The 144,179-nt window shown below is 38.2% G+C and overlaps 1 long non-coding RNA gene across 2 annotated transcripts; it reads right to left on the minus strand.

Moving 5' to 3' along the window:
* Positions 1 to 17,717: 17,717 nt before the first annotated feature.
* Positions 17,718 to 101,216, minus strand: LOC133639445 (uncharacterized). 2 transcript variants are annotated; one of them, XR_009823792.1, is made up of 3 exons: positions 101,080 to 101,216; positions 65,493 to 65,601; positions 17,718 to 17,807 (listed from the first exon to the last, which is right to left on the minus strand). It is a non-coding gene; the product is annotated as an uncharacterized LOC133639445 (long non-coding RNA). The 2 variants fall into 2 exon arrangements; XR_009823791.1 differs by lacking the exon at positions 17,718 to 17,807 and adding an exon at positions 41,852 to 41,991.
* Positions 101,217 to 144,179: the final 42,963 nt, after the last annotated feature.

The raw sequence follows: 144,179 nt of genomic DNA on the forward strand, positions 1-144,179 counted from the left end.
TGTCCCCACTCAGTCTCAGGTCCGCATTGAGCTGGAGGGGGCGTGGCCTCCAGCTCCGGCTGAATACCGGGAGTTTGTCGGGAGAAAATCTCTGCCGGGAGGTTGTCGGGAGAGGCGCTGAATACCGGGATTCTCCCGCTAAAAACGGGAAGGTTGGCAAGTATGACTAATTTTGATAGATGTCACCAGCAGGGGTGCTAATGAGACATTCTCTATTAGATGCAATGTTATTGGGACCATGATTTATGTCATCACTTGTTCACACCTCCTCATATGGAAGATACTTTTCCTTCTTGATGTCTCAAGAAGGGTAGTAATACAAGAATGCACACACACACACACACACACACACACACACACACACACACACACACACACACACACACACACACACACACACACACACACACACACACACACACACCCACATTCTTGTATTTCTTACCTTCTTGAGACCTGAGAAAAATGCGTACTTCTTTAGGACCACCCTTTCTAGATATATAAAGAGTTGTATTTACAACATTAATAATATATACAAACTATGCAAATATAAGCTTTTAGTACATTTTATTTTATTTTATTGTTTGTACCGAATTTTTTGGAGTATAAGTCGCTCCGGAGTATAAGTCGCACCGGCCAAAAATGCATAATAAAGGAAAAAACATATATAAGTCGCACTGGAGTATAAGTCGCATTATTTGGGGAAATGTATTTGATAAAAGCCAACACCAAGAATAGACATTTGAAAGGCAATTTCCAATAAATAAAGAATAGTGAACAACAGGCTGAATAAGTGTACGTTATATGAGGCATAAATAACCAACTGAGAAGGTGCCTGGTATGTTAACTTAACATATTATGGTAAGAGTCATTCAAATAATTATAACATATAGAACATGCTATACGTTTACCAAACAATCTGTCACTCCTAATCGCTAAATCCCATGAAATCTTATACGTCTAGTCTCTTACCTGAATGAGCTAAATAATATTATTTGATATTTTACGCTAATGTGTTAATAATTTCACACATAAGTCGCTCCTTAGTATAAGTCGCACCCCCGGCCAAACTATGAAAAAAACTGTGACTTATAGTCCAAAAAATACGGTACTTCTTTAGGACCACCCTTTCTAGATATATAAAGAGTTGTATTTACAACATTAATAATATATACAAACTATGCAAATATAAAATAGGTAAGCTTTTAGTTAATTTAATTTAATTTTTTAAATTTTTGTTTGTAATTGTTTTTTCCATTCATTCCATTTTTTTACCGCTTGTCCCTTTTTCAGGTAATTTTCATTATTTACTTCCGGTTATTACAGTATGTCTCTATATACATATTTATTTTATTTTTTAAAATACATTTTGGCCAAAGGGGGCGCATTTCAATTCCTTACACACACTTGTTATTACAAATGTTGGCCAGTGGGGGAGCATTTTAAATTTATTACGCACACTTGTTATTTCATATGTTGACCAGAGTTGGAGCACTTTTAAAAGCGACACACAGTCAATTTGAAAAATCCCTCCTTTTTGGGACCACCCTCATTTTGATAGATGTCACCAGCAGGGGTGCTAATGAGACATTCTCTATTAGATGCAATGTTATTGGGACCATGATTTATGTCATCACTTGTTCACACCTCCTCATATGGAAGATACTTTTCCTTCTTGATATCTCAAGAACGGTAGAAGTACAAGAACACTCACACACACACACACACACACACACACACACACACACACACACACACACACACACACACACACACACACACACACACACACACACACACACACACACACACACACACACACACACACACACACACACAAAGAGGGTATCGGTTCGAAACCAGAAAGCTGTTTTGAGGGTGACCTCTAATTTTTAATGTTTTATTCATAATTACTTGTTTTTATATGTATTTTTTAAACAATATATTATATGATCACGAAATATATATTTTTTATTTATTCATTTCAATTGGTATAATTTCAGTCCAGAGCATTGTGTCACATTTTATGTATTTATTTGTTAATTATTATTACAATTAGTACTGTTAGTTTTCTCATAATATGTGTGCATGCCATGTGTAGTTTACATGAGACAACTGATTTATTTTATACATCTTATATTTTTGTTATTATTGTTTTATGTCCATTCACACAATTCTTACATTACAATATTTATTGTCATTTACAGAGTATTGTTACATATATTAACTCATTTTGATGTATTATTTCAAATCCACACAGAAAATGAAATATGCTAATAAATAAATATTATTATTATTGTCGGGTCATTACTTTATTATATTTTTTCTATGTAAGACAACTCAATATATTTTTGCATCGTACAAAATCGATTTTTACCCATATTTATATGTATGTTTATTTATATCGTTTTATTATGATAACTACTATTAATCGAAGTGCATATAAAAATTATGTTTATCCATTTTATTTAGAATTTTTAAAATAGTTTTGTAAATCTATGTTTTAATATATATATATATATATATATATATATATATATATAGTCGAGTTTTCTGTGGTTTATCCGTTATACAGTGCTCAATACTGGGGTAGAGCGGAATATACGTTAGGTCAGAAAAAACACAGAGGCTATATCATCCCTACAAGCCTGTTTTGCAGGTTTCCCTGAAAAAATGGGCTTTTAGGGATGATATAGTATAGCCTCTGTGTTTTTTCTGACGTTACGTATATATATATATATATATACACACAATATATATATATATATACACAATATATATATATACGTATATATATATATATACATATATATATATATACATATATATATATATACATATATATATATATGTATATATATATATATGTATATATATATATACATATATATATATATGTATATATATATATATATATATATATATATATATATATATATATATATATATATATATATATATATATATATATATATATATATATATATATATGTCTATAATACATATTTTATTTTATTATTAATTGTATCATTTCAAGTAGGAATAAGAAAAAAAACTAATATTTTTTTTTTGTATATTAAATGACGGTGTGGGTTCCCTCCGGGTACTCCGGCTTGTCCAAGGTGTACCCCGCCTTGAATGGATGGCTGGATGCTTTGCTATCATCTGGAACCCCTGCTATACTTCAAAGCCTGAGCCCCTTGTGCCATCTAGTGGCCAACATGAGCAGTGCACGTCCTTCCCCAGCATCCTGACAGTTGAGTGAGGCCTTTTCCTCCTTTCTTCCACATTGACCTGAATTATTTTCCTTTGCTGTGCCGTAACGAACACGCAGGAGAGCGAACATATTCCCGTCAGCTTCGCCCCGCGGACACTGCCGTACCCTCCCTTCACCCTTCCCCCGCCAAAAATGGGTCCCTTTACAAGACTGCCTGTTTGAAATCAAACATACAAAGACCTGGGCGCTCCAATGTGCTTGGTTCATGAAGAATTAAACAAATATGCATTTCTACATAATGGAGAAGGGATTTATATACATTTTTACTGGAATCGCATACATTCATGCGAGTGTGTGTGTGTGTGTGTGTGTGCGCGTGCGTGTACATGACTTTTTTGTATTTCTCGGCGCCTTTAGACAATAAAATATTCACCACCTGTATCAAGTTGCCCCTTTATCATTGTAAATAATAAAAATAACACTGCCATTCGGTTTTTTTTTTGTTCCGTCTAGTTTCTACGTTAATAAAAACGTGTTATTATTCATAACTAACATAAACACTACAATAGTCAGACAAAAAAACGTGCAGCGCGAACAAATGGGACAATTTTGTGGAGATTTTGACTAAATTGGGGATTGGGGGGGATGGGGCTGGTTATTAACACGTTAAAGTACCAATGATAGTCACACACACACTAGGTGTGGCGAAATTATTCTCTGCATTTGACCCATCACCCTTGATCACCCCCTGGGACGTGAGGGGAGCAGTGAGCAGCAGCGGTGGCCGCGCCCAGGAATCATTTTTGGTGATTTAACCCCCAATTCCAACCCTTGATGCTGAGTGCCAAGCAGGGAGATAATGGCTCCCATTTTTATAGTCTTTGGTATGACTCGGCCGGGGTTTGAATTCACAACCTACCGATCTCAGGACGGACACTCTAACCACTAGGCCGTTAACCTAAAAACTATAAAACGTTATCTATAAACACAACATAAAAACTATATTAGAATATATAGTAAACATGCAGCACAAACATGTGGGACAAGTTTGAGGGATTTTGACAAGGTGGCTTGTTTGAAATAGCACGTTAGTAGCATAACTATAATAGTTAGACAAAACATTGGTGCCGCACAAACGTGTGTGTGTGTTATAAAAAGTATAAAATGTTAATAACAAAATAATAAATAAATAAATAAAAATCCTCCACACGACACCTCCGCTCCGGACAGGCTAACCTCCTCCAACCTCCGAGGACAAAGCTACGAACAATGGGAGACCGGGCTTTCTGCTCCGCCGCTCCCAGTCTGTGGAACGCTCTCCCTGACCCCCTGAGGGCACCACAGACTGTGGATGCTTTTAAAAAAGGTTTAAAAACCCTTCTTTTTAAAAAAGCCTTTTTTTTTTTTAGATATATGCATACTAGTTTTAGCTATTTGGCTGTTCTACTTTTTTATTTTTATTTTTTTTTTTAATATACTGTAGCACTGAGGTTGTTTACTCAATGTAAAGTGCTTTTTACAAATAAAATATATTATTATTATTATTAATAGTTGGACTTTTTTGCAGCACAAACAATTGGAGATATTTTGACAAGGTGTGTGTGTGTGTCTGGTTATGATTTATAAGACTATAATAGTTTAAGAAATAAAAAAAAAGTCAGCACAAACCAACACAAACGTAGCACAAATGTTTGGGGGGGGGGGGGGGGGGCTGACAACATGTTAATAACATAACTATAAAATGTTAACAACTATAAAAGTAGGACAAAACATTATTTTGCAGCACAAACAAATGGGACAAGTTTGGAGAGATTTTGACAATAAGAGTTGGACTTTTTTTTGCTGCAGCAGCAGCACAAACATTTGGAGTCATTTTGACAATATGTCCTTTGTTAACAAATATCTTGCAACAACAGAACCGATGTTAGCGGTAAGGAGCAATCTGCTTAGTCAGCATTATTACCTTTTTTTTTTTAAAGCACACGCAGAGGTAAATCATGTTGTTTACAAATGTTAATTTGCCTGTGTCTGCCACGCACCAGCGACCATGGGAGAACTGAACACAGAGGCGTTAATTGTAGCGCTCATGCTAAAGTCCAAGAGTTCCACGCGGAGGTGGATCATGGTAATATAGTGCGGAGGTGGATCATGGTAATATAGTGTAGCAGTGCTCTAGCGGGCCACATAAAAAGTCTATTTGAGGATGAAGTCCTCGTCCTCCTCATTGGCTTTATTTGTCCCATTGCAGTCGTGAATCACACGCAGCTTTCTGTGTGACGCATCGCCGCTTTAACTCTTCAACATGAAAGTCTGCTGACAACTTTATGACCATTGTGTGTGTGTGTGTGTGTGTGTATGTGTGTGTGTAATTAAGTATGAGAAGCTTCTTAGGCCAAAGGGAAGCAAAAAGCTCACAAGTCTTAAATCAGGACAATGCTTTTTGTGTCACTTTAATATTGTTCATGTCTTCCTTACTGTCCTTGTTCTTTCCTTGCTGGACATTTCTCCTCTAGCCTTACTTTCCCCACTCCTTTTTGTCCTTGTATCTCTCCTCATTCTTCACTTTATGTTGCACTTGTGTGCTGACTTTGATCCAACTTTAATCCCGTTCTATGTAAGGGTCCTTAGCAGATATATATACGTATCCCTTTCTATATAAGGGTCCTTAGCAGATATATATACGTATATATACGTATATATATATATATATATATATATATATATATATATATATATATATATATATATATATATATATATATATATATATGTATATATATATATGTGTGTGTGTGTGTATATACATACAGTATGTGTGTGTGTATATATATATATATATATATATATATATACTCTTATTTTTTGTGTGTATAGCTTTTTTAAGCATTTAAAAAACAAAACAAAAAAAAAACACATTTTTGTTTGTTTATATATATATATATATATATATATATATATATATATATATATATATATATATATATATATACATACACACATATATACACTACCGTTCAAAAGTTTGGGGTCACCCAAACAATTTTGTGGAATAGCCTTAATTTCTAAGAACAAGAATAGACTGTCGAGTTTCAGATGAAAGTTCTCTTTTTCTGGCCATTTTGAGCGTTTAATTGACCCCACAAATGTGATGCTCCAGAAACTCAATCTGCTCCAAGGAAGGTCAGTTTTGTAGCTTCTGTAACGAGCTAAACTGTTTTCAGATGTGTGAACATGATTGCACAAGGGTTTTCTAATCATCAATTAGCCTTCTGAGCCAATGAGCAAACACATTGTACCATTAGAACACTGGAGTGATAGTTGCTGGAAATGGGCCTCTATACACCTATGTAGATATTGCACCAAAAACCAGACATTTGCAGCTAGAACAGTCATTTACCACATTAGCAATGTATAGAGTGTATTTCTTTAAAGGAAAGACTAGTTTAAAGTTATCTTCATTGAAAAGTACAGTGCTTTTCCTTCAAAAATAAGGACATTTCAATGTGACCCCAAACTTTTGAACGGTAGTGTATATACACATAAATATATACACACACATATATAATATACACGTATATATACAGCATATACACATATATACACACACATATACACCCATATATATATATATATATATATATATATATATATATATATATATATATTCTGTTTAATAATGTAATGCACATATATCCAGTAATTTAAATTGATGCATGTATTGAATTGAAACAAATAAATGGAAAGAAAATAATGTATATTCCATCCATCCATTTTCTACCGCTTGTCCCTTATGGGGTTGCGGGGGGTGCTGGAGCCTAACAAATTGAACATAATCCAAAACACACATTTGCATAATTTTCCGACACATCTCCACCTGAGACTTGAACCCAGAGCAACACGCCTCCATGCGCAGCACTAATGCTGTGTGCCACTTTTTTTGGTCATCATATGCTTAGCAATGATGGAGCAGTAAGGTTCTAGGAGAACGTTTCGCGTAACATTTCATATCAAGTGCCCTGTTGTTCGCCGTTTGACATTTAGCATGCGCTTCTTCGCGCAAAACGGGGCCCCCATGGATGGTGGGGCCCTACGCAGAGAGCATGATCTGCATATAAAGAGGGGCGGCCCTGCTCTTTCTTACATCACCTCCCTTGACCTTTTTGCTCTTTGCATCCTTCCTCCCTCCTTCCCTAAAAGTCCTTCCTATTCCTTCAAAGTCTCCCTCCTCACACATCCCCTCATACCTAAAACCCTTTCCATCTCACTTTGCATGCCTCCTTACTATCCTTCCTTAGCACTTTTCCTGTCTCCTTCACCTCCTTTTCCCCCTCCATCGCCTCTCTCTCCTAGTCCCCTCCTTTCCTAACATGTCACCATGCTGCAGTCCAGGGTTCCAAAAATAAAAGTCTGCCTCCCCAGTGTCTGGTGTTCAAGGCCAGGCCAGTTGGCGTGCAGTGACACTGCTCACTCTTTCCTCCTGCGCCCTCTGCTGGTACATTCCGGTACTAATGTATGAGTTGTTGTTGTCAAGCATGTTAAACTACACTTTCTCGCTTTGATGAATAATGGCTTCATTTACTGCGACAAAATAGAATAAATGTTCACATAAAAACCACGGCATGCAGCTCCGAGGGCCCGGGGCCTCTGTACGAAGCAATCTCCCGACACGTGTCACCCGCCGAGTGGCAATCACGTCGCTGGATAAATGATTTATTTTTTTTAACCGCAGCAAATGCAACAATTCTATGTTTTGTTTTGTTTGTAAAGATTTCTGTGTGTGATGAATGGAGTTGGGGCCCCCACAGGAAGACCAGATGTCCACCAGGGGTCAGGCTGACACCAGGTATTGAATAGGACTTTCTGACTTGAGCAATGTGAAGCATCAAATAAAATACAATACCAAGCCCCATAAAAAGTCAAGACAGAAAAGACATTTAGTAACTTAACCATTTCAAACAAACATATATAAGATATGTGTAATTAAGATAGGGAAAAAGTCAATATTTTGCACTACTTATTAACACATAAAGAGCAAAATGCTCCTGTTAACATTTATACACTATATGTGTGATTATTGTTAGTTTCCATGCAATTTAAATATTACAAAATGTTAATATTTGTGTTTTAACCATGTGAGCGCGCTCTGTGAGAAGTGCTAGTGTATATAAATAAAATCTACTTACTTACAAAAAATACATACATGTTATTCTTCCCCTTATTTAAAAATGTATGATAATAAATAATACAATAAAATAAGTATTATTTAAAAAAATATGCATTTTTCAACGCCTATGGGAAAATATTAATGGTTATTAGTAGGGATGTCCGATAATGGCTTTTTGCCGATATCCGATATTCCGATATTGTCCAACTCTTTAATTACCGATACCGATATCAACCGATACCGATATCAACCGATATATGCAGTCGTGGAATTAACACATTATTATGCCTAATTTGGACAACCATGTATGGTGAAGATAAGGTATTTTTAAAAATAATAATAAAAAAAGATAACTAAATTAAAAACATTTTTTTGAATAAAAAAGAAAGTAATACAATATAAAAACAGTTACATAGAAAATAGTAATTAATGAAAATGAGTAAAATTAACTGTTAAAGGTTAGTACTACTAGTGGACCAGCAGCACGCACAATCATGTGTGCTTACGGACTGTATCCCTTGCAGACTGTATTGATATATATTGATATATAATGTAGGAACCAGAATATTGATAACAGAAATAAATGGGGGGAAGGGAGGTTTTTGGGTTGGTGCACTAATTGTAAGTGTATCTTGTGTTTTTTATGTTGATTTAATAAAAAAAAACAACAACAAAAAAACCAAAAAAAACAACGATACAGATAATAAAAAAACCGATAGCGATAATTTCCGATATTACATTTTAACGCATTTATCGGCCGATATTATCGGACATCCCTAGTTATTAGCCATTTTGTTTGTTACATTTAATTGTTTCTTCCACAGATTAAGCGGGTTCACGTCATAAAATTTGAGTTAAATTTAATTTTTATGAGCAAATATTTTAATCAAATGATCAAGCAATGTTGGCTTAATAATCATGTACAAAATATCAACAGTTTGAATGAAGATATTTAACTAATTAGATGCTGCATCTCAAGGGAATATCCTTAAAAAAAATAGAAACTGAAAAAAATACGTATAATTTTCAATTAAATCTAAATAATCAAAAATCCTGCCCTCACAAATTAAAAATAAATAAATAATAGCTGTCCATGTTTTTACCCTCTTTCACGAAACACTATATGGAAATATTAGACACTGCATACAACGCTCTCCATAATAAATAATGCTGCTAAAAAAATCAATGCACATTCGCAATTATTATTTATTCCAATTTTAAATCGATTCCCAATTTTAAAGACTCCAATTAAAAATAGCAATTTGTTGTTAAGAATTATTTATTTTAATTAAAACAAACTATTATTGTTACTATTATTATTTATACGGTTTCATTTATAAAAATGTTGTTTGTACTTTTGTTGGTATTCTGTTTAATAAATAATTTGTTTGTCTTAACGGCTTTTAAAGTATTGTAAAGCTGGGTTGGAGTTGCTTTTTTTTTATTTTATGAGATCGATGAACATTCTGTGATTGTTGTAAATACAATTTTTAAAAAAATACATTTTTGAAAACGACGTTTTTAGGCCAAGACTGCGCTTATAAATCGTAAGTCAGCAGCCAAGAGGAGCTCTCGTTTTGAAAGGTTTAATTATAATTTACGTCCCAAATAATATATTAAGAGAATCGATTCTCAATCGAATTATTACCCCAAAAATCCGAATCAAATCGTGAGGTGCCCAAAGATTCCCACCCCTAATACAAAGTGTCGCAGGCTAATCATTTTAGTCATTCTTGATTAAATAACTTGACATTTTACAGACAAACGTTTTATATCTACAGCAAACTTGTTTTCATTGAGGGCCACAACGCAGTAATGGCTGCTTTCAGAGGGCCACTTTTTTACGAATTAAAATAACGCATCTGGTTAATAACCTGTGATTAATCATTTAGGAGATGCTTTGGCCATACTCTCTCTGATTGGTTAAAAGCCCATCCCGTGACTACAGGGCGCCATGTTTGCTTCCAATTTTTAAACTGAGTTGGCCATACTCTCTCTGTACACGGCTCTGGTTTATGGTGTTTTGTTGTTTGTTGTGCCCTGTAAAGTGTTAATACTGTAGGTCAGGGGTGCCCACACTTTTTCAGCTGGCGAGCTACTTTTTAAATGACCAAGTCGAGGTGATCTACTTCATACATATATATACATATACATATACATATATATATATATATATATATATATATATATATATATATATATATATATATATATATATATATATATTTATATTTATATAATTTTTTAGCCATTTTTGTTCACATGTAAAAGGTGTACAAAATACATGCATGTTTAACATATAGATTGCCATCTTTCATGAAGATATTCTTGTCTTCATGAAAGATGGCACAAGAATATAAGTTGGTGTATTACCTGATTCTGATGACTCGCATGGATTGTAATCAGACAAGATTCACAGTAGTGTTGACAACTTCCACATTTTCGATTTTACATCGTGGAGGAGAAAAAAAAGTTCTCCTTCCTGTCCAATACCACATTGAAGTGGTTGGTTTTGGCATCCTGTTTGTCCAGCTTCCATACTGTTTTTTTTTACACTTTACAAGAAATAGATTGACGGCAAACTCTGTGGCTTGCTAGCTTGTTAGCGCTAGCTTTCGGAGACTCTTACTTTGTTAGTGCAGGCAGCATCGAGCAGCACTTTTATTGTGAAGACAGGAACTGTGCGGTCAGTCTCTAGGCTTTTGACGGCACAGTTGGAATAAAAACTGTTTCTCGCCTTCCTGAAGGTCTTTTTTTCCTTCACACTGAGCTGGCCGTAGCCAGCGTCATCTCACAAGATCCTCGGGTGCCTTGAATGTCAATCAGGTAACGTCATAGGGAAGATTTATGATCGCAAATTTTTAGGTCTATTTTTTCAATGCCTGGCCGGCGATCGACTGACACACACTGCGCGATCGACCGGTAGATCGCGATCGAAGTAATGGGCACCCCTGCTGTAGGTATTGTACTTATTACACACAAGCTGTTTAATTGTAACGTGCATCTTAGTTGTAGTTTTCATTAACAATTTTAAAGGTGTTGAAATCGCCATGTAAAATGGCTAATGCTAATCGGTAGCATGTCAGTAGCAAAGCAATGTATATTAGCATCAAGCTGGCACATTTTCGGAAAGGTGGAGCCTTACTTTACTGAGTTTGAAGCATTTCTTTGTATCAATTACTTCGTTGGCATTGAACATTGCAACATTACCTAGAGCAGGGGTGTCAAACTTGTTTTCATTGAGGGCCACTTCGCAGTAATGGCTGCCTTCAGAGGGCCACTTTTTAAAATTAATTCAAATTATGCATGCGGGCAGTAACCTGTGATTAATCATTTAGGATATGGTTTGGCCATACCCTCTCTTATTGGCTAAAAGCTCATCACGTGACTACAGGGCGCCATGTTTGCTTCCAACTTTGAAACTGAGTTGGCCATACTCTCCAGGGTTTCCCACACATTCATTTATTTGTGGCGGCCCGCCACGAAAGAATTACGTCCGCCACAAAAAAATAAAAAAAAACAAAAAAAAACAAAAAAAAAACAAACATTTTTTTCTTTTTGTCCTCTCCAGCTTCTCAGGCAAATCATATAGTTGATGTAGATGCCCATATCGGCTGTTCAGATTTACTTTACAAAAGAGAAGTGTAGGATACTTCTCTTGTTGCCTTATTTGTATTTGACTTTATTAAATGTATTTATATTAGAAACACAACATGTGTATATAACAAAGGGTGCAAAGTCTGCAGGCAGTAGGAAACACATGGTTAAGTGAAGGGAGTAAAAATGATGGCAGTCTAAAGTTCAAGATTTTTGGAGCTCTTTGTTCAGTGGATCAGATGTTTGATGAAGCTCTGTGTCTATCTACCACCACTACTGTTTTCTGTTTATTTGTTACTGACTGTGGCAGGACACCTCTGCCTCTGTTTCACTTTATGTTGCTGGTAAATAATATGGTTGTAGTAGTAGGCTAAAGTTAAATTATTTAGTATGCACTAATTAAAGGGGCAGAGCTTTGAGACATTTTAGCTTTTATATTTTATAACATATATATTTTTTGTAAGAACCACAATTAATAAATATATTTCAGTGAATAACTTATTGTTCAAATCTGTATATAAATATGTACATAGTGTTGTAATTATATTGTAAAACGGACGGATGGATGGACGTTTAAAACAAAACTGTTATTATTAATTAGTAAGTATACATTTTTTGAGCCTTTTTAGAGAAAATCAAATCATTGTAGTAAATTATGCAAATTATTCGATGATGTCATGGCGACCACGCCCATAGCCACGCCCCCACCGCCACATGTATCTTGGCAGTTTATGGGCAACACTGCTCTCTCTGTACACGGCTCTGGTTTATGGTTTGTTTTCTTGTTTGTTGTGCGATATAAAGTGTTAATACTGTGGGCATTGTACTTATTACACACAAGCTGTTTAATTTATGGCCACCGTTTTTGAGCAAGCTGGAGTTCTGCTGCAAAAAGTCAGACTAATTGGGGCGGTCAAACCCCGTTTTACAATAAAAGCTTTGAAGGAGTGGGTGGCAATTAAGCTGATGCCATCCACCAACTCCCTCCAATTAGCCAATTAGGGCTAATTACCTCGGCACAAGACTTCCCATAATGAGCCATTTATCTCGTCGCTTCTTCTTCTGCTGCGGCTGTAGAGGACGTCCAGGCAGCATGGAGGCTGGCATCACTGTTCTTCTAAAGGCCTCTTTGGCAGAGGTGGGGCAAAGGAGGCCTGCCACTTTAGGGGCAATATCTGTATTCATTCTTTCTGCCATTTATCCTCTTCGGGGGAGTGGAGTGTCAGGACGGGGAGTTTTTCGCAGCTTGCTGCGAGATTTGTTCTCCCGGGATGCAAACGGACTAAACCGGACAAGGCTTGAAGGTAGGAACATTATTTAATCTCTCTATAAAGGTATACAAACAAAAGGCTCTTACAAGGCGAAGGCACAAACTTGGCGCAGGGAACAAAACTAACACTTTAACGTAAACTATGACCATAAAACAAGCAACACTTACTGTGGCATGAAAAGAGCAGCATGAGCAGAGCATGAAATGAACATCAAGCATGAAACTATCATCAAGAACTATTGTAACGCATGACACGAACAATGTCGCCAGGCAGACTAACTGACACAGACAGGCTTAAATAATAATATCATGATTAGCGACAGGTGTGATCCAAACAAATGAGGCAGGTGAAACTAATGAGTCGCCATGGTGACAATACAAACAAGGAAGTGCAAACAGGAACTAGTGGAGTCGTCTTGGAAACTAAAACAAACAAGGGTGCACAAAAACAGGAACTATGGAGTCCAAAACTAGCAGAAAATAACAAAACATAATCCAGACCACAGAACATGACATGGAGAAGCTGGAGCATACCCCAGCTAACTCCTCCAACGCAGTTGTGTATTACTTTAGACCAGTGCGCCTCAATTATTTTTCTGTTACGCCCCCCCAAGAAGAAGACATTTAGCATCCCCCCACTCTCCGCCGCGACTATAAATAGTATCATTTGTCATAAAATTGTTAAAAGTACACCTCTGCACATTATTGTGTCCTTTTCGCCATTAAAGAAAACAACAAAATAAAGATCATCTTACAACAAAGAATACCTTTATAAAAGGCCTACTGAAAGCCACTACTAGCGACCACGCAGTCTGATAGTTTATATATCAATGATGAAATCTTAACATTGCAACACATGCCAATACGGCCGGGTTAACTTATAAAGTGACATTTTAAATTTCCCAGGAAACTTCCGTTTGAAAACATCTATGTATGATGACGTTTGCACGTGACGTCAATGGTTGAAGCGGAAGTATTGGGACACCATTGTATCCCAATACAAACAGCTCTGTTTTCATCGCAAAATTCCACAGTATTCTGGACATCTGTGTTGGTGAATCTTTTGCAATTTGTTTAATGAACAATGGAGACTGCAAAGAAGAAAGTTGTAGGTGGGATCGGTGTATTAGCGGCTGGCTGCAGCAACACAACCAGGAGGACTTTGAGTTGCATAGCAGACGGGCTATCCGACGCTAGCCGCCGACCGCATCGATGATCGGGTGAAGTCCTTCGTCGCGCCGTCGATCGCTGGAACGCAGGTGAGCACGGGTGTTGATGAGCAGATGAGGGCTGGCGTAGGTGGAGCGCTAATGTTTTTATCATAGCTCTGACGAGGTCCCGTAGCTAAGTTAGCTTCAATGGCGTCGTTAGCAACAGCATTGCTAGGCTTCGACAGGCGGCACAGCATTAACCTTGTGGTTACAGGTCCAGTGTTTGGTTCGGTGTCTCCTGATAGTAGTATTGTTGATCTGCTGTCTATCCTTCCAGTCAGGGGCTTATTTCTTTTGTTTCTATCTGCATTTAAGCACGATGCTATCACGTTAGCTCCGTAGCTAAAGTGCTTCACCGATCTATTGTCGTGGAGATAAAAGTCACTGTGAATGTCCATTTCGCATTCTCGACTCTCTTTTTCAAGAGGATATAGTATCCGAGGTGGTTTAAAATACAAATCCGTGATCCACGATAGAAAAAGGAGAAAGTGTGGAATCCAATGAGCCCTTGTACCTAAGTTACGGTCAGAGCGAAAAAAGATACGTCCTGCACTGCACTCTAGTCCTTCACGCTCACGTTCCTCAACCACAAATCTTTCATCCTCGCTCAAATTAATGGGGTAATCGTCGCTTTCTCGGTCCGAATCGCTCTCGCTGCTGGTGTAAACAATGGGAAAATGTGAGGAGCCCTTCAACCTGTGACGTCACGCTACTTCCGGTACAGGCAAGGCTTTTGTTATCAGCGACCAAAAGTTGCGAACTTTATCGTCGATGTTCTCTACTAAATCCTTTCAGCAAAAATATGGCAATATCGCGAAATGATCAAGTATGACACATAGGATGGATCTGCTATCCCCGTTTAAATAAAAACATTTCATTTCAGTAGGCCTTTAACATTGTCGTGTCAAGTCCTGTCTTGTTTAGTTTTGGGTGTTTTTCCGTTGCTTTGGTTATTATGTGGTTGCTCGGCTGGAGATGGCTAACTGCCTTTTTTTTATTACTAAAATATGCACTTTTGTCAAGGCGAGAACCACATATTCATGTTTACATTGTGTCTCATGGGGAACTCTGCTTCACTATACACACTTTTCAGTTGTCGAACCAAGTGGAAAAACCAATTAAGTTCGTAAATAGAGGTTCCACTGTACGAAATGGTACGTTGCGATAATCGATTTGAATCGAGAATACATTCTCATTAGACTCCTCACCCCAGGAATCGTAATTGGATCGAACATTTAAGTGCCCAAAAAGTCACACCCCAAATGATTACAAACACGTTGAATAATGATATTACAGGCCTCAAATTCTTACTTTTTAAGGTCAAGGCAAGTGTTGCCTTAAAGGAGGGCTCATATTTTAGGGCACCAAGGCAAGTTGGAAGGCCACCAAGGCAAACATTATTTTCTTTCGAGGCATATATATATATATATATATATATATATATATATATATATATATATATATATATATATATATATATATATATATATATATATATATATATATATATATATATATATATATATATATATATGTATATATATATATATATAAACAGTTTTTTGTGTTCATTATTGTCAGCTTTTTGTCATTTCATGATGCCTTTATCTCTAATTTTTACATTTTGATAGTGGTAGGCATTTTTTAGTTTTTTAAGTGATGTACATTTATATGTACATGTAGATGCTGTATTAGGACAGATCCATTAAGAGTTTGAGCAGAAATGTGTCATATAGGAATCAACTATACACAATAAAACATTGACAAAATGATGTGTCACATGAATGATTTTTGAAATAACACCTTAGTGACATGAAAAAAACACAAGTAGTGTTAAAAAAACGACCTTGTGTTTACTTTTTGACATTAAAATAAAAACACAGCAGTTTGGCTAATGAAGACGAAGTCTAATAAACAAGCTTTGTTCTTCTCTTGGTTCAGTGCAACAGTGTGACCAACAAAAATAAAGAGGAGTGACACCTCTCACATTGAATACACAATCTTCACAGCATGCGTTCAGTTCAATAAGATGACAAAACATTTTAGCTAGTACTGATGTTATTTGAACACTGATACAGTTTGCAGTTAAATAAAGGAGGAGTGAACATACCAGTATACAAACTACAGGCTTAATAAACAAGTTGCGACCACGTTCACGACACATCGCCTGCTGCATATTTCCTCACCTCATTAACTCTCAGTCACAGCAGCTGATGGACGCTGTATTGAGGAAATAAAAGTAACTTCAAATAGTTTTCTCCTTTGCTGTATACTTTTAGTGTGGAGACAAGTGTCTCCAATATTGTCCACACCTGTCCAAGCACAACAGTGCGCTCTTAAACGCCCGCCAAGAAACGAGGGGAAAATTACGTTAAACCAAGCACTTGGGTTTGTTTACTTCAAGGGGAAATCTTTGCAGCAAAGTCCGTGTAGCTAGTCCGCCATGATTATCAAGCCAAACAACGCTACTGCGCATGCCCCTGACTTCGTGTTGTCTAAAATGCATTAATAAATAACAGGGTTTCGGTCATTTAAAAATTAGACTGTATTACCAACAGTTCTGGAATTTTATCACAAATTATCATTATACCGTTCATTGTTACATCCCTCGTCTATTAACAAGTAAATCAAGGGCGGTCATGGCATGTTCTTCCCGCAAATGTTGGTCAATTTTTTAGGGCATTATGGCAAATGACGAGGGCGGTTTGCCGCAGTTGCCGTGGTTAAATCCGAGCCCTGATATTAACATGGTGCAAATGTAATCATTTTGGCACAAAACAAGTTAGCTGTGGTCTTTCAGCATGAATTAGAATTTGCAGTGAGGATAAAATACCACTTTATAGCCTATAATAAAATAAATAACTAAATATAAGAATCCACTTTGCAGAGTAGAAAGTAACAAAGGTGACATTGGGTCACCTCAAAGTCCACCAACACCCACCCTTACCTCGCACCGCCCCCTTTTGTACCAGCGCAGGAACCTACTTTGGAGCCGGATCCTCCCCGCTTTTGACGGTGTAAGTGAATTTTTGGTGGCTGTGTGCATTATTTAACGGGCCCGAAATTATTTATCTAATTTTCATTATTTATATTGAGACAAGGAGCTTGTCCGCAGGGAGCAGGTCTCATTTTCAGCCTCCTATTTTGTAAACAGGCAGTCACACGGGTGACAGTTCCTCTGATTTAAAGAGACAGGCCTACTTACCCAGAGTGATGCCTACCTTGGATTCAAATGGAAACGCTGATAAATTTTTCATACTCCTCCGTGCGTCGTTCGCAGTGCGTCGCTCTCGCGTCCCCGCTGCCTTTTTTCCCGCCTCAGGTGGACGACGGGGTCAGGCAGGTGAACTGAAGGGAAGGAAAGAAAGAAACACAGTCTGATTGTTTCTTTAAAGGCTTTCAATTCGGGGAAAACAGACTTCCAAGGACCAGGAGTGCTTCCATACAAGTACAAAGTTTTCCATTTAAGATCCTTCAGATCGAGCCAAATGTGTCTTTATGTGCAAACCATGTCTCCGTGTCCGAACGCTTCATTCATTCATTCATTTTGTGAGCTGCTGGAAGCCTTAGAGCGCTGACATTTTGATGACATCACTGGCATTTTAGAGAGGCGGAGCCTCCTACACCACATCCTGTTTACGCTGTCAATTACTCTTTAGCTCTTCAGTGTGTTTCTTCACTCGCCATTAACCCTAACCCTAACCTCTAACCCTAACCGTAGCCCTCTCTAACCCCTAACCTCTAACCCTAACCGTAGCCCTCTCTAACCCCTAACCTCTAACCCTAACCGTAGCCCTCTCTAACCCCTAACCTCTAACCCTAACTGTAGCCCTCTCTAACCCCTAACCTCTAACTCTAACCCTCCCTAACCCTAACCCTAACTCGGAAAGTGCACAAACCCCCCCTCCTTACCCTCCTAACCCTAACCCTTAAGGAGGGATTTGCTGTGGACTTAAAAATGAGTATTTGTGATAAGGACACCAATGATGCACACATTGCTGATTTGACTCGCATATACGGGACAAACACGTCCACAATTGCAACCATTGGAATAGGAAAGACGGTTATATGGTCGCAGACTTTGTCGAAGGGGTAACAAATATTTGCAAGGGGGCGGAGAAAGTGCAAAAACAGGTCAAAAAAACGGTTGCGCGTGTGGATAGATGAAAATCAGCTCGCAGGTGTTAGCATTTCTGAGGCTATAATTCACGAGAAAACTCCGAATTTCTATGGCGAATTGGTGTCCAAAGGCGACCATGCTAGAACCAGGACAGAAGAACAATTTAAGGCAGGGGTGTCCAAAGTGCGGCCCGGGGGCCATTTGCGGCCCGCAGCTAATTGTTTACCGGCCCGCCACACAATCTGGAAATACTATTGTAAAAATACAAAAGAACATTAAAAAAAGTGGAATGAGGTGAAATCTAACGAGAAAAAGTTGCAATGTTGACACAAAAGCTGCCGTGCAGGCTGTTTTTTTTCTCTTTTGTCTTTCTTCATTTTTCTTTTTTTGCCATTGCTCAAAAAAAAAAAAATGATGACAAAAAATCCATGATATAATGAATTAGTTTCAGGGCTCCAATTACTTCAAATATTTCACTTTAAAATGTTTTATGTGGTAAATATTGCATATATTGTGTAGTAGCCATATAAAAACATCAAAGTTTTCTTTGACAAAAGCGCATAAAACAAACAAAATAATAGTTCCAGCATAAAATCAACAGATATATCTGAAGTTGATCTCGTAACTTAAGTGTTGAAAGTAAAAGAAAAACCTAATAAAAAATGTATCACTTTATGAGTGGGGCACCTTTTTGATTTATCTTTTCACTGTGATTACTCAAAAATATAAAATAATTAAAATCAATGGTGTCCTGCATTATTGATCTTTTAGGGCTAATTACTAAATACTGCATATTTCAGTTTTACTATTAAAAAACTAAGTTGTTTTTGACAGAAAAGCCATAAAACATTTTTTTTTATATGTATTACTTTATATCAACTTGAAGTTGATATAGAGATTTATTGTAAGCGTTAAATAATTTTTAAAAAATGATAATCTGACTTATTTTTAACATTTTAATGACTGAGACCCTTTATGGTCCCCGGGACCCCTAAAGGTAAAATAAATAAAAAATGCATATATTTTGTTATGGTTTGAAAATGAAAAATATCAAAATGGCCCCCACATGCTTTAATTTTTCCGTGTGCGGCCCTCAGTGGAAAAAGTTTGGACACCCCTGTTTTAAGGTGAGCCACGAGCGGTTGGAAAAGTTTACAAATAGGACCACACCATGGTGCCGTGTGCATAGGCGCCGATCCCGTGGATGCTTCGGGGCCCGAGCACCCGCGGACGATGCCGAGCACCCACGTGGGATTGATGGCAAATTTCAATCTTTGAAATCATTTTTTTTAAATCGATCTTGTTGTTGTTAATTTTGTGGCGAGTTTGGTCCGTTTTACATAATAAAAAAATCACATATCATCCATGCATCCATCCATTTTCTACCGCTTATATAGTCAATAATTAAAGTCTAACCAAGATTTCATTGTGCCCGATAATGTAGTAATGACACAATCATCTTAACTTTGAACACGCTTCACACGAGCGAATGAAGTTCATACTTAGTCAACAGCCATACATGTCACACTAAGGGTGGCAGTATGAACAACGCCAACACTGTCATAAACATGTGCCATATAGTGAAACCGCACTAAACAACAACGACAAACACATTTTGGAAGAAAATTTGCACCGCAACACAACATAAACACTACAGAACAAATTCCCAGAATTCCCTGCAGCACCAACTCTTCCGGGGCGCTACAATATAAACAAACGCCATTGGTGGATCTACACCTAACATCCACTGTAATGATACCACGTACAATAGCGTATCTAGTCGATACTACTATGATTACATCGATATTTTTTAACATCACAAAATCTTCTTTCGTTTTTTTAAAATGTATATTATGTTTATAAACTCAGGAAATATGTCCCTGGACGCATGAGGACTTTGAATACGACCAATGTATAATTTGTGGTATCATCCAAAACTAATGTAAAGTATCAAACAATCGTAGAATAAGTGATTATTACATTTGAACAGAAGTGTAGATAGAACATGTTGAAACAGAAAATAAGCAGATATTAACAGTAAATGAACAAGTAGATTAATAATTCATTTTCTACCACTTGTCCTTAATAATTTTGACAAAATAATAGGTAGACACAATATGTTACTGCATACGTCAGCAAACTAATTAGGAGTCTTTGTTTGTTTACTTACTACTACCGCATTGATTTTAAATTACTTTTAATTGTTTTTAAATCCCTAAATGGTCTGGCCCCAGAATACTTGACCGAGCTGCTGCATCACCATACCTCGTCTAGAGCCTTGAGGTCAGCTGACCAAATGCTTTTGGCGGTCCCCAGATCCAGGCTAAAGACCAGAGGGGACAGAGCCTTTTCCGTTGCCGCCCCTAAGCTCTGGAACAGCCTTCCCCTCCACATTTGGTCAGCCCGGAGCCTGGGGGTCTTCAAAACCCTCCTTAAGACCTACCTCTTCTCGCTGGCCTTTGACCCGAGCTGAGTCCGCCCACTAGGCCACCATTTCTAGTCCCCCCACCCCCTCCCACCCCTTCGCTTTATATGTATTTTTCAATTTGTCGCACTTGTATTATTATTATTTTTTATTCTGCAAATTTTTAAAACTTTTTATTCGACCCCTTTTACCGTATTGCATTTGCACTATCTTGTTTAGCACATTCATTGTTTATGTTCTTTGTTTGTTTTTTGTTTTGCTTAGTTTTTTGTTTGCTCCATGCTTTTTTAACCTGTAAAGCACTTTGGTTCAATCTAAAAAGTTGTTGAAAATGTGCTATATAAATAAAGTTGACTTGACTACTAAAAGACAAGTTGTCTAGTATGTTTACTATTTTATTTAAGGACAAAATTGCAATATTAAACATACTGTATGTTAAATGTACCCTAAGATTTTTTTGTTAAAATAAAGCCAATAATGACATTTTTTGTGGTCCCCTTTATTTAGAAAAGTACCAAAATACTTTTGGTACCAGTACCGGTACCAAAATATTGGTATCGGGACAACACTAATACACACACACCGAGCACCCACTGGCAGAACTGTAAATCGGTGCCTATGCCTATGGCCGTATGTCAATGGTGTCGCACTTCCAGGATTTTATCGACAAAGGGGGATCTCATCCCATAAATACAATGGGATGAGAGCGTATTCAAGAAGAATATGTTGCAGGAGCAATTGGTGTTGCCAACTTAATGTGGCAATCTAGATACTTTAGTCTTGTAAAAAAAAAACTAGATTGGTGACAAACCTTGTGCTGAGACCTGTTCCTGTAGGCCCTTCTACTATCCAGAAGCACTCACAGACTGCCCAGTCTTTATGACAAAGAGAAGCTACACAACAAAGTTCATTGAAGTTCTAAACATTTTTGTTTGGCTTTTCATATGTTTGACCCACGCTTTTGCAAATCTGTCATGGACGACTTTGCACATTTGACGATGATGTCATAGCGTTATAACTAGAGATGTCCGATAATATCAGCCTGCCGATATTATCGGCCGATATATGCGTTAAAATGTAATATCGGAAATTATCGTATCGGTTTTTTTATTATCGGTATCGTTTTTTTTTAGTTTTTTTTTAATTAAATCAACATAAAAAACACAAGATACACTTACAATTAGTGCACCAACCCAAAAAACCTCCCTCCCCCATTTACACTCATTCACACAAAAGGGTTGTTTCTTTCTGTTATTAATATTCTGGTTCCTACATTATATATCAATATATATCAATTCAGTCTGCAAGGGATACAGTCCGTAAGCACACATGATTGTGCGTGCTGCTGGTCCACTAATAGTACTAACCTTTAACAGTTAATTTTACTAATTTTCATTCATTACTAGTTTCTATGTAACTGTTTTTATATTGTTGTACTTTCTTTTTTTATTCAAGAAAATGTTTTTAATTTATTTATCTTATTTTACAAATTTTTTTAAAAAGTACCTTATCTTCACCATACCTGGTTGTCCAAATTAGGCATAATAATGTGTTAATTCCATGACTGCATATATCGGTTGATATCGGTATCGGTTGATATCGGTATCAGTAATTAAAGAGTTGGACAATATCGGAATATCGGATATCGGCAAAAAGCCATTATCGGACATCCCTAGTTATAACCCTACCACAACTAGATTTTAGTTCTGAGGGAAACACCGACTTTTATTACCAAGCTAAGACAACAGCTAACACAGAAACCCATTGTAGTATTTCTTCAATTGTTATGTTTTTTTTTTACATTATCCCAAAACCTACATACAAGTATAATATATATTTACATGATACAGTGGTTTACCAACCCTTCTGTTTGCGAACTTTACCGTTTAGCGACTTTTACAATGCGCCAAATTTGCCTCTGTGTGCGAACCATGTCTCTGTGTACGAACGCTTCATTCGTTCATTTTGTGTCCCGCTGGCAGCCATTTTGTGCTTGCTCGTACTGAAGTTTAGTTTATTATTTCTTCGGTCAGTGGTCAACAAAATAAACAAAACAGTTTTACATAAACAAACAGTTGTACATTCATAAATTGAAAATGTTGCAGACCGAAAAGGTTTAGGCTGAAGTTGAACACTTCGTACCACAGCGATTGTTTAACTGCGATGAGAACTGACTTTTCTGGAAAAAGATGCTAAAGCAAACTCATTTCACAGCGGAGGAAAAGACTACAACTCGTTCAGCGGCGAACACACACAGCTCTTCCCCCCTCCCCTTTCTTTCTCTCCTCTCGTGAGCTGCTCCTTTGCTGCTGTTCATGTAAGTGGATTTTACTTTTTAAAATGTTTATTATTGTAGCAATATGGTTGTTAAAGTTAAGGATTTGGGGGATTTCTGATCATTTGTGAGGGCACCAAAGGGATAATATTAACGTTTGTCGAGGCCGGAACCCATTATTCATACCGTATTTTTCGGAGTATAAGTCACACCGGCCGAAAATGCCTAATAAAGAAGGAAAAAAACATACATAAGTCGCACTGGAGTATAAGTCGCATTTTTTGGGGAAATTTATTTGATAAAAGCCAACACCAAGAATAGACATTTGAAAGGCAATTTAAATAAATAAAGAATAGTGAACAACAGGCTGAATAAGTGTACGTTATATGAGGCATAAATAACCAACTGAGAACGTACCTGGTATGTTAACGTAACATATTATGGTAAGAGTCATTCAAATAACTATAACATATAGAACATGCTATACGTTTACCAAACAATCTGTCACTCCTAATCGCTAAGTCCCATGAAATCTTATACGTCTAGTCTCTTACGTGAACGAGATAAATAATATTACTTGATATTTTACGGTAATGTGTTAATAATTTCACACATAAGTCGCTCCTGAGTATAAGTCGCACCCCCGGCCAAACTATGAAAAAAACTGCGACTTATAGTCCGAAAAATACGGTATTTACATTGTTCCTTATTGAGAAATTTGCTTCACTATAGTGAAGTGAAGTGAATTATATTTATATAGCGATTTTTCTCTAGTGACTCAAAGCGCTTTACATAGTTTTACATTTAAACCAGTGTTGGCGGCACTGGGAGCAGGTGGGTAAAGTGTCTTGCCCAAGGACACAACGGCAGTGACTAGGATGGCGGAAGCAGGGATCGAACCTGCAACCCTCAAGTTGCTGGCACGGCCACTCTACCAACCGAGCTATACCAACTTTTCGATTCACCAACCCTGTTCAAGACCCGAGAAAACATTTAAGGCTGGATTGTATGGGAGAGACCACACCATTGTCCTAAGAGTGAAACGTTAAAGAGCTGAGAAAACGTCTTTTTATGGAAGTCAGTGTGTAGATGGTAATTTAGCAACACAATAGATCGACGGGTCGAGTAATCGCACTAGACAACCGTGCATGTGTGTTTGCTCGCCGAAAAGTGCCAACAAAACCGCTTTTCAAAGGGAATAATGTAGGACAACATCATGTCATCTTTGGTATATATTTTTATATTTCCTTTCCCGGGCTGACATTAATTTTGAAAGGGGGCGTTTTAAAGTGACTGCGCTTAAGACAAAAAAAACAACAAAAAAGACACGAAGCGGCACGAGTGTCAAAATGGCGGTGAAGAATTGATGAGGACAGAGCGCGCCGGCGTCTTGCCGTTCGCCGGGGCGAGCGGATTGACGGAGAGGACAAGTGGCGTTCCTTTTTTTTTCTTCCCAAAAGAAAAAGTTCCGCGCCCGTCGTCGCCGCGCCAGCCGTCGGTGACTTGAGGGTGAATTTTAATGTCTGTGTCACTCTCCCTTCCTCGTTCTTTGTCTTCGCCGGCTCCTGTGCCATCCAAGCAGACACGTGCGGCGCACCAGGACCCGAGAAGGAAAGCGTGTACACACGGAGAAGAAAGATGATGGAGGAGGGAGCTAATAAAAGATTCATCACAAATGTCTCTAATCCACTACTGCATTGTCAAAGAGATGTTATAAAGCTCACATTGTAAATGGATTCTTCCCTCACTGGCTTCAAGTCATTTCTGCACGGGGGTGATGGAGAGGGGGTAACCGTGGCTACCGGGTCGAGGGTACCGGAGTGTGACACCAGTGTGAGCAGATGAGCAGCACTCAGCGTCTGGACTGCATTATGCCACCGTCCTGTCCCCAGTCGCATCCCGGCGCTCGCTAATGTACAAGACGGACACGCTCCCCTTGTGGGGGTCTTTGCACTCGTGTCCCGCCGGCGCCAACAGATGCAGCTGTGGTGCCAAAGAAAACTCCTTTTATGCTTTCAATTCATTCAAAGTAATTGTGGACGCAATTGTGAGATACATTTGTAATTTCCTGCCTGACTTTATTGTCATTTTTTTAATGTAATTTATTTGCCAAAGTGGTTCAGTGACACTTGTGCCCCAAGTTGGAAGGAAAAGAGCAATATACAGTACAGGCCAAAAGTTTGGACACACCTTCTCATTTAATGTGTTTTCTTTATTTTCATGACTATTTTCATTGTAGATTGTCACATCAAAACTATGAATGAACACATGTGGAGTTACCGTAATTTCCGGACTATAAGCCGCACCAGCTAAATTTAGGGAAAAATACAGATTGCTCCATATATAAGCCGCACCCGACTATAAGCCGCAGGGTTTTGATGTGTAATTAGCGTAGTATATAGGGGTTCCTGCTACCACGGAGGGGATTGTCGGGACAGAGATGACTGTTTGGGAACGCAAAGCGTCCCATTTATTAACAATAAATCTTTCAATCATTCAATCAAACTTTCACATCTTTGACATGGCGAACAGCATTCGTGCAGAGTACAAATAATACAACGGTGCAAAGTAATACAAAGTGCTCGCCTGTACGTTATCAAAATAACCAGCCTACCGGTATATGAAAAGTCAGTCTTTAATCATTGTGTCATCGTCTTCCTCCTGCGTACTAAAACCACCCAAATCCTCTTCGTCGGTGTTGGAGAAGAACAGGCCGTAAATAAGCCGCACCGTTGTATAAGCCGCAGGGACCAGAACGAGGGGAAAAAGTAGCGGCTTATAGTCCGGAAATTACGGTATGTACTTAACAAAAAAAAGGTGAAATAACTGAAAACATGTTTTATATTCTAGTTTCTTCAAAATAGCCACCATTTGCTCTGATTACTGCTTTGCACACTCTTGGCATTCTCTCCATGAGCTTCAAGAGGTAGCCACCTGAAATGGTTTTCACTTCACAGGTGTGCTTGAAGCTCATTGAGAGAATGCCAAGAGTGAGATATTGTCCGGTGTGCCGTGGAAAACTGCAATTTCACCTAATTGGTCCAAAAAATATTTTTTGCAAATCAATAATCATAATAATATGCCGTTGTCTAGTGCCTGTGCTGTGTAGAGCTTTGCAGGGTAATCTTGTAATACTCCATGTCAGCAGGTAGTTCATTGCTTTGTAGAAGTCGGAACGCGTCGAGGATGGTTTGTCGTGATCCCAATATGCAGAGCACAGCGGGAGACAGCGTGCAGGTAAAAAGGTACGTAACGCTTAAACCAAAAAATTAACAAAAGGCAGGAAAAGGCACTGAAGCATAGGGATGGCTATGTAGCACAAAAGTAAAACTGAACTGGCTACAAAGTCAACAAAAACAGAATGCTGGACGACAGCAAAAACTTACAGCGTGTGGCGCAAAGACGGCGTCCACAAAGCACATCCGTACATGACATGACAATCATCAATGTCCCCACAAAGAAGGATAGCGTACGCACAACTTAAATAGTCTTGATTGCGAAAACAAAGCAGGTCCGGGCAATAGCACTCAAAGGAAGGCGTGAAGCTGCTACAGGAGAACACCAACAAAACAGGAAGGGTCACCAAAATAACAGTGCAAGACAGGAACTAAAAGCACTACACACAGGAAACAACAATAAACTCAAAATAAGGCACGACAACCTGGTGGAGTTTCATTTTTTAACCTTTTCTGCTGGTGGTGTGCCTCCGTATTTTTGTAATGAAAAAAATGTGCCTTGGCTCAAAAAAGGTTGAAAAGCACTGGGCTAAATGATCCTCTTCAACATACTACAATGTAAGTAGTCATGAAAATAAAGAAAACGCATTGAATGAGAAGGTATGTCCAAACTTTTGGCCTGCACTGTATACATATAGGAAAAGTCATACAGTATTTACCTAAAAACGATGTGTAAAAAAAATATTAACATTAACCTGACTCTCGCCAGTTGGCTGAGCTCCACACAAGGATCTGGGACTTCTCAATAGGAGATGTATTTCAGAGGGCGCGGCCTTGTTAAAAAAAAATCATTGTATGTGATTGGATAAACCACTTGTCCGTTATCTTGAATGACGTGCTACTTCAACCACTCACATGGAAATCAACCCGTGACGCCGATGAGCGCGACGCTGGGAAATCCAAAACAGAACAGCCGACATGTTGGATAACGACAGAGCAAAAAGTTAGAGAACTTTTACTGAAACAACGCAGCAATGTCAGTAGACGATCGATGTCGCAAAACAGTTGCTATAGCAGACTCCTCGCTGAGTGCCGCCATTGTTGTTTGAATCAAACAGTCGCTTCGTCGCTACGTCACATCTATGAAATCCCGCCCGGCGATCCTGATTGGTTCATTATTTGTTGCTATCTTGAAGGAGTTTGCAATGTGATCCTTGTGTGGAGCTCAGCCAACTACAAGGATCTGGCGAGAGTCAGGTTAAACAAACATGTCCAATGCTACAAACAGGCCCCTACCAGGGTATGATATTCAGCTTGCAGTTAGCTAGTGAACTTGATGCCAAGCAGACTTTAGACTACAATAAAACGGACGAAAATGAGTTGCAATGCAGTTTTAAGCACATAGCAAGTGATATTAAAGTGCACATAAAGTAACTCACTCTGTATTGACCCACACTGACAATTAAACGATTAAACATCAGCTTGCTGATGCGATGATGCATTCAATGGCCCCTCCAGTGTCGTAAAAGTGAACTGCACTCAAGCAACCCGATGACACAAAAAGAAAACAAGCGTTACAGAGACAGACTTTTGTACACTGCAAAAAGTCAGTGTTCAAAAACAAGAAAAAAAAATACAAAAATGAGGGGTATTTTATTTGAACTAAGCAAAATTATCTGCCAATGGAACAAGAAAATTTGGCTTGTCAAGACTTTCCAAAACAAGTAAAATTAGCTAACCTCAATGAACCCAAAAATACATTAAAATAAGTATATTCTCACTAATAACAAGTGTACTACTATATGAGTACGTATTTTCTATTGTTTCATTGAAAATAAAACAGCAAAGTCCATTTGGCTGTCATCTGTTTTAATTAAGAGACACAATTGTGTCAAAGTCATGATTTTTTTTTTTTACATGCTTGAAATAAGAAATGATTACTTTAAAAAAGTAGTTTTATACTTGTGAGTGTCGATGACACAGCTTTGCAACAGTTGATATTCTAGTTTCAAGCATGTTTTACTCAATATAGCTCATAAAATCTCAGCAACAAGCTGTAATATCTTACTGAGATCATTTAGGACCAAAACACTTAAAATAAGTAAAAGACTAACATAAAATCTGCTTAGTGAGAAGAATTATCTTATCAGACAGAAAATAAGCAAATATCACCCTTATTTGAGATATTTCATCTTACTTAGATTTCAGTTTTTGCAGTGTACACATTAAAAAAAAGAGGTTGACTGGCGTCCGAGAACAAGTTTTTTTTTTTTTTTATACCTTAGTTCCCACTGTATTGTAATTTTGACTATTTTGATCTTAAGGCATTACAATATTCTTTTATTTTTATTGTTAGAATACGTGATGCTACTAATGCTAACATGCAAGGCTAAAGGTAGAAACAAGGCTTTGTTTGATTGAAACTTTTGATTGAAACTTTTATTAGTAGATTGCACAGTACAGTACATTATCCGTACAATTGACCACTAAATGGCAACACCCCAATAAGTTTTCAACTTGTTTAAGTCGGGGTCCACGTTAATCAATTCATGGGTCGACCGTCCCTTCCAACATAGATGGCAGCAACTTTCTGAAGTGCGCCCAAAGGTGTGGCCTTCATAGACCATATAGGTTGTGTCTTCTTCATTGGGCCACAGCCTTATTTCAAAGCCAAGCCACTCCAGCCAGGCGGCCATTTATTCCTCCGGCAGGCAAAACAATACGAATTCCACCGGCGCTGCAGAGGTTCATAATGTTAGCTTTAGCTGCGGGCTACTAGCCATCAATATCACACTTTCTGCTAGAGGATACCATCACCCCCCCGCCCCCCTTCCAGGATTTTAAGCAGAGGTCCGTCGCTGCTCTCGCTACCTTTCATCTCCTATCAAATCAGTCGCCGTCGTCCCGCAGCAAAGTGACACAAAGTCTCTCGTGCTTTTAGTGGCACCTCGATCAAATTCCATATCACGTATGACTTATTCATTCCTTCGTGGGAGGGACGAGGGAGCCACAGAAAGGTGCCTACCGCCCCCATTCTGTACGGTACTGAAAAAGAGGTACCGTCTATTTCTGTCGCTCAAGGTAGAAAGCTACGCCAATGTAACGTGGCTACGTTTGGATTGACACTTTCAAATATGTTTATTACTGTGGTTGCGGCTTGAATGTAAAACGGAAATATAAAAATGATACATAGTACAGCAGGGCTCCAATTTAACCACGGCAACCGCGGCACTGGCCGCGACCGCTCCCGTCGTTTGCCGTAATGCCCTAAAAAAATGGACCAGCATCGGCAGCAAGAACATGCCGTGACCGTCTTTGAGTTACTATATTTTTCGGACTATAAGTCGCTCCGGAGTATAAGTCGCACCGGCCGAAAATGCATAATAAAGAAGGAAAAAACATGTATAAGTCGCACTGGAGTATAAGTCGCATTTTTTTGGGGAAAATTATTTGATAAAACCCAACACCAAGAATAGACATTTGAAAGGCAATTTAACATAAAGAATAGTGAACAACAGGCTGAATAAGTGTACGTTATATGAGGCATAAATAACCAACTGAGAACGTGCCTGGTATGTTAACGTAACATGTTATGGTAAAAGTCATTCAAATAACTATAACATATAGAACATGCTATATGTTTACCAAACAATCTGTCACTCCTAATCGCTAAATCCCATGAAATCTTATACGTCTAGTCTCTTACGTAAATCAGCTAAATATTATTTGATATTTTACGCTAATGTGTTAATAATTTCACACATAAGTCGCTCCTGAGTATAAGTCGCAAACTATGAAAAAAAACTGCGACTTATAGTCCGAAAAATACGGTAGTAATACGTCTAATTTTTTACTTACCAAAACTTGTCATTTATTAATGCATTTTAGGCAACAATAAGTCAGGCGCATGCGCACTAGATAATCATGGCGGACTAACTACACGGACTTTGCTCCCTCGGAGTAAACGGAGCCAAGCGCTTGGTTCAATGTCATTTTCCCTCGCTTCCCGGCGCGCGTTAAACAGCACACTGCTGTGTTTAGATGGAGACAGGTGTGGACAATATTGGAAACAGACGCACTTGTCCCCACACTAAAAGTATACAGCGAAGGAGAAAACTATTTGATGTTGCTTTTATTTGCTCAATACAGCGTCCATCAGCTGCTGTGACTGAGAGTTAATGAGGTGAGGAAACATACAGCAGGTGATGTGTCGTGAACGTTGTCACAACTTGTTTATAAAGTATTTAGTTTGTTCACTAAATGGTAATTCCTCCTTTATTTAACTGCAAACTGTATCAGTGTTCAAATAACATCAGTACTAGCTAAAATGTTTTGTCATCTCATCAAATTGAACGCAGGCTGTGAAGCTTGTATATTTGATGTGAGAGGTATCACTCCTCTTTTTTTTTTTTTGGCCAAACTGTTCTACTGAACCACTAGGGAGTTGTTGGAGAAGAACAAAGCTTGTTTATTAGAATTCATCTTCATTAGCCAAACTGATTTGTGTTTTATTTTGATATCAAAAAGTAAACACCAGGTTTTATGTTTTTTTTATTACATTCAATGTGTTTTTTTCATGTCACTGAGGTGTTACTTCAAATGACATTCATGTGGCACATCATTTTGTTAATGTTTTATTGTGTATAGTTAATTCCTATATGACATATTTCTGCTTAAACTCTTAATGGATCTGTCCCGATACAGCATCTACATGTACATAACTTAAAAAAAGAAATAATAAATAAAAAAACCTTCCTCTATCAAAATGTAAAAATAGAGATAAAGGCATCATGTAATGACAAAAAGCTTACAAGTTGACATTATTAAATAATAAATTAAAAAAATGTTGAAATGTTGTCTTTAGATATATGGATAACGTTTATCTATAGTCTTTTTATTAGAAATTCCAAATGACATGATGGTATTACGTTCACACCCCAACACTGCTTTACCTAACAATCAGTAATCATGATTACAATATTGACAACAATGATCTTAATTTTTACTTTGGCCATAATTAGCAGCCCTAGATCACATACATGAACACTATTTTTATCTATATGGACAAAAAGTGCAGTTACGTCTTATGGCCATCAGGTGCCATCTTTCAAAATTGTATATATCCTGTATATGCATGCTTTGGAGATCCTGCCTCGAAAGAAAATAATGTTTGCCTTGTGCTCTTCTAACTAGCCTTGGTGCCCTAAAATATGAGCCCTCCTTTAAGGCAACACTTGCCTTGACCTTAAAAAGTTAAAATTCGAGGCCTGGTACAGCATATTTATCTTTGAGACAAGGTACAGCTTTGTATCAATTTCCAAAGCTAAACAATGCACAAATTGATGTTGTCAGCCATGTTTTTTGTTTACTTTTGACTGAAATGCTGACGAGGCAGAACCGCCTAACTTGGAATTACTTCCCAGCAGAGTGCAGTGCAAGAATAATGTATGCACAGCAAACCGGAATTTTGCTTGTCAATGTTCATAAATTATTCACAGTTAAATTTATGAAAGGTTAAAAAAAATACTTTAATTGCATTGTTTAGAAAATAGTATTGGATCTAGGGGTGCCTTAGAATCGTCAACTATTATGCGACTCGATTCGGAAAAGTCTAACTCAACTATCAACCATGAGGCGAATTGTCGGACATTGAAATCGTGGGAGGGATGCCATGTGAATAACAGAGGCTCCCTGAATACAGCCAACAAAAACAGGCCTCAAATGGCCCTTGGGGCAAACTTTGGAAGCCCCGGCTCTAGATAGTCGTCTTGGCGACCCGGCAGAGCCGAAGCCGAGCTAGCGGACCTCACTACGTCTAATCTCTTTTTGTCAGAGAGTAACAATCGAACCTCATTTAATACATGTGGTGCTAAATTTGACCAGTAGAGGATACATCACATACAATGTTTGGTGCGTGAATGTTGTGTAATTTCTATATGTGGAAACACTTGTAGTTTATGGTGTGAATATATTAGTAAAAAAAAATTGTTGAATATGTTAAATACCCGCTAGTAATATGTTAAATACACAGAGGACGTTATACTTTTATGTTTATATTTTCAGTCTTACAAACCTGAATGACGGAAGAAGTGTAAAAAAATAAAACCAAGTTAGGGAAATAATTCAAAAGAAGAACCAATCAAAAAAAACTAGATATTTTTTTTCATATTGTTAAATAGCTGCACACGCTGGAAACGAGTAGCGAGGGCAGAATAATACATTTATCGACAGTGCAGTGTGAAAGCTGATGTGTTTACTTTGCAATTAACTAAACGCAGTCTCAAAGAAATATAACCTGCGGAGGCACATTCAGACAAAACATCCACATTTCGATGTCCGGCCCCTGAGCCCTTGGGCTCTGGAAACTGCGGCCCTCTTCATTATGTAGTTGAATAGCTCTGCTCTACTGTGTTTGTTTGTGTTTTAGCCCTTTTGAGGTGGAAAAACTAGCAACTGAGATTGAATAATTTGTGGGGGTTCCCATTAGTTGTGCTCTTGCTAGCATACATGCTAACATAACCAAAAAATAAATACATTTTGCAGAATGCAAAATCAAATAAATCAGATTCAACTATAACATCCTTGGTCGAAGAAAGTGGCAGGACAGAAAAAAGAACATTAAATGATATACTTTGTTACCACGTCAAAAAAGGAGGAAACAATTGCAAATTTTATCATACGCTACAAATAGGAACTCTGAATTGGGGTAAAAAATAGTCATCAATTATATACTGCAGGAAATGTAAAGACATTAAAATTTCTCCATCCACTGTTAATACAACCAAACGTCTTTCCAGGAGAACTTTGGCAGTAATCCAAAAGAGCGACATGTAAAAACCGCATAAATCAAATTGCAGTATTGAAGATGAATCAAACAACAATAACACTAATTATGGCATTGATGTCCGTCAAAGTGCAGAACTATCCGAAACACGTCCGTCTTCGGACAATCATAACACATAAGGTCAAATTGTTGCAAAACCACTGAATTGTAACAGAAAAAAAATATTATAATCTGAATAAAATATATTAATGCAATATAATGTAAAAAACTAACTTACCAGACTGACAATTAGGACTGCAGAAAAGATCATTGATGTCGACTTTACCCCCGTCCAGGACTAATATCGGTCTGGGGTCAGGAAACAGGCAGGGAGCATCACTGCAGACCCCTCAGACCCTGGTCAAAGACTGTTCAAAACTCCCCCGCTCCGGCAGGTGTTACGAAACACTGTATGCCAAAACAACCCGTCTTAAGAACAGTTTTTACCCCCAGGCTATCAATCTGATGAACGCTGTGAAATACCTCTGAAAGTAATCTGTTACTGTTAATGTTGTAACTCGTGTTTCTCTTCATCTTTTCGCCTTTGCTCTACTCACCACTGCATAAGAATTTATTAGCCTTGCACATATTAGGTATTTAAGTACTTGTTCATATTTTGAGTTGATTGTTAATATTTATTGTTTACTGTACATTGTACAGGGAGAGCACGGCCTACCAATTAAAATTCCTTGTGTGTTAAACACACTTAGCCAATAAAGTGCATTCTGATTCTAAAAAAACCAAAACCAGTGAAGTTGTCATGTTGTATAAATGGTAAATAAAAACAGAATACAATGATTTGCAAATCCTTTTCAACCTATATTCAATTGAATAGACTGCAAAGACAAGATACTTAACGTTTGAACTGGTAAAATTTGTAATTTCTTGCAAATATTAGCTCATTTGGAATTTGATGCCTGCAACATGTTTCAAAAAAGCTGGCACAAGTGGCAAAAAAGACTGAGAAAGTTGAGGAATGCTCATCAAACACTTATTTGGAACATCCCACAGGTGAACAGGCTAATTGGGAACAGGTGGGTGCCATGATTGGGTATAAAAGCAGCTTCCATGAAATGTTCAGTCATCCACAAACAAGGATGGGGCGAGGGTCACCACTTTGTCAACACATGCCTGAGCAAATTGTCCAACAGTTTAAGAACAACATTTCTCAACCAGCTATTGCAAGGAATTTAGGGATTTTACCATCTACGCTCCGTAATATCATCAAAAGGTTCAGAGAATCTGGTGGAAAATCACTGCACGTAAGCGGCAAGGCCCGTGACCTTCGATCCCTCAGGCGGTACTGCATCAAAAGGCAACATCAGTATGTAAAGGATATCACCACATGGGCTCAGGAACAATTCAGAAAACCACTGTCAGTAACTCCAGACCTGTCTCCCATTGAAAATGTGTGGCGCATTATGAAGCCTAAAATACCACAACTGTGACCCCGGACTGTTGAACAACTTAAGCTGTACATCAAGCAAGAATGGGAAATAATTCCACCTGAAAAGCTTCAAAAATGTGTCTCCTCAGTTCCCAAACGTTTACTGAGTGTTGTTAAAAGGAAAGGCCATGTAACACAATGGTAAAAATGCCCCTGTGACAACTTTTTTGCAATGTGTTGCTGCCATTAAATTCTAAGTTAATGATTATTTGCAAAAATAAATTAAGTTTCTCAGTTCCAACATTAAATATCTTGTCTTTGCAGTCTATTCAATTGAATATAAGTTGCAAATCATTGTATTCTGTTGTTATTTACAAATTACACAACGTGCCAACTTCACTAGTTTTGTAAATCAGAGGTTTTAGCCGCATGTATGTTTGTCCTCACAGAAATGTTGCAGTTTCCTTCCCCCTCAACAAAATATTAACAAAACTGTTCAAAGTGTCAACTAACACAATCCAACACAACTTCCACTATGCTATAAACTTGTCTTAGTACTTTTTTGTGTCCACTCCAGTGCACCGACCGCCTCGTCACTTGAACTCGGCGTTCCGCAAACCCTGCATCTCAATCTCCGCCTCCTCGCATCTGTGCACATCTGCGTCCCCCAACTGGCGTGCGATTAAAGAGAGATGAGCCGTGCTGTTAGTTTACGAAAGAAGGGGGCAAAAAAGACATAATGCAGTTTGTGTGTCACCGTCAATTTGGCGCTCGCTGAAACTTTCAAAGAGCCAATGAATAATTGGAGAGGAGCGCAAATAAAAAAAAAAAAAAGGGGGACGAGGGGTTGTCGGCGGGCGAAAAGAAATAGAGGCAATGTGTGTGTGTGAGAAACATTGTTATTCATCTGAGTCTTTGTCACATGTTGAGAGATGCACTCCGTCTCCCAGGGGTGGGCTTTGACACGCTGTAGTTCAAACAAAGTCAACAACTGTTTTACTCTGATGCACACTTTAGTCTTGCTGGAGGCGAGGTTGCCTACCTGACTTCCTTCCTTCCTGCCGTGGCGCCGCACTTTGCCTGGCAGGGGGAGCAATCGTCGTGAAAGATCTCGCCTTCTTCTGCGAGCTAGGGACTGTTTTTTTGTTATTTACATGAAACGAGAAGGTTCGTCTTTCATGAAGGCGCCGAAGCAGAAAAGAGGACCGCGAATGCAGCGTGACACACAACAAACCTCCCTGTCTCTGTTCTTATAAGGACGCCCGGGGAGAGTGTTTAACGTCGCACGTTTCACGTCTGGGAGTTAGTGCGGTGATGACATATTTAACCATTTGCTTGAAGTCAAGAGCCGATGCAATCACTGGATGAGTTAACATAGTTGGAGTTACATACTGCTAGGTTCTAGAGTTGCCTTGCGACTGATATTAAGACTACTTTTGGGGGTTCTAGGTCTCGTCCTCTATTGTATTTTAACTTGGTCTTGTCTTGAAGTCAATAATTCAAATTCAAGATTTTTTTTCAGAATAAATAAAGTGTTTGCCTAACCTCGGACAAAGAGAGGACTCAGGATCCTTATTCTGAATACTATTAAAGACCAAAACTAACCATAGAGACACAAGGGCTTAGTTTAATCCATCAAATATATGAATCTGTCCCCAGGGTTGGGGGTTAGGGAGGTCTTTGATACAAAAACATTTACCCTCACATTTTGTCTTCAAACTTGGTCCCAACTCCTCAAATTGTTTGTCAAATCCTCATGGTGTTTGCCTCGACTTGATCTCAGCTCCTCAAAGGCTTGGCCTCAACTTGGTCCCAACTCCTCAAATTGTTGGTAAAATCCTCATGGTGTTGGCCTCGACTTGGTCTCAACTCCTCAAAGGCTTGGCCTGAACTTGGTCCCAACACCTCAAATTGTTGGTCAACTCGTCAAAGGCTTGGCCTCAACTTTGTCCCCAACTCCTCAAATTGTTGGTCAAATCCTCATGGTGTTGGCTTTGACTTGGTCTCAGCTCCTCAAAGGCTCGGCCTCATCTTGGTCCCAAGTGCTCAAATTGTTGGTCAAATCCTCATGGTGTTGGCCTCCACTTGGTCTCAAACTCCTCAAAGGCTCGGCCTCATCTTGGTCCCAACTGCTCAAATTGTAGGTCAAATCCTCATGGTGTTGGCTTTGACTTGGTCTCAGCTCCTCAAAGGCTTGGCCTCAACTTGGTCCTAACTCCTCAAATTGTTGGTCAAATCCTCATGGTGTTGGCCTCGACTTGGTCTCAGCTCCTCAGAGGCTTGGCCTCAACTTCTCAAATTGTTGGTCAAATCCTCATTGTGTTGGCTTTGACTTGGTCTCAGGTCCTCAAAGGCTTGGCTTCAACTTGTTCCCAACTGCTCAAATTGTGGGTCAAATCTTCATGGTGTTGGCCTCCACTTGGTCTCAAACTCCTCAAAGGCTCGGCCTCATCTTGGTCCCAACTGCTCAAATTGTAGGTCAAATCCTCATGGTGTTGGCTTTGACTTGGTCTCAGCTCCTCAAAGGCTCGGCCTCATCTTGGTCCCAACTGCTCAAATTGTGGGTCAAATCTTCATGGTGTTGGCCTCCACTTGGTCTCAAACTCCTCAAAGGCTTGGCCTCAACTTGGTCCCAACTCCTCAAATTGTTGGTCAAATCCTCATGGTGTTGGCTTTGACTTAGTCTCAGCTCCTCAAAGGCTTGGCCTCAACTTGGTCCTAACTCCTCAAATTGTTGGTCAAATCCTCATGGTGTTGGCCTCGACTTGGTCTCAGCTCCTCAGAGTCTTGGCCTCAACTTCTCAAATTGTTGGTCAAATCCTCATTGTGTTGGCTTTGACTTGGTCTCAGGTCCTCAAAGGCTTGGCTTCAACTTGGTGCCAACTCCTCAAATTGTTGATAAAATCCTCATGGTGTTGGCCTCAACTTGGTCTCAACTCCTCAAAGGCTTGGCCTCAACTTGGTCCCAACACCTCAAATTGTTGGTCAACTCGTCAAAGGCTTGGCCTCAACTTTGTCCCAACTCCTCAAATTGTTGGTCAAATCCTCATGGTGTTGGCTTTGACTTGGTCTCAGCTCCTCAAAGTCTCCGCCTCATCTTGGTCTGAACTCCTCAAATTGTGGGTCAAATCTTCATGGTGTTGGCCTCCAGTTGGTCTCAACTCCTCAAAGGCTTGGCCTCAACTTGGTCCCAACTCCTCAAATTGTTGGTCAAATCCTCATGGTGTTGGCTTTGACTTAGTCTCAGCTCCTCAAAGGCTTGGCCTCAACTTGGTCCTAACTCCTCAAATTGTTGGTAAAATCCTCATGGTGTTGGCCTCCACTTGGTCTCAACTCCTCAAAGGCTTGGCCTCAACTTGGTCCCAACTCCTCAAATTGTTGGTAAAATCCTCATGGTGTTGGCCTCGACTTGGTCTCAACTCCTCCAAGGTTTGGCCTCAACTTGGTCCCAACTCCTCAACTTGTTGGTCAACTCCTCAAAGGCTTGGCCTCAACTTTGTCCCAACTCCTCAAATTGTTGGTCAAATCCTCACAGTGATGGACTTGACTTTGTCTCAACTCCTTAAAAATAGTGTCTTCGACTCTGTCTCAACTCCTCACTCGACCCCTTTAGGTCTTTGTCTGTTCAGTTCAGTTAATGTTTATATTGAAGACTTTAGTATCCACCTAAAAACGAGAGAAGATCTCTGCTGTTGACTGCCACCTGTGGGGGTGTCCAACAGGGGGGAAACCCAGGACCCGCTGAAGGGACTATGTTCCAACCAGCCTAGGAACACCTCTGTGTACCTTTGGTGGAACTCGAACTAGAAAGGTTGGCCAGACAGGAAAATCTGGGCATTTCTAGTGAAACGGCTGAATATAGTGGATACAAATGCGCTTTTTCAGACTATGTGAAAGGGGCTACAGACTCAAAAAACATGGACACACTAAATACAATAATGCCTGTAAAATGAACCCCTTTCCCCTGGTTTTACTTTCAAATGCAAATTGGCTCTATCATTAAAATGTGTGGGGAAACCTCATTAGCCAATTTTTTTTTTTACGGGCAGTGGAGGTATCGAAATAGGCCCTGTAGGCAAGTGAAGGTACAAAGGTTTGTCTAGATACTAACTGCTCGTATACGGCAGCTTGGGGCTAGCTGTGTGTGTGTGTTACAGCCAGAGCTACAGCACATCTGGAGAGGTAACATTTACATAAGCCTCTCTTTGTATACGGGAACATTCATTAAGATTGTGCCGCTTTGAACTCGTGTCAGGATGGAAATGGAGCGCGCAAGCGAGACGTCATGCCGCAAGTTTGTTGCAAGTTTTTCTTTATTTGCTTTTTATTTATGACGAGTTGATAGCTATCTAGCCTACTGAGCAGTCACTGCAAGCGACTAACTAAAGCATTATCTTGCCAATAATGAACCTACTATGCTAATTAGCGAGTTGGATTTCGCACCTGATTGACAGCTGGGGAGATGTACTGAAGGCCTATGTTACAGGTACCTCGTTAGCTAGTTAAACACATAAACAGCTAGTTACAGTAGGTAGTTGGGTAGCTAAACAGGAAGCGAGAGCGGTGCATGGCTCGGATTTATAGTTAGATAGATTGCATGGTTCATAGCTGTATGACTAGGTAGCTAGTAAGAAAAACAGCTAGCTAGCTGTGCCATATCAAGATAGCTAGTAAGAAATACAAATGAATACAAAGGTAGCATGACATCTAGATAGAGAGATAAATGATAGAAGTGTAGCAAGAACTTGATAGCAAACTGGAAAGATACATGACTAGATTGGTAGCAAGACAGCTGACTAAATAAAAATAGTTAGCTAGTTAGATGAATAACTAGCTCGATAGCTATTAAGCAAGTTAGAGAACACTTAATGCTTAGCTAGTTTAAGAGCTAAGTGGTGAAAGAGATAAATAATAAGCTAGTTAAAGAGAGCACTGGATATTTGATTAGCTAGTTAAAGAGCTAAGTGGCTAGAGAGAAAAATAATTAGCTAGTTGGAGAGAGAACTACTTATTTAATTAGCTAGTTGAAGAGCTAAGTGGCTATACTTGGCTAGTTAGAAGGGTAAATATCTACACTGCAAAAACTGAAATCTAAGTAAGATTAAATATCTCAAATAAGGTGATATTTGCTTATTTTCTGTCTGATAAGATAATTCTTCTCACTAAGCAGATTGTATGTTAGAGTCTTTTAATTGTTTTAAGTGTTTTGGTCCTAAATGATCTCAGTAAGATATTACAGCCTGTTGCTGAGATTTTATGAGCTATATTGAGTAAAACATGCTTGAAACTAGAATATCAACTGTTGCAAAGCTGTGTCATCAACACTCACAAGTATAAAACTGCCTTTTCAAAGTAAGAATTTCTTATTTCAAGCATGAAATAAAAATGTAAACAAAGACGCGCCGACTGTGTACTGTTGTTGCTGACTTCGTTCGAAAAATACGTCCGTTTCGCACCGACAACTTTCTTCTTTGCTTGCTCAGCTTCTTTCTCCATAATGCAATGAACATAATTGTAACAGATTTACGAACACAGATGTCCAGAATACTGTGGAATTATGAAATGAAAACAGAGCTTTTTTGTATTGTATTCAATGGGGAAGGCATACCTCTGTTCCCCGGGCTACATCACGCGCATACGTCATCCTCAGAGGCGTTTCGAACCGGAAGTTTAGCGGCAAATTTAAAATGTCACTTTATAAGTTAACCCGGCCGTATTGGCATGTGTTGCAATGTTAAGATTTCATCATTGATATATAAACTATCAGACTGCGTGGTCGGTAGTAGTGGGTTTCAGTAGGCCTTTAAGAAACCAATTCTGAGCCTTATCTTATTTAGTTTTTATTTTATATATGTTGACCGCATTAACCCTGGCAATCGACCCTGTGTGTAAATGTATGTTATTGTTATGCTTAACATTCATGACTGCCTGCTGTTGCACTGATCAGCCTAGTGGTGGCTCACATCCATCACACACAGAGCTATTTCAAAGCAATGTTAAAAGGATAAAGCCATTGTTTACAAATTTTGGTAAATAACCAGAAAATGTATATTTTGTTGTTTTCTTACTGTACCGAAAATGAACCGAACCGTGACCTCTAAACCGAGGTACGTACCGAACCGAAATTTTTGTGTACCGTTACACCCTTACTATTGACAGATAATTTTGCTTACCGTATTTTTCGGAGTATAAGTCGCACCGGCCGAAAATGCATAACAAAGAAGGAAAAAAAACATATATAAGTCGCACTGGAGTATAAGTCGCATTTTTTGGGGAAATGTATTTGATAAAACCCAACACCAAGATAAACATTTTAAAGGCAATTTAAAATAAAGAATAGTGAACAACAGGCTGAATAAGTGTACGTTATATGAGGCATAAATAACCAACTGAGAACGTGCCTGGTATGTTAACGTAACATATTATGGTAAGAGTCATTCAAATAACTATAACATATAGAACATGCTATACGTTTACCAAACAATCTGTCACTCCTAATCGCTAAATCCCATGAAATCTTATACGTTTGATTGATTGATTGAGACTTTTATTAGTAGGTTGCACAGTGAAGTACATATTCCGTACAATTGACCACTAAATGGTAACACCCGAATAAGTTTTTGAACTTGTTTAAGTCGGGGTCCACTTAAATTGATTCATGATACAGATATATACTATCATATCTAGTCTTTTACGTGAATGAGCTAAATAATATTAATTGATATTTTACGGTAATGTGTTAATAATTTCACACATAAGTCGCTCCTGAGTATAAGTCGCACCCCTGGCCAAACTATGAAAAAAACTGCGACTTATAGTCCGAAAAATACGGTAGTTCAAATAAAATCCCCCTAATTGTTGTATTTTTTTTTCTTGTTTTTGAACATTGACTTTTTGCAGTGTAAAGACTGCTTTCCCATCTATTCGTTCACATCCTCTACGAATACGACTCCACGAAACATCAGTTCCTTGTAACATTTCTTATCTCCTCTGAGAGAAACACTGTCGCCATGATAGGCCTCACAAGGTTTCACCGACACACAGTAAACACATTTTATTTTACCTGGGGTCACCTCAGCAGTAAGCTTTAATTATTCAATATTTTATGAAGGATGGAGCGAGTTAGACACCAAATCACCTTAACGTCCTGCACACAGACGCTCTGACTCACCTTCTGGCTTTATTTCTCCCAAAACTCCCTGTTCATTCAGGTGAAGCTAGCTGGCCGTAGCCTCTGATCTTTCGCTGATCGAGGCCCCACTGGTGTGCCACAAAAGACCATGACCCCACAACGTGGGAGATGTAGGTCCTAATCTTTGTGTACCCCTTGGAAAAAAAAAGATGCGTTAAGTGCACACCCCAGTTGAGGGAACATCTGCTCTCTACCATGGGGGAGCTAACTTGGTCCACAGCCATGTTGTCTAGGTACACATATGTGTGTGTCCTTGTGGTCCAACATGGTCTGCTTTACATTTTTAAAAAGCAACACACACACACACAACATGTCGCCTACAATCACGCGAGAGTATTACTATCAATTATTCAAATGATCTCTCGTGTGTTAGCGGTCTACGGCGGCGCGCTACCTGCTAGCGCTGGTTGTAAACAAGTGTAATTCGGTGCAAAGCAGCACAAATACTGCATGTCTGCTGTAATTTATCTATCATTTATTTATTTAGTGGCATGCTCAACAGGCGGCGAGAAAGGCCTCATGTTTGAACTCCTTCAGACACAAGATCTCGCAAAGTAGTGTTGTGTTTACGACTCGTATAGAATTATGATTTCATGACTTGATATTTTTCGCGGCTTATTGTCACACTTGTCGTTTGATTGTTAGTTAGCAAGCTAGCAGGACTACGCAACTAATGAGAGGTTTAACAAATACATTTTAAAATGGTTTGATTTTCTATAGATCTATTCTGATTCTGATTTGTTGCTAAGATCACATCACACCACTTCTCAAATACCTTCACTGGCTTCCTGTTCCACTCAGGATTGAACACAAAGTCTCCCTACTAACCCACCAGTGCCTCCATGGAAATGCCCCCCTCTACCTCAAAGAACTGCTCACCCCCAAATCCTCCACACGACACCTCCGCTCCGGACAGGCTAACCTCCTCCAACCTCCGAAGACAAAGCTACAAACAATGGGAGACCGGGCTTTCTGCTCCGCCGCTCCCAGTCTGTGGAAAGCTCTCCCTGACCACCTGAGGGCACCACAGACTGTGGAGGCTTTTAAAAAAGGCTTAAAAACCCTTCTTTTTAAAAAAGCCTTTTTTTTTTTAGATTTATTCGTGCTAGTTCTGGCTATTAGGCTGTTCTAGTTTTTATTTTTATTATCTTTTAATTTATGTATTTTTAATACACTGTAGCACTTTGAGGTTGTTTGCTCAATGTAAAGTGCTTTTTTACAAATAAAATCTATTAAGATTTCTCCATTTTTTATTTTACACATCGTTTTTAGGTAAATACTGTACCTTCCTATATGTATACGGTACAGGCCAAAAGTTTGGACACACCTTCTCATTCAATGCGTTTTCTTTATTTTCATGACTATTTACTAGGGCTGCGAATCTTTGGGTGTCCCACGATTCGATTCAATATCGATTCTTGGGGTCACGATTCGTAAATTTCACAATTTTACCATTAAATCTTTTGCTACTTTTACATTGCACAATTTGATGGATAACTTGCTTTGAAATCATTATTATTAGTATTTATTTCTATTTAAAAAATGGTTTTAATGGTTGATCATATATTTCTGCATAATTAAACAATATTTAAGTTAACATAATTTGCGATTACATGGGGTGCATACAATACAGGCCAAAAGTTTGGACACACCTTCTCATTCAATGCATTTTCTTTATTTTCATGACTATTTACATTTTAGAATGAATTAACTATGAATGAACACATGTGGAGTTATGAACTCAACAAAAAAAAGGTGAAATAACTGAAAACATGTTTTGTATTCTAGTTTCTTCAAAATAGCCACCCTTTGCTCTGATTACTGCTTTGCACACTCTTGGCATTCTCTCCATGAGCTTCAAGCACACCTGTGAAGTGAAAACTATTGCAGGTGACGAGAATACAAAACATTTTTTCAGTTATTTCACCTTTTTTTGTTGAGTACATAACTCCACATGTGTTCATTCATAGTTTTGATGTGACAATCTACAATGTAAATAGTCATGAAAATAAAGGAAACACATTTCAATGAGAAGGTGTGTCCAAACTTTTGGCCTGTACAGTATATTTTTTTCTCCCAAAATAGAAAGAAAGAATACATTTAGTAAGAAAAGTTACATTACTTTAATCCATCCATCCATTTTCTACCGCTTATTCCCTTCGGGGGCGCGGGGGGCGCTGGAGCCTATCTCAGCTACAATCGGGCGGAAGGCGGGGTAAACCTTGGACAAGTCGCCACCTCATCGCAGGGCCAACACAGATAGACAGACAACATTCACACTTTACACTTTATTTAATATGTATCATTACTTTAATGATACATATTATTTCCAGGCTCTCGAAGGCCAAATGAAGTGGCGGGCCACATCTGGCCCCCGGGCCTTGAGTTGGACACCTGTGGTTTAATGGATGCAATGAATGATAATGTTTTTCCACTCTGCTGCTACTTGAACACAACAGGCTGGTAGACGCGAGTGTCCTGTTCACTCATGCAATCAGTGACATCTCTGACACTAAAGTCATACAATGAGTAGGTCGGCTCTGTCCTACAATTACACGTCTGTGATGAAAGGCACTGAACAGCAAAGAAAAAGCAATGTAAAGGAGACTATTGGACGCCACCCGAGCAGGAGCACCTCTGGCCCCATGGGAAGCGGGATTATGACAAACAACTATCCGATTTCCTTTTTTTCTGTCCCCCGAAATCCTCTCTCAACTCAGCCCCACAGCCGCCTTGTATGATTAAGGGTCAAGCATGCTACCTCATCTCCAGGCCTTCATTATATATATATATATGAAAGGGCCGGGGGTGAGGGGCGGTTGGGCGACAGGAAAGAGAAAGCGAGGACAGAAACGCCGACCCTGGCACATGGGCGCTAATGAAAGCCATGAATCACGGCGTGGTCTTTTAAAAGAACATATTAGTGGCATCATTAACTCTGCACAAAAGGCCAATAGACAGGTCGCCCCACCAGCAGGCCCCCCCATGCCCCGCCCCTCTGTCAGCCACCCCCTCGCGCCTTGACTTTCATATCCCCCGGAGCCGCCCCTCATTATGGGAGACACCCGTACGGAATGACGGAGATCTGAGGCGGCCGTTTCCGTATGCTCCGCCATCACCGACGAGAAAGATGAAAAAGTTACAAAGTTGGGAGCCAAGTCCGAACAAAAGCGAGCTATTTCGGTTGCGGGGAGACATATTCGGAGTGGACACGCTCCTCTTAACCTGCCACTTCCTGTTTGAACAAAAACAACTCTTCCCCGCAGACGCCCTAGAGCGGGTGCCTGTGGTTAGTCTTCAGGGGCGGTGACCTTTTCACACAGCCTCGGGACAAAGTGACTCGCCCTGGAGCGAACCCTCAAACCCCCCCTCCCCCAACCGCCCCTCCATCCATCACTCACTCACTCTAGGACCTGTTGTTGCTGATGTACCCTATCCTCCACGCCGGAGCCCCTCCGCGCTTCGGGGAGCAGGGCCGGGGCCTCATTAGGAGCGCCATGATGAAATGAGCTGAAAGGCCCGAGCCTGGACCGGCAATCACGGCTGCCTGAGCTGGCACGGCTCATCTCAGCGTCCCCCAAAGGCGTTAAATCATGGATAACCTTCTCCCGCTCTCTTAACCAACTCATCGCCGCCGCCGCCGCCTCAACAAGACTGCGCCTCGTTCTCTGCGTTTTCCAAGCCCTCGCACTTCCTCCTTCCTTGGCCTATTACCGCGTTGTTCTTGGCGAGAGGCATCAAAGTTTAACGCCGACAACTCGCGGCTCTCAGTCGCATCGACTTCGTGTTCTTCTCTCTTTGATTGTTTGTCCAAGATTTTCGTCATGCCGTGCAATTCCACTTCACTCAACGTCTGTCCTTCCTTGACTCCAAGGCCAACTTTTACAACTACTTACAGAATGTGCCAAGGTGCAACGCACATACTAGAGATAAATACCACCGTTTATTTAACACAGCATAGTGCGTTCTCTAAAAAGGCATTTTTCCATCGATAACATGACATCATCGCGTCAAGTGCGTGCTCTTTCAGTCAAATACTGCGCAAGGAATATATATATATATATATATATATATATATATATATATATATATATATATATATATATATATATATATATATATGTATATATATATATTAAGGCTGCAACAACTAATCGATTAAATCGATTAAAATCGATTATTAAAATAGTTGCCGATTAATTTAGTCATCGATTCGTTGGATCTATGCTATGCGCATGCGCAGAGGTTTTTTTTTAATAAACCTTTATTTATAAACTGCAACATGTACAAACAGCTGAGAAACAATAATCAAAATAAGTATGGTGCCAGTATGCTGTTTTTTTCCAATAAAATACTGGATATGGTAGAAATGTAGTTTGTCTCTTTTATCCGATTATTAATCATTTAACCGAAGTAATAATCGACAGATTCATCGATTATCAAATTAATCGTTAGTTCCAGCCCTAATATATATATGTATATATGTATGTGTATATATATATACATATATATATATACATATATATATATATATATATATATATATATACATATATATATATACATATATATATATATATATATATATATATATATATATATATATATATATATATATATATATATATATATATATATATATATATATATATATATATACATACATACATACATACATACATACATACATACATACATACATACATACATACATACATACATACATACATATATATATATATATATATATATATATATATATATATATATATATATATATATATACATATATATATATATATATATATATATATATACATATATATACATATATATATTTACAGCCCGACCCCTGGCCAATTTTTTTTTAAATTGTAATTTTGAAGAATTTACCTGAATGTGCATGAACTATTTCTGTTCAAAATTGTTTGAAATGTCAAATGTTTAAATATTAACTGTCAGTTTACTGTACTGTGCCAACTGCACTACTACAAGAGTACATCTTTTCTATTGTTTCATTGAAAATAAAATAGCAAAGCCGATTTGGCGGTCATCTGTTTTAATTATTAGACACACTTGTGTCAAACTCATGATTTTTTATTTCATGCTTGAAATAAGAAATTCTTACTTTGAAAAAGTAGTTGTATACTTGTGAGTGTTGATGACACAGCTTTGCAACAGTTGATATTCTAGTTTCAAGCATGTTTTACTCAATATAGCTCATCAAATCTCAGCAACAAGCTGTAATATCTTACTGACATCATTTAGGACCAAAACACTTAAAACAAGTAAAACACTCTAACATAAAATCTGCTTAGTGAGAAGAATTATCTTATCAGACAGAAAATAAGCAAATATCACCCTTATTTGAGATATTTACTCTTACTTAGATTGCAGTTTTTGCAGTGTGGTACTATCTTGAAGTAGAATGCCCGAAAATCAGTGTAGTTTAAACTTTTTCCAGAGAAGTTGAAGGCTGTAGGGGCCAACTTGTACTCTTCTGTAAATTCAAGATGCTCAAACCTTTCTTGAATTTTGTATTATTTCCTGTTCTGTGCTATTATTTTTCATTCCACTTCCTTTGCGCTTCATACACCTGTTTTTCATTTTTCTTTTCATCACTTGGCTGCCGTCTTTGCATCCATACAAACACCGAGACATAACAAAAACCAATACAATGTAGTAGGGTTGTCCCGATACCAATATTTTGGTACCGGTACCAAAAGTATTTTGATACTTTTCGGTACGTTTCTAAATAAAGGGGACCACACAAAATGTCATTATTGGCTTTATTTTAACCAAAAAAATCTTAGGGTACATTAAACATATGTTTATTATTGCAAGTTTGTCCTTAAATAAAATAGTGAACATACGAGACAACTTGTCTTTTATTAGTAAGTAAACAAAAAAAGGCTCCTAATTAGTCTGCTGACGTATGCAGTAACATATTGTGTCATTTATCTACCTATTATTTTGTCTACATTATTAAGGACAAGTGGTAGAAAATGAATTATTAATCTACTTGTTCATTTACTGTTAATATCTGCTTATTTTCTGTTTTAACATGTTCTATCTACACTTCTGTTAAAATGCTAAAAAATATCGATGTAATCATAGTAGATACGCTATTGTACTTGGTATCATTACAGTGGATGTCAGGCGTAGATCCACCCATGGCGTTTGTTTACATTGTGACGCCGGTGAGCTATTGTATCCTCCTACGGTATGTAGTGAAGCATGTTTAGCTATTCCTCGTCCTGCAGGGATGATACTTGTAAGAAACGTACTTTATTTGTTGCCATGGAGGCGAGGATTAGTGATTTAGAAGTAGCTAAAACACTGCCAACTGTGGAGGGATGTTAGCCGCTAGCTAGCTAGCTATTCATGTTTTAATGTACCTCTTCCTGAGGGCGTTTCAGTGTTATAACTTCACCTTTATCTTTAGTTTTTAAGCCAAAATGCGTCTGTTCTCCCTTTTCTGTCTACACACTGTGTCTTCTTGTAAGTACTGTGTGTGTGTGCGCAGCCAAACATGCTCCTCTGCTCATAAAACCAGCAATGACACGTGGTCCTAAAGAGGTAGGCATTTTTCGGAGGTCTCAAGAAGGTAACAAATACAAGAATGTGTGTGTGTGTTTGATCGATGATGTGCTTTATACATATAGTTAGATTTGATTAAATTATTATTACTATTATTCTCCTGGGGGTTAAGCTTCCCCCCCATGTCTTTGAAAACTAGTCACGCCCCTGTTTCCAACTTTAATCGAGAATCCTTGAACGCACCACAGTATGCGTAACTTTTTCCGATGCTGCCACAGATAGTTATTATATTTTTTAATCTTTCTTCTTCCACTTGATCCTCGTTCAAACATGTTGGTGCTGTGTGTAAACGCTTAAAGGTGAGCTTTGATGACGTTACGACGTCTGTGTTGGGTGTTCTATTTTTTCCGCCATCCATTTTACGTTTTTGAATTAGACATTAGACATTTTTAATTGGATTCAAGCTATCTTACTATGGAACTTTCACCGCAATATTTATTTCATCATAACATTCATCATGTAGCTTTCTTTTTTTTTTTTTAAGAGAACATATTTGAATGAATCAACGTTCAATCTTTGCCCTCTGTGCTTATACACTGCAAAAAATAAGATAAAAAGACTTTAAAAATACTTTTTAAAGATTTTAGGAAACAAAATACTAAAAACTAGTGAAATTATCTGTCCATTTTAGTTCATTTTACTTCATGAGACTCAATTAAGATATGTATATCTAAAAACTACCCACAATTTTAAGGTAGAAATAGATATTTTATTCTGAAAACAAGCATTATGCAAATTGCAACTCCGACATTAAGCATCCCCGGGATGGTGCAGAATCTTTCTATGTGTGGAAAACCCAAATATCTTATTTGAATAGTTATTTTCTCAGTTTTAATATTTTTAAACTACATTAGACAAAATATAATTATTCTAGCTAAAATTAAGATTATTATGTAAATTCAATGACTAAAAATAAGTAAAAAGCACTTAGAATTAGGGAAACTTCTAGAAAAAAAAAGGAAAAACTTGGTAAGTGTCAAATAATTTGACGCCTCTGGGTGTAAGTTGTGGTTATCTACAACCACTCATCACTGCTTGTAGTAGACTTATTTTTGTCACGGGTGAACTTGGCGTTAACGTGACCCCAAGATGCAGAGACGAGAGGCGGCGTGCAGGAAATATAATATTTGAATAATGAAAAGATAAGACAGTACCAGAAGAATAAACAAAGTCCTTGGATGAGTCAAAAAACTAAACTGACAAAAAGCCAACGAGGAACCAAGGTAGAGGCAAATAACTTACAAGTATAGAGGAAGAAGGCACACCAGGTGCAACATGACGGGTATGAGTACAGAAAACAATAAACCATGTTCGTCTGACCAACATATACATACATATAGTCGAGGTTTCTGTGGTTTATCCGTTATACAGTGCTCAATACGGAGCGGAACATACGTTAGGTCAGAAAAAACACAGAGGCTATATCATCCTTACAAGCCTGAATAGGCTTGTAAGGATGGTATATTAGGGGTGTAACGGTACGTGTATTTGTATTGAACCGTTTCGGTACGGGGGTTCCGGTTCGGTTCGGAGGTGTACCGAACGAGTTTCCACACGGACATATTAAGTAGCGTAACGCACGTTGTGTAAACAATGCACACCGAGGCACAACACACGGCATGCTAGCAGCTAACGGGCTAGGATAGACTGACCATACGTCCTCTTTTCACCGGACATGTCCTCTTTTGTGGAGCTGTCAAGGCGGAATTTCTTAAATGCCTCAAATGTCCGGCATTTTGAGTTAGGGTTGCGTGTATTTTCAATGTACGTTCAGGGTTAAGAAGGGGTTAAAAACAAAACAAATTGTGCGCGCAGCAGCATTGGTGAGGGAGGGGCAGAGACAGAGAGAGAGTGAGAGAGTTATGATAAACGCGCATGCGTCGCCAGGCTCTGCTTTTTATCCATAGATTTATCACATTACATTTTCTATTATCTTTAGCAGGGGTGTCAAAAGTGTGCCCCGGAGGCCATTTGCGGCCCACAGCTAATGTTTTAAAGGCCCACGGCACATTCTAAAAATACTATTCAAATAAACAAAAACATAATAAAAGTGAAATAAAAAAGCTTAAAGGTTAAATGTAATTTAGAAAAAGTTGCAATGTTGACTAATAAAACAAAGCTGTTTTTTTTTTTCTTTCAAACTGTCATTGCTCAAAACATAATATTGAATCAAAATCAATGTTATTATGAATTATTGACCTATCCAAGGTTCCCATTACTTCACATCAAATATTCCACTAAGAAAAATATTTTTGGTGGAAGATTTTGCAAATTTGGTAAATAAATAACCCAAAAATGTATATTTTGTTGTTTTCTTACTGTACCAAAATGAACCGAACCGTGACCTCTAAACCGAGGTACGTACCGAACCGAAATGTTTGTGTACCGTTACACACCTAACGTATATACATACATAGATAGATAGATATACTGGTCCCCAGACACATTTTTTTCTCTCTAAATTTGGCCCCCACGAGTAAAAATAATTGCCTAGGCCTGTCATTGATGCATATTTCCAGGCATTCCAGGACCATATAAATTGATGTGGCGGGCCAGATTTGGCCCCCGGGCCTTGAGTTTGACACCTGTGATCGAGAAGGTGCGGCTTATATGCCGGTGCGCTCTATAGTCGGGAACATACGACAGAATGAAAAATAAGAGTGCTGGACATGAACTAAATACAAGAACACGGGAAAACTATGACAGATATCGTGTTCACATTTAAAGTTGGATGATCTTTTCCCATCTCGTGCATTTCTGTATTCAATTGGGACGGTTCCACCTGTGCATGTTTCGACCTGTCCTCCATCCGTCCGCCTTTCGGTCGATCTGCCTCGACACTGACACTTAAATATAGTCGTAAGTCCCCACGCTGCGCCGCAGCGCTGACATGCAGGTGTAAGCGCCTGCAGGTATGCGGGAGCGTAACAGTCTGCTGCTCTGCACGCAAGAATCAAAGTGACGCCTCTCCGTTTGATGTCCTATCAGAGCGGAGTGGGGGGGAGTGGTAGTAGAAGGGATGGGATTTTTAAATAACTGCAGAGAATACACATCGATAAGTGCGCCGAAAGTCTAAAAATGTCGGCAGGGAGCAGCCAGGCGTGGAAGCGGGTGACAGCGAGCATTATACAGCCTTTCTTGGATATACCTTTGAAATATTCAAAGCCACTTAGTCGCATTTGGATGCTGGGGTGTTGGGGATCACCTACACCTATGGAGGCTGGCATTTTTAACACATTCATTAAATCCAGGCCTGGTATTTCATTCAAATTAAGCGTCTTTGCTTTATTTCTGCAGGCAACATCCCCCTCGCCGCCACCTTTGCTAAGTTTGCACCTTGTATTAAAAGCGTAATTCTATGTTAAGGCGAGTTTAAGGGGAAACCTAATGTTATATTAATCAATGCAAGCATACATTAGCATGCACTGGAAGGCTTTAATATGCAAAAGAGAGTAGCTGATGATAATTATTATTATTACTACTACAGGTTAATAAAACTTTGGCTTTCTTAATTTTTCATACTGGTTAGCGCGTGTGTAAATGTTTAATGAGGTCTGTATGTTCCAGATATTCCAACAAAAAGGTTAATAAGCCCTAAGATGGAGGATGTGCTATGATAATCGTTGTGCGCTCGGCCGTACTACAAAATGGGAAGCAAGAAGCAGCCATAAAGGATCCCCAAAAAAGAAACAACGCTAAAAATATTGATGCATAATATTGTTGGCCCTAGTATTGTATACATACATACATACATAGATATATATATATATATACTGTATACACGTTAGGTCAGGAAAAAACACATACAACATGATAAAATCCCCTGCAGGGAAACCTGCGAAACAGGCTTGTAGGGATAATATAGCCTCTGTGTTTTTTCCTGACCTAACGTATATTCTACTCTACCCCATATGTATGTATATATATATATATATATATATATATATATATATATATATATATATATATATATATATATACACACACTCATATATATATACATATATATACACACATATATATATACAAATATATATATACATATACACATATATATATATATATATATATATATATACATATACACATATATATATATATATATATATACACACACACACATATATATATATATATATATACATACACACACACACACACACACACATATATATATATATATATATATATATATACATACACACACACACACACACACACACACATATATATATATATATATATATATATATATATATATATATATATATATATATATATATATATATATATATATATATATATACACACACACATATATATATATATATATATACATACACACACACACACACACACACATATATATATATATATATATATATATACATACACACACACACACACACACATATATATATATATATATATATATATATATATGTGTGTGTGTATATATATATATATATATATATATGTATATGTATATATATATATATATATGTGTATATATATATATATATATTTGTATATATATATATGTGTGTATATATATGTATATATATATGAGTGTTCAAAAGTTTGGGGTCACATTGAAATGTCCTTATTTTTGAAGGAAAAGCGCTGTAATTTTCAATGAAGATAACTTTAAACTAGTCTTAACTTTAAAGAAATACACTATAAACATTGCTAATGTGGTAAATGACTATTCTAGCTGCAAATGTCTGGTTTTTGGTGCAATATCTACATAGGTGTATAGAGGCCCATTTCCAGCAACTATCACTCCAGTGTTCTAATGGTACAATGTGTTTGCTCATTGGCTCAGAAGGCTAATTGCTGATTAGAAAACCCTTGTGCAATCATGTTCACACATTTGAAAACAGAAGCTACAAAACTGACCGTCCTTTGAGCAGATTGAGTTTCTGGAGCATCACATTTGTGGGATATATATATACACACACAGTATATTTTCTTTGAAGGACATAATTATTTAGTCAGTGGACACATAAATGGTATTTTAACCACAAATGAATAAAATGGTTTAACCCTTTGGATAAAAATATAAAAAAATATTTTCAACAAAAACTTTTAAGTCGGTAATTTAGTTACTTTTTTGTAATTTTCCTTTTGTTATAATTTATTATTTTTGTATCAATACCAGAGTTACGGTTATGGTGTTAGTTTTTTCCGAACATGCGTACAATTACAATATATTAAATTATACAAATATACTAAAATATTAAAAAATATACTTAACAAAAAACTTTTATTTCAGTAATTTATTCAGACTTTCTTTTTTGTGGTAATTTTCCTTTTGTTGTCATTTATTACTTTTGTATCAACACCGGAATTATGGTGTCAGATTTTTCCTGACGTGTACAAATACAATATGTACCGTCATCACATATTTACATGCATGTCCGAAAAGAAGTAAGAGGAAGCTCAGTTTATATAAATCGTACCCCTTTTTTGTATCATAGCAATTTATAACACGTGTCACTTTTGTAACACAACAATGCATTAATCAATCAGTAAATCAATGAACTAATAACATTTTCACTAATAAATAGTTCAATGATGTATGGTTCACATTATGAGATGAATAAGATTAGTTGTTTTTTTTTAATAAGGTTCAAAACATGTATTAGAATTCTTATTTTTTGTAGTTTATGAACACTTTGAGTTTAAAAAGTTTCTTAAAGTGGATCATATTATAATATATAATCACATAAAGGTCTGAAGTGTTGTATTTGCTTTGTTTTAAATTATTTTTTTCTCTAAAATTGTATTTCTTCTTCTGTTTTTTTAGAATAATTGCTGTACATTCTTGGTTAGCAGGTTAAAGTTTGTTTTATACATAATTTTAGCAGTTGTTATGGGTTATACAAGTTTAACCCATTATGTGTTATCATTATTCCATTACCCTCACATTGATTGGTGGGTTTAATTCACATGGTTTCACTGTCTCACAGTATTTTGACTCATAATAAAGTTACAATACATGTTTCCTCATCCTATAAAAATTTGCTTCAAACAGTTGAGTAATCAAACTACGACGCAACTAACTCAGATAGAATGAAACGATAATAACAAAAATTTAAAAAAGGGGTCAAAAATGATTGTTAAATTGTTTGGACATGGCTTTATCAACATAAAAGCATCGCCGGAAATAAAACCTACACATTGACGTCCGGCGGGAATCGGGTAAAACCCAAATGTCATTTTCCTTTAAGTCATCTTTCGCTAAAAGCATATAGGCCTAGCTTTAATTAACACTCACTCTGCGGTGTGGCGTCGCAATACCAGATGAATATTTCAGAGGCCTCGCTTGGTTTTTAAAGGCCGCCACCATTTGGATAAAGCTTAATCGAGTGACGAGACATTCCCAGCGACCATGAAAAATGCACAAGCCACTTAAAACCAATGGCCAGTCACAAGAAGACACTTGGCCCCTCAAGACAATCCGCGACTTGAGGGAGCGCCGTCATATTTTCAGCGCACGTCTGCTAGCTGGACTAGCCTAAAATGGTTTGATAGTGAAACATTAGCTCTCTTTTTCAAATGTAACGCAGAGTTAATAATTCAGGCAGGCCCCATTCGACGATGGATTAATCGTCACGGCGATTACCGCCTCGTTGAACTGAACCTTTAACTCCAGATGAGCTCATTAGGAGCAGACAAAGACAAGCAGTGAAGTGTGCGTAGGAATGTCTTTTTTACAATTTAATATGTTGTCCGCTTTGAAATAAAGTCCTAATGTACCACTTTTTATTTTGCAATAAACAGTGGAACTTTCAAAAAGAATCCAAGTGACTGGGTCATGCATCGATTTCAACTCTGACCTCAGATGCTGCAGTGCTGCTTTGCCCTTCTGTTGAGACTGAGCTTTAAACCGGAAGTATAAGTGATGTTCTGTCTTCTAATCGTCCAAATGGTAAATGGGTTATACTTGTATAGCGCTTTTCTACCTTTTTAAGGAACTCAAAGCGCTTTGACACTATTTCCACATTCACACACATATTCACACACTGATGGCGGGAGCTGCCATGAAAGGCGCTAACCAGGACCCATCAGGAGCAATGGGGAAGTGTCTTGCTCAAGGACACAACGGACGTGACTAGGATGGTAGAAGGTGGGGATTGAACCAGGAACCCTCAGCTAACCTACAGTCTTTCTGAATGAAATAGTCCGACATTCTCCATCAATTTTAATTCTATTAACTTTTTATGAACTTTACTATAAATTCCTCACAGGGCTGTTTTCAACTAGAATATAAATATCAAATCTATGAACTTGAATATAAATATTATAAATTATGAATACATTTTCCCAGGGGTACACTTTCCTCAAGAGAGCTTTATTTTTGAAAACCTCATGAAAACACATTTACACATAAGTGTATGATGCTGCAGGAAACCTCATGAAAACACCTTTACACATAAGAGTATGATGCTGCAGGAAACCTCATGAAAACACATTTACACACAAGTGTATGATGCTGCAGGTACTTAAACATGTTACCGTGCTTCCACTGATGGGCTAACCTGGTGCAGAAAAGCAAATAAACAATAAGAAACAACTTGCAAAACCCAGTCCAGATTAGCAGCAGGTACAGTATAAAATCAGAGACAGTTTTTGTTTAGGAAAATGATCATATCCGCCTTCTCAGGCAGGATGCGTGAGCGTTCTGGACAGATAGTGTCTCCTGCTGTGGAAAATACACGTTTGCTTGGTGTGGAAGAAGCTTGAACGCATAAATAGGAGAAAGCGCGATCTGACAGCAAAGGATAAGTCTTTTGTTGGTTCCACCGGACCACCACCATGCAGCAGGGTCGTCAGACATAAGTATCGGTGGAACGTCCTGGTACATCTGCAGCTCTCTCTCCACTCGTTTCTTGATGGACATGGAGCTCTGTTATTTCGCGGTTATTTCATTTTTTTCGAAGCCACACTTTCGACTGCCGACGCCCGCTATCCATGCTTGAGCTTGACTGAGTCGCTCGGCTATGCTAACACTTCCGGCGGTGGGCGCTTCTTCGTTGGTGTTCAGCGGCTTCTTCTTCCGGTTCGGCGGACATATTTTTTTCCGGTCGGCGGACTGGGTATCGAAACTAGGAATCGAAATTTAAACTTTTGAACGATTCCGGGAGAATCGGAAAGTTAGTCCCGGTTCCAATCGATACTCGATACTCGATACCCAACCCTAAATATAACTAAAACAATTGTTACTTACTAAACCGTCCCATGAGTGATGTGTGTCGGACTGTTTTCATGCATATTTGTACATAAACAGTGGAACTTTCAAAAAGAATCCAAGCGACTGGGTCATTTATCGATTTCAACTCTGACCTGAGCATCCTTAACCATCTTCAACCAATAGGTTTCTGCGTCAGATAAAGGACAATAAGTCTTGAAAGTTTGAAGAAGTTCAAATGGTGACGGGTAGATGTGACGTACAGATCATGCATGGATTAAAACTTTGGCTTCAGATACCGTGGTCATTTTGTATCAAATCGTATTCAAAATCAGTAGTGTCTTCCTGAGATGTAATATTTTTGGTTTTGTTTGCTTGAAGAATGGTGGACTCGTCTAAATGAGAAAATTGGGACTGTATGAGTGGGGACTAGAACAGGCGTTAAAATCTGACCTTTGCTACCTTTGCCATGGATGTCCTTCAAAATTAGTAGAGTTCTTCAGATAACAGCTAAACGACAACTCTTGAAAGTATCTAAATAAATAAAGTTTTGTCACAAGTATAAGACAGGAACACTTGAAGGCTTTAAAACTGTGACTGGCAGAGCGCGGACTAGAACATGTATTTCTTTTAACTTTGATCTTAGCTAACTTCGCCATTTTCAGTTGGAAACCTTCAAATCAACAAGGTACTTCCTGGGACATAGGACAAGGACTCTTGAAAGTTTGCGCTTAAGATAAAACTTGAGACTGGTAAAGTGCTTACTAGATTTGAGATTTGACCTCAGATAATTTGGCAATCGTGAGTTGGATATACTTTAAAACAAACAAGGTTATATCACAGATATAAGACAGGAACTCTGGGAAGATTGAAGTAGATCAGATGAAAACGTATTGGTAGAGTGCCGACTAGAACATCTATCGCTTTTAACTTTGATCTTAGCTAACTTATTCAAAGAAATCAACGATGTACTCCCTGGGACATAGGACACGGACTCTTGAAAGTTTGCACTTCAGATAAAACTTGAGACTGGTAGAGTGCTGACTAGAAAATCTGTTTAGCTGTGCATTGACTTAAGATTTGACCTTAGATAATTTGGCAATTGTGAGTTGGATATACTTTAAAACAAACAAGGTTCTATCACAGGTATAAGACAGGAACTCTGGGAAGATTGAAGTAGATCAGATGAAAACTGATTGGTAGAGTGCAGACTACAACATGTATCGCTTTTAACTTTAATCTTATTTCATTTATTTGTGGCGGCCCGCCACAAAAGAATTACGTCCGCCACAAATTTAAAAAATAAAAAAAATAAAAAAAATTATATAGGCACATTTTATAGTTGATGTAGATGCCCATATAGGCTGTTCAGATTTACTTTACAAGTGTAGGATACTTCTCTTGTTGCCTTATTTGTATTTGACCACTACTGTTTTCTGTTTATTTGTTACTGACTGTGGCAGGACACCTCTGCCTCTGTTTCACTTTATGTTGCTGGTAAATAATATGGTTGTAGTAGTAGGCCAAAGTTAAATTATTTAGTATGCACTAATTAAAGGGGCAGAGCTTTAAGAGACATTATAGCTTTTATATTTTATAAGATATATTTTTTGTAAGAACCACAATTAATAAATATATTTCAGTGAATAACTTATTGTTCAAGTCTGTATATAAATATGTACATAAAGTGTTGTAATTATATTGTAAAATGGATGGATGGATGGACGTTTAAAACAAAACTGTTATTATTAATTAGTAAGTATACATTTTTTGAGCCTTTTTAGAGAAAATCATATCATTGTAGTTAATTATGCAAATTACTCGATGATGTCATGGTGACCACGCCCATAGCCACGCCCCCACCGCCACAGGTATCTTGGCAGTTTATGGGAAACACTGTAACATATTCAATGAAATCAACGATGTACTCATTGGGACATAGGACAAGGACTATTGAAAGTTTGCACTTCAGATAAAACTTGAGACTGGTAGAGTGCTGACTAGAAAATCTGTTTAGCTGTACATTGACTTAAGATTTGACCTTAGATAATTTGGCAATCGTGAGTTGGATATACTTTAAAACAAACAAGGTTCTATAAGACATGAACTCTGGGAAGATTGAAGTAGATCAAATGAAAACTGATTGGTACAGTGCCGACGAGAACACGTATCGATTTTGACTTTAATCCTAGCTAATTTACCCATTTTGAGTTGGATTACCTTCAAAACCACAACGGTAATTCAAACCTATTACAATTCAAAATCAGCGCTGTTTTTCCTAAAATATGGAATAATAATTCAAGGGTACAACCTGTAAACCTGACAAAAATCAATAGATGTGAAATATGTTAAAATTCAGTTTGAAGGTCCTTACACTGTTTCACTAGCAATGATGTTGAATTCAGGAGTCCTTGATGAGTGCCTCTTCATAAAAATTAACATGGACATTTATAGGATCCTTATTAGCTACACTACTTTCCATCTCCATCAGACATTTATTAACTGTACCTCCCTCCTTCCCTCCCCGGTGTCTTTGATTAGACGATGCAAGCCCACCAGAGTGGGGAGGAGATGTCAGTACATACAACAATGTTTACAGGGACGTAGCGTTATTAAAGCATGCGGCGAAGCCTGCCTGCGCTAACTGCTGAAATATTAAAGCCAATAAGTCAAACACATCTTGGGAGGTCTTGGAGTAAAGAGTGGAAGAGGGAGGGAGATTACTGACTGTACTGTCATATCATCTGTACGTCATTAAATTGTAAAAGTGTATATTTCACGCTCACTTTTACGCCGTACAAACAAACAACTGGATTTTTTGGAAATCCCACTCACACTGTATAACGAGTAAATTGTCTGCAAGGTGAAAGGTAAGGATTGTAGTGCTGTATGTTGCAGAGTCCGGGTTTTAGTGTTAGAGGGCTCTGGGTCAGAGAGATATGTCATTAGCCAAGTAAGGATAGGCGTTGAGTTCTGTGGCAGAGGTCTATACCCAGATTAAGGAATGCCAGAGAGCTTGGACCTTTGTTAAGGAACCAAATCAGTCTGAGTATAAATGGTTAATGTTGTTACAATTTCTCGTACATTCAAAGAAAGTTTAGTTCAGTGGAGGTGGTCTTTTACTCAAGATAGAGAATGCCAGGCGGCAAAGTAAGACCTCCTCAGAGACCAGAATTCTTTGGTTGGGGTTTCGGATTAAGGGTTAAGGTTATGGTTAAGCGTTAGGGGGGGCTCGGGAACAGCTACCGTTTGTTGTAAGCTAGGGCAGTGGTCCCCAACCTTTTTGTAGCTGCGGACCGGTCAACGCTTGAAAATTAGTCCCACGGACGGGGGGTATTTTTATTTTTATTTTTTTTCATAAAGAAATACAATCATGTGTGCTTACGGACTGCATCCCTGCAGACTGTATTGATCTATATTGATATATAATGTATATATTGTGTTTTTTATGTTGATTTAATCCAAAAAAAAAAAAAAATATATATTTTATGGTTGGGGACCACTGAGCTAGGGAATAGAGATGGGATTTATGGCTCTTTGGAAGAAGCCGGATCTTGAGGAGCCGTTCCATTAAAAGAGCCGTTCAAAAGACTGGCTCGTTCTTATATTTATATATTTTGTAGAGATGTCCGATAATATCGGACTGCCAATATTATCGGCCGATAAATGCTTTAAAATGTAATATCGGAAATTATCGGTATCGGTTTCAAAATGATCGGTATCGGTTTCAAAAAGTAAAATTTATGACTTTCTAAAACGCCGCTGTGTACACGGACGTAGGGAGAAGTTCAGAGCGCCAATAAACCTTAAAGGCACTGCCTTTGCGTGCTGGCCCAGTCACATAATATCTACGGCTTTTCACACACACAAGGGAATGCAATGCATACTTGGTCAACAGCCATACAGTCACACTGAGGGTGACCGTATAAACAACTTTAACACTGTTACAAATATGCACCACACTGTGAACCCACACCAAACAAGAATGACAAACACACTTCGGGAGAACATCCGCACCGTAACACAACATAAACACAACAGAACAAATACCCAGAACACCTTGCAGCACTAACTCTTCCTGGACGCTACAATATAGCTTGTTGCCAGCGCTGTGTGAATTCTGCCGGTTGATAGACAGTTGCGATATCCAATCAGATCACGAGTTGTTGAAAGTAGCCCATCTAGGCAGTCTAACGCCAAACGTGACTGTGATTGGATTTTCACTTGTCACTCCCAACCGAGTATCCAATCACAAGTTTTGAATTGCGACAAGCAGGAAGTGGCATTGTTGCAGAGAAATCATCGGTACTCACTTTTCAAATTCACAAAGAGAGCAAAACGTGAGTTCAAATATTTTATTTATTTTTCCACATTTAATGTTTTTTTACAATCATTTTAATTTTGACAGTACCACATAAGATATGTTTTAAATGCTGATGCGGGTTTATTGATTTTTACATGTGCTGAAAAATAGCCTGTTTTGGTGATTCAATGCCCAGGAGTATACAAGTGTGTTTCTGTGTGGTATTTCTCCAGCCGTGGTCATGTGGTGACATTAATTATGGTATTTTGAGGGGTATTTATTAATGCCGGACTAAGTAGCCACTGCATTTTCACATAGTTACCAGTAGGGTTGTACGATATACTGGTATTAGTATAGTACCGTGATACTAATGAATCATATTCGGTAAAATACCGCTTCTAAAAAGTACCGGTCAATCATCCCCCCGCCCTCCCGTTGTCGTCACGTCATGACATTGCTGGTTTACGAGCAGGCGACCATGTTCGGCAGCGCTCACACACTGAGTACTTACAAGCAGAAAAAGACAGAAAAGGGAGAATGAACGCATTTTGGCTTAAAAACTGACAATAAAGGTGAAGTTATAACACTGAAACGCCCTCAGGAAGAGGTCCTTTAAGACATGGCAAGCTAGCTAGCGGCTAACGTCCAGCCGCAGTCTGCAGTGTTTTAGCTACTTCTAAATCACTAATCCTTGCCTCCATAGCGACAAAGTATCTTACAAGTACCATTATCACTGCAGGATGAGGAATAGCTAAACATGCTTCACTACACACCAGAATGTAAACAAATGCCATGGGTCGATCTACACCTAACATCCACTGTAATGATACCAAGTACAGGGGCGTATGTAGTCGATACTACTATGATTACATTGATATTTTTTAGCATCACAAAATCTTCTTTTGTTTTTGATTCATATTATGTTTATAAACTTAGGAAATACGTCCCTGGACACATAAGGACTTTGAATATGATCAATGTATGATCCTGTAACTACTTGGTATCGGCTTGATACCCACGTTTGTGGTATCATCCAAAACTAATGTAAAGCATCCAAACAACAGAATAAGTGATTATTAAAATTGAACAGAAGTGTAAATAGACATGTTGAAAGAGAAAGTAAATTAACAGTAAATGAACAAGTAGATTAAAAATTCATTTTCTACCACTTGTCCTTAATAATTTTGATAAAATAATAGAATGATAAATGACACAATATGTTACTGCATACGTCAGCAGACTAATTAGGAGTATTTATTTGTTTACTTACTACTAAAAGACAAGTTGTCTAAAATGTTCACAATTTGATTTAAGGACAAACTTGCAATAATAAACATGTTTAATGTACCCTAAGATTTTTTGTTGAAATAAAGCCAATAATGCCATTTTTTCTGGTACCCTTTATTTAGAAAAGTATCGAAAAACATTGGTATCGGGACAACACTAGTTACCAGTTAGGGTTAGGCCCTATTTCTCCTTCGGAATGTTCTGATGCGGGCTGTATTTGATCCTTTTTTAGATTTAAATATCTCACCGGTCAGACTTTGGGTACCCCTGTCCTCAAACTACGGTACATAATGCAAAATTGTCATTAGACACTATTTAAATGATAGACAATTGTTCACAGACAAGTATTGCACATGCTAACAGGTGGCATGTAAGCAACTGAAGGAGTACAACCCGAAATGTCAGGTGAAAGGCACACAGGGCTGAGAGCTCAATCTTCACCAGCACTTTAATGAGTGCTTTCGCTTTGCATCCGCATCTGGTCCAAAGTGTGTTAACACGCTACGCCCCGCATTAAGACCCCCCAAAGGTCCACCGCGTCCTCCTCCTTTGTCTCTAATGGAGGAGTCGACAACAACGAGAGTGAGAGCGATAAGACGGAGAGAAGTTAAAGTGGGCGTGTGGGGAGGAGGTGGTGGGGGGCTGAGACGGAAAAGACAACAACTGACATCTCAGGGAATTTCACCGAGATGGCTAATCCAATGTGATCAGCGGAAGATTTTAATATTTAAATAGGCGGCAAAGGCACCAGAAGTTTCTAATTAAATTATAACTCATGCTTGAAAAGCAAAAGTGCATGTGTTGTGGGAGCTTGAATAATTCACCGCCGCGCCCTATATCTCGTCTTTCTGTTAACCTGGAGACAAATGGCACTTGCGAAGGCTTTTAGATGTGTGTGTGTGTGTGTGTGTGTGTGTGTGTACAGGGTGCGGGGGGAAGGGGGGTGGGGGTTCTTCTGGCACTGTCAGAAACAAGAGCAACACAAGCTTGTTAAAGGGTCTCACCCGTCAGGGCCCAAATCCAAACAGACTGGCCTCACTACTGAACAAACCTCGGAATTAATTTGCTTAATTGATTCATTATTAATCAGCGTAAAGGCCACCCGACATTGGCACGCTGTGAAAAGACGAGACGAATAAAAGTCCTCTTTTCTAACCACGTTAATGAGCTTCCAAGCTAACGACGTCACGATCTGGATCACTACATCACCCGTATACCTGCTTAGTGTCTCATAGCAAGTTTTCAGACAAAAATGTTGGAGAATTCTCGAGTGTTCAGACCTTGTTAGAGGCCAAATATGTTGGGTTAGTGTTACGGTTTAGTGATTAAGGTTGGAAGTTGTTCTTACGGAAGCAAGTCTGTTTGAAATCAGAATAAAAGGTTTAGTTCAGTAGTGGAGTTCTCGGCTCAAGTAAGACAATGCTAGCTAGACCTTTGAGTTTGGTTACGATTCAAGGTTTATTCAAATACAAATGTTATTCCGTGTTGGAGGTCTGCACTTAAGATTAAGAAACCGAGAGGGCTCAGACCATCTCAGGCCAGTTGGTTCGGTGTTAGGGCTATGGTTAGAGAACCGCTACAATTTGTTGCAAAATGATTAAGTCCAATTTAGTCGCAGTTAAAGAAAGCTCGACGGCTCAGATCTTTTTAGAGGCCAAAATCAGTGGGTTCGGGGATAAGATTCAATGTTAGAGTTTAACGTTAGGGTTGTCCTTAGGGATCATTACATTTTGTTGCAAATTCGAATACAGGTGTAGTTCAATGTTTGGGGTCTGTACTAAAGTTAACGAAACCTATGCACTCAGACCTTTTCAGAATCCAATATCAGTCGATTTGGTGCTAATGTTAAAGTTATGGTTATGGTAAGAGAACTACTAAATTTTTTTTTTTTTTTGCAAATCCAATTAAGAGTCCTATTTAGCCGGAGAGGTAAGCACTCAAGCTGAAAAAGCTAGAGGGCTCAAACCATTGTAGAGGTAAAAAACAGTGAGTTCTGGGTTAGGAGTCAAGGTTAGGGTTGAAGGTTAAAATTATGATTGTCGCTAGGGAATCACTACATTTGGTTGCAAATTTTAATAAAAGTTTATTTCTATGTTGGGGGTCTGCACTGAAGTTAAGAAACAACCTAGAGGATTCAGACCAAAATCGGTCGGTTGGGTGTAAAGGTTAAAGTTAGGGTTATGGTTAGAGAACCACTAAATTTTTGTTGCAAATCCAATCAAGAGTTCAATTTAGAAGGAGAGGTAAGCACGCAGACTAAAGAAAGCTAGAATGCTCAGCTGAGTTAGGATTCAAAGTTAGGGTTTTCGTTAGAGAACCACCACATTTTGTTGCAAATTTAAATAAAAGTTTAGTTCCACTCAAGTTAAACAAAGAAAGAAAGTTAAAGAAAGCTCAGATCTTTTTAGACACCAAAATCATCTAGATTCAAGGTTTAGTTGTAGCTTGAAGGCTGAGGGTTGTTGTAAGGGAATCATTACATTTTGTTCAAACATTTTAACAAAAGTTAAGTTCCAGCCTGAGAGTTTACACTCCAGTAAGCAAAAGCTAGAGAATCAGACCTCTTTAGGGGCACAATCAGAAGTTTAGGGGTTAGGTTTAAGGGTTAGTGTTATGGTTGTTACGAATAAGATGAAAAGCTCCATTCAGGACTGACTCTACTAAAGTTAGATAATGCTGGAGGGCTCAGACCTCTTCAGTTGCCAAGATCTGTCAATTAGGGTGGGTAGGATCAGGAGCACAGGTCAGGGGTTAGTGAAACACTACATTTTGATGCAAATCCAAATAAAAGCGGTGTTTCATGGAAGAGGTCTGCACTCCAGATAGAGAATGCTTGAAGGCTCAGACCCACAAAATTGGTCAGTTTGGGTTTTGGGGTGTTAGAGGGCTAAAAAAAGTCTCAGAAACAAGTTTATTAATTAATACATCCTTGAAGGATATATGAGATGCTCACAATATCCAGCAGCAGCGTGAAATATTAAGCATGGGCGACATTCATATTAATGGCAAAATTACACATAACGTCTGAGACAGGGAATTAGGATTCCGGCCAACATTGATGGCGCGCTCTCGTGTCAAGCATATAAATCTACTTATTGCTCCAGGTTAGAATATCTTTTTTAAATTCATTATATGGTTTTTTTCCCTCTCCGCCAGGTATGCTCGCTTTGGGCTGCTCAACCCTTGCGGCGTGATTCTAAAAAAAAAAAAAAATTGCATTTTTGATGGGAACTAATTAGGCTGGTCCACACCTGAAATTCCGGCAGACTGTTGCGTCGTCCTGACTGGAGCTATAAGTTATTGAGAGGCGCCAACTGTTCTTCCCTCTGCACGGGAACACGAGCATGGAGGGCTGCCAGTCTGAAAGAAAATAACAGACAACAGTTCAAAATAAAGAGAGTCTCGCTAATTAAAATCCAGCAGAAAAGAAGATAAATATGTAGCTCTCTTTTTGAGTGTTCTTCCTGGTGCAATTTTCAGTCATTATGGCTATATAGTGGAGCAAGAACCCTCTTGATTTTTAATCGTATATACGATATATCCTTATAACTATAATAATCAAACTAAATAATCCCCTCAATTCCCCAAAAAACAGATTAACTCGCTGGACTGTAAAGACAATATAACATACATCCGTAAACGTGGACGCATATGCAAAAGTGCATTATATTTATCTGTACAGTAAATCTATTTATATCTGCACCTTTTTTTGTAAATGCAAACACTCTGCACCTGATTGCTTTTTTATCTTGCACTACAACGAGCTAACGCAACGAGATTTCGTTCTTATCTGTACTGTAAAGTTCAGATTTGAATGAAAATAAAGGAAGTCTAAATCTAATAAAATGTATAATCTGACCAACCAAGACAACAATTGCATCTCAATTCACTCCTGTCTTTTTTCCACTCACCTTCTATTTTGAATACCTGTCCTACTATATAAAATCAGAGCAAGAACCCCATTTATTTTAGAAAACAACTGACCAAAGAAGCTTAGAAAGCAGTTTTTCTTTCTCATCGCCACTCGACAGGACCACAATTTATTTTTCTGAGGAAAATAATTATATTGATTTTAAATTATTTCTGGTCCAAGAGAGAGGATTTAATGGAAGTAAAAAAATGTAAAGTTATTTGTCACTTTACATGCGTACATTCAAACCAATAAACATCATTAATTAAGAGTTCATTTCTGTTACTGGAGAAAGAACACAATTGATGTCAGTTCCAAGATTGCCAATTAAGTTGGGGTCATATCTTAAATAATAGTAATATCCCCCATCTTCCATTTAAAATGATGGTACTATACAGTGTAATCCAAACAAGAATACTACTTACATTATCTAATTTAATTCTAAATATTTTCTTATTTTACTTTGATTGCTGTCATACGCCATTGTTTATGAAAATAACAACTAAATAGCAAACAAATATAATGACATGCATTTTTAAATAATAAACTGTAATATAATAAACTTAATATATTAAGAAAAAAACTCTTACATTTTCTAATGGCTGTGTTTTTTATGTGTATTATTAGGAACCTCCCTTTTAAAGGCCTACTGAAAGCCACTACTACCGACCACGCAGTTTGATAGTTTATACATCAATGATGAAATCTTAACATTGCAACACATGCCAATACGGCCGGGTTAACTTATAAAGTGCAATTTTAAATTTCCCGGGGAACTTCCGGTTCAAAACGCCTTTGAGGATGACGTATGCGCGTGACGTAGCCAGTAGAACACAGGTATGGCTTCCTCATTGAAGCCAATACGAAATAGCTATTTTCATCTCATTATTCCACAGTATTCTGGACATCTGTGTTGGTGAATCTGTTGCAATTTGTTCATTGCATTATGGAGAAAGAAGCTGAGCAAGCAAAGAAGAAAGTCGGTGCGAAGCGGAGTATTTTGCGAGGGAAGTCAGCAACACAACACAGTCGGTGTTTCATTGTTTACATTCCCGAAAGATGCAGTCAAGATCGAAGAACTCGGACAACAGAGACTCTTACCAGGAGGACTTTGACTTTGTTAACAGACGCAGACGCGATACCGTGAGTACGCTTCCAAACATTTGATCGCTTGCTATAACTAGCTCGAGCTAGTAGCTAGTAGCTAGGAGCTAGCATAACAAACACCTATGTGTTTGTTATGCGGGATTAATTTGTGGCATATTAAATATAAGCCTGGTTGTGTTGTGACTAATAGAGTATATATACTGTATGTCTTGTGTTTATTTACTGTTGTAGTCATTCCCAGCTGAATATCAGGTCTCACCCGCGCGCGTCCAAACATTTGATTGCTTGCCCGTACGTGCGTGTCATGTACGTAACTTTGGTTAAATATATAAGCTTTATGAACCTTGGGTTAGGTGAACGGTTCTTTGGGCTGAGTGAGTGTGTGTGTTGTGCAGGTGTTTGAATTGTATTGGTTGGTTATATATACGGGATCCCGTCCATATTACCCGCTCGAGCTATAACTAGCTCGAGCTAGTAGCTAGGAGCTAGCATAACAAACACCTAGGTGTTTTTATGTGGGATTAATTTGTGGCATATTAAATATAAGCCTGGTTGTGTTGTGGCTAATAGAGTATATATATGTCTTGTGTTTATTTACTGTTTTAGTCATTTCCAGCTGAATATCAGGTCACCCCCGGCTCTCACAGCATCTTCCCTATCTGAATCGCTTCCACTCCCCACTAGTCCTTCACTTGCACTTTCCTCATCCACAAATCTTTTTTCATACTCGCTCAAATAAATGGGGAAATCGTCGCTTTCTCGGTCCGAATCTCTCTCACTTCATGCGGCCATCATTGTAAACAATAGGGAACTTTGCGTATATGTTCAATTGACTACGTCACGCTACTTCCGGTAGGGGCAAGCCTTTTTTTATCAGATACCAAAAGTTGCGATCTTTATCGTCGTTGTTCTATACTAAATCCTTTCAGCAAAAATATGGCAATATCGCGAAATGATCAAGTATGACACATAGAATAGATCTGCTATCCCCGTTTGAATAAAAACATTTCATTTCAGTAGGCCTTTAAGATTCTTTAGTTCTAAAATGATGAGCGGTGAAGTATAAAAATGTATTTCACCTAACAGAAGTAACTACAAGCAATAGCAATAACAGGGCTGGAGGGAGTAAGCAGATATATCTGAAGGTCGGACCAGTCTTGAAAATGGTTGCCCGGCTCTCTTGCTTTTGTCCACCTAGGTTGCTCCGCCTTGGAATCGAAACTGAAAGTTAACTTGACATGTGCTGAGCGCCCATACTATTAATAATAACATACTGTATGTGTGTGAGAATGCATAGATACCGAAACAGGGTGCGTTCATCATGCTTTTATGTCTTCTCGCGGAACGAAGCCCAATTCTAAGGCGTTCTATTCTGCTTACAGGTGGAAAATATTACTCTGACAGTTTTGTACTTTTTAAATGCCCATACCTTCAAATAGTAAAAAAATGAAAAAATATAAAAATGGACAGAGAAACACCGAATTGCATTTTTCTCCTCTAAGTAACTAAAAGTGGACTTGCTAGCCTCAAGATGAATGACAATAAAACACCCACGTTTGTATCTGGTGCAGAGTGGCAGACTGCGGGGGTGAGGAGGAGGAGGGGCGGGCGTGGCCTAGATGTTGGCGTTTAACTTTTGGATGTTTCATTTCACAAGTTTTCTAGCACATGCGAGAAGGCGGAACAAAAGAATTCCTCGGTCGTCTCAAGTCCGCCCAGTCAAATTCACCCCAGGGTTCCTCTGACAGGACACGGGATCGTCTAAGTTTGTAACTGTGGCGACGACAAAAGGAACACCTTTCAAGAAGCTGCTGTTTCCCAGTCGTAGTCGTGATTAAAGAACGCGCGACGCTTCGGTGACAAGACTGCATGATTAATTCATCGCAAACAGTAGAATTTTGGGCGTGTTACTTTGAAAAATGTTCAAAACTGGCGGCCTGTAATAAAAGCAGCCAGAGAAATTCCACCTCATTAACATTTCATTCCTCTTTCATGTGAAAGAGCCAATATAGGCTGTCACAATCAATCAGGTGTCCAGAGGAAGGAGAGGATTGGGGAATATGTCATCTTTCGGGCTGTCACTTTGCTTGTGTTGCCTTTAAGCCCACAATGTCGGGAAATGTGGCGGCTTTCAAACACTCGTGTGAGGGGTGGCGGGGGGGAACAAAGTTGAAGGAAAAGTGGCTTTCCATCACAGAACCTGTGGCTGACTGGCGCTCCAACTACGGGAGATTGAGGGCAGACGCGGCACAGGAAGTTCAATTTGTCATCGACTTGCAACTACCATTGAGCCGCGACAACATCCCCGCCTTCCTACAATATCTACGACAAACGGGGGATGGTTTCAGATTTAAACCAACACAGTACCAATTCCTACCTAGGAATAGATACTTAATGGGGAACTACATCTATTTTTGAATTTCATCTAGAAAACCCAAAACCATTGAAGTTGTCACGTTGTGTAAATGGTAAATAAAAACAGAATACAATGATTTGCAAATCCTTTTCAACTTATATTCAATTGAATACAAGATATTTTAATGTTTGAACTGAGAAACTTAATTTTTTTTTTGCAAATAATCATGAACTTAGAATTTAATGGCAGCAACACATTGCAAAAAAGTTGTCACAGGGGCATTTTTACCACTGTGTTACATGGCCTTTCCTTTTAACAACACTCAGTAAACGTTTGGGAACTGAGGAGACACATTTTTGAAGTGGAATTCTTTCCCATTCTTGCTTGATGTACAGCTTAAGTTGTTCAACAGTCCGGGGGTCTCCCTTGTGCTATTTTAGGCTTCATAATGCACCACACATTTTCAATGGGAGACAGGTCTGGACTACAGGCAGGCCAGTCTAGTACCCGCACTCTTTTACTATGAAGCCACACTGTTGTAACACGTGGCTTGGCATTGTCTTGCTGAAATAAGCAGGGGCGTCCATGATAACGTTGCTAGGATGGCAACATATGTTGTTCCAAAACCTGTATGTGCCTTTCAGCATTAGTGGTGCCTTCACAGATGTGTAAGTTACCCATGTCTTGGGCACTAATACACCCCCATACATCACAGATGCTGGCTTTTCAACTTTGCACCTAGAACAATCCGAATGGTTCTTTTCCTCTTTGTTCCGGAGGACACGACGTCCACAGTTTCCAAAAACAATTTGAAATGTGGACTTGTCAGAACACAGAACACTTTTCCACTTTGTATCAGTCCATCTTAGATGAGCTCGGGCCCAGTGAAGCCGGCGGCGTTTCTGGGTGTTGTTGATAAATGGCTTTGGCTTTGCATAGTATAGCTTTAACTTGCACTTACAGATGTAGCGACCAACTGTAGTTACTGACAGTGGGTTTCTGAAGTGTTCCCGAGCCCAAGTTGTGATAATAATAATATTAATAATAATAATAATGAATTACATTTGTAACGCACTTTACATTTGTTAAAATCTCAAAGTGCTACAAAGTATGAAATTTTTTTTTAAAAAAATAGAAAGTTAGAATATAGAATAAAAACATTTAATAGAAATGAAATCATGACACACACTAGATAAACACTAGATAAAACAGAAACAGATAAAAATAGAAATAAAAGCATGAAAGCACTGGATAAAACAGATAGTCAAGCAGTGTATTTAAAAACAAGAAGGCAGAGAAATTAGATAAAAGCTGTGCTAAAAAGGTGGGTTTTTAGTATGGCTGCAACTAACAACTAATTTGATAATCGATTAATCTGTTGATTATTACTTTGATTAATCGATTAATAATCGGATAAAAGAGACAAACTACATTTCTATCCTTTCCAGTATTTTATTGAAAAAAAAAAAACCAGCATACTGGCACCATACTTATTTTGATTATTGTTTCTCAGCTGTTTGTAAATGTTGTAGTTTATAAAAATTAAAAATATAGCATAGATCCAACGAATCCATGACTAAATTAATCGCCAACTATTTTTATAATCGATTTCGATTAGTTGTTGCAGCCCTAGTTTTTAGTCCCTTCTTAAAACGGTCGACCGACTGTGGTGCTCTAAGATGGTCGGGGAGAGCGTTCCAGAGTTCGGGAGCGGTCGAGCAGAAAGCCCCTACATTGTAACTTTGTCCTGATGTGTTTGAGGAGGTTAGTGTTTAAAGGCCTACTGAAATGAATTTTTTTTATTTAAACGGGGATAGCAGATCTATTCTATGTGTCATACTTGATCATTTCGCGATATTGCCATATTTTTGCTGAAAGGATTTAGTATAGAACAACGACGATAAAGATTGCAACTTTTGGTATCTGATAAAAAAAAGGCTTGCACCTACCGGAAGTAGCGTGACGTAGTCAGTTGAACATATACGCAAAGTTCCCTATTGTTTACAATGATGGCCGCATGAAGTGAGAGAGATTCGGACCGAGAAAGCGACAATTTCCCCATTAATTTGAGCGAGGATGAAAGATTTGTGGATGAGTAAAGTGCAAGTGAAGGACTAGTGGGGAGTTGAAGCTATTCAGATAGGGAAGATGCTGTGAGAGCCGGGGGTGACCTGATATTCAGCTGGGGATGACTACAACAGTAAATAAACACAAGACATATATATACTCTATTAGCCACAACACAACCAGGCTTATATTTAATATGCCACAAATTAATCCTGCATAAAAACACCTGCGTGTTTGTTATGCTAGCTCCTAGCTCCTCTGCTAGCTCCTAGCTCCATAGAACACGCCAATACAATTCAAACACCTGATCAACACACACAATCACTCAGCCCAAAAGACCGTTTACCTAACCCAAGGTTCATAAAGCTTATATATTTTTAAAAAGTTACGTACGTGACGCGCACATACGGTCAAGTTATCGAATGTTTAGCAGCCAAGGCTGCATACTCACGGTACCTGATATTCAGCTGGGAATGACTACAACAGTAAATAAACACAAGACATATATATACTCTATTAGCCACAACACAACCAGGCTTATATTTAATATGCCACAAATTAATCCTGCATAATAACACCTGCGTGTTTGTTATGCTAGCTCCTAGCTCCTCTGCTAGCTCCTAGCTCCATAGAACACGCCAATACAATTCAAACACCCGATCAACACACACAATCACTCAGCCCAAAAGACCGTTCACCTAACCCAAGGTTCATAAAGCTTATATATTTTTAAAAAGTTACGTACGTGACGCGCACTTACGGTACGGTACGTGTTATGCTAGCTCCTAGCTCCTCTGCTAGCTCCTAGCTCCATAGAACACGCCAATACAATTCAAACACATGATCAACACACACAATCACTCAGCCCAAAAGACCGTTCACCTAACCCAAGGTTCATAAAGCTTATATATTTTAAAAAAGTTACGTACATACGCAAAAAAAAGCCAAAGCTGCATACTCACAGTAGCACGTCTGCGTCTTTGTCATCCAAATCAAAGTAATCCTGGTAAGAGTCTGTGTTGTCCCAGTTCTCTACAGGCGTCTGTGTATCCAAATCAAAAGTCCTCCTGGTTAGAGTCTCTGTTATCCGAGTTCTTCCATCTTGACTGCATCTTTCGGGAATGTAAACAAAGAAGCGCCGGCTGTGTACTGTTGTGGCTGACTACGTTCGAAAAATACGTCCATTTCGCACCGACAACTTTCTTCTTTGCTTGCTTGGCTTCCTTCTCCATAATGCAATGAACATGATTGAAACAGATTCACGAACACAGATGTCCAGAATACTGTGGAATTATGAAATGAAAACAGAGCTTTTTCGTACCGGCTTCAATGTGGAAGGCATACCCGTGTTCGTCGGGCTACGTCACGCGCATACGTCATCCTCAGAGGCGTTTCGAACCGGAAGTTTAGCGGCAAATTTAAAATGTCACTTTATAAGTTAACCCGGCCGTATTGGCATGTGTTATAATGTTAAGATTTCATCATTGATATATAAACTATCAGACTGCGTGGTCGGTAGTAGTGGGTTTCAGTAGGCCTTTAAAGAGCGGAGGTTGCGGGTAGGAGGGGGCGTTGCCGTAGATGCATTGGTGAGAGTTAGCAGGTTAATCCTAAATTGGGTCCGGGATGCAATAGGGAGCTAGTGGAGTGATTTGAGGATGGGTGTGATATGATCACGCTTGTGCACTCTCGTCAGGATCCTCGCTGCGCTGTTTTGAATGTACTGGAGCTTTTTGATGCTCTTTTTGGGGACCCTGGCGAGAAGTGTGTTGCAGTAATCAGGCCTTGATTACTGCAATATCCTTTACACACTGACGTCGCTTTTTGATGCAGTACCGCCTGGGAGATCGAAAATCCGTAATATCATCGCTTACGTGCAGTGATTTCTCCAGATTCTCGGAACCTTTTGATGATATTATGGACCGTAGATGGTGAAATCCCTAAATTCCTTGCAATAGCTGGTTGAAAAATGTTGTTCTTAAACTGTTGGACAATTTGCTCACACATTTTTTTCACAAAGTGGTGACCCTCGCTCCATCCTTGTTTGTGAATAACTGAGCATTTCATGGCACCCACCTGTTCCCGATTAGCCTGTTCACCTGTGGGATGTTCCAAATAAGTGTTTAATGAGCATTCCTCAACTTTCCCAGTCTTTTTTGCCACTTGTGCCAGCTTTTTTTAAACAAGTTGCAGGCATCAAATTCCAAATGAGCTAAGATTTGCAAAAAATAACGACGTTTTCCAGTTCGAACGTTGAGTATCTTGTCTTTGCAGTCTATTCAATTGAATATAAGTTGAAAAGGATTTGCAAATCATTGTATGCTGTTTTTATTTACCATTTACACAACGTGACAACTTCACTGGTTTTGTGTTTTGTAAATGACAAAGGATGTGTGTGTACATGCATGGATAGGAAACAGAGTGTATCCATGTTACTGTATGTCCTATGAGATGAGATCCCATGTACAGTTCACTCTGTTCAAAAGGTGGGAAAATGGTAAAAAAGGTATTTTTCATTTTCTAATCTAGTTTCTTTCTGCTGCAGTGCAATGTGAACTGAACTATACGTTACAGTAATTAAGGTGGAATAGCTCCAGTACAGTACAGTACAGTATGTAGTAAGCTCAGCAGTATTTGTGTCATTACTTTTCCTTTCTAAAGACTCCTGAAAACATCGGCCCCAGCTTTTATTTTTACACATGGAGAGACACATAAAATATCAAATCTATGCAATACACTCCAATATTACTGTACTTCTCAGGTTTGAATGTTCAGATTTCCGACTGACTTGTTGATTCATGCTTTCATTTCCAACAAACCAATCAAAAAAAGGCGTCTTCAATACGAATTACACATGAAATACTTGGGGAAAAATAACGAGATTTCATGGCAAAGAAGCTCCTAAGAACACTTGTCAGGAACTTAAGAGGAATATGTGACTCCCCATGAGGATCAATGACATAATCACACGCTTGTCATTACTGGGCTTGTGGACCCTGCAGCTACTAGAAGGTTCTATTACAAGTCGATGTGGTCCTAATGGTGCTGGGACAGAGTGGGGTATATTTCGAGGTTGTGTTTAGAAAATGCTGACCCGTGAGTTGGGAAAAGTAGGTGAGGGCGTAACAACAGAAAGGTTGCGTTTTTGATCTCTGATTTTTTTTGTCTAGAGCAGAGGTGTCAAACTTGTTTTCATTGAGGGCCACACCGCAGTCATGGCCGCGTGTAACGGTACTGTATTTTTCGGACTAAAAGTCGCAGTTTTTTTTTCATAGTTTGGCCGGGGGTGCGACTTATACTCAGGAGCGACTTACACTACCGTTCAAAAGTTTGGGGTCACATTGAAATGTCCTTATTTTTGAAGGAAAAGCACTGTACTTTTCAATGAAGATAACTTTAAACTAGTCTTAACTTTAAAGAAATACACTCTATACATTGCTAATGTGGTAAATGACTATTCTAGCTGCAAATGTCTGGTTTTTGGTGCAATATCTACATAGGTGTATAGAGGCCCATTTCCAGCAACTATCGCTCCAGTGTTCTAATGGTGCAATGTGTTTGCTCATTGGCTCAGAAGGCTAATTGATGATTAGAAAACCCTTGTGCAATCATGTTCACACATCTGAAAACAGTTTAGCTCGTTACAGAAGCTACAAAACTGACCTTCCTTTGAGCAGATTGAGTTTCTGGAGCATCACATTTGTGGGGTCAATTAAACGCTCAAAATGGCCAGAAAAAGAGAACTTTCATCTGAAACTCGACAGTCTATTCTTGTTCTTAGAAATGAAGGCTATTCCACAAAATTGTTTGGGTGACCCCAAACTTTTGAACGGTAGTGTATGTGTGAAATTATTAACACATTACCGTAAAATTTTAAATAATATTATTTAGCTCATTCACGTAAGAGACTAGACTTATAAGATTTCATGGGATTTAGCGATTAGGAGTGACATATGTTATAGTTATTTGAATGACTCTTACCATAATATGTTGCGTTAACATACCAGGCACCTTCTCAGTTGGTTATTTATGCCTCATATAACGTACACTTATTCAGCCTGTTGTTCACTATTCTTTATTTATTTTAAATTGCCTTTCACATGTCTATTCTTGGTGTTGGCTTTTATCAAATACATTTCCCCCAAAAATGCAACTTATACTACAGTGCGACTTATATGTTCTTTTCCTTCTTTATTATGCATTTTCGGCAGGTGCGACTTATACTCCGGAGCGACTTATAGTCCGAAAAATACGGTACATAATTATTGAATTTGCCTATGAATTTAAATATTTAAAAAACATTTTTACATAAAGAGTAAAAAAAACCTGTGGATTTTACCACCGTTTTTTACAGAAAAAAATGGCAGCTTAGTTGCTTTTACTGTAAAATATACAGTCAGTGTCGGAGCCTAAATGCTATCCAAGTTAGTTTACATTTTATGGAAGGTGCTTTATGTTTATTCAGCCAAAAGGGGACTATTTACTTTATTTAAATAATATGAAAATGTGTATATTGCATGCTTAGAATAATTATAAGGTACACTTTATTTGTAATTATTACATTTGTCTGAATAATTTGATGACATACTATTTTATACTGCTTTAATACAGTGAAAATTCTGTAACTGTTTAATTGCATTTATGGCGGAAGGATCTGTGAGGTAATAAGGTTTGGACACAATGTATTATGGGTAATGGCAGTCAGGTATGGTGGAATCGAGCCACACAGTTTTTTGACCTTACTCTTACTTTCTCTTACTGTAACACACTCGCTTTCTTTTGCCATTCATTTGTTCCCAAATCGTTATTGTTTGACGCTTTTGAATGATTAAGTTCACAAGTAAACGATACAAACGAAGAGGAGCGTTTGGAGTTTTGTTTGTTGTTGCCGCAGCAAGTGGGAGCAGGAGAAAGTAGAGGAGCGTCAAGCTAAGGCTTCATTAGGAAAATACAGTCAGTGTTAGCATTAACACACTTTTTGTGTCTTTTTACGCATTGAAATCAGTAAGGATGCGCAATTCCAGATTTTTTTATTTTTTTTTTACTGCTGGTTTGCTTGTTTTTTTTTTTTATTTGATCGATTATCGCTTTCCGCCGGTGTTTTGTTTTGTTCATATTTGCCAGATCAAATTTCCGTCCCCGTTTATTGTGTTTTTATTTGTCGTAAATTTTGATTCGCCGAAGGTTTTATCAATGACAAATACTGCCTCAGTTTGCACTCGGACAACTTTACCGTGAGGGGGCTGTCAAAAGAAAGACTTGATGGTAAACAATAAGGTGAGTGTAAAGTCAACCTTTTTAACTTCATCCTGTGCCATGACCAGGGATGATGTTTGAAACCGGTTCTCCCGGTTGTTCGATAAGAAAAGATCCGATTCCATGGACTTGAATCCCTTTTTGAGGACCGGTTCCCGTTATCGAGGCCACAATAGTAAAGAAAAAGAGTTGGTTCTTTATTCGAATCCCTGGGAACGAATCCCGTGCCACAGGAAATGCCCTGTGGGACATCACAGGAAATGACGTAGCTCATTTATTAGGCGGCAGGTACAGAAAGCAGCAAAAATAATGGACCGGAAAAAACGCCTCAAGGCATGGCTTCATTTTACAAAAAAATACGACGAGGAAACGGCAATAAACAATTATTGCCAGGCTTCGCTCTCATGTAAGGGGAGAAGTACAACAAACATGTTAAAGCATGTTCAGGCCGCACATAACCTGAACGTTCGAGAACCGTGTCATGTCTTTGACACGTGGAGAAGCAGCGACAGAGATGACGAAGCACGCCCCTCTTCCTGTGCTTCAACCTGCAGCCCCAGTTCCAGTGATAGTGCCAGTGAGTAACTAATGTTAACTGTTGCCGGTTAATTTCCATATCTGCTCACTTGTAGCCTTTAGGCTAAAATAACGTTACCTCTTATGTCAACCAGGACTGCAGAATTGTTGCTTGATGACTGTGGCGTTCTTAGTGTCATAGTGTGTGTAGTTAGTATGTTCCAATAGCAGCAGAAGTGCACTTTTTGGAGAGCTGTATTATTTTCAGTTTTTTGCCCAAGGGACTGATTTTATTTAACACTATATTATTATTTATACACCTATAGTAAACACAGAGACAGGTTGTTTTTGTGTTACTGGATATATTTGTTTTTCTGAAAAATCCCACTTAATATACTTTGGGTAACAACAGTCAATATTTATTCATTTCATTTTATTTTTTTGGGGGGTAACAACAGTCAATATTTATTTATTTATTTAATTAATTTTTTTTCTTATAAAATAAAAGTGAGCTTTTGTTAAACCAAATATTGTGTGTTTTTTTCCATATACAACAACCTATCTGGATTCGATAAGAGAATCGATAAGGAATCGGTTCGATAAGAGGATTCGATAATGGGATCGAACTCGATAATTTCTTTTTAAACATCATCCCTAGCCATGACTCCAGTAACTTACTTGTTTTAGTCTTTGTGAGTCCATTGAAACTTCACTTTTATCTCTTGATGAAGCGACATCGTTCGAGGATGGAGACAGGCTAGCTGTTAGCTTCAAGCTAACCAGCACCCGACCAGACTCCGCCACCCCAAAAACATACTTTGCAGGTCAACAAACGGGGCGAATATATGCCTTTTGAATTGTTACTGTGCGAGGAGTGTTCAAAATGAGTCTCGTGGAGAAGTGGCTGACAAGTTAGCAAGTGACGTCATCACTGTCAATGTTTACTAAAGGAGAGATGCTTACTGTGTGTTATGATAAACGCGCATGCGTTGCCGGGCTCTGCTTTTTATCGAAAGACTTATCAAATTAATTTTTTTATTATCTATAGCAGGGGTGTCAAAAGTGTGGCCCGGAGGCCACATAAAACAATGTGGCGGCCCCCAGGCCTAGAGTTTGACACCTGTGATGTATGAACTACCTAAAATGTATGGACGTGCTCTAGGGCTGCGAATCTTTGGGTGTCCCACGATTCGATTCAATATCGATTCTTGGGGTCACGATTCGATTCGAAATAGATTTTTTTCGATTCAACGTGATTCTCGATTCAAAAACGATATTTTCCTGATTCAAAAGGATTCTCTATTCATGGAATACATAGATTTCAGCAGGATCTACCCCAGTCTGCTGACATGCAAGCAGAGTAGTAGATTTTTGTAAAAAGCTTTTATAATATTAAAGGACAATGTTTTATCAACTGATTGCAATAATGTAAATTTGTTTTAACTATTAAATGAACCAAAAATATGACTTATTTTATCTTTGTGAAAATATTGGACACAGTGTGTTGTCAAGCTTATGAGATGCGATGCAAGTGTAAGCCACTGTGACACTATTGTTCTTTTTTTTAATAAATGTCTAATGATAATGTCAATGAGGGATTTTTAATCACTGCTATGTTGAAATTGTAACTAATATTGATACTGTTGTTGATAATATTCATTTTTGTTTCACTACTTTTGGTTTGTTCTGTGTCGTCTCTCAATTGCTCTGTTTTTTGCAGTTCTGAGTGTTGCTGGTTTGGTTTTGGAATTGGATTGCATTGTTATGGTATTGCTGTGTATTGTTTTGTTGGATTGATTAATAAAAAATAAAAATAAAAAAAATAAAAAAATAAAATAAAAAATATATATATATATATAAATAAATACATTTTTAAAAAATCGATTTTTTAAAAATGAGAATCGATTCTGAATCGCACAACGTGAGAATCGCGATTCGAATTCGAACCGATTATTTCCTACACCCCTAGCGTGCTCCTTACCGGGGAATATCCTCCCAACACTGGATCAGTAGGTTCCTGTGTTGTCGCCATACTTTGCCCTCCCCTTGGGATCCAAAATTGGTGTAACCTTGTCGCTAACATGCTGTGACACTCCCTCACACCCCTCCAGCCATCACCTCAGTCCTGGGGAATAAACGGCATTACTAAAAGCAAGAGTGCAGGTGTGATAAGACACTTTTAGAACAGGGGGCGGCCAATAGAGCTAACAAGGATGATGTGTCGATTGACATCAAATGATCCTTATTTATAATGCATGGAACTGGACGCGCTGTCAAATTGTATCCAGCTTGGACTATTTCACAGTCAGAGGTTCTAAAGTCATGTTCCATCTTATCCAGATTTTAATCTTGAAGTCTGTTTATGAAAGTATTTTTTTTTTGGATTACACTGCGTATTATTTGCCACTTGCTAAGAGTTAACATTTTATTTTGAAGAATTTCCCTAGTTTTAAGAGCAATTTACTTATTTTTAGTCATTGACTTTCCACGATAATACTTATTTAAGCATGAACACTTATATTTGGTCTATTCAAGTTTAAAAATTTAGAAATGATGGTTTACCCTACATAGAAAATCTTGTTTCAAGATTCTGCAACGTCCCAAGGATGCCTAATTTAAAAATTACATGAGAAATAATGCTTGTGTGGATGAAAGGTTGGTATACCGAAACATATTTTGATGAGGGGTTTATAAACTGAGGTTCCCCACTATGTTTTTTCCTTCTTCATGAATCAGTTTTGGACTAATGCGAATGGCAGTCCAACAAATATGCAACGGTTTTGTTATTTTTACAGTTGGTTTTACCGCAACAACAGAAAGTTTTTCATGTCCAGTATTTGATGAATTTAAAGGCCTACTGAAATGAATTTTTTTTATTTAAACGGGAATAGCAGATCCATTCTATGTGTCATACTTGATCATTTCGCGATATTGCCATATTTTTGCTGAAAGGATTTAGTAGAGAAAATTGACGATAAAGTTCGCAACTTTTGCCCGCTGATAAAAAAAAGCCTTGCCTGTAGCGGAAGTAGCGTGACGTCACAGGAGCTAGTATTCCTCACAATTCCCCGTTGTTTACAATGGAGCGAGAGATTCGGAGCGACAAAGCGACGATTACCCCATTAATTTGAGCGAGGATGAAAGATTCGTAGATGAGGAACGTTACAGTGAAGGACTTGAGAGGCAGGGATGGACGTATCTTTTTTCGCTCTGACCGTAACTTAGGTACAAGCTGGCTCATTGGATTCCACACTCTCTCCTTTTTCTATTGTGGATCACGGATTTGTATTTTAAACCACCTCAGATACTATATCCTCTTGAAAATTAGAGTCGAGCACGCGAAATGGACATTTAAAGTGACTTTTATCTCCACGACAATACATCGGTGACACACTTAGCTACTGAGCTAACGTGATAGCATCGTTCTCAAATGAAGATAGAAACAAAAGAAATAAATCCCTGACTGGAAGGATAGACAGAAGATCAACAATACTATTAAACCATGTACATGTAACTACACGGTTAAAAATTCTCAGCCTGGTAAGGCTTAACAATGCTGTTGCTAACGACGCTAAGGCTAATTTAGCAACTTAGCAACCGGACCTCACAGAACTATGATAAAAACATTAGTGCTCCACCTACGCCAGCCAGCCCTCATCTTCCCATCAACAGCCGTGCTTCACCTGCGTTCCAGCGATCGACGGCGCGACGAAGGACTTCATCCGTGGGTTTGGCGGCTAGCATCGGCTAGGCGTAGTAAGTAGTCCTTGTTGTGTTGCTGTAAGTATTGTACTTACCCGCTAATACACCGATCGATCCCACCTACAACGTTCTTCTTTGCAGCCTCCATTGTTCATTAAACAAATTGCAAAAGATTCACCAACACAGATGTCCAGAATACTGTGGAATTTTGTCGAAGAAAACAAGAGGTTTTTATATCGGGTCAGATGGGGTCCAACCACTTCCGTGGATTTTGTGACGTCACGCGCATAAATCATATCCAAAGGAGTTTTTCAACCGGAAGTGTGGCGGGAAATTTAAAATTGCACTTTATAAGTTATTGTATTGGCATGTGTTTCAATGTTAAGATTTCATCATTGATATATAAACTATCAGACTGCGTGGTCGGTAGTAGTGGCTTTCAGTAGGCCTTTAATTTTTAATGCAACATTTTTTTAATGATTTTATTTCCTTACTTTAATTTGAAAAAATATTTTTGCCTCCTTTTATTTTCTGTAAAGCACTTTGAATTGCATTGTGTACAGATTGTGTTCTGTAAATAAACTCCCCTTTGGCTCTATTTACACAAATCACATATAGCATACCGGTATTAATAAGGAATATCGATATTAGTAGTGGTATCGACGTACATCCCTACTCACTTGTAGAATAATTGTTGGTAATCATTTTACTAAACCCAAAACCAGTGAAGTTGGCACGTTGTGTAAATGGTAAATAAAAACAGAATACAAGGATTTGCAAATCCTTTTCAACTTATATTCAATTGAATAGACTGCAAAGACAAGATATTTAACATTCAAACTGGAAAACTTAATTTTTTGCAAATATTAGCTCATTTGGAATTTGATTCCTGCAACATGTTTCAAAAAAGCTGGCACTAGTGGCAAAAAAGAGTGAGAAAGTTGAGGAATGCTCATCAAACACTTATTTGGAACATCCCACAGGTGAACAGGCTAATTGGGAACAGGTGGGTGCCATGATTGGGTATAAAAGCAACTTCCATGAAATGCTCAGTCATTCACAAACAAGGATGGGGCGAGGGTCACCACTTTGTCAACAAATGGGTGAGCAAATTGTCCAACAGTTTAAGAACAACATTTCTCAACCAGCTATTGCAAGGAATTAAGGGATTTCACCATCTACGCTCCGTAATATCATCAAAATGTTCAGAGAATCTGGAGAAATCACTGCACGTAAGCGACGATATTACGGACCTTCCATTCCTTAGGCGGTACTGCATCAAAAAGTGACATCAGTATGTAAAGGATATCACCACATGGGCTTAGGAACACTTCAGAAAACCACGGTCAGTAACTACAGTTTGTCGATACATCTGTAAGTGCGAGTTAAAATTCTACTATGCAAAGCCAAAGCCATTTATCAACAACACCCAGAAACGCCGCCGGCTTCGCTGGGCCCGAGGTCATCTAAATGGACTGATGCAAAGTGGAAAAGTGTTCTGTGGTCTGACGAGTCCAGACTTGGAAGAAAATAACATTTGAGGACTCTTCCCTCCGAAAGTAGACTTTACGTCAGACCTGGGCATTCTGCTGCCCGTGGGCCGCATCCGGCCCTTTGTGCGTCCCTGTCCGGCCCGCGTGAGGCCAATTATAAATTACAAAATACATTTAAAAAAGTATCTATGTCGAGTGTGCAATACAACGGTGCTGCTTTTGTTTTGAAAATCGTTATTTGTATTACTTCCGTGTGGACGTATGCGTGTGCGTGATTGTGAGTGAATGTGAACAGCTGCAATCACAAATTACAAAATAAAGTTGAAAAACATCTATGTCGTGCGCGCAATACAACTGTGGTGCTTTTATTTTGAAAAGTATTATTTATGGGCGTGTGTCCGTGTGTAACCTGCGAGTGAAGGTGCACATGCAGCGACAAGTGATGCACGGTTTACACCCGAGACGCTAAAAAGACAAAAGTTGATGAAGAATGGCGTGTTTTCAACAAGACATGGACTGCAAAGCAACGTTCCCTCTAAGGTGCGTGCCTGCGCAATTGCGCACTGCTCAAGCGTCCGCTGCGCGCAGCAAATATATGCCGCGCACCAAATCAAATCCCATCTGAATTCTAAAAAAAATAAACATATTTATTCTGTGTAATTTTGCAATGCAACTTTGAGTGACAGTGACAACCAGCGGCCCTAACGGTGTTCGTCAACACCGTTCAATTGAACACCGTTCAATTATTGTAACGTCTATCGAGATGCTTCGAGGACAGGAATTATATCGATCACTTTATTAAGCAAAACTGTTTATATTCGGACATAACCACACCAAAAACATGAGTAAAACACTTCTATCTCGAAAAACTAGTCATTTTCTGCCATACAAACCAGGCCAAAACCAACTTGTCATCTGTCACCAACACGCATAGCACTAAACCACTGGTGCGTTTATGGCCACACAAAAAGTCGGACAACTCAAACACCACACAAAGTTACACTATGACTCCTCAGTCATACGTGTGCTTACTTTACTGTCATTTATTATTAATGTTAATTTATTTATATTAGTCATGGAATGCTGTTACACACACTATGTTGAAGTATTACTATTATTATTAATTATTATTATTTATCTTACGGTATATATCAAAATGAGCAAAATTTAATTGAAATATTGTCGATGTGGCCCTCCAGCAGTGCTCGGGTTGCTCATGCGGCCCCCGGTAAAAATTAATTGCCCACCCCTGTTTTACGTTATATATATTTGTTGACATTTTACAATAGTTAACTTCTTTTTGAACGTGTATGACAGTGAGGGATGTTAAAACAAACTATTACATTGAGTAATTGTATGGCAGTTGTACATTTAATAAAGGTTTTATACACTTTTATTTCCATATAGACGCTACCCAGCAAAAAAAGGAACTCATCTTAGCATTTTTCTTGTGCGGACCAGACAAAATGTCCCCACAAAGACCAAGGTCCTCCCAATAAAAGGTGCTTAAGGAGAACTAGAAAGACAGCAGCACACGCGCAAAGAGCGGGTTGTCCTGATTAAGACTGACTCGCACCTCATCAAGCGTCCTCTCTCACGAGACGAGAGGCCTCATTACGGCAGACGGAGCGGCAACAATGACACTCGGCGCCGGGCCGTGACTCTTTTGCTAATGGACCCGTGCGGATCTGTGGGCAAAGTTCTGGCGCAGCGAGAGCGCGAGCATGAAACCTGATGTGATAGCATGCCTCGTGGGCAAGTATTATTCCAACTGTATATCATTAGCGGGAGTGCGTTTTCTAATTAGCGACGGGGCAGAATAATGAATACAGCTCCATTAATCAAAAGGTAATATATGTAAAAGTACTGTTTTATGGCCTGGGGGAGGCCAGTGAAAGGTGGGGAGGAGACGAAGGGAAGAAAAAAAAACACACAAAAAAATGGGGATGGAATGTAAAAACAGCCATCATGGAGAACATTGCTTTTCATATTCATATACACATTCTTTTATGCAATTTACACTGCTTGTTCTTCAGGGAGGGAAAGTGAAAATTAAAACCAAAGAGTCAGCACAAGCTCTTCTCTTTAAATTGGAGCACAAATTGTCGTCTCACGTGATAATTCAAAAGTAAACGTGGCCTTGCTGGGAATTTTCAGAGGGGGAGAAAATAAACGTCCCGGAAGGTTTTAAGAGGCCCGTGGTGGTCCGCCCAGGTTTTTAATTAACAAGGTCCCCCATGATGTAACTGTATTAATTAACACATTATTGTGTTAGCTGGTTGTAAAATGCAAGACCCATGACTGGTCCTGAATTTTTAATTGTATCTTTTTATTTTCTAATTCTCTGTTATGAGCAGATGGATTTTGCAGGCATTGTTTTTTTCGGTTATGGAATTTTGCCTATTGTTCACAATTAGAGATGTCCGATAATATCGGAGGTCGCGGTTTACCCGACACATGAAACGTGACAAATTGGGGGCCGGGGGATACACTATTCACTTTAGCCACCAGATGGAAGTAGAGTGTTGAATATCTTAAAATATGTTTTGTGGCAGTTCCGACTACAACCAAAGCGTCAGTTACTAAGTAGAGTGGCGATTTCTATCATTTTCAGCAGACTGCATTGCAAAATAATTAAGCCCCCTCTTCTTCTCACGCGAAATATACCCAGGATTGGGGCCACATGAATCCTTACCCACTGAAAGAGTCACATCCCATGTGGTTGCCAGATGAAATTAACTGTCCTGTGCAATAATCTGATTGCAAAAGATGAATAAAAAAATATATATCAGCAAAGTCCTGTAGCCATTGAAGATATCTACCTATTCAGAACCATGACAACAGGAAATGATTGCATTCAGACTTTTGTGATTCTGGACCAAGTCGCCAGTGGAATAAAGAGGCCATTTGAGGAGTTTGTTGACACTTTGCAACCATGAAATATAGGGGTGTAACGGTACGTGTATTTGTATTGAACCGTTTCGGTATGGGGGTTCCGGTTCGGTTCGGAGGTGTACCGAACGAGTTTCCACACGGACATATTAAGTAGCGTAACGCATGTTGTGTAAACAATGCACACCGAGGCACAACACACAGCATGCTTTGATTGATTAATTAAAACTTTTATTAGTAGGTTGCACAGTACAGTACATATTCCGTACAATTAAATGGTAACACCCGAATACGTTTTTCAACTTGTTTAAGTCGGGGTCCACGTAAATCAATTCATGGTAACGGCTAGCAGCTAACGGGCTACGATAGACTGACCATACGTCCTTTTTTCACCGGACATGTCCTCTTTTGCGGAGCTGTCAGGGCGGAGTTTCTTAAATGCCTCAAATGTCCGGCATTTTGAGTTAAGGTTGCGTGTATCTTCAGTGTACGTTCAGGTTTAAGAAGGGGTTAAAAACTAAACTAATTGTGCGTGCAGCAGCATTGGTGAGGGAGGGGCAGAGACAGAGAGAGTGAGAGAGTTATGATAAACGCGCATGCGTCGCCATAGATTTATGAGATTTAATTTCTTATTATCTATGGCAGGGGTGTCAAAAGTGTGCCCCGGAGGCCTTTTGCGGCCCACAGCTAATGTTTTAAAGGCCCACGGCACATTCTAAAAATACTATTAAAATAAACAAAAACATAACAAAAGTGAAATAAAAAAGCTTAAAGGTTAAATGTAATTTAGAAAAAGTTGCAATGTTGACTAATAAAACAAAACTGTTTTTTTTCTTTCAAACTGTCATTGCTCCAAACATAATATTGAATCAAAGTCAATGTTATTATGAATTATTGACCTATCCAAGGTTCCCATTACTGCACATCAAATATTCCACTAAGAAAAATATTTTTGGTGGAAGATTTTGCAAATTTGGTAAATAAATAACCCAAAAATTTACATTTTGTTGTTTTCTTACTGTACCGAAAATTAAAAGATTAAAGTACCAATGATTGTCACACACACACACTAGATGTGGTGAAATTTGTCCTCTGCATTTGACCCATCCCCTTGGGGAGCAGTGGGCAGCAGCGGCGCCGCGCCCGGGAATCATTTTGGTGATTTAACCCCCAACTCCAACCCTTGATGCTGAGTGCCAAGCAGGGAGGGAAACGGGTCCCATTTTTATAGTCTTTGGTATGACTCGGCTGTGAACCGAACGTGACCTCTAAACCGAGGTACGTGCCGAACCGAATTTTTTGTGTACCGTTACACCCCTAATGAATATCATCTTGTTTTGTTTGGCAATGTGATACACACTAGCACCAACTACAGGACTGGCGTGAAACAGCACCAAATGTTATACGTACATGCATATTATGCCAAAGCAAGCACGGATGCTCACTAGTTTGCAATGTAGGCCAGCCTGTCTCGCTTTTCCCTCCGTGCTCTTATTTTGGAGTGGACGCTGTTGGGTGTCCCTCGTCCCTCGTCTGGCTTGCTCCCCGGTCTGATAAGATATTGACAGTTGAAGGAGGAGAGCATCTTGAAAGAGGCGAGGAGGAGAAGACGCTTAACGAGTTAGCATGGAGGTGCCTGTCAAAGTGTGTCTTTATACGTAAATAGTTGGCTGTAACCTGCCGTGTCAGCAAACAATGATGTCATCAGAGTAGTGTGTGTGTGTGTGTGGGTAAGAGGGCGGTGTTGTAATGCAACATGACAAAAGTGACACTTTGATACACTTCCCGCCGAGGCAGCAGGTAAATGTCACTGATGAGACTACAAATATGTCAAAAGACGCTCGCTTTCTTCATGGAATACAGATTTCATTTTCTCTTACTTGACTATCTTGTCACTTGTAAGGACTCTGCAGGTCTTGCTCACTTTACTAGCTAAAGCTAGATAGATAAATGTACAATAAGTCATAAATATAATTTAGTCTGAGTCTGCTGATACACACAACGTATAGTACGTATGTTAATAATAATGTATTGTATTGTTTGTACAATTTAGACCACAGTTCTCAAACTCAAGGCCCGGGGGCCAAATCTGGCGAAAGCCTGGAAATAATATGCGTAAATAAAATGCTTAATCTTTTCTTACTAAATATATTTGTTGTTTCCCTTTTGACATTAAAAATAATGCACTGCATGCAATTGCATATCTTTTAAAATTCAATATTATCAAAATCAAAATACTATATTATCATGTATTCCGAAAATATTTTTTGTTAAATTAAAGATAAATACTGTACTTAAATATCTGCTTGACTTATGATTTCAAAAGAAATTATCAAATTGTAGATAAATTCCGCCAACTGAGTTTTTTTTTACTGTAAAATCAACGTTGGTACAGTTTTTTTCTATATATATTAAGACACTAAAACATTTAAAAAAAAAACACATTAAAACAAGATTTTACAGTTAAAAAAAACAAACAAACTGGCAGCTCTGTTGCTGGAATTTTACCGCTAAAACAGTGGTATAGTTTTTTCATTCCATTTTATTTATTCAATTTTTTATATGCCGTAAAAAACAAACTGCTTTACTGTAAAATTCTGGTGACTGAGGTGCCAGTTTTTTTAGCAGCTTATGTAAAAAAATATATTGTTAATGTATTTATGTATTTATATATATATATATATATATATATATACATATATATATTATTATTATTAATTATTTAATATATATATTTACTCATTGTTAAAAGCGGCCCTCTGAGGGTAAACATAACTGTGATGTGGCCCTCAATGAAAACCAGTTTGACACCCCGAGTTAAGCTGGCTTTGGATTGTATTTACTTATTTTTAATTAATGTTTTGTTTGTTTCAATGATTTATTTTTTATTTATATATTTAGTTGTATTTATTTAACTATATTGTTTAAATTTGGCATCAGGCTATTATGCCATGTGTGTGTTTGTTTGTTAGCAAGATTACATAAAAACTATGCAACGAAACAAAACACACAAATATGAGCAAAATAGGACGTCTTTAAACACCTGTAATGCTGCACAACACTAACAACTTTCAGCATGTTATGCGGAATACATTTTGGAACAAATTGGGCAAGGAAGTTGAGAAAAGTCCAAATATGAGCCAATGTAAGTACATGGAGTTTTCAAAACACATAGATGGTATATTTTATCCTGAATTTAAACAAGTATTATTATTTGATAACTCATATTCAGTATCTATTTATTGAATATGCAATAGTTCTGCCAGTATATTTGAAAAAGTGTATTTACAATGAAGGTTTATATGTGTCTTTATTACGAATGTATTTATTTTTTTACACCTAATTAATGTTACTGGATTTTTTTGCGTTTGAATTTTTTGAACTGCAATTTTTTTTTCCCATCAAATAATGCTGACGATTTTATTGAAAAAAAATTGTTGGCATAATGCGTGTGTTTAAAATTAAACGTATACAAATTCAAAATCATTGTTTACAAATTCAGTGTTTTAAAATTCAGTGTATAAATATTAATTGTTAAAAAATTCTGTTTTAAAATTTTGAGTTTAAAATTCAGTGTATAAAAATTTAGTGTTTTAAAATTTGGTGTTTAAAATTCAGTGTATAAGAATTCAGTATTTTAAAATTCAGTGTTTAAAAATTCAGTGAAAAATGTTTACATATTTAGTGTTTTAAAAATCATTGTTTGAAAATGCCGTGTTTTAAAAATTCAGTGTTTAAAAATTAAATGAAAAAGAATTCAGAAAAAAAAAAATTGTTTACAGATTCAGTGTATAAGAATTGTTTAAAAATTCAGCGTACAAAAATTCTATGTTTAAAAATGCAGTTTATAAAAATTCAGTTTTTAATTTCAGTGTAAAAAATGCATAAACAAAATCAATTCGCAAAATTCAAACGCAAAAAATGTTGTTCCATAAATTCAGTGTAAAAAAATTATAATTTTGTAATAGAGACACAAATTAACCTCCATAATTTACAGTTGGGAAATGTACGCGTTGATCCAAATTAAAATTATAACGGCCTTTTGCTTACCTTTATAAAGACACAAACAGCTTTAATATTGGATTGTTTAGATTGTGCAGCTGTACTTAACTTTAAAGTGTGTGTGTGTGCCATTTGAAAAGTGAAGTGTGTGTCATGACGGCCCTGATCCTCGGCGCAGTGACAACAGCGATTAATAATGGAGGGCAGACGTCGCCGGCATCTTGATGTGAAATTTTCATGAAAGTTCTCCAACGTGATTAAAGCGCGTTGTCTTCGTCGAGTCTTTTAACCGCGCTCCCCCGGCGAGTGGCAACAGATCATGCTTGACACGACACGTCACGTCGCGCACAGTCAAGACGCGTGTCACACACAAACTCACTCTCGGAAGCAAGTTGGAGTACACTGTAACACATTTACTGTCTTTATTCGTCTTTGTTACTCACCTGCAGAGAGTACTGGGGGAAACAGCCAGGCTATAATCCGTTTTTTTTATCTGTTTATAGCAGTGATTCTTTAAACTATGGTACGCGGGCTCCATCTAGTGGTACGCCAAATATTTTAGTCATTATTTAGGTACAGTATTTTATTTTCCTATATTCAAACACAGTGTCACTGTTCAAGCTGTGTGTAATGTTACAGTGGCCAAACATATGAAATATACCGGTTAAATTAAACATCTGCCTTGTTTTTAATGAATACTTAGGCTTACTATGCTACTGTATTTTAATGTTGGTCTTTTATGGTGGTACTTGGTGAAAAACCACTGGTTTATATGATTTTTAACTTGTGTTTTAAAAAGCTTTCATTATCATATATACAGATTGTGTTGTGCGTCAAATCAATAAAAATCCACAAACTGCTCACGAGCAAGGTTGACCCAATTTTGAGCAAATTAAAGTCAATATTCTGACATTTTTCTTTGAATTCCACCCAAAAATCAGCTTTACAGCTGCCACGTCCGCTCCGAAGGCAATGCCGGTTGAGGGCAAATATGTTGACCAATGACACTGTTGTGTACGATATGTCCACAAAGTCCTACCACCTGTTGCTTGTTTTGGCTCTATGAGAAGACGTTACTTTGGGGTGTGGCGTTCATTTGTTCAAAACCTACATTTTTTTATGATTCGGAAGGATTTCTCTTCTCTGCTTTAAATTGTAAATTATTATTTACCGTATTTTTCGGAGTATAAATTGCACCGGCCGAAAATGCATAATAAAGAAGGAAAAAACATATACTGTATAAGTCGCACTGTCGCATTTTTGGGGGAAATTTTTTGATAAAAGCCAACACCAAGAATAGACATTTGAAAGGCAATTTCAAATAAATAAAGAATAGTGAACAACAGGCTGAATAAGTGTACGTTATATGATGCATAAATAACCAACTGAGAACGTGCCTGGTATGTTAACGTAACATATTATGGTAAGAGTCATTCAAATAACTATAACATATAGAACATGCTATACGTTTACCAAACAATCTGTCACTCCTAATCGCTAAATCCCATGAAATCTTATACGTCTAGTCTCTTACGTGAATGAGCTAAATAATATTATTTGATATTTTATGGTAATGTGTTAATAATTTCACACATAAGTCACTCCTGAGTATAAGTCGCACCCCCGGCCAAACTATGAAAAAAACTGCGACTCATAGTCCAAAAAATACGGTATTTAATGCTAACTTAAATAGACAGCTGTCTGATGGCGCTACCATAATGTCCCGCTAGCGCTGAAAAATAAACAGTATACACAAAAATATTTCATTCCTACTGCCATCGTTCATAGTTTTTTTCGCTTCCTAACATATAAAAATGGTCTCGTTCTAGGTGGCTGGCAATGCAGCTAATGGTAGACAATCAATTCTACCTCTAAATCACTTTAAAAATGCATTTAAAAACCGTCAACAACACTTATTTTACGTTCCGTAACCTGTATAATCACCAAACTGTGGCAACATTGTTATTGTAAGAGCAAACACATCGGCGTGCTACGGTATTAGCCGTAAAAGCTAATTACGGCAAGAGATGAGCGAGCTTCTAAAACAACACGAAACAGATTTGAGTTTGTAATGTACAACACAATGTGATACAACACCAATATGTACTGACAATCATATTACAGTATATGTAAAGTATTATTTCATGTTGCGTTTGTAAACAGCTGAGCTAGCCAAACAGCGTATGTACTGTAATTGTACCAACCAAAAAACTGAAAATAATTTTACTGTACAAATTACAGAATTTTATAGTAATTCTCTATAAAAACAATGACAGTAGATTTTACAGTAAAAAACTGGCAGCTCAGTGGCCTGAATTTTACCATAAATATAACAGTGGTATCGTTTTTTTCCCCATTTACAGTAATGTACTGTAAAAAAAAATGACAGTAGATTTTACAGTAAAAAAAAAATGGCAGCTGAGTGGCCAGAATTTTACCATAAATATAACAGTGGCATTGTTTTTTTCCCCATTTACAGTTATGTACTGTAAAAAAAAATGACAGTAGATTTTACAGTAAAAAAAAAATGGCAGCTGAGTGGCCAGAATTTTACCATAAATATAACAGTGGTATTGTTTTTTTTCCATTTACAGTAATGTACCGTTAAAAGAAAAAAGACATTAGATTTTACAGTAAAAAAAAATGGCAGCTGAGTGGCCAGAATTTTACCATAAATATAACAGTGGTATTGTTTTTTTCCATTTACAGTAATGTACCGTTAAAAAAAAAGACATTAGATTTTACAGTAAAAAAAATGGCAGCTGAGTGGCCAGAATTTTACCATAAATATAACAGTGGTATTGTTTTTTTTCCATTTACAGTAATGTACCGTTAAAAAAAAAAAGACATTAGATTTTACAGTAAAGAAATAGCAGGTCAGCGGCCAGATTTTTTCAATAAATTTAACAGTGTTTTCATTTTTCCATTTACAGTAATGTACAGTAAAAAAAAAAATAGCAGCTCAGTGGCCAGAATTTTACCATCAATATAACAGTGGCATCGTTTTTTCCATTTACAGTAATTTACTGTAAAAAATAAAATGACAGCATATTTTACAGTAAAACATATGTCAGCTCAGTGGCCAGAATTTTACCATAAATATAACAGTGGTATTGTTTTGTTTTTTCCATTTACAGTAATGTACCATTAAAAAAAAAAAAAGATATTAGATTTTACAGTAAAGAAATAGCAGGTCAGTGGCCAGAATTTTTCCATAAATGTAATAGTGGTTTCGTTTGTACATTTACAGTAATGTACTGTAAAAAAAAAAAAAAAAATGACAGTAGATTTTGCAGCAAAAAAAATGGCAGCTCAGTGGCCAGAATTTTACCATACAAATAACAGTGGTATCGTTTTTTCCATTTACAGTAATGTATTGTAGAAAATAAAATGACAGTAGATTTTACAGCAAAAAAAAAGGCAGCTCAGTGGCCAAAATTTTACCATAAATATAACAGTGGTATTGTTTTTTTCCATTTACAATAATGTACCGTTAAAAAAAAAAAAGACATTAGATTTTACAGTAAAGAAATAGCAGGTCAGTGGCCAGAATTTTTCCATAAATTTAATAGTGGTTTCGTTTTTACATTTACAGTAATGTACTGTAAAAAAAAAAAAAAAGACAGTAGATTTTACATTAAAAAAAATGGCAGCTCAGTGGCCAGAATTTTACCATAAAAATAACAGTAGTATCGTTTTTTCCATTTACAGTAATGTATTGTAGAAAATAAAATGACAGTAGATTTTACAGAAAAAAAAATGGCAGCTCAGTGGCCAAAATTTTACCATAAATATAACAGTGGTATTGTTTTTTTTCCCATTTCCAATAATGTACCGTTAAAAAAAAAAAGACATTAGATTTTACAGTAAAGAAATAGCAGGTCAGTGGCCAGAATTTTTCCATAAATTTAATAGTGGTTTCGTTTTTACATTTACAGTAATGTACTGTAAAAAAAAAAAAAAAAAAAAAAAATGACAGTAGATTTTACAGCAAAAAAAATGGCAGCTCAGTGGCCAGAATTTTACCATAAAAACAACAGTGGTATCGTTTTTTCCATTTACAGTAATGTATTGTAAAAAATAAAATGACAGTAGATTTTACAGCAAAAAAAATGGCAGCTCAGTGGCCAGAATTTTACCATAAATATAACAGCGGTATCGTTTTTTTTTTTTTTTTACATTTTACAGTAATTTACCGTTAAAAAAAAAATGACAGTAGATTTTACAGCAAAAAAAATGTCAGCTCAGTGGCCAGAATTTTTCCATAAAGTTAACAGTGGCTCCGTTTTTACATTTACAGAAATGTGCTGTAAAAAAAAAAAAACATTAGATTTAAAAAATGGCAGCTCAATGGCCAGAATTTTACCATATGTATAACAGTGGTCTCGTTTTTTCCATTTACAGTAATGTACAGTACTGTAAAAACAATAACATTCGTTCTCACGAAAAAAAAAAGTGGAAAGCTAGTTGCCAGAATTTTACCGTAAAAATAACAGTGGTATCGTTTTTTCCATTTACAGTAATGCGCCGTAAAAAAAAAAAATGACAGTCAATTTTACAGTTGAACAAATGGCAGCTCAGTGGCCAGAATGTTACCATAAATTTAACGGTGATATCTTTTTTTTCATTTACAGTACTGTACAGTACTGTAAAAATAACATTAGTTCTCACGGTAAAAAACTGAAAATCTAGTCGCCAGAACTTTACCGTAAAAATAAAAATGGTATCACTTCTCCATTTGCACTACAGTAATGCACTGTAAAAACAATGACAGTCGATTTTAGGGTAACAATCTGGCAGCTCAGTGGCCAGAATTTGACCGTAAATACAACAGTGGTACTGCTCTTTCATTTACGGTGAAAAACTTAAAAGGTCAGTGGCCGGAATTTTACAGTTAAAAAAAACAACCCAGTGGTACCGTTTTTGCATTTACAGTAATGCACTCTGAAAATAACTGTAGATTTGACGGTAAAAAAAATGGCAGCTCAGTCAGCAAAATGTTACTGTACAAATAACTGATAGCGTTATACAGTACATTTTACAGATTTTTTCTGTACAAAAATATAACTAGGGGAGACATTTTATTGAGAAACCCCCCACTTTCAGACCAGATTTAATTGAAAATTATAAAATATAGTAACAATTACTTTCATCCCATTGATTTTATTTTTTTTTTTAACGTTGATGTTCCAGGCAATCTTATTTTCAGTGGAGGTATAGAATAGGCAAATATAAGCTTTGGCTTCAGCCTATTCCTTTTTCGGTCAATCTTTTTATTTTATTTTATTTTTGTGTGTAAATGTGTATGATTGTTAAATATGTATAATCTGTACTGTTAAACTGGTCACACAAAATGGTTAATGGTTGATTATATGACCGAAATAAACTTATTTCATTTAATTTAAAATGTTTATTTTAAAAGTGAAAGTCTGTTTTCTCAGCTTTTCCGCTGTACTAATTTGCACTTTTGAGATGCTGGTGTCAGATATAAAGTAAGTTACTTTAAAGGGGAAACCATGAATACATGCTATCTTTATACACCATATTGTTTTCATGTTTCATTTTCTTATTGCTGACTGCTGCAAATATCAACAAAAAAAAAAGAAAAAGATTTCTATGGTTTAAAAGGCATCCTGAGTAACAATGAACAGTAGTTTGATCAAGTTATTGAGGATTTTATACCAACTAAAAATGGACTCGGATGGGACAAATGTTGTCCATCCTTTGCTCTATGGAACAATCAAGTCAAGGCTGAGGTGAACAAAGTTGACTTGCAGGGTTCCCTGCTGTGTTCTCCTGTGAAAAAGTGATGTATATTTCAAAAGGTTTGGATCCCATTTTCTATTTCCCCCACCCCGTCCGCTTGTCAAGACTCCTCTTTTCTACTTTGGTGATGGGAGATAAATGCATTTGCAGCTTATTTATAACCCGTGACGCGTTTAAAAGCTGCTGCTGTCACGGGGACGCCGCTCGGTTCACTTTCGGCCGCTATAGGTGCAAATGTCTGGAAAAAAAAAAAAAAAGAGTCCAAGTGCTGGCGAAGTGAGAACTCAAAAATCCGCGAGTCACTTAAGTGTTTTCCTTAGTGAAATAAATCAGCGCTCAAATTTCACTTGCGACCGCCTTCGTCATTTGCCGTAATGCCCCAAAAAATTGACCAACATTTGAGGCAAGAATATAGCGTGACCGCCCTCGACTTTTTACTTGTTAATGGACGAGGGATGTAACAGTAAACGGTATAAAGATAATTTGCGACGGTTAGTAATACCGTTTAATTTTTTAATTACCGAAAACCCGTCATTCATTAATGCATTTTCGGCCACACGAAGTCAGCCGCATACACACTAGCGGTGTTTGGCTGGATAACCATGGCGGACTAACTACACAGACTTTTCTGCAGAGATTTCCCCTCGGAGTAAACTAAGCCAAGCGCTTGGTTTAACGTCATTTTCCCTCGCTTCTTGGCGTGTGTTAAAGAGCGCCCTGCTGTGTTTAGATGGAGACAGGTGTGGACAAGATTGGAGACACTTGTCCCCACACTAAAAGTATACAGCGAAATAGAAAACGATTTGATGTTTTGCAGCAGGCGATGTGTCGTGAAGGGTGTCACAACTTGTTATAAAGTCTTTACTTTGTTGACTGGGATGCTCACTCCTCCTTTATTTAATTGCAAAATGCATCAGTGTTTAAATCACATCAAAACTAGCTAAAATGTTTAGTCATCTCATTGAATTGAACGCAAGCTGCGAAGATTGTTTAGTCGATGTGAGAGGTATCACTCCGTGGTCAACCTGTTGTACTGAAACACTAGGGAGGCGTTGGAGAAGAACAAAGCTTGTTTATTAGACTTCATCTTCATTAGCCAAACCGCTTTGTTTTATTTTGATATCAAAAAGTTACTTGTGTTTTTTTCATGTCACTTCGAAAATCATTCATGTGACACATCATTTTGTTAATGTTTTATTGTGTGTAGTTAATTACTATATGACATATTTCTGCTCAAACTCTTAATGGATCTGTCCCGATACAGCATCTACATCTACATATAAACGTACATCACTTAAAAAATCAATAAAATAAAAATTCTATCAAAATGTAAAAATACAGATAAAGGGATCATCTAACGACAAAAAGCTGACAAGTTGATGTTATTAAATGAGTGGTGTCCAAAGTGCGGCCCGGGGGCCATTTGCGGCCCGCAGCTAATTGTTTACCGGCCCGCCACACATTCTGGAAATACTATTGTAAAAATAAAAAAGAACATTAAAAAAAGTGTAATGAGGTGAAATCTAACAAGAAAAAGTTGCAATGTTGACACAAAACCTGCCATGCAGGCTGTTTTTTTTTCTTTTGTCTTTCTTTATTTTATTTTTTTTGCCATTGCTCAAAAAAAAAAAAAAAAGACAAAAAATCCATGTTAAAATGAATTATTTTCAGGGCTCCAAATACTTCAAATATTTCACTTTAAAATGTTTTATGTGGTAAATATTGCATATATTGTGCAGTAGCCATATAAAAACATCAAAGTTTTCTTTGACAAAAGTGCATAAAACAAACAAAATAATTGTTCCAGCATAAAATCGACAGATATATCTGAAGTTGATCTCGTAACTTAAGTGTTGAAAGTAAAAGAAAAACCTAATAAAAATGTATCACTTTATGAGTGGGGCACCTTTTGGATCCCAAATATATTTAGTGATGTTTTATTTATCTTTTCACTGTGATTACTCAAAAATATTAAAATTAAAATCAATGGTGTCCTGCATTATTGATCTTTTAGGGCTGTAATTACTAAATACTGCATATTTCAGTTTTACTTAAAAAAAAACAAGTTGTTTTTGACAGAAAAGCCATAAAACATTTTTTAAAATTTGTATTACTTTATATCAACTTGAAGTTGATATAGAGATTTACTGTAAGCGTTAAATAATTAAAAAAAAATAATAATCTGACTTATTTTTAACATTTTAATGACTGAGACCCTTTATGGTCCCCGGGACCCCTAAAGGTAAAATAAATAAAAAATCTATATATTTTGATATGGTTTCAAAATGAAAAATATCCAAATGGCCCCCACATGCTTTAATTTTTCCGTGTGCGGCCCTCAGTGGAAAAAGTTTGGACACCCCTGTATTAAAGAATAAAAAAAACAAATATTTGTCTATAAGTATATTGATAACATTTATCTATAGTCTTTTTATTAGACATTACAAATGACATGATGGTATTACGTCACACCCCAACACTGCTTTACCTAACAATCAGTAATCATGATTTAAATATTGATAACAATGATCTTAATTATTACTTTGGCCATAATTGGCAGCCCTAGATCTAATACATGAACACAATTTTGTATCTATTTATATATATATAAATAATGTTTGCCTTGGTGCCCTTGTAACTTGCCCTGGTGCCCTAAAATATGAGCCCTCCTTTAAGGCAACACTTGCCTTGACCTTAAAAAGTTAAAATTCGAGGCCTGAGAAATAAACCAGCAAAGTAACCACAATGCCAACAAACACAATTAAAATCCTGCAAAATGTGTTTATCCCTCTATGCAGTTTTAAAAATAAATCCTACCAACAGTGAAAACTAACTAACCAAACTAACTCTAACCCAGGGGTGTCCAAAGCAAGCGGGGGCCATTTTGATATTTTTCATTTTCAAAACCAATACGATATATAGATTATTTTCAACCTTTCGGGCTCCCCTCAAGTTTGGTACTGGGGGACCCGGAAGGGTCTCAGTCATAAAAATGTTAAAAACAAAGCACATATGTATTTTTTTCTCCATTGCTTAAATATCTAAATGAACTTGAGATCTATAAAGTATTTTTTTTTATGTTTAAGAAAACCTTATTTTTATGACAAAAACACAAAATATGAACATTTCCCCCTAAACAGTGTATAAGTGGAATATTTGATGTGAAGTAATCGGAGTCCTAAATAGGTCAATAATTCATAACAATGTTGATTTTTGTTCATTATCATTTCTAGAGCAAGAATTGTTTACTAAAAAAAATTAAAAATCCCACTAAATCTCTCAAGGATCCAACACTCATAAAAGTGTTAAAAATAACTACTAATTACTTTCAACGCTTATTATTTTTTACGTTGTTTTTGTTTGTTTTATGCCATTTTTGTCATTGAAAACGTTTTTTATTGCAAAAATAAATATTTCAAAATGGAACATTTGATGTGAATAAATTGGAGCCTTCAATAGATCAACAATTCACAACAACAATGATTTTGATTCATTATTATGTTTTAAACAATATGACAGTTTTAAAGAAGACACTTTGTCAACATTGCAACTTTTTTTGTTACTTTTAATCTGTATGCTCTTTTATTCTACTTCTTACATTTTTTTATTCATTTTTTATTTATAATTCTTTTATTTTTAAATAGTATTTTTAAAATTTACCGTGAACCGTCCAAAGAATTTGCTGCACGTCGCACTTTGGACACCTCTGCTCTAACCTCACTGTTTTTGCACTTTCCCCCCTCTCCACAGATTGGCTGACCACAGATGATGCGCTGGGTGACCACAGATGATCCGCTAGCTGTTCAAAGTCGGGACCCAGGGGTGGACCACTCATCTGTGCATCAGTTGAGGGCGTCTCTGCACTGCTGACCTGTCTCCACTCAAGATGATCTCCTGCTGGCCCCACTATGGACTGGACTCTCACACTATTAACGAGATCCACTATGGACTGGACTCACAATATTAACTGAATCCACTATGGACTGGACTCTCACACTATTATGTTAGATCCACTATGGACTGGACTCTCACACTATTGTTAGATCCACTATGGACTGGACTCCCACTATTATGTTAGATCCACTAAGGACTGGACTTTCACACTATTATGTTAGATCCACTATGGACTGGACTCTCACACTATTACGTTAGATCCACTATGGACTGGACTCTCACACTATTATGTTAGATCCACTATGGACTGGACTCTCACCCTATTATGTTAGATCCACTATGGACTGGACTCTCACACTATTATGTTAGATCCACTATGGACTGGACTCAGTATTATGTTGGATCTACTATGGACTGGACTCACAATATTAACTAGATCCACTATGGACTGGACTCTCACACTATTAACTAGATCCACTATGGACTGGACTCTCACACTATTATGTTAGATCCACTATGGACTGGACTCTCACACTATTATGTTAGATCCACTAAGGACTGGACTCTCACTATTATGTTAGATCCACTATGGACTGGACTTTCACACTATTATGTTAGATCCACTATGGACTGGACTCTCACCCTATTATGTTAGGTCCACTATGGACTGGACTCTCACACTATTATGTTAGATCCACTATGGACTGGACTCAGTATTATGTTGGATCTACTATGGACTGGACTCACAATATTAACTAGATCCACTATGGACTGTACTCTCACACTATTAACTAGATCCACTATGGACTGGACTCTCACACTATTATGTTAGATCCACTATGGACTGGACTCTCACACTATTGTTAGATCCACTATGGACTGGACTCCCACTATTACGTTAGATCCACTAAGGACGGGTCTCTCACACTATTATGTTAGATCCACTTTGGACTGGACTTTCACACTATTATGTTAGATCCACTATGGACTGGACTCTCACACTATTGTTAGATCCACTAAGGACTGGTCTCTCACACTATTATGTTAGATCCACTATGGACTGGTCTCTCACACTATTATGTTAGATCCACTATGGACTGGACTCTCACACTATTATGTTAGATCCACTATGGACTGGACTCTCACTATTATGTTAGATCCACTAAGGACTGGACTCTCACACTATTAACTAGATCCGCTCGACGTCCATTGCACCGGTCGCCCGGGGTCCCCACATCCGCGGTCCCTTCCAAGGTTTCTCATTGTAGCCCATTGGCTTGAGTTTTTCCTTGCCCTGATGTTGGATCTGAGCCAAGGATGTCGTTGTGGCTTGTGCAGCCCTTTGAGACACTCGTGATTTAGGGCTATATAAATAAACTTTGATTGATAAGTACTTTAACACATATCATTTCCAGGTGTTTGCGGGCCAGATAAAATTATATAAATATTTTTCTTTTCAACTTCAAATGTATTTACTTTTTAAAACAAGTACTTCCTGTTTCAGCTGTCACATTTTATTCTTTTTTTTTTTTTTTACTTTATTGAACAACATACATAAAAACCAAGGCACTTTCAAGTCCCGGGCCACATCTGGCCCCTGGGCCTTGAGTTTGACACATGGTGTATTAGACTGAAACAAAAAAAAATCCTATTTGATTAATTTAAATCCATCCATTTTCTACCGCTTGTCCCTTTCATTATTATTATTTTTTTATCTACGCCCAACCCTTATGCAAAGTTTTAGGGGAAATGACCAATGCACGTAGTTTTAGTGACGCTGCTCAAGAGTAAACAAATGTAACCTTTTATGTTGAAGAGGTTAATTTAGATATAAATCAACCATTTATAAATGTAACCTTAACATTTTGGTCTCTCACCAACTCCGACGGCTGTGGGTTAAAGGCGGGTTACAGTTGAGTTGTTTAGAAGATAGTTTTGTTGTCTTCCTTGACTCTTGACGCCATTTCTTCTCGTCTCCCGCTCTCTGTAGCTCCTCCCCGGTCCGTCCCCTATTCGGACCCACGGAAACATCAGATAGGAACGTAATGCGGCACCGTATAAAGTCAAATACACAACAAATGTGTTACTTGAAAATAACACTAATGCGACTCAATAATATTTAAATAAGAATTCCTGCCTAACAAATTACTTTCCATATATAAATAAGAATAACATACCAAGTCAAATGAATGCTCACAAGAAGAGCAATAAATCGGCGCTTGTGTCCACGCAGCTAAGATTTTAGTGGACTTAAACACTCATTTTCTTTTTTTTCCTTTTTAAAAAAAAAAAACTGACCTCAACACAAACCCGCGAGAAAAAAAAACGCTATACTGAACATAACTTGATTTTTTTTCAAAACAAAATCCCAAGTCTTTTAAATGGAGGTGCACGTTCTCCTGTGACGTCACCACCAGATGGCGCTCTCGCCCTTTAGATGTGTCCGCCCCGTGCATGATTTAAAAAAAAAAAAAAAAATTAACAAGGAAAGAAAACAAAAGCAAATAGAGTATCAAATATGAATAAATAATCATAATAAAAATAATAAAAAATAAAAAAAGACGGCAAAAAGGGCTACCTAAATCACTTTTTGAACAAAGATATCAATTTAAGGGCTTTTGTACTCTTAATCATTCTCCAAGATTTGATTGATAATTGTAACCCATTAAGCCAATAAGAAAATGTAGGTTTTACTTTCATAAATCGGCATTTATGTAGACATTTTTTTGCCTGGAGCATAATAATTCAATATTCAATAGATGATGTCTGCCTATTACCTGACACCTTCTATGTCAGCTACTTCTCTTTGTTTTTAATGTCTATTTTCTGCTGTATCTACTCTCTATTTTATGCTGCTGCTGTCACATATACTGTAATATTGTACATGGTAATTGTTATATATTGTATATATGTTATAGACATAATATAATATATCTGTATATATAATATACTGTACACATATTATGTATATATTCGTATATATGCTATATTTTATATCGCTATATTTAGTCTATTTATACCTGCATTGTCCTTTCCATCCTTACACTTTCCATCATTGTAACTGAGCTACTGTGTTGAACAATTTCCCTTGTGGATCATTAAAGTTTGTCAAAGTCTAAATAATGTCGACACACATTTCTATGGTACAGTCGTTTATAAAAAAAAACCAAATTTGATCTCTTCGATAGAGAATGGGGACATCTCCACACCCTTGTCTCTCAGCCGATCTCTGATCTCCTCCCAAAACACATGTACACTCTCACATTCCACAAACAGATGATTGACATCCTCTACAGCTCCACAGATATAACAGCCGCCAACCTCCATGTTAAAATTGAAGTTCCAAAAAAATCCTTTGAAGGGTACATTCCATTAATCATTTTAAATGGTATTTCTTTAATTTTGGGAATAATTGGGTATGCGATACATCATGTCCCTTATTTTCCTCCGCTCAACTTTTTGTAAACTCCTTCATCGCCCCGTGCAAGGATGAAGTGATCATCAGGCTTGTGTGGGAACATCCGGCAGACCCTGGCGGTCCATTATTTATAAGGAAGCCTGTCGGATGCTAATGAATTCTTTCTGCAATTATTAGTATTCTGTCAAATATTTAGCGTTATGGTTTATTCATTCATTTCGGTGTAGCTGTGAATTTTGCATGCGTCTGCTTCGGCGTGCGTGAACTTTGGTCCAAATACACATCTGGACAACAAGAACGGAAGGAGGAGGCCCAGGCAAAAACATCACGTTTGAGTCTCTTAAGCAGACCTGGGCAAATTAAGGCCCGGGGGCCACATATGGCCCGTTAAACTTTTCAATCTGGCCCGCCGGACATTCCCAAATAATTTTTTCAGATCTTTAAGATGGAAAGTGTAGCTGCCATTATGATGTGCAGTCATGTTTTCTAATGACCGCAAGTCTTGAACTATACAAAGTAGGGATGTCCGATAATGGCTTTTTGCCGATATCCGATATTCCGATATTGTCCAACTGTTTAATTACCGATACCGATATCAACCGATACCGATATCAACCGATATATGCAGTCGTGGAATTAACACATTATTATGCCTAATTTGGACAACCATGTATGGTGAAGATAAGGTACTTTTTAAAAAATAAAATAAAATAAGATAACTAAATTAAAAACATTTTCTTGAATAAAAAAGAAAGTAAAACAATATAAAAACAGTTACATAGAAACTAGTAATTAATGAAAATGAGTAACATTAACTGTTAAAGGTTAGTACTATTAGTGGAGCAGCAGCACGCACAATCATGTGTGCTTACGGACTGTATCCCTTGCAGACTGTATTGATATATATTGATATATAATGTAGGAACCAGAATATTGATAACAGAAAGAAATGGGGGAGGGAGGTTTTTTGGGTTGGTGCACTAATTGTAAGTGTATCTTGTGTTTTTTATGTTGATTTAATAAAAAAAAAACAAAAAAAAAACAACAACAAAAAAAACGATACAGATAATAAAAAAAACGATACCGATAATTTCCGATATTACATTTTAACGCATTTATCGACCGATAATATCGGCCTGCCGATATTATCGGTCATCCCTAATACAAAGTATTTCAATGGTTGGAATCTGCGCTTTTGCATGATATTCTAGTTACTATGGTCATCTAATTAGTTACTATGGTAATCTAATTAGTTACTATGGTAATCTAATTAGTTACTATGGTCATCTAATTAGTTACTATGGTCATCTACGTCACAGCAGCTCAGACGAGGCACCAAGCAGTGTTGGGCGGGAAGCGTTTCCACAGACACGGAAGGAGATTTTCACAACAAAGTTCTAAAGCTTAGTGATATATCAGATACATCAGATTGTAGGTGGGTTTATTTTGTACCCTTCGCGTTCATATTTCACTGTTTGTTGCATTTTTGTTGCGTTTCACTTGATTGTAAAATATGTCGATCGAAAGGGGGTGTGACGTTCATTTTTTGTCAATATTCAGTGTTTTATCGTTCATAGAAAAATGTAAAATTCCATTCTGTTTTTTAAGGCGGTCTGTCATAACGTTTTTAGCATTCAATCAGACATTATTGTGAGGTTTTGTATTAGTGTTCCTAAAAATAGATATACCGGCCCCCAGACACATTTTTGTCTCTAAATGTGGCCCCCGAGGCAAAATAATTGCCCAGGCCTGCTCCAAAGCCTTCTTCCCAGTGGTCGGGCCGTGCGTTTCATCACCTTCATGGACCACGATGGAAACAAGCCTTTTTCGGCTTTTTGTGCCATCCATTTGCCTTTTTAAAGCATTACATGGATTAAATTCTTTAAGATGTCAATAAACTTCTCAGTCAATCAATCAATGTCATACTTAGTCCGACTGTACCTCTCAAAATACCGTAATTGATGTCACCACATGAACACGTCTGGAGGTACTATACCAGGGGTCGGCAACCCAAAATGTTGAAAGAGCCATATTGGACCACAAATACAAAAAAGTAATCGGTCTGGAGCCGCACAAAATTAAAAGACTTATATAAGTGTTACAATGATGGCTAATTAGCTATATTATCCTACTATCAAAATGACCGTGTGTCGCAGGCTGACGCAAATCATCGTTGACAGAAATGTTGAAATGTAATATTTATTCTACACATTTTTACAACAATGGACAACATTAGTAAAACTTCTCAGAGGGTGAAATAACTTCTGGAAATGAAAATGTATAGATGTGTGTGTCCAAGTTAAAGAAAATGTCAGGCTGTCTTCTGATGCATTTATTACAATCTTTGCAAGCTGGGTAACGTTTAAAGTGGTCTGGAACAACTATCAAACAACTATGCAGCCAATATTACATACAGATAGTGTCATGAAACATGGAAAAATCAACTAAATACACACAAGTTAATTAAATGAGCTCAAATATAGCTACAAATTAGGAATTATGATGCAATATGTACACTACCGTTCAAAAATTTGGGGTCACATTGAAATGTCCTTATTTTTGAAGGAAAAGCACTGTACTTTTCAATGAAGATAACTTTAAACTAGTCTTAACTTTAAAGAAATACACTCTATACATTGCTAATGTGGTAAATGACTATTCTAGCTGCAAATGTCTGCTTTTTGGTGCAATATCTACATAGGTGTATAGAGGCCCATTTCCAGCAACTATCACTCCAGTGTTCTAATGGTACAATGTGTTTGCTTATAGGCTCAGAAGGCTAATTGATGATTAGAAAACCCTTGTGCAATCATGTTCACACATCTGAAAACAGTTTAGCTCGTTACAGAAGCTACATAACTGACCTTCCTTTGAGCAGATTGAGTTTCTGGAGCATCACATTTTTGGGGTCAATTAAACGCTCAAAATGGCCAGAAAAAGAGAACTTTCATCTGAAACTCGACAGTCTATTCTTGCTCTTAGAAATTAAGGCTATTCCACAAAATTGTTTGGGTGACCCCAAACTTTTGAAGGGTAGTGTACGTTAGCCTAAATAGCATGTTAGCATCGATTAGCTTGCAGTCATGCAGTGACCAAATGTGCCTGATTAGCACTCAACACAAAACGATAACATCAACAAAGTTCACCTTTGTGCATTAACGCACAGCATAAAACATTTGGTGTACAAAATGAGACAAAGAAGGAGTGGCATAAAACACGTCTTTTTGTGGCAGCGTCGAAGAAAGTTGTACAAGTAAACAAACTGTTGAGTCACAGTCCACACAGTGGTGAGTTCAAGGGCGGCTGAAATTAGTGAGACAAAACGCCACTCGCCAAATACTCTCATCAGCGAAGCCTAAACACAAACATATTAAACAGTGGACTTTCTAACAATTTTTGTGCCGTGTTTGTCCCCCTACAGAAACCATATTACAACAAAAAAAAATGTTTTACCCTATTTTTTTCCCATTTCCATACATTTTTGAAAAAGCTCCATGGAGCCACCAGGGCACCGCTAAAGAGTAGCATGTGGCTGTAGAGCCTCGGGTTGCTGACCCCCGTACTATACAGAAACACACTTCCACGCTATTGGGTGTTGAATCGCCTCAACATGACATGGAAATCTCATATTGCACATGTACGGAAAAAGATGTGTAAGAGTATTTTTATATTAAATAAGGTCAAATACGTGTTAGATTATAGGGCAATGCGTATATTGTATTGTGCACTTATATTGCCATATATCAGCTACTGTGTGGAAGTGTGGGGGAACACATATAAGAGTAACATAAAGACATTGTATCAACTACAGAAAAGAGCTGTAAGGATTATTCATAAAGCAGATTATCCAGAACACACGAACATATTTTAAAAAAAATTAATTCTGGTTTATTGAAACTACAGGAGCTAGTAAAGTTACAGACATTATGTGTTATGTTTAAAGGCCTACTGAAAGCCACTACTAGCGACCACGCAGTCTGATAGTTTATATATCAATGATGAAATCTTAACATTGCAACACATGCCAATACGGCCGGGTTAACTTATAAAGTGACATTTTAAATTTCCCGCTAAATTTCCGGTTCAAAGCGCCTTTGGAGGATGACGTATGCGCGTGACGTCGAGAGATCCACGGAAGTGTTTGGACCATATTGGACACAATACACAGAGCTCTGTTTTCTTCGACAAAATTCCACAGTATTCTGGACATCTGTGTTGGTGAATCTTTTGCAATGGAGGCTGCAAAGAAGAACATTGTAGGTGGGATCGGTGTATGCGGCTGGCTGTAGCAACACAACAAGGAGGACTTTGACTTGGATAGCAGACGCGCTAGCGGCGAACTCACCTTGACTTCCTACGTCTCCGGGCCGCCGACCGCATCGTCAAACGCTGGAACGCAGGTGAGCACGGGTGTTGATGAGCTGAGGAGGGCTGGCTGGTGTAGGTGGAGAGCTTATGTTTTTATCATAGCTTGACGAGGTCCCGTTGTTAAGTTAGCGTCGTTAGCAACAGCATTGCTAGGCTTCGACAGGTGTCGAATACACATTAACCGTGTATTTACATGTCCAGTGTTTGGCTCGGTGTCTCCTGATAGTAGTATTGTTGATCTTCTGTCTATCCTTCCAGTCAGGGATTTATTTATTTTGTTTCTATCTGCATTTGAGAACGATGCTATCACGTTAGCTCAGTAGCTTAGTGTGTCACCGACGTATTGTCGTGGAGATAAAAGTCACTGTGAATGTCCATTTCGCGTGCTCGACTCTCATTTTCAAGAGTATATAGTATCCGAGGTGGTTTAAAATACAAATCCGTGATCCACAATAGAAAAAGGAGAGAGTGTGGAATCCAATGAGCCAGCTTGTACCTAAGTTACGGTCAGAGCGAAAAACGATACGTCCGGCACTGCCTCTAGTTCTTCACTCTAACGTTCCTCATCCACGAATCGTTCATCCTCGCTCAAATTAATGGGGTAATCGTCACTTTCTCGCTCCTAATATCTCTCGCTCCATTGTAAACAACGGGGAATTGTGAGCAGCACTACCGCTTGTGACGTCACGCTACTTCCGGTAGGGGCAAGGTTGTTTTTTTTTATCAGCGAGCAAAAGTTGCGAACTTTATCGTCGATTTTCTCTACTAAATCCTTTCAGCAAAAATATGGCAATATCGCGAAATAGATAGATAGATAGATAGATAGTACTTTATTGATTCCTTCAGGAGAGTTCCCTCAGGAAAATTAAAATTCCAGCAGCAGTGTACAGAATTGAGATCGAATTTAAAAAAGTAAATAATGGGGGTATAAATGGAAACAAAATAGAAAAATATTACAATAGAATAAAAACAAAAAGCATCAATGAGAATACAAATATAATAGTAAAATAAGAATATAACAAGAGAAACTAGGCATTAGTGACCATGTTATGAAAACGTATTACACTGTTATTGTTTTGCATCCCCCGTCATTATAGTACCCCCCCTCCCTCCCAGAGAGGAGTTGTACAGTCTAATGGCGTGTGGGACAAAGGAGTTTTTGATCAAGTATGACACATAGAATGGATCTGCTATCCCCGTTTAAATAAAAAAAAATATTTTCAGTAGGCCTTTAAGGCTAAAAGTAAAACATTACCAGCAAATTTACAAAAAATGTTTGTCATCACTTCTGAGAATGACGAGCATAGAAGAAAAGGTAATCTCAAACATCAGTACTCAAGGACAACTTTAAAACAAATGTGTATATCAGTGGTGGGGGTTTAACTATGGAATTCTCTTTACAATGAGATAAAAGAGTGTAGAAATATATTCCAATTGAAAAAAATATATAAAGACAGAACAATAAGATCATATGGACAGCCGTAAGTGTTTACATTTTGCTTTATATTTATTATTTTACTTTTTTTTTGGTCTGGTTTTGTATTTGTTTTGTATCATCCCGTGAGGTGTATATTATTTTTTGTTCGGTTTGTACTTCATGAAGTTTTTGCACTTGTTGTTTTTTTTGTTTGTTTTCATTATATTTGGATGTATTTGTTTGGTTTGTATGCTTGTGAATCTGGGCTATCCATTAACTACTTATTATGTTGAAGGGGGCAGCAAATATAAGATTTTCTTCATCCAGTTCCTTCCCAAGCATAGGTGTGTAAATATGTGTTTTGTTGTGAGAGTTTAATTGTCTATGGATCAAAAATGCACATCAATGCAGGAGATAAATAAAAATGAAAATGAAACCGCGTACAAAACGGTCTATTTTTCGGCGCATTTAACATTCAATGAACCTGCTTGCGATGAAAACATATCTTACGTGGTACTGTCAAAATTAAAAGAATTGTACAAAACAAATGAGACGTGAAAAAACAAAGAAATCAAATATTTGAACTCACAATTTGTAGGACCCATCTGACGCCGTGTAAGTTAAAGTTAAAGTACCAATGATTGTCACACACACACTAGGTGTGGTGAAATGTGTCCTCTGCATTTGACCCATAACCTTTGTTCACCCTCTGGGAGGTGAGGGGAGCAGTGAGCAGCAGCGGTGGCCACGCCCGGGAATAATTTTTGGTGATTTAACCCCCAATTCCAACCCTTGATGCTGAGTGCCAAGCAGGGAGGTAATGGGTCTCATTTTTATAGTCTTTGGTATGACTCGGCCGGGGTTTGAACTCAGAACCTACCCATCTCAGGGTGGACACTCTAACCACTAGGCCACTGAGTAGGTCAAGCCAGTGGATACCGTCTTAGTCGGTTAATTTGTGTGAAAGTGGCGGCCAAAACCCGCATTGCTTGGCTTCGTCTGTCCACAGCCGATTACAATGTGTTAGACAAACACTTGATCTTCGTGGTTATTGTACCGGTGAGTTCCGTATGGTTACGGTGCCACTTCCTGTTTTCACAACTTGTGATTGGATACTCACTTATGCTGTATGTATATGTGTATATACACTACCGTTCAAAAGTTTGGGGTCACCCAAACAATTTTGTAAAATAGCCTTCATTTCTAAGAACAAGAATAGACTGTCTAGTTTCAGATGAAAGTTCTCTTTTTCTGGCCATTTTGAACGTTAATAGACCCCACAAATGTGATGCTCCAGAATCTCAATCTGCTCAAAGAAAGGTCAGTTTTGTAGCTTCTGTAACGAGCTAAACTGTTTTCAGATGTGTGAACATGATTGCACAAGGGTTTTCTAATCATCAATTAGCCTTCTGAGCCAATGAGCAAACACATTGTACCATTAGAACACTGGAGTGATAGTTGCTGGAAATGGGCCTCTATACACCTATGTAGATATTGCACCAAAAACCAGACATTTGCAGCTAGAATAGTCATTTACCACATTAGCAATGTATAGAGTGTATTTCTTTAAAGTTAAGACTAGTTTAAAGTTATCTTCATTGAAAAGTACAGTGCTTTTCCTACAAAAATAAGGACATTTCAATGTGACCCCAAACTTTTGAACGGTAGTATATATATATATATATATATATATATATATATATATATATATATATATATATATATATATATATATATATATACATATATATATACATATACATATATATATACATATATATATATATATATATATATATATATATATATATATATATATATATATATATACATATATATATATATATATACATATATATATATATATATACATATATATATATATATATATATATACATATATATATATACATATATATATATATATGTATATATATATATATATATATATATATATATATATATACTGTATGTATATATGTGTAAATATATGTATATGTGTATATGTATGTATATATATATACATATATAAATCGGGGATGGCGCGACGCAGTTTAGAGCGTGGCCGTGCCAGTAACCTGAGGGTTCCTGGTTCGATCCCCACCTTCTAGCAACCTCGCCACGTCCGTTGTGTCCTTGAGCAAGACACTTCACCCTTGCCCCTGATGGGTGGTGGTTAGGGCCTTGCGTGGCAGCTCCCGCCATCTGTGTGTGAATGTGTGTGTGAATGGGTGAATGTGGAAATAGTCTCAAAGCGCTTTGAGTACCTTGAAGGTAGAAAAGCGCTATACAAGTATAACCCATTTACCATTGTCTATCAACTGTATGTGTCTGTTTACTTAAAGTGCACAGACGCCCTCGTTGTTGACTCTGAAGGCCCCGGGCAGATTTGGTACAGCGTGGCAACATAAGCTAGCTGAATTCTGATTGGATACAAACTCTACACTGCAAGAACTGAAATCTAAGTAAGATGAAATATCTCAAATAAGGGTGATATTTGCTTATTTTCTGTCTGATAAGATAATTCTTCTCACTAAGCAGATTTTATGTTAGAGTGTTTTACTTGTTTTAAGGGTTTTGGTCCTAAATGATGTCAGTAAGATATTACAGCTTGTTGCTGAGATTTGATGAGCTATATTGAGTAAAACATGCTTGAAACTAGAATATCAACTGTTGCAAAGCTGTGTCATCAACACTCACAAGTATAAAACTACTTTTGTAAAGTAATAATTTCTTACTTCAAGCATGAAAAAAAAAAAAGATGCCGAGCGCATATCATTATGTCAAGATAATGGCACTAGCATTTACTTCATTTAAGAATATTTTTCAACATATTGAGCAAAAAGGTCTCGTGTTTTTTTTCTACCAAGAAAAGTGCACTTGTTATTAGTGAGAATATACTTATTTTAAGGTATTTTTGGGTTCATTGAAGTTAGCTAATTTTACTTGTTTTGGAAAGTCTTGACAAGCCAACTTTTCTTGTTCTATTGGCAGATAATTTAGCTTAGTTCAAATAAAATACCCTTCATTTTTGTATTTTTTTTTCTTGTTTTTGAACACTGACTTTTTGCAGTGTAACCTAAAAACAACAGCACTGGAAGGAGCATAATATGACATGAAGAGAAAATACAAATACTTTTAGACATTTCGGGAAAGTACATTTACAAAAATACTTTTAACTTTAATAATGATCATGATTTTTGGCTATGTTTGGCCAGCAGAGAAGGTCTTGCTGGCACACCAGTGCTTCTTCCACGCAGCGAGGTTCAAGAAAACGCAGTGAAAAATCGATATGTTTGCTTCTCGGAGGTGTGTGTGTGTGTGTTGGGTGGGGGGGACAACGGGGTGGGCGTCCACCTGACTCCTGGAGGTGTTGGTCTTCAACACCGCCTTCATTACCACGCTGTAGAGACGCAGGAAGTAAGAGAAAGAGGAAGGCCGTGCACAATATAAACAAGCAGCATGCTAGCGGTCATGGATTGAAAGCTGGTCGGGAAAGAAAAAAAAGAAAAAAGAAGAAGACACGCCTCAGCCCTTCACGCTCCCGTGCTCATTGCTCAGCCACCCGGGGGGAGCCGCGTCCTTCATGGGACCTCCACCTCGCGCTGCCCTATTAGCGCCTTCGCTACCTGCCATGGCCAGCACGGGAGCAGACAACAGGGACAGGGAAGGGTCGCTAACTCTCCATCAAGCATGGCCGCCCTTCTTAGAATTATCGGGACCCTTCCTTTTGCAAGGAGGAGACCACCCAGATTTTGTGGTTCTCACGCTGTCTAAAACAGGGGTGACCACACTTTCAGCAGGTGAGCTACTTTTTAAATGACCAAGTCCAGGTGATCTACCTCATATACATATGAGGTAGATCACCTCGACTTGGTGTGAGATATATATATATATATATATATATATATATATATATATATATATATATATATATATATATATATATATATATATATATATATATATATATATATATACACATATATATATATATACACATACACATATATATACACATACACATACACATATATATACACATACACATATATATATATATATATATATATATATATATATATATATATATATATATATATATATATATATATATATATATATATATATATATATATATATATATATATATATATATACACATATATACATATATATATACATATACATACATATACATACATGTCTTAATTAGATTATCCAAAAAATAGTGCTCGATACCATGGTAGAGCGTAATATGTATGTGTGGGAAAAAAATCACAAGACTATTTCATCTCCTCAACCCTCAGGAGATTACATACATATATATATATACATATATATATGTACATATATATATGTATACATATATATATATATATATATGTATACATATATATATATATATATATATATATATATATATATATATATATATATATATATATATATATATATATATATACATACATACATATATACATATATATACATACATACATATATACATATATATATATATATATATATATATATACATATATACATATATATATATATATATATATATATATATATATATATATATATATATATATATATATATATATATATATATATATATATATATATATATATATATATACAGGCCAAAAGTTTGGACACACCTTCTCATTTCAATGCGTTTTCTTTATTTTTAAAACTATGACACCTGTGAAGTGAAAACCATTTCAGGTGACTACCTCTTGAAGCTCATGGAGAGAATGCCAAGAGTGTGCACAAAGCAGTAATCAGAGCACAGCGTGGCTATTTTGAAGAAACTAGAATATAAAACATGTTTTCGGTTATTTCACCTTTTTTTGTTAAGTACATAACTCCACGTGTGTTCATTTAGAGTTTTGATGTGACAATCTACAATGTAAATAGTGAAGATTTTTGATCGCTAAATTTTAGGTTTATTTTTTGAATGCCTGGCTGGTGATCGACTGACACACCCTCCACCATCCACCGCTCGCTCGGGATCGACGTAATGGGTACCCCTGGTCTAAAATATCGAGAGGTGGTTAGAATGGAAGATTCTATACAAAAGCAAGGAACGGGCTGTTTAAAGTCTGGCGCATTCTCTAACATGGTCGCCCTCCTCACATGCTTTTGTCCATGTTGCCGCGCAGACATGCAGGGATTGAAACTGAAAGTTAACTTGGCATCTGTGCTGCACGCACACAAATTCTTGACCGCTCTCACTCACCAGCACCTGGTACATCAAGACGCCATTAAAACTAGAGAAAGTAATAGCGTATTAGTTATTTTAGTTTATTATTTCTTCGGTCCGTGGTCAACAATACAAACAAACAGTGTTACGTTCATAAATTGACAATTTTACAGACCGAAAGGCCGAAGTTGAGAACTTATTTCGCCTAACCCTATAAACCAAGGGTGGGCAATTAATTGTTACCGGGGGCCGCATGAGCAACCCGAGCACTGCTGGAGGGCCACATCGACAATATTTCAATTAAATTTTGCTCAATATTATTTTTGATATATACCGTAAGATAAATAATAATAATAATAATAATAATAATAATAATAATAATAATAATAATAATAATTAATAATAATAATAATACTTTCATTTAACCTAACTTAACTTTATACCAAAAGCACTGCTTTGGAAATCATTTGTACCCTTTCAGAGATCACATTTAGTTCCCCTTAAACATCCTCATGTTGCACAATGAAATGTAAGCATAGGATGAAGTGTGCATTCCTGTAACTTTCTCTAGTAACAGCATTCCATGATTAATATAAATAAATTAACAATAATAATAAATGACAGTTAAATAAGCACACGTATGACTGAGGAGTCATAGTGTAACTTTGTGTGGTGTTTGAGTTGTCTGACTTTTTGTGTGGCCATAAACGCACCAGTGGTTTAGTGGTATGCGTGTTGGTGACAGATGACAAGTTGGTTTTGGCCTGGTTTGTACGGCAGAAAATGACTAGTTTTTCGAGATAGTAGTGTTTTACTCATGTTTTTGGTGTGGTTATGGCCGAATATAAACAGTTTTGCTCAAAAAAGTGATCGATATATTTCCTGGCCTCGAAGTATCTCGATAGACGTTAATTGAACGGTGTTCAATTGAACGGTGTTGACGGACACCGTTAGAGTCGCTTGTTGTCACTGTCACTCAGAGTTGCATTGCAAAATTACACAGAATAAATGTGTTTACTTGGTTTAGAATTCAGATGGGATTTGATTTGGTGCGCGGCATATATTTGCTGTGCGCAGAGGACGCTTGAGCAGTGCGCAATTGCGCAGGCGCGCACCTTAGAGGTAACGTTGCTTGGCAGTCCATGTCTTGTTGAAAACACGCCATTCCTCATCAACTTTTCTCTTTTTAGCGTCTCGGGTGTAAACCGTGCATCACTTGTCGCTGCATGTGCACCTTCACTCACAGGTTACACACGGACATACGCCCATAAATAACACTTTTCAAAATAAAAGCAGCACAGTTGTATTGCGCGCACGACATAGATGTTTTTTCAACTTTATTTTGTAATTTGTGATTGCAGCTGTTCACATTCACTCACAATCACGCACACGCATACGTCCACACGGAAGTAATACAAATAACACTTTTCAAAACAAAAGCAACACCGTTGTATTGCACACTCGACATAGATACTTTTTAAAATTTATTTTGTAATTTATGATTGGCCTCACGCGGGCCGGACAGGGACGCACAAAGGGCAGGATGTGGCCCGCGGGCCGCAGAATGCCCAGGGTCTGCTATAAACAATCTCAAATACAAGATGTAGTAAAACCAGGAGACATCGGGCTCTGATCTTGAGCTTCATAGAAATGTCCTTTACACAATATATACCGTAATTTCCGGACTATAAGTCGCTACTTTTTCCCCTCGTTCTGGTCCCTGCGGCTTATACAAGGGTGCGGCTTATTTACGGCCTGTTCTTCTCCGACACCGACGAAGAGGATTTCGGTGGTTTTAGTACGCAGGAGGAAGACACAATGATTAAAGACTGACTTTTCATATACCGGTAGGCTGGTTATTTTGATAACGTACAGGCGAGCACTTTGTATTACTTTGCACCGTTGTATTATTTGTACTCTGCACGAATGCTGTTCGCCATGTCAAAGATGTGAAAGATTGAAAGATTTATTGTTAATAAATGGGACGCTTTGCGTTCCCAAACAGTCATCTCTGTCCCGACAATCCCCTCCGTGGTAGCAGGAACCCCTATATACTACGCTAATTACACATCAAAACCCTGCGGCTTATAGTCGGGTGCGGCTTGTATATGGAACAATCTGTATTTTCCCCTGAATTTAGCTGGTGCGGCTTATAGTCAGGTGCGGCTTATAGTCCGGAAATTACGGTAAATGCACTTTATACACAACATGAACACTGTTCAAATATATACACAGTAAAGGCATAGACAAACAGCTGTGAAATATCCCTGTACACGTGTAAACATTTGTACCAATAATATGCTATATACAAACACTTCCATTATCATTTATGTCCCACATTTAGTTTTGTAACAAACATCGATCATAGTATTAACTACTGGTGTTGATTCAAGAGCGATATATTTTTCTAAGACATTGGTCTTAAAGTTGTTTTTAACTGGAACATTTGAAGGCATCATCCAAGCTGTTCCACAGATGAACCCCCCTGACAGAAACACATCTACTTTTTAAGCTCCTTCTTATGTTCGCTTTCTGAAAGACAGATGATGAACCTCTAAGGTCGTAGGGACTCTCCCTGGGTTTGAACCTCTCCTGTAGACACCCAGGCAGCATGCGGTTACGAGCTTTATACGTGGTTTTTGACACACACGTAATATGTGTGTGGTCAAACCTAGTCATTTCTAAGGTGTGGCAAAAAAGTATTCTAAGAAAAATAAATAAATAAAAATAAACATACACCGTACGTTTATAGGACTCACGGCCGTAACCAGGATTTGACATTCAGGTCAAAAAATGGTGGAGCTTTGACAGGCTAAAATCATGGGTATCCCAGCACCTTATGAATAATAATGATAATATATAATTGATATAATAATATTACCTCATTCAACACAATGAACAATTGAAGTGAAGTGGATTATATTTATATAGCGCTTTTCTCGAGTGACTCAAAGTGTCTTGCCCAAGGACACAAGGGCAGCGACTAGGATGGCGGAAGCGGGGATCGAACCTGCAACCCTGAAGTTGCTGGCACGGCCATGCTACCAACCGTGCTATACCACCCCTGCCTTTTAAAATGACTATGCCGAAGTGAAACCTATTAAACAAGTTTATCATCATTAAAACATACATTTGAGGACTTTACTTCCGACTTGGATTCGAACTCACAACCTTTCTAGTTCACGTTCTTGTCACTCACACCACATGGGTCACGGAAAGCAAGTGGAGAAACTTCTCTTAATATTCACTTAATATTCTGATCAGTGACAGAGCACTTCTGGGGTCCCCTCCAAGGTTTCTCATTGTTATCCCATTGGGTTGAGTTTTTCCTTGCCCTGATGTGGGATCTGAGCCGAGGATGTCGTTGTGGCTCGTGCAGCCCTTTGAGACACTCGTGATTTAGGGCTGTATAAGTAAACATTGATTGATGACTTAAAGGCCTACTGAAAGCCACTACTACCACGACCACGCAGTCTGATAGTTTATATATCAATGATGAAATCTTAACATTGCAACACATGCCAATACGGCCGGGTTAGATTACTAAAGTGCAATTTTAAATTTCCCGCGAAATATTCTGCTGAAAACGTCTCGGTATGATGACGTTTGCGCGTGACGTCACGGATTGTGCGGACATATTGGGACAGCATTGTGGCCAGCTATTAAGTCGTCTGTTGTCATCGCAAAATTCCACAGTATTCTGGACATCTGTGTTGGTGAATCTTTTGCAATTTGTTTAATGAACAATGGAGACTGCAAAGAAGAAAGCTGTAGGTGGGAAGCGGTGTATTAGCGGCCGGCTGCAGCAACACAACCAGGAGGACTTTGAGTTGGATAGCAGACGCGCTACCGTTAGTACGCAGCTTTGGCTTCCAAACATTTGATCGCTTGCCCGTACGTGCGTGCCGCTATGTGCATGTCACGTACGTAACTTTGGGGAAATATATGTGCTGTATGAACTTTACGGAGGTGAACGGTACTTTGGGCTGTGGGATTGAGTGTGTTGTGCGGGTGTTTGAGTTGTATTGGCGGGTTATATGGACGGGAGGGGGGAGGTGTTTGTTATGCGGGATTAATTTGTGGCATATTAAATATAAGCCTGGTTGTGTTGTGGCTAATAGAGTATATATATGTCTTGTGTTTATTTACTGTTTTAGTCATTCCCAGCTGAATATCAGGTCCCACCCTCCTCTCACAGCAGCATCTTCCCTATCTGAATTGCTTCCACTGCCCTCTAATCCTTCACTCTCACTTTCCTCATCCACAAATCTTTCATCCTCGTTCAAATTAATGGGGAAATCGTCGCTTTCTCGGTCCGAATCGCTCTCGCTGCTGGTGGCCATGATTGTAAACAATGTGCAGATGTGAGGAGCTCCACAACCTGTGACGTCACGCTACTTCCGCTACAGGCAAGGCTTTTTTTATCAGCGACCAAAAGTTGCGAACTTTATCGTCGATGTTCTCTACTAAATCCTTTCAGCAAAAATATGACAATATCGCGAAATGATCAAGTATGACACATAGAATGGACCTGCTATCCCCGTTTAACACGCGAAGTCCCAGAGAAGGGTCAATTGACATTTTTACCTAGAAAACACACAAGAGGGTCATTTGACCCCTAGTCCCCCCTGTGGACACTCCTTTTGTTATGAAAATGTGGCTGTTAGTGGCACACGGCAGGGGGCCACTTGAGCCTGTGTGGGGGAGGGGACCTTACAGCTCAAGCTTTAGTTCTGAGGTAGGTTGTGTGTGTTTTTGCAAGGATCAACAGAATGAAGGGATCAACACTCTGACATTTATTGTTAAAAAAAATACAAAACAAAACATATTTACAAAGAATGAAAAAGCAACTGTTTTCCCAGTTTTGGTGTGGAGGGTTGTTGCAGAAGCAATTGTTATTTTTGTGTGCCAAAAATAGTTTTAAAAAAAAAATTTACAAAGAAAAAAGCATATTTACAAAGAATGAAAAACCATGTCCATGTAAACGTGACTGACATACATTTGAGCAGTCACTCACAATCCTGGCACTGCCATTGCTCCTTTCGGCATTTCCCACATGTATAATTTTTCTGTCTACCTAGACAAACTGCCCCTAACAGCCTCATTACCATAACAAAATGAGTGATTAGTGTATTCGGGAAAAGCGTCGGGCCAAATGACCCCTCTCTGGGTCTTCTAGGTAGACAGAAAAATGCTGGGACTTCTAGTGTTAAATAAGAACATTTCATTTCAGTAGGCCTTTAAAGGCCTACTGAAAGCCACTACTAGCGACCACGCAGTCTGATAGTTTATATATCAATGATGAAATCTTAACATTGCAACACATGCCAATACGGCCGGGTTAACTTATAAAGTGCAATTTTAAAATTCCAGCCACACTTCCGGTTGAAAAACTCCTTTGGACATGATTTATGCGCGTGACGTCACAAAAGCAACGGAAGTGGTTGGACCCCATCGGACCCGATAGAAAAGCCTCTTGTTTTCTTCGACAAAATTCCACAGTATTCTGAATCTTTTGCAATTTGTTTAATGAACAATGGAGACTGCAAAGAAGAACGTTGTAGGTGGGATCGATCGGTGTCTTAGCGGCTAAGTACAATAGTGTTAATATCCGTGATATTTGCATTAGTGTACTGTGTCTTTAAGGGTTTGGGGAACGCGCATGCGCGAGTGAGTTGGCGGAGAACTTGAGTGTGTGTGATCGTGACTTTTGGCTAACAGCAGCTTGTGTATGTGTGTGCGTTACTTTTTGAACTACAACCAGTTACCGCTTGTTAATAAAGCGATTGAGCAATTTGTTTAATGGACAATGGAGACTGCAAATAAAAAAGTTGGAGCCGGTGGAGCAGCGGACTACAGCAACACCAACACCAGGAGGTTGTGTTGTGTTTTGAGCAGGATAGCAGACGCACTACAGTGAGTACAGCTTTGGCTTCCAAACATTTGATCGATTGCCCGTACGTGCGTGTCGATATGTGCATGTGACGTACGTAACTTGGGGAAATATATGTTTCTTGCCGACTCTGATGGCGGCCGGGGTGTCGTCAAAAGCGTACAACGCCCGCCGCCGCATCTAAGTTAGCTACGCAGCTAGGTTAGCTTCTGTTTTTTTAGCTTCGCCAAGCGGGATATTATTAATCGTGTATTTACATGTTCATGGTTTAATAGTATTATTGATCTTCTGTCTATCCATCCAGTCAGGTTTTTTTTAAATTTAGTTTCTATCTGCATTTGAGACTGGCGCTATCGCGTTAGCTACGCAGCTAGGTTAGCTTCTGTTTTTTTAGCTTCGCCAAGCGGAATATTATTAATCGTGTATTTACATGTTCATGGTTTAATAGTATTATTGATCTTCTGTCTATCCATCCAGTCAGGTTTTTTTTAAATTTAGTTTCTATCTGCATTTGAGACTGCTGCTATCAAGTTGGCTACGTAGCTAGGTTAGCTTCTATTTTTTTTTAGCTTCGCAAAGCTGAATTATTAATCGTGTATTTACATGTTCAGTCACTGTGAATGTCCATTTCGCGTTCTCGACTCTCATTTTCAAGAGGATATAGTATCTAAAATGGTTTAAAATACAAATCTGTGATCCACAATAGAAAAAGGAGAGAGTGTGGAATCCAATGAGCCAGCTTGTACCTAAGTTACGGTCAGAGCGAAAAAAGACACGTCCATCACTGCCTTTCAAGTCATTCACTGTAACGTTCCTCATCTATGAATCTTTCATCCTCGCTCAAATTAATGGTGTAATCATCACTTTCTCGGTCCAAATCTCTCTCACTCCATTGTAAACAACGGGAATTGTGAGCAGCACTACCGCTTGTGACGTCACGCTACTTCCGGTACAGGCAAGGCTTTTTTTATCAGCGAGCAAAAGTTGCGAACTTTATCGTCGATTTTCTCTACTAAATCCTTTCAGCAAAAATATGGCAATATCGCGAAATGATCAAGTATGACACATAGAATGGGTCTGCTATTCCCATTTAAATAAAAAAAATTCATTTCAGTAGGCCTTTAAAGTCAAGGTGATTGTGTCTTTAGTTCATTATCGAGCACAATGACGTCATGGTTAGGCTTTATTCAGTGTAGATTATACGATTCGTGTCTTATTTATTATATAAAACGGACCAAACTCGCTACAAAATTAACAACAAGAAGATTAATTCATCAAAAATGATCAATCCCACGTGGGTGCTCGGCATTGTCCGTGGGTGCTGGGGCCCCGAAGCACCCACGTGATCGCCGCCTGTGGTACTGTTGACGTTTTGCAGGCTGAAACGGCCTCGCAGTCACGTTCCTGCGCCAGCACGCTTGCGTTTGGCTGTTAGCTTTGTGGGAATAAACACTCCGGATGGCAGGGAAGACAAGCCTCCTGTGACGAGCCTTCAAATGAGCAAACAGCTGTGTTGCCAGCCCAGCCTTGGAGCGCTGCGGCGGGCCTTTTGCCCTTTTCTCCGCAAACGCACACCGAGAGACGCGGGCGAGGTCACGGCTCGCCTACCTGCGAGCGCAGGCGCCACCCCGGCGCGCTAATTACAACAATAATGGAGCTCGATTGCAGGCCCTCGCAGGTCGCCGTCGTGCGTGTCAACGAAGCCGCGTGCGCTCACTGCTGTTGTTTCACATTAGCTCAGAGCCGCGCCTCGGACGCCACTCGGGGCGCGGGCCTTGGCTGGTTAGAGCATGTTAAAAAGGCGCCCTGGCACGGGTGCGGGCAACCCGTGCGCTGGCCCCGCGTGGCTAGGCCTTAATGAGCGGGCGTTAGCGTAAGCACGCGTCGACGCCGTGGGGAAACGGGGCGGGTCGGGTCAGGGAAATGATGTTAGCGGTAGGGTGGCGAGCACGCCGGAGCTGGGGGTCCTGATTAGTGCGTATAAATAATGCAGCAGGCCGCGGGCGATTGGCTGTGGCGAGGTGAAGCGGCAAAGGGATGACGGGGGGACCTGCGTGAGGTCGTAGCTTTTAAGTCAATCAAAATCCTCACCTGTCCGGTTTGAGACGACGTGCGGAAGAAGGCGGCGGATCGCTGACTCTGGAGCGGCCGCAGGCCGCGGCGAGTGGCGGCGGCTTGAGGGACAGGGTTCAAGGGTCAAACCCATTACGGAGGATTGAGAGAGTGTCTGTTTGAGGGTGACGTGTCATATGTTGCTATGGGAACACGCGCTATGAACTCTGGCCCCCGCGAACTTCCAGCCGAGACTCCGGGGGCAAGCGGGCGGCTCCATTAAAGCACTCAATCAATCGGGACAAAAGCCGTTAATGCGAGAGGAGGACGTGGCGCAACAACAAATAGACACGACGCCCACTGGTGCTCAACACGGCTGGAATGTTGTGAAAATGGGCACGGCCCCTTTAAGAGTCTGTCACGTGCATACTTGCCAACCTGGAGACCTCCAAATTCGGGAGATTCGGGGGGGGGGTTGAGGTGGGCGGGGTCGGGGGCGGGGTTAAGGGGGGAGGAGTATATTTATAGCTAGAATTCACTGAAATTAGTATTTCTTATATATACATATAAATAAAATAAATACTTGACGTTCACTTTGTGAACCAATGCGTGGGCAAATTGTCCAACAGTTTAAGAACAACATTTCTCAACCAGCTATTGCAAGGAATTTAGGGATTTCACCATCTACGGTCCGTAATATCATCAAAAGGTTCAGAGAATCGGGAGAAATCACTGCACGTAACCCGTGACCTTCAATCCCTCAGGCGGTACTGCACCAAAACACGACATCAGTGTGTAAAGGATATCCCCACATTGGCTCAGGAAGACTTCAGAAAAACACTGTCAGTAACTACAGTTTGCCACTACAAATGTAAGTGCAAGTTAAAAGTCTACTATGCAAAGCAAAAGCCATTTATCAACAACACCCGGAAACGCCGCCGTCTTCAATGGGCCCTAGCTCATCTAAGATGGACTGATGCAAAGTGGAAAAGTGTTCTGTGGTCTGACGAGTCCACATTTCAAATTGCTTTTGGAAACTGTGGACGTCGTGTCCTCCGGACCAAAGAGCAAAAGAATCATCCAGACCTTTCTAGGCGCAGAGTTGAAAAGCCAGCATGTGTGATGGTATGGGGGTGTGTTAGTGCCCAAGACATGGGTAACTTACACATCTGTGAAGGGGCCATTAATGCTGAAAGGTACATACAGGTTTTGGAGCAACATATGTTGCCATGCAAGCAATGTTACCATGACGCCCCTGCTTATTTCAGCAAGACAACGCCAAGCCACGTGTTACAACAGCGTGGCTTCATAGTAAAAGAGTGTGGGTACTAGACTGGCCTGCCTGTAGTCCAGACCTGTCTCCCATTGAAAATGTGTGGCGCATTATGAAGCCTAAAATACCACAACGGAGACCCCCGGACTGTTGAACAACTTAAGCTGTACATCAAGCAAGAATGGGAAAGAATTCCACCTGAAAAGCTTCAAAAATGTGTCTCCTCAGTTCCCAAACGTTTACTGAGTGTTGTTAAAAGGAAAGGCCATGTAACACAGTGGTGAACATGCCCCTGTGACAACTTTTTTGCAATGTGTTGCTGCCATTAAATTCTAAGTTAATGATTATTTGCAAAAAAAATAAACAAGTTAAATTTACATTAAATATCTTGTCTTTGCAGTCTATTCAATTGAATATAAGTTGTAAATCATTGTATTCTGTTTTTATTTACCATTTACACAACATGCCAACTTCACTGGTTTTGGGTTTTGTATATAAAACCCTAATGGAGGTGTTTGGATGTTTTTAGGGGCTCTATAGTCAGAATTGAGCGGCTCCACTGTAAGCGGACTTTTGATCTAATGTATTTAGTATTTAAAATGCATTTCAAAAAATCCATCCGTCGTCATGTCTTTCATTATGATTGTGAACAATAGGCAAAGTTCCCAAAAAAGTGCAGTTGTCATGACGCGGAGTTTAACGCAGCTTGCTGCGAGATTTGTTCCCCCGGGATGCAAACGGACTTGAGCGGACGAGGCTTGCCGGTAAAAACATGATTTAATCTTTCTATAACTACAAAAGGGGCACAAACAAAAAGCGCTCACAAGGCGAAGGCACAACTTAACGAAGGAAACAAAAACTAACACTTAGGGTAAACTATGGACATGGCAAAACAAAAAGTCGCTAACTGTGGCATGAATAGACAAAACTTACTCGACAAGGCATGAACCATGAAACGAGCAATAGCAAGAATACCAGCAGGAAAAGATCATCAATAGAGCAATGTCGCCCGGCCGACTAACTGGCAACTAAAGGCTTAAATAGTCTCTTTGATTAGAGCCAGGTGCGTGTGTCAAAATGAGTCAGGTGAAACCAATGAGTCGTCATGGTGACAAAACAAACAAGGAAGTGCAAACAGGAACTAAAAGAGTCCAAAAACCAACAGAACATAACCAAACAAAACATGATCTAGACCAGTGGTTCCCAACCACCAGGCCGTGGCCCGGTACCGGTCAGTGTACCGATTGGTACCGGGCCGCACAAGAAATTAAAAAAAAATAAAATAAAATAAATTTAAAAAAAAAATATATATATATATATATACACTACCGTTCAAAAGTTTGGGGTCACCCAAACAATTTAGTGGAATAGCCTTCATTTCTAAGAACAAGAATAGACTGTCGAGTTTCAGATGAAAGTTCTCTTTTTCTGGCCATTTTGAGCGTTTAATTGACCCCACAAATGTGATGCTCCAGAAACTCAATCTGCTCAAAGGAAGGTCCGTTTTGCAGCTTCTGTAACGAGCTAAAGTGTTTTCAGATGTGTGAACATGATTGCACAAGGGTTTTCTAATCATCAATTAGCCTTCTGAGCCAATGAGCAAACACATTGTACAATTAGAACACTGGAGTGATAGTTGCTGGAAATGGGCCTCTATACACCTATGTAGATATTGCAGCAAAAAGCAGACATTTGCAGCTAGAATAGTCATTTACCACATTAGCAATGTATAGAGTGTATTTCTTTAAAGTTAAGACTAGTTTAAAGTTATCTTCATTGAAAAGTACAGTGCTTTTCCTTCAAAAATAAGGACATTTCAATGTGACCCCAAACTTTTGAACGATAGTGTATATATTTTTTTAATTTATTAAATCACCATAAAAAACACAATATAGATCAATACAGTCTGCAGGGATACAGTCCGTAAGCACACATGATTGTATTTCTTTATGACCCCAAAAAATTTAAAATACCATACACCCACCCCCTCGGTCCGTGGGACAAATTTTCAAGCGTTGACCGGTCCGCAGCTACAAAAAGGTTGGGGACCACAGATCATGACAGCAGTTCCCCTTTAATACGGTGACGACATCGTACCGTGAGACTTTGATATCGTTCCATCCCTACTGTGGAGCAAACACTTTAGCCTCCAGAGCTGAGTTACAGCTGCAGCGTAACCTGAAACTTGTCTCATTTCTAGTCACGTACTAGAAGGCAAATTTTATCGAAAAGGACACACCAAGAAGTATAACACAGCAGCTAAGGTTGGAACTTGGTCACACAATCAGTTACTACCCGAGAAGATGTCAGATTCAAACACTGATGACATCTATTAAACAAGACAAGAAGCAAAGAATCAAACAGGCAGAATTAAATTTTGCTCAATTGAGGAGAAACGTGTCAACCTGTAACCTCTTACAGTGTCACCCACACTCTGGCGAAAGATTGTACGCCACCTCTTTTTATTTGGAATTTTCCCTGTTTACATAACAACATCTGTTTCTAAAGGAATGGGGAGTATGTAAACAAGTCATTGTTTTCGGTCACATTAACACAAAAGGAAAAAGATGCCTCGGGCTTGGGCTGGTCCTGGATTCAGCTTGGGCAAGTCTTGGATCACAATTAGGGATGTCCGATAATGGCTTTTTGCCGATATCCGATATTCCGATATTGTCCAACTCTTTAATTACTGATACCGATATCAACCGATACCGATATCAACCGATATATGCAGTCGTGGAATTAACACATTATTATGCCTAATTTGGACAACCATGTATGGTGAAGATAAGGTACTTTAAAAAAAATAAAAATAAAATAAGATAACTAAATTAAAAACATTTTCTTGAATAAAAAAGAAAGTAAAACAATATAAAAACAGTTACATAGAAACTAGTAATTAATGAAAATGAGTAAAATTAACTGTTAAAGGTTAGTACTATTAGTGGACCAGCAGCACGCACAATCATGTGTGCTTACGGACTGTATCCCTTGCAGACTGTATTGATATATATTGATATATAATGTAGGAACCAGAATATTGATAACAGAAAGAAATGGGGGGAGAGAGGTTTTTTGGGTTGGTGCACTAATTGTAAGTGTATCTTGTGTTTTTTATGTTGATTTAATAAAAAATAAAAAAAATAAAATAAAAAAACCCGATACAGATAATAAAAAAACCGATACCGATAATTTCCGATATTACATTTTAACGCATTTATCGGCCGATAATATCGGCCCTAATCACAATAGATAACCCCCCCTCCAGTCTCCTCCCATCGTACGTAATGGAATTTTCCAAGCCTTTAGCTTGGTGCAACAAAGACAGCCTCTTGTTTGTTCATTGGGAACTCAGAGAACGGAAAGTTTTTTGATAATTTACATACAATTTTTCTGACAAGAACCCACAAAAGTAAAAAGGGCACTTCCAGCAGTTTGACTGGCAGAACATCAACAAGCATTTAAAGCAAACAATACACACTAGTGCTTGACCTAAAGACCCGCACACACACACACACACACACACACACACACACACGCTGAGTATCATGCATGCTGCACACAAAACGATGGCTCAGAGTCAAGTCCAGACGAGGGCATGCATCTGAAACCGAGAGTGGATCCATATTACATGTGTAGCGCAGTCTGTCTGGGTCCCGGCCATCAATTATGAATAGAAATATACAGCCTCCACGAGGCGGGCCCCGGTGTATCGCCACTTGTAAAAGATTTCATCAAAGGCGGAGGACAGACACAGGTTTGTCATCCAAATGCAGGCTTCGCCACGCAAGAGACAACTACAGGGTTTCCTGTTCTGCTCCGCTCCTTCCTGCCTGGGGAACTTTCCTCCTGCTTTCATTGCTTCTACCTGTTGCGCTTGGCTTTGAGTGAGACATGGGGGAAACTACAGTGGACGATACCCTAGGCGGACACAAGTCTCGGGGACTACCTCGTTACGCCACACTTTTGCCTGCCAGGACATACACTATATTGCCAAAAGTATTTGGCCACCCATCCAAATGATGAGAATCAGGTGTCCTAATCACTTGGCCCGGTGTATAAAATCAAGCACTTAGGCATGGACACTGTTTCTACAAACATTTGTGAAAGAATGGGCCGCTCTCAGTGATTTCCAGCGTGGAACTGTCATGGGTTTGGAGGTTGCCAGGAGAACGCTACATTTCGGACTGCATTGTGCCGAGTGGGAAATATGGTGGAGGAGGAATTATGCACTGCAAAAAGTCAATGTTCAAAAACAATAAAAAAAATGAAAAAAATGAGGGGTATTTTATTTGAACTAAGCAAAATTATCTGCCAATAGAACAAGAAAATTTGGCTTGTCAAGACTTTCCAAAACAAGTAAAATTAGCTAACCTCAATAAACCCAAAAATACCTTAAAATAAGTATATTCTCACTAATAACAAGTGCACTTTTCTTGGTAGAAAAAAAAAGAGACCTGTTTGCTCAATATGTTGAAAAATATTCTTAAATGAAGTAAATGCTAGTGCCATTATCTTGACATAATGATATGCGCTCGGCATCATGATTTTTTTTTTCATGCTTGAAGTAAGAAATTATTACTTTAAAAAAGTAGTTTTATACTTGTGAGTGTTGATGACACAGCTTTGCAACAGTTGATATTCTAGTTTCAAGCATGTTTTACTCATTGTATGTAATTAAATCTCAGCAACAAGCTGTAATATCTTACTGAGATCATTTAGGACCAAAACCCTTAAAACAAGTAAAACACTCTAACATAAAATTTGCTTAGTGAGAAGAATTATCTTATCAGACAGAAAATAAGCAAATATCACCCTTATTTGAGATATTTCATCTTACTTAGATTTCACTTTTTGCAGTGTGGTGTGGGGTTGTTTTTAAGGAGTTGGGCTTGGCCCCTTAGTTCCGGTGAAAGGAACTTTAAATGCTCCAGGATACCAAAACATTTTGGACAATTCCATGCTCCCAACCTTGTGGGAACAGTTTGGAGCGGGCCCCTTCCTCTTCCAACATGACTGTGCACCAGTGCACAAAGCAAGGTCCATAAAGACATGGATGACAGAGTCTGGTGTGGATGAACTTGACTGGCCTGCACAGAGTCCTGACCTGAACCAGATAGAACACCTTTGGGGTGAATTAGAACGGAGACTGAGAGCCAGGTCTTCTCCACCAACATCAGTGTGTGACCTCACCAATGCATTTTTGGAAGAATGGTGGAAAATTCCTATGAACACACTCCGCAACCTTGTGGACAGCCTTCCCAGAAGAGTTGAAGCTGTAATAGCTGCAAAAGGTGGACCCACATCATATTGAACCCTATGCGTTAGGAACGGGATGGTGAGTCAAGGCAGATGGCCAAATACTTTTGCCAATATAGTGTATGTTTCTAATAGGGGTACTCAAAAAAATCGATTCACATCCAAATCGCGATTTCTATTTATTCTGATTTTATAACGATTAATAATTTGCAATAATATATATAAATACATACATATAATATACATACAAATTAACATATTTATACATACACACATAAATATATATACACACACACACACACACATATACACACATATATAGATATATACATATACATACATATAAATATACATATACACACATACATATTTACATATATATACTGTATGTATACACATACATGTATAAATACATACATATAATATACATACAAATTTACTTATTTATACATACACACATAATTATACATACACATATATAGATATATACACATATATACATATACATACATATAAATATACATATATACACATATATACTGTATGTATACACATGCATACATATACATAAATATACATATACACATACATATATATACACATACAGTATATACACATATATACATATACACATATATATATACATATACACATATATATACACACACTTACATATACACATATATATACACACACACGTACATATACACATGTATATATATATACACATATACATATACACCTATACATACATTTACATACAGTATATCATCATCGGCGGTCACTCGAACGAGTATGACGATCCTCCTGGTAGGGGGGTATCCCTTTATGGAGGATGCCTGTGCGTGACATTGTTTAACGTGGGGAGACTGGTGCACAGACAGTCACCACATGCATACTTGCCAACCCTCCCGATTTTCCCGGGAGACTCCCGAATTTCAGTGCCCCTCCCGAAAATCTCCCGGGGCAACCATTCTCCCGAATTTCTCCCGATTTCGACCCGGACAACAATATTGGGCGCGTGCCTTAAAGGCACTGCCTTTAGCGTCCTCTACAACCTGTCGTCACATCCGCTTTTCCTCCATACAAACAGCGTGCCGGCGCAGTCACATAATATATGCAGCTTTTTCACACACACAAGTGAATGCTAAGCATATTTGATCAACAGCCATACAGGTCACACTGAGGGTGGCCGTATAAACAACTTTAACACAGTTACAAATATGCGCCACACTGTGAACCCACACCAAACAAGAATGACAAAAATATTTCCGTAACACAACATAAACACAACAGAACAAATACCCAGAACCTCTTGCAGCACTAACTCTTCCGGGACGCTACAATATACACCCCCGCTACCACCAAACCCCGCCCCCCCAACCCCGCCCACCACCTCAACCCCGCCGCCCCCCCCCCCCAAGGTGCTCTGGGGTGCCTTGAAAGACATTCCATGGAGTAAACGCAGGTTGTCGTTATGATTTTTCCTATCAAAGGATGTGTCCAACTTTTCAGTATGATGGAAAAATGTTTCTATAACTACAAATTTGTACTTTTTTAACAGTTTGGCCTCGGTGGATGTTTGTGTTCTGTCATTATTGCCGTGATTAAAAGGACTGCAAAAAGTCAGTGTTCAAAAAAAATACAAAAATGAGGGGTATTTTATTTGAACTAAGCAAAATTATCTGCCAATAGAACAAGAAAAGTTGGCTTGTCAAGACTTTCCAAAACAAGTAAAATTAGCTAACTTCAATGAACCCAAAAATACCTTAAAATAAGTATATTCTCACTAATAACCATTGCCCTTTTCTTGGTAGAAAAAAAAAAAAATGTTGAAAAATATTCTTGAATGAAGTAAATGCTAATGCCATTATCTTGACATAATGATATGCGCTCGGCATTACATTTCTTGAAACCAGCAAACTTACACTAAAAACTAATTTATTGTTCTTAATGGAAAGGCAACAAGGCAACCGCTTGTTACTCTCGGAGTCTCCTAGCCGCTCAGGCAAATCATATTGTCTAAAAATGCATTTTTCCATCGATAACATGACATCATCACGCCAAGTGCGTGCTCTTTCAGTCAATTAGTGCGCATATATACAGCCCGGCCCCCGGCCAAAACATTTTTAATTGTAATTTTGTAGAATTCATCTGAATGTGCATGAACTATTTCTGTTCAAAATTGTTAGAAATGTTAAATGTTTAAATATTAACTGTCAGTTTACTGTACTGTGCCAACTGTACTACTATATGAGTACCTATTTTCTATTGTTTCATTGAAAATAAAACAGCAAAGTTCATTTGGCCGTCATCTGTTTTAATTATGAGACACAATTGTGTCAAAGTCATGATTTTTTTTTTCATGCTTGAAATAAGAAATGATTACTTTAAAAAAGTAGTTTTATACTTGTGAGTGTTGATGACACAGCTTTGCAACAGTTGATATTCTAGTTTCAAGCATGTTTTACTCAATATAGCTCATCAAATTTAGGACCAAAACACTTAAAACAAGTAAAACACTCCATAACATAAAATCTGCTTAGTGAGAAGAATTATCTTATCAGACAGAAAATAAGCAAATATCACCCTTATTTGAGATATTTAACCTTACTTAGATTTCATTTTTTGCAGTGCAGTATCTACAAATGCAACATACTGCGTATCATAACAACCCCCACCCCCCGAAAAACGCATCAAACAAACAACGCGACATCACAACTAGTGCCTTGTAGACAAGTCATTAATCAAAAGTAAACATCCGCAGGCCTCGGAAAGAAAAACACTTTTTTTTTTTTTTTTTGGAACAAAACATCCCACCTTTGCAGCGTGTTTATGTACAAAACACGCTAAGAGAGCACGTGTAGCTGGCAATAAAACAAATTTGCAATTCTCCTTGTCTTATACCCAAACCCCCAGTGTACGACACGGCGGCCCCTCTGGAGAGAGAACAAACAGTGGCTAAGATGTTTAAAGAGCCTCTCTGCTGTCGTACATACCTGTGCTGCTGAATACCAATAGACGGCGAGGGTGGAGGGGAGGAGGTGGGGGGGGGGGGGGGGGGCGCTTGGTGACAAGCCGCTAACTCCTCCAGGGTTTCCTCAAGGGCATAAACGCGCTTGGAAAAAAGCGCCTTTGCGTGATGTTGCGTAAAAGGTGTGTGCGTCCTGTATGTGTGCCGGCGCAGGCCCCACAAGTGAGGCCCATCCCGCTGATTTGGAAAAGGTCACTGTCATTATTGTTGCCTAGCAACCTGGCCCGGGAAGACAAAGGTGTACAGTAATTGCGCGGGTGTGGGAATACCGTGACAAATAAGGTGGCGCGTAATGGATATTAAACACTTTAATTAAATCCCTATTTGTCAGGCGGTGTGGCGTGAGTCGCGGTTTTTTTTTCTTCCCGCAATCGGCAGCGTGCGTTCTGGCAATAACGAGGCGAGGGGATGTCAGGTAACCCTGGCGACACGGACGAGGACGTAGAATTTAGACTCATGACCCCGGTCAGGTTCAAACACTGATGACATCTATTAAACAGACAAGAAGCAAGGAATCATGCAGAGACAGAGTTACATTTTGTTCAATGAGGAGAGACGTACTGGGCTGTACACTTAGTTACAGTTCCAACCTACGCTCTAAGGCACTGGTCCCCAACCTTTTTGTGACTGGGGACCGGTCAACGCTTGAAAATTTGTCCCACGGACCAGGAGGTGGTATGGTATATTTTTTTAAGTTTTTTTTTGTTTTTTTTTGTCATAAAAAAATACAATCATGTGTGCTTACGGACTGTATCCCTGCAGACTGTATTGATATATATTGATATATAATGTAGGAACCAGAAATATTAATAACAGAAAGAAACAACCCTTTTGTGCGAATTAGTGTGAATGAGTATAAATGGGGGAGGGAGGTTTTTTGGGTTGGTGCACTAATTGTAAGTATATTTTGTGTTTTTTATGTTGATTTAATTTTTTTTTTTTTTTTTAAATTAATTTTTTTTTTTTTTTTCGGGGACCACTGCTCTAAGGCACAGCCCACGTGCTCCTCTATTTATTTGGGAGGTCCCTGGTTACATCACTGAGGCTGCTTCTGAAGGAAGGGGGTGTCATTTCAGCCGCCCCAGTTAGACACAATATATGATTATTCATGAAATGTGCTGACACTCGTGCTATCGCCCTGTCTCTGCTTTGTCTGTGTCAAGGCACTCGATGTTCGCCCTTACCCTTGTCTGGACACAAACACTGATACGAGACGACTCGCAATCTTGGATTGCAAGTTGTCCCTTTGCACGGATAGAAAAGTACAACTTCAGCACAATTGATAATAACTATAGCAACGGCCTTTGAGCATAAGAGTTGTGTGATAACTTACACATAATTATTCTAACACCCCTCTTGTCGAACTTCCGGTCAAAGGTCACCTAAAAGGGTGACAATTTGTCAAAGGATGCACTCCTAATATTCTATCTCTGACAAATACAACACATGGTGGCGCTGTTGTAAAAAGGCCTCGTGTCGGGTGGACTTGGAATTTCTCATACAGCCTGACAAAACACCTGCTGTAACGTTAGAGTGTTTCGCAGAATCACCACCACATCTGGTATGCATATTTAGGGGTTATTGTTATTATTATTACATAGTGCCCTCACGATATTAACAGTAAATGAACAAGTAGATTAATAATACATTTTTACAGCTTGTCCTTTATGTAGACAAAATAATAGGTAGATAAAAGACACAATATGTTACTGCATACGTCAGCAGACTAATCAGGAGCCTTTTTTTATGTACTTACTACTGTCTAGTATGTTCACTATTTTATTTAGGGACTAAATTGCAATAATTAACATATGTTTAATGTAACCTTAAATTTAAAAAAAAAATAAAACCAATAATGAAATTTTTTGTGTCGCCCTTTATTTAAAAAAGTATCGAAAAGTATCGAAATACATTTTGGTACCGGTACAAATGAGAGATTTAAATCTCAGTCGGTATGTTTTTCCACGCAAGCGGGTTCGCTCAATGACATCTTTGTGGTCTTTTGGTGAAGGTCAGGAAGCGTGCTCGTTAATCACAATGTCTTAACGAAGGCACCGGAAGTTGGCACGAGGGTGTGTTTCCTTACGTGTGTTTCATTTCTCTCTTGGTGGCGGTGGGGTGGGCGGAGGGCGGAGGGAGTTTTCGGGCACCGCGGCGGCGAGATGATGAAGTTTGCGGCAAAGGTGGATGTGCCATCCATTACAAGGGGGCAGTAAGGCGCAGATAAATCACCTTATCAGGCCCCGGCCTTCTCCCCGCTGAGCTGAGCGAGGCGAGCGAGGGGGGGAAATCCATCAAACTCCACAAATAGGACATGACTCAGACATCAGTGTAGTGGCTTTACCACCGCCCTGTACAGTGCACCCTATAAGCCCGGCGCCCGGGTCGCAAATCTCCGCTTACGTCGGTTTTGTGTTTACATAGCGCCCTCACGGGGACACTTCATTAGGCACCCCACTCCGCCGACCAGTGACCTGAGGTGGCGAGTGTAATAGAATCTCTCCATCTTGATTACGGTCTGCTCGGCGCTTGCGCAGGATTCATAGAAATGTGTCATTGTTGCAACATTTATCAGTTGAATTGTTAGAATAATTGTTTGTAAGTTATCACGAAAAAAAACTTTGTGTTGAAATGAGTTCCAGGCAAGAAGACAAAAGCTGTCTTTGAAACCTACCACGAGTAAGGCTTGTAAAACTCCGCTGTGTAGTAGGGGATGATGTTCGAAATCGGTTCTCCCGGTTGTTCGATAAGAAAAGAACCGATTCCATGGACTCAAATCCCTTTTTGAGAACCGGTTCCCGTTATCGAGGCCACAATAGTAAAGAAAAAGAGTTGGTTCTTTATTGGAATCCCTGGGAACAAATCCTTTCCCACGTACAGGAAATGCCCTGTGGGACCTGGGGCCGTACTTATCAAGCTTCTCAGAATTACTCCTAAGAAGTCTGCTAAGAGTTGACTTAAGAGTAAATAAATTCTTCGCTGAAAGCTGCATTTAAAAGTTAGTTATCAAGCGTCTTACTCACACTTTCAGCGAAGTGTAGGACTGAATCTTAAGTGTCACACTCAGAGCTGAATTACGACATTACTATGTGCCGTAAACGCAATTTTAGGTGACGTAATTTCTGTGTCCATAGAAATGACCAATCACGGAATGGAATCTGTTGTCTAAGAATAAAGAAATATCTTGGAAATATTTAAGTGGACAATGGGAGTGTATATTTTGACAATAAACTACAAAATAATACAAAACAAACTAGTCCCCGCCGGCACTCACGCTACCGCTCCCTCTCTTCTCTCGCCCACACACTCACTGACGTCACTCACCTCACGGCCACACACATACGCTACTGTCATAACATTTTCTTTCCAATTCATTAATTAGACAACTAATTTGAAACTGGTGTGGGTGGCTCTATATATACTAGCCCACTGCAGCCACATGCAGAAATCAACATGGAATCGAAAAGTATTAAATCTGTGACAAAAATAATACCCGCTCTGTCTAAACGATACCGTTTGATCTGCTCGTCATCAAACAAATCCAGAACATTGTTCCGCTCCCTGAATGTTCGCGCACGTCTCTCTCGCCTCAGTGCCATCCCCTGCTGGCAACTCCTAACCACTTAAGACACCTCTGAAGGTCTCTTAAATATCGTGGAGAGTAGGAGTGATTAAGAACGTTGATAAAAAGCTTTTATTCTTAAGTTTGGGAGTAGGACTAAATTTCGCAAATTCTCAGGACTTAAGTGTAAAATGGCACTCTAAGAAGCTTGATAAGTACGGCCCCTGCAATGTTATGCCCATTTGATTTTAGACTCTTACTGACACCTTGTGGTGATATGAAAATACTACGCGTCATTAGTTTGGGCACTTCCGGGTTGAGACAATTGAGAAGTAGACAAGTTGTGTTAGCTCTTACAAGCCTTGGAAAAGATAAGTCTGTAAGAAAACTGTTTAACTTGTTTATGTAACTCAATATTGAAGTGGAAAGTGGTTAAGTTTGATAGTAAGATGTTTATTGAAAAACGATTTTTGTGCACTGTTTCAATGGATGTTTTGAGGACTTAAAATGGTTGCCAGTCGTATATTTTCACCATCGAAATAGTTTCGACACTCAGAGGTATTTGTTTGATGATAGTACTGTATATTTGTGTGAAGCTAATATTTACATATTGTGTATTACATTTCAGTATGTTAATTGAATCACACAGCTTATACATTTGTCATTGTGTGTATTTCAGTTTAAAACAAAAAAAAATAACAGTCCAGTGCAAGACAAAAGTAAAGATAGGAAAAGACAAAGCAAGATCAACAATAATAAAGAGCCTAAATGGATTAATCTGCTTTGGATTGTCTGCCAAGCTGTATAACCTCAACATGTATAGTGATTATTATTATTAATTATTGCCAAGCTTTGCTCTCATGTAAGGGGGGAAGAATTGTTGATTGATGACTGTGGTGTTCTTAGTGTCATAGTGTGTGTAGTTAGTATGTTCCAATAGCAGTAGAAGTGCACTTTTTGGAGAGCTGTATTATTTTCAGTTTTGTGCCCAAGGGACTGATTTTATTTAACACTATATTATTATTTATACTCCTATAGTGATCACAGAGACAGGTTGTTTTTGTGTTACTGTATATATTTTGTTTTTCTGAAAAATCCCACTTAATATACTTTGGGTAACAACAGTCAATATTTATTTATTTTATTTTATTTTTTTAGGGGGGTAACAGTCAATATTTATTTATTTATTTTATTTTATTTTTTTCTTATAAAATAAAAGTGAGCTTTTGTTAAACCAAATATTGTGTTTTTTTTCCATATACAACAACCTATCTGGATTCGATAAGAGAATCAATAAGGAATCGGTTCGATAAGAGGATTCGATAATGGGCTCGGGGGGGGGGGCAGGCAAGATGAAGGTGTTCCTGTGTTCTTTCATGTATGGTAATCAACAGAAGGATGTTGTTCTGGCCCAGGGACTTCAGAGCGGAGAGATGACAGGATCTGCCCAATTTCCAGACGACCTCTTTTTGAAGTATTTTACGAACTCTTTTTCAACTATTTTATGGAACTCTTTTTCAACTATTTTACAAACTCTTTTTGAACTGACCTTTCCTGTGAATTGTTTACGACCTTTTCTGTGAATTTTTTGTCCTTTTGGAAACAAAAGGTGGCCATGTGGTCGGGGAGTGTCCAAAATAAAAGGAGGAGGCATGCAATCTTTTGGCAGAGCGTGCTGGAGACTGTACAAGAGCACAGTGTGTCCAGGCGTGTCTCCTCAATGGAGTCCAAATTGAATTCTGTCTCTGTTTGATTCTTTGCTTCTTGTCTTGTTTAATAATAATACATTTTATTTATAAAAGGCGCCTTTCTGGGCACTCAAGGACACCGTACAAAATCAAAACAATAAAATTGGATAAAAAACAACAACAACAACAAAGATAGATACGATAAGATGATTACAATGAATAAGCAGTAATAGATAATAGATGTCATCAGTGTTTGAACCTGACATGAATGTTGGCCGATGCCGATATTAACCCGATATTATAACTGCACAAATCCTAGTGCTGTACATACTTTTACTATATGATCGAGTGAAATTAGTCAAAAAAAACAACTGTAGGTACGAAAAACAGCAAATGTATGCTTTTGAAGCGAGGTGTTTTTTTCTTCTTCTAGCGAAACCAAGTGGTCACAATAATTAATTAAATTGTGATGCTGTCAGTTAAATGATGCAGACACATTTGTTACTGGATACTTCTAACACGCTGTAACTGTAACCAGTGAAGTTGGCACGTTGTGTAATTCGTAAATAAAAACAGAATACATCCATCCATCCATCCATTTTCTTCCGCTTATCCGAGGTCGTGTCGCGGGGGCAGCAGCCTAAGCAGGGAAACCCAGACTTCCCTCTCCCCAGCCACTTCGTCCAGCTCTTCCCGGGGGATCCCGAGGCGTTCCCAGGCCAGCCGGGAGACATAGTCTTCCCAACATGTCCTGGGTCTTCCCCGTGGCCTCCTACCGGTCGGACGTGCCCTAAACACCTCCCTAGGGAGGCGTTCGGGTGGCATCCTGACCAGATGCCCGAACCACCTCATCTGGCTCCTCTCGATGTGGAGGAGCAGCGGCTTTACTTTGAGCTCCCCCCGGATTTGCAAATCCTTTTCAACCTATATTTAATTAAATAGACTACAAAGGAGTTATTTCCCATTCTTGCTTGATGTACAGCTTAAGTTGTTCAACAGTCTCCGTTGTGGTATTTTAGGCTTCATAATGCGCCACACATTTTCGATGGGAGACAGGTCTGGACTACAGGCAGGCCAGTCTAGTACCCGCACTCTTTTACTATGAAGCCACACTGTTGGCATTGGCTTGCTAAAATAAGCAGGGGCGTCCATGGTAACGTTGCTTGGATGGCAACATATGTTGCTCCAAAACCTGTATGTACCTTTCAGCATTAATGGTGCCTTCACAGATGTGTAAGTTACCCATGTCTTGGGCACTAATACACCCCCATACCATCACAGATGCTGGCTTTTACACTTTGCGCCTATAACAATCCGGATGGTTCCATTCCTCTTTGGTCCGGAAGACACGACGTCCACAGTTTCCAAAAATAATTTGAAATGTGGACTCATCAGACCACAAAACACTTTTCCACTTTGCATCAGTCCACCTTAGATGAGCTCGGGCCCAGCGAAGCCGGCGGCGTTTCCGGGTGTTGTTGATAAATGGCGTTGGCTTTGCATAGTAGAGTTTTAACTTGCACTTACAGATGTAGCGACCAACTGTGGTTACTGACAGTGGTTTTCTGAAGTGTTCCTGAGCTCATGTGGCGATATCCTTTACACACTGATGTCGCTTTTTGATGCAGTACCGCCTGAGGGATCGAAGGTCCGTAATATCATGGCTTACGTGCAGTGTTTGTAAGTTTTACAATATAACTAAAACTTTTTTACTTACTAAAGCGTCCCATGTGTGATGTCTGTAGGAGTGATTTCATGCATATTTGTACGTGCTGCCGATTGAAGCGTCGCTAGCATTAGCTAATATGCTAGCATTAGCTAATATGCTAGCATGTTTACAAGTGTCTGTGTGAGTGTTATTAAATTCACCAAAACGTCACCATGGAGTTATTGAGTCTGCTTAGCTGATTGGAGAGCTAGTTTCCGCAGCTAGTGGGTCCATGACGGTGTCTTCTGTTTTGTTTGATCAGCCGTTTAACTGCCGTGTTACAGGCACTGTTTTGAAACAGTTAAGGCAGTGTTTTTCAACCTTTTTTGAGACAAGGCACATTTTTTGCGTTGAAAAAATCCGGAGGCACACCACCAGCAGAAATAATTAAAAAACGAAACTCAGTTGACAGTAAAAAGTCGTCGCAATTGTTGGATATGACCCCAAAAAGGGACAAGCGGTAGAAAATGGATGGATGGATGGACTTTAAACCATAACCAACTATGCATCAATATAGCTCTTGTCTCAAAGTAGGTGTACTGTCACATCACACCCTGACTTATTTGGAGTTTTTTGCTGTTTTCCTGTGTGTAGTGTTTTTGTTCTTGTCTTGCGCTCCTATTTTGGTGGCTTTTTCTCTATTTTTGGTATTTTCCTGTAGCAGTTTCATGTCTTCCTTTGAGCGATATTTCCCGCATCTACTTTGTTTTAGCAATCAAGAATATTTCAGTTGTTTTTATCCTTCTTTGTCGGGACATTGTTGATTGTCACGTCACGTTCGGATGTACATTGTGGACGCCGTCTTGGCTCCACAGTAAGTCTTTGCTGTCGTCCAGCATTCTGTTTTTGTTTACTTTGTAGCCAGTTCAGTTTTAGTTTTGTTCTGCATAGCCTTCCCTAAGCTTCAATGCCTTTTCTTAGGGACACTCACCTTTTGTTTATTTTTGGTTTAAGCATTAGACACTTTTTTACCTGCACTCTGCCTCCCACTGTTTCCGACATCTACAAAGCAATTAGCTACCAGCTGCCACCTACTGATATGGAAGAGTATTACACGGTTACTCTGCCGAGCTCTAGACAGCACCGACACTCAACAACAACACATCATTTGCAGACTATAATTACTGGTTTGCAAAAAATATTTTCAACCCAAATAGGTGAAATTAGATAATCTCCCACGGCACACCAGACTGTATCTCTAGTGTGCCGCGGCACAGTGGTTGAAAAACACTGAATTAAGGTATGTAAATAAACCTTTACAGAATCTTTCTGTGTAAATAACACATTTCACAACATATATACAGTATCTGCGGCTTATAGTCAGGCGCGGCTAATATATGGAAAATATATTTTTTTCCTAAAATGTAATAGGTCGGCTATTAGGGCTGTGAATCTTTGGGCACCACACGAAGCGATTCCATTCTTGGTGGGTAACGATTCGATGCAGAAACTATTCTCTATTCAACATCAATACTTTTTTCATAACATTGGATGCCAGTTCTATGATTAACTACCTTCTTCCATAAAACAGACAAACAGCTCTGATAAATGTTTGTATTACCGCTCCCAGTCTGTGGAACGCTCTCCCTGACCACCTGAGGGCACCACAAACTGTGGATGCTTTTGAAAAAGGCTTAAAACCCCTTCTTTTTAAAAAAGCCTTTTTTATATATACATGCATACTAGTTTTAGCTATTTGGCTGTTCTAGTTTTTATTTTTTATTATGTTTTTATTTTTATTTTTTTATTTTTTAATACACTGTAGCACTTTGAGGTTGTTTACTCAATGTAAAGTGCTTTTTTCAAATAAAATCTACTATTATTATTATTATTATTAAAAAGAAAACTGGTTTTGTTTAATAAAATTCTACCCAAAACATTTAGAAAAGCCAAATACAAATAAGCCAATAAGAGAAATATCCATAACTTCTCTTTTCTAAAGTAAATCTGTACAGCAGATATGGATCATCTACGTCAGGGGTGTCAAATGTACGGCCTGAGGGCTGGAACAGGCTTTATCCGGCCCGAGGGATGAGTTTACGAAGTATAAAAATGAGCCGAAATTTTTGAATGAAAGAAACTGCTGTTCTAAATGTGTCCACTAGATGTTGCAATAGCAATTCTTTGTAGATACAATATATATATATATATATATATATATATATATATATATATATATATATATATATATATATATATATATATATATATATATATATATATATATATATATATATATATATATACACACACACTACCGTTCAAAAGTTTGGGGTCACATTGAAAAGTCCTTATTTTTGAAGGAAAAGCACTGTACTTTTCAATGAAGATAACTTTAAACTAGTCTTAACTTTAAAGAAATACACTCTATACATTGCTAATGTGGTAAATGACTATTCTAGCTGCAAATGTCTGGTTTTTGGTGCAATATCTACATAGGTGTATAGAGGCCCATTTCCAGCAACTATCACTCCAGTGTTCTAATGGTACAATGTGTTTGCTCATTGGCTCAGAAGGCTAATTGATGATTAGAAAACCCTTGTGCAATCATGTTCACACATCTGAAAACACTTTAGCTCGTTACAGAAGCTACAAAACTGACCTTCCTTTGAGCAGATTGAGTTTCTGGAGCATCACATTTGTGGGCTCAATTAAACGCTCAAAATGGCCAGAAAAAGAGAACTTTCATCTGAAACTCGACAGTCTATTCTTGTTCTTAGAAATGAAGGCTATTCCACAAAATTGTTTGGGTGACCCCAAACTTTTGAACGGTATTGTATATATATATATATATATATATATATATATATATATATATATATATATATATATATATATATATATATATATATATATATATATATATATATATATATATATATATATATATATATATATATATAAATTAAACAGCAAGGGCTGCTTAATTTTTTTCATATATTCAATAAATGTATTTGTTATACGTATGTATTTATTGATCACATTTTATCCAGAAAATAACTAATTAAAATGATTTTCTGTGGCATTGGGATACAAGTAAAGCATTTTAAATAACCCTCGAGCCCCATTATTGGTAATGTGGAGGGAAATAATTGCTCCATTTGTCAATTTGGCATCTTGATAATGTGTTAATGTGTTTGCTTTACGCAAAGAGACTGCAATGTACTGCTTCCGTTGGCACTGCTGAAATGATCACGATCAATCAGTTCCTTTTTTGGAAGCGCACAAGAGGCAGAAGAACATCTGGATGTTCGATCCCTGCCAGATGAAACATCTGACTGGGTGACATTGACCCATGACACCAGCCTCTACCACATCCTCCGAGCTGTAAAAAGCATGTCTGCAACATAGGTGGTGGTGGTGGTGGGGATGGTGGTTGGTGGGGGGGTGGGGGGGTGGGGTGAAATGGAAGAGAGGGAGAAGAGGAGGAGGAGGAAGGGTGTTATGCTGAGTGTCCATGGAGGAAAGGCCAAAGTGCTAAGATTAGGAGAGTTTCATCATCGCTTTTCCCTTCATTTTAACTCCTCCTCGGTGGTCCGGACTTGGAGGTGACCACGCCGGCGAGACAGGCGGAACCGGGCCGTGATTGAGCAAACAAGCGCTCAATCAATGGCGCGCCCGAGCGTGTAACACATTCCAGTCAGAAGCCATTACGTCCAACTTCCACTCCACTGGTCCGAGGCCCCCGGGCTGAGAGCACAGAGTGGCCAGAGGACGGCCACAGCACCCCCCACCCCCCCACGCACGCACACACACACACACACACACACACACACAACACACACACCCAAGTCACTGGTCCTGGAGGAGGCCACATTTCTGTGGAGCATCGTTTGTCTACTTAAAATAGCACAATTGTCATTTTATTGACAATTCACTGCCTTATTATAAAGTGCATCTGGAAAGTGTTCACAGCGCTTCACTTTTTCCACATCTTGTTACGTTACAGCTTTATTCCTAAATGGACTAAATTCATTTTTGTCCTCAAAATTCTACCGACAACACCCCATAATGACAATGTCAAAAGTTGGGTTTTTTTTGTTTGTTTTTTTAAAGTGCACATTTATTAGAAAAAAATCACAAGTATTCACAGACTTTGCGCAACACTTAGTTGTTGCACCTTTGGCAGCAATTACAGCCTCAAGTCTTTATGAATATGAATATATTACATACACTACCGTTCAGAAGTTTGGGGTCACCCAAACAATTTTGTGGAATAGCCTTCATTTCTAAGAACAAGAATAGACTGTCGAGTTTCAGATGAAAGTTCTCTTTTTCTGGCCATTTTGAGCGTTTAATTGACCCCACAAATGTGATGCTCCAGAAACTCAATCTGCTCAAAGGAAGGTCAGTTTTGTAGCTTCTGTAACGAGCTAAAGTGTTTTCAGATGTGTGAACATGATTGCACAAGGGTTTTCTAATCATCAATTAGCCTTCTGAGCCAATGAGCAAACACACTGTACCATTAGAACACTGGAGTGATAGTTGCTGGAAATGGGCCTCTATACACCTATGTAGATATTGCACCAAAAACCAGACATGTGCAGCTAGAATAGTCATTTACCACATTAGCAATGTACAGAGTGTATTTCTTTAAAGTTAAGACTAGTTTAAAGTTATCTTCATTGAAAAGTACAGTGCTTTTCCTTAGTGTATATACAGATATATACACATATACATATACATATATACACATAGAGTATATACATATACATACGTACACATACAGTATATACATATATAGGGGCGGTATAGCTCGGTTGGTAGAGTGGCCGTGCCATCAACCTGAGGGTTGCAGGTTCGATCCCCACTTCCGCCATCCTAGTCACTGCCGTTGTGTCCTTGGGCAAGACACTTTACCCACCTGCTCCCAGTGCCACCCACACTGGTTTAAATGTAACTTAGATATTGGGTTTTCACTATGTAAAACGCTTTGAGTCACTAGAGAAAAAGCGCTATATAAATATAATTCACTTCACTTCATATACACATACATACATATACATATATATATATATATATATATATATATATACACATACATATACACATACACATACATATATACACATATATACATATATATACACATACATATACTATATACACATATATACATACATATACACATACATATATACACATACACATACATATATACACATACATATACATATAAACACATACATATATACACACATATACATACATATACTATATACACATATATACATACATATACACATACATATATACATACATATATACACATATACTTACATATATACACACATATACAAACATCTATACGTACATAATTCACTGTGGCTGTTTGCTAAAGTCAAATTATTATTATTTTTTCTCATTAATGTACACTCAGCACCCCATCTTGACTGAACAAACAGAAGTTTAGAAATTTTTGCTAATTTATTGAAAATAAAAAAACTCAACAATCCCATGTGCATAAGTATACAGACTCTTTGCTCAATACTTAGTTGATGCACCTTTAGCAACAATTACAGCCTCAAGTCTTTTTGAATACGATGCCACAAGCTCGGCACACCTATCTTTGGGCAGTTTCACCCATTCCTCTTTGCAGCACCTCTCCAGCTCCATCAGGTTGGATGGGAAGTGTTGGCTTTTTCATCCAGGATGTCTCTGTACATTGCTGCATTCATCCTTCCCTCTATACTTCCCTCTGTCTGCAAATGATGTGGTGTTGTTGAGTGGTCGGTGCTGTCTAGAGCTCGGCAGAGTAACCGTGTAATACTCTTCCATACCAGTAGGTGGCAGCCGGTAGCTAATTGCTTTGTAGATGTCGGAAACAGCGGGAGGCAGCGTGCAGGTAAAAAGGTGTCTGACGCTTAACCCAAAAATAAACAAAAGGTGAGTGCTCCTAAGAAAAGGCATTGAAGCTTAGGGAAGGCTATGCAGAACGAAACTAAAACTGAACTGGCTACAAAGTCAACAAAAACAGAATGCTGGACGACAGCAAAGACTTACTGTGGAGCAAAGACGGCGTCCACAATCGACAATGTCCCCACAAAGAAGGATAAAAACAACTGAAATATTCTTGATTGCTAAAACAAAGTA

Source organism: Entelurus aequoreus, linkage group LG22 (genome assembly GCF_033978785.1).
Source record: "Entelurus aequoreus isolate RoL-2023_Sb linkage group LG22, RoL_Eaeq_v1.1, whole genome shotgun sequence".
Taxonomy (NCBI): domain Eukaryota; kingdom Metazoa; phylum Chordata; class Actinopteri; order Syngnathiformes; family Syngnathidae; genus Entelurus; species Entelurus aequoreus.